Genomic DNA, 144,179 nt, shown 5'->3' on the forward strand with positions numbered 1-144,179 from the left:
ATTACCTCCACTTGTAAAACCACCAATGACCTTTAAATATGTGCAGAGCTGAAGATACGGGCTGTGCCTCTGGAAGATTATTATAGATTCCTCAGCCTTTTTCTTCTATGAGCTGCTTTATCTGCAGCAGTGGAAAAGTTCTGCATTTCAGAGGGCATTTTCAAGTATCTGTCATTTTTAATGCTGCACCCCACCCTCTGAACAGAGAGAAGGTTATGGGCAACCATGTTAGAATTTGGGACTTTAAAATATTCAAACAGTCACATATTATTCACATTTATTTCTGAAATCTGAAATCCCTTCAAGTCAGTTTTATTAAAATAACACCAAATCATAACAGAAGTTATCTCAGGGCACTTTTCAAATAGAACAGGTCTAGACCGTATTCTCTACAATATTATTTAGTCCCAACATTCCCCCATGAATAAGCACTTGGCAACCACATTTAACCTTATCAGAAGATGTTTTATTTATTTAGAGTTGACACTGTATTTAATACTGGGTCAAGTGAGAAAGGGGTTATGATTGAAAAAGAGATATTTATTTAAAGAGGCTACTTCACCCTAAATTAATTAAGGCTGTCAGGCACAGCGCTGTGTGCAATATCAGACTGCCTCAGCTCTACTTCTATAACTTCAACATCTGGTCATCATGTGTCCAACATCTGTTTGATGGCTGCTTGGCTAATGCTGCATTCATGTCATATTTATTTTATTGAAATTACGAGTTTCCAATTTGTAAATAGCGTTGACATAAACATCCAAGTTGGACTGGAAAACTCTGATTTTTTTGAAAGCTCCAATATATCCAACTTGGCATTTAATAATACAGATTTGGCTGAAAACCAAGCTAATATAGATGCCTCATGTCAGCCAAAGTATGTCATTCACTGTAATTAAACCCAGTTTTCATGGGTATAATTATGTAAGTATTTTAAACTCTCATAGGACAACTCTGTAATCATACAACCTTTTTGAGTTGTCAGATGATGTGAACATGAACATGGCATAATCTCACAAAATCTCACACTATTTGCATAAACTTGTAACTTCATCATTCTATCATTGGCATACAAGAGCCACAGACTTTTAACAACAACCTGCATTAGCTTTCTAGCTAACTTCTTCTCATCAAACATATAAACATGGACACTTGTCTTGTCCAGCACCTTGGCTTGTTGAGCGATACACCAGACAAACATCCGTTAGGAAAATGTGAAAAATGCCCGGCTAATGTTACTCTTGATAATTCATTACCTAGCTCATGCTAATCAGCTGTAGCACATTGAATAGCTTAAAAATGTACTTGCTAATGTCGACAATGGTTCAGTTGAGATGCTACATGGTTTGGTCCTTATTCTTCCACATCAATGCTAACAAAACACTGTTCTTAGCTTGTCCTTGAGCGCATTTATCAGCATGCTGCTTATAGATACATATCACAAATATCCTGGACTTTTGAAACCAGAGGAACTGAACTCAGTAACTAAACTAGGAACTAAAAGTAGCTCATGTACATTCTCATTACTGTTTCCATCACTGTCAAAAAGGCCCTCCCTGGCAGCGACATTCTCACCGTAATGTTCTCCCTCACTTTCTCTCCCCCCACCTGAACTCTGCCTCACATGACACTTTGGGCCAATCAGAACTGAGCTAGGTTGGCCCTTTTTTTCCCTCAAAAAAGTAGTTTGAAGTCTGCCACGCATCAGATGCTTTTCTGGATTAAGGACTTTGCCTTGTACTAACTGTCATCTGGTGTCAAGTAGCGCAAGTGGGTGAAGTGTTTGAGATTGTTTGTTATACTTCCTGTTTGCTTTATGTTTGGTTTGTGTTGGTTTACTATATTACCGATAGAATAGCGGCACCCAAGGCACGCACAATACGTGTAGCTTAGCAGATAGTTCAGCCGGTTTTCGCCAATAGAGGGCGGTGTTTCACTGCTGATAGACATTAATCCACTGTTAGAGGAAATATGCTGTTTCAGCCTCAGATATAGCCACATTATTTTTTTGCTGTTTGACAGTTGTATTACCTTGTACAGTGGAAATTTACACATTTGAGAAAGCAATGTAGTTTACAATTTCAACATGTGCTTGTTATATTGTCATACAGATACCTGACATGTTTACTCTGATTTATTATGTTCATTTACACAGAACCACTGAGTCATCAGACTGTTGTAAAAGGATTATGGATGTGGTGGTGACAACAAAGACCTAAAAATTGAAGACATCTGCGTGATTCTGATCGATCACCTGCAGCGGGTTCTCCTTGAACAAATCTAGCACGTAATCATAGCAGGGAAACTACACCTTCCTTATAACCACATATTAATAACTGTGAATATTTAGCAAATTAGTCTGATGAAAGATTTTAAAGGATTTTAACTGTGCCCCTGTACTTCACAAACCATCAGAAACCACCTTTAGTGCTTTATCTGGATTAATAAAAGTTACCAAGGGTTTATTATTGAGTCACATAACTTCATCATGTATGTATTATCTTCATACTTTTTTTATACGGGCTTTTTTAGAATATCAGAGGCTGGCACTCAGGAAACAGTGTGTGACTCATTAAAGAAACGCACATTCCCAGTTATGGAATCACTGTCAATCAGTGTTCAGGGGGAGAAGAGTGGCCGTGGGGGTGTAGGCTTGGGTCTGCCCAGACAAAACAGAACAAATTTAACATCCACAGTGTGTGTTGCATTCACCAGTTGTCAATAGATGGTCGTAACCGGAGACTACTGCAGTGAGGGGGAGGCATCCTTCTTAGCAGAGGGGTTCCCTGCTGTCTCTGTACGATTGAGACCTCCAGAACTTCTCCTGATCACGGCCTCCTTCAGCAACCTGTGTCAAGAGGAGGAGGAGGAGGACTTGACTGCTGGAGGGGGTTGTTTGCTCTGTTTTCCTGTGTTGGGCTGGTGAATCTTCCGAGCAACATCTGCAGGTGCTGGAGGGGAGACAGCAGTATCAAGAGGTGTTGCATCCAGGTCTGGTAGAAGCAGGACCACAGCTGTATCTGTTGGGAAGGCCAGGGAATCATCAGGCAGAACAGTTTGACAGTTCCAGGCTAGGTTGTAAAGTCGCTGTGCCTGAGCATTTCCTGTCACCACAAACTACGTTGGACCAGGATAGTTACACCCGGAGGTTGGTCCGATTAGGTGTAGAGGTAAAAACTGGGGCCTTGGGCCTGGCTCCTGTTTAGCCCACTCAGCACCTGGCTGAGCCAGGACTGGCGCAGATGGAATGACAGCACCCGGCTTGATGGTCTCTCCACTCTGGCACCAGGTTCAGCACTGGCTCCAGCGCTAGTTGCTGCCAGCCATGGAAGAGTGGTGGCAGAGTCTGGGACCATGGCCCACAACAGCCGGGAGGAGGGGGACAGAGCAAGGGACGCCTGCATATATGAGATATGCCTGGACTGGGCCAAAGAGACTGACAGAAAGCTATCGATCAACTAGATTTTATTCTCCAGCCAGTGGATGTTGCCCTCCAGTCATGAGTTAGCCAGATTACAGCTCTCACACACGGCCATGTTGAAATGTTTGGAAACGGGATGATGCTAGTAAGCGAACTAGCCGCTAGCAACCAGGTTGCACTACTCACAGTGATCCCAACAGTCTCTATAAAAGCTGTGTAACTTAATCAACTACAGCAGCCACTCTATCCAAAGTCTATAGGCTGCAGGAATCAGGAATAATATCCACAAGTACTCACAGCTGAATTTCTTCCCACACTGCTCACCGACAGTTTCTCCTGTCACGTGCTTTACCACCACCCTCAGGTTGACGGTCATATTTTTAGCCACACCACTAGCAAAGCTCTACAGAAAACAACAGCATGTTGTTAAGTTTTTAAAAAAACATCTTAAAACCTACTTGTTTTCCTGAAATAACATATTTTCAAGTGGTAAGCCATATAGGACTGTGTGTGCCCACGTTTTTTTTAGATTGCCTTAATGGCAAACAAACAAAGCCTTTAATGTAAATGATGAAATGATAAATACCCTAAATATCTTTTAACTTTAAATATGCATCAAATATCATCAAACAGCATTGTGTCAGCCTTCAAAAGCCGTGTCGGTCCAATGTAAACTGAATGCAAACACACCAGTTCCATTAGACATTAAGCAGATCAGTGAGCTGCCTGGTGTAAAATGTTGCACTAGAGGAAATGAAAACAGCAATAAGTCAAAAACAGATTTGTGAACAAGCGTTGAGGGGTTTCAGGCTGATGTGGACCCCCCGTCTCCTCAGGAGCCAATCAGGAGGCCTATTTTTAGAGGTTGTGAGTGCAGTGCAGTTCGGGCAGCAGATGGTATTTGAGAGGGAGTGGGGTGCAATTTACAGTAAACAGATTTTTTATCCTTGGCAGGTCATGGAGAGAGCTACAACAGTATGGCAATTTAATAAGAGTGCTCAAACAAACTCTGGCAGGACAAGACTTAAGTGAGATAGAGTAACCTCAGCATGACTCTCAAACAAGCCCTGAAGCCACCGACTTCTTTACTTTGGTAAATAGTGTATCTTTGGATGCAAAAGGAGGACTGAAACACTGTTCAGCCAGCAAGAGCAAAGATATAAGCACACTATCTTCTAAGAAACTATAGGAGGACAAGTGATGTCCTGGAACAACAGACAATATACATTTATTCTTTTGGAATGAAAAATTATATGTTCATGTGCTTATATGAGTTTGAAATTTTAAAAGCCTTTACCTGGAAATCATCCACATACGGTTTATCAACCTATGAGGGCATATTTGCAGTGCTGGCATAGAAACAGTAATCAGGCTCAGGTAAATCATATTCATAAATTCACATTTATGATAAAAGAAATCAAAACAAAAAGGTAGAAGAGGGCTTTTAGATGATGTAATGTACCATCTGAAGGCTACAATAAATTACCATGGTGCTAGGACGACACTGAATGCACTGTAGTTAATGTCTAATGTATAAACAATTATTTTCAAGTGGTGGCTGTCACACGAGGCTGTAGAGCGTGAGTCGCTGTACTTGAATAAAACCAGGAAAAAAACACAGTAGTGAAATTTTATACAGGCAGTGCCATAGTAGTCCTGTTATATCATGATAGCATCAGAACAATGCTGTGGCAAGTCTCAAGTCAATTCTCAAGTCTCTCAGGACACGAGTGTCCAAGTCAAGTCACAATTAATCCAAGACCAGTCTAAAGCTAAATCTCAAGTAAATCAAGACAAATCTTGTTTCACATGATTCAATTCAAGTCTCAAGTAAGTCCATTTATTTTTATTTATTTATTTATTTTTATTTGTTGGTTTATTAAACAGGGACAGTGCGCATTAATAGACACTGCTGTAAATGCGCCAGAGTTAGCCAAGAGGCTATTTTTCATCTGTAGTCCCAGATATTACACAGTCACCCTAAAAACAGAATATAAGACTGAAATTCAAGATACTTATAAAGTCTCAGGTATTTCAAGACAAGTCTTAGATCATTCTGGTCAAGTCTAAAGTCAGGTCTGAAGTAATTTATAGGTATTCAAAACAAGTCTCATGTAATTCAAGACAAGTCTAGATTCTCAAGTCTCGAAGGACAAGTCCAAGTCATGTCACAAGTAATCCAAGGCATGTCTCAGATAATTCTGATCAAGTCTCAAGTAATTTATAGGTAATTCAAAACAAGTGTCAACTTAAATCATTTAACAGTCTCAAATCAAATCTCAAGTCAATTCAAAAGCCTGAAAGGAAGTCCAATTCAGGTCTGTGGTCATGGCAGTGGTCTTTATTAACCCTTACCCTCGCCACACAGCCAGTCCTCCACACAGATACATCAGCGTACTGTATATGTTTTTTTGCTAATGAACAGCAAAGTGTCTGGACAACATACGGGAGGGAAAGGCGACATAAGTGATGTGTGTGTGTCCTTGCAGGATGGAGAGGAATGGCAGGGGGTGGTCTGCCGTGCTCAGCAGCTGTGTCCTCTGAGGTGGATGTTTTATGAGACGGAGGGAAGCAGTGTGGCTGACCCCCAACCAAGAGCCTTTTTCCTACCACACACACACTCAACTACACATTCATCAGTCAGCTACAGCTTGTGTGTGTGTAGTTTACTGCTGATACATGATTTTCAGATGGTAAATTTACAGCTATGATTAAACATGTTTCATTGAAAATAAGAATAAGGCTGAACATCAGGCTAAACTCAGTGTTTTTCCCCCTTGATACAGAATTAGAAATATAAGAAACCTCCACTTGCAGCAACAGATAACGTAAGCAGCATATAATTTTCCATCATCTTATCCACTCCTCTGTGAGGTCTTTTACTGGTTGAGGTATTTTGGAGGTACTGTATATGGGCTGATAATTTTCAGAAGGGAGACAATTCTCGATTAAGGCTCACTGGTGGGTGATGTCTGTATGAATTACACCTTCCATAAAGCTGTAATAGGAAAGACAATCAGCAGCTTGTATCTGTGCAGCCTTGCAGGGTATTTACCTTTTTATGTGGGTGTAAATTTGACATGTGCCAAGGACAAGCCTCTTTCCAGATGTCGTTCCTTTTAGTATTAGCTCACAGGGGCACATGGTGCAAACACAAAGATATGTGCAGTCAGGGTCATTCATGTTGGTCTAAATGCTATTTCAGATGTTAAAGTTTTAAGCTTTTAACATAAAAAAATGATGCATAATCAGCCTTTATAACCCAAATGGTCACACCCAAACATGAACATAAAAAGATATTTTATTGCACCTCCAAATCCACACAGGTAAAAGGGAATCACAGTTATTAACTATGCAACTGAAAGAGTATTTTTACATATGTGATGGTATAATTAAACTAATGTATGTCTTTTTCAGCTGTTAATATGAGATGCCAATGGTACGCTATGTAATGGAAAATCAACAGAATAAATTTATCATAAGTATAAAGCTGTCTGCATAAGAGCTCTGATTGCCGCTTGTTGGATCTGTCATAACAGCAGCAGGTACGGGAACAGAGGGAATTATGGGTTGTTGGTCTGATGAGGATAAGAACAGAGGGGAGGGGGGGGGGCATTTATGGGTCTTGTACAACACATGTTGGACATGCATGTGGACATCAAGCTTTAGTTTGAAACATGGATTAAATGTTCTAAATTTCGCCCGAAGAATGGTCACTATGCATTTATATGTGTTGTTTGTAATTGCACTCCTCCAGAACGACACATAGAAGCTTTTTCTGATCTGCTGTTGAATCTGTTTCATGTCCAGACAATGCTGTAGTTATAGGGCAGTTGCATTATTTCATTTTAGTTTTATTTATTTATTTATTTATTTTTGAGGTTTTTATGTCACACTGTAGCTTAACATTAGTGTTCCATATGTATTCAAATCCGAAAACTCAAAGTGCGTATGTTATAACTCAAAATGCCATTTTCCCAAGCCCTTCTAAAAACGTTTTCCCATGTGACCTGACATAGGTTTCTGCATGGTGATGTTGCTACATATAAACCAAAGGAAACATTCTTGCTCTAGTTAGCGAGAATGTTAGGAAGACACTGTCAGCAAACTGCATGTGTGTTGTTGGGCGGGTTGGGCCTCAGCACTCTAACCCACATCACTGCTTTTTGCTAACAGCTGAGTGGGCATTTCCATTTGAGCAGAAAAAAAAAAAACGCAGATGGAATCGTTCTTTAAGCTTTGTTTAAGTTTAGGCGCAAACATGACATGGTTAGGGTTAGGGAAAGTTTGGTTAGGGGACATAAATAGTCCTCAAAATAAGACTAAGCTACTAGCTACTAGGCTGTTAGGATGCTTGTCTTCAAATGTGCACTGTAGGGATGTACAAACAGTCCAGTATTGATATTTGTATCTGTATTTGTTGAGGTAGACAAATTATTTGTATTTGTATTTGTATAACACAGAAACAGCACACCGTGTAACGTGTAGGGAAGAACTTCAAAGGTGATTTTTACTTTGCACTTTTCATTTATTGCCTATTTTTTACAACCTAACTTGGTGGAAAGGAGAAGGGGAACAACAGATTATGGCAAGTCCCTTGAGAGCACTTCACATGTGTCAGTAGCTCAGCTTTATCTCTGGGGAACACCCCCAACTCCGGGAGTGATGTCCAAATTAGAAAATGTGTGTCATATAGCAGGAGGATATGACTCCCCTTGTTGAGACCTGCTGATAGATGTAACAGCGGAGCAGAGAACAGAGACTGAGATAGTGATGTAACTCACCTGTGTACTGGTATTTGACATGTTCTTTTTTTTTTCTTCCCAAAAACAAATAATTTTTTGAATTTTTTTTAAACAAATATTCATAAAAAACCCACTATTTGTGCTTTGCTGAATAACGTATTCGGGCACACCCCTAGTGCACTGGTCATGAGTTTAGGAGGGACTAAGGGTGGGTTATGCTTAAAGGTTATACTAATTTCCAGCTCTATATTTTTATTTTTGGACTCCACTAGAGTAGCTTTGCATGATTCACAGTTCAAAAAACTCCTTATTTATCTTATACTGGTCCTTTATTGCAGCCCTTCACTTCAGCTTTTCAAGCCTGTCAAGGGGCAGCCGTATCAGAGTCGTGTTAAGTTGCTGCCGATGCAAACCCAACATTTCCTGTTTTGCTGCTTCATATGAAAAGCTTTTAAATGACAGTGGAGTGAAAAGTTTGTCATCATAGAGATGGGTGAGACATGATATAGTTTAAATACTGGATAACGGCTCACGTTTTCAGAGAGTCTCTCCTGGAAGGTTTTATGGTAATAGTGTTGCACTTGATTGAAAAGTGACTGAAATTGTTATCTCCGCACAGCTGGTCCATCATGGTTTGAAAATCGGTGTAAATTTCGGTTTCGGAATGACAGAGGCAGAAATGGTCGGATACAGCCTCCCATAATCTGATATCAGAAAGGTGAAAAGGAAGGAGGTTTCTGAAGCTATCTGACCATCCAACAAGCAGTTCGGATGGAGGATACTGACTCCTTCAGGCTATTTACTCAATAGCACACACTTGAGTTTGATGCCTCTGTACCTGATGAAGGGCCAATGTGGGCTCAAAGCATTGTACTTTCTATAAATGTAATAAAGCAAAACATTTTTAAGCCCCTAATAAGCAGAAGTTTTGGAGTTTTGGACCTGGGTATGAAAGATGTGTGTGATTGCTAGAGTTAGGCTATGATCATAGTGTGCATTAAAATAACTATTTTGTTAAGGTTAGGAGACCTTCATTGTGATGATTAAAACAATAACTATATGTTTCAGGTTAAAAGTAATCAACGTTGACTGTTGGAAATTGGAAACAAACTGCTGTCTCCTGTGTTAAAGTCTGACATTTTAACAAAAAGAGCAACATCATCTGACTTCCTCCTTTGCTTCTGTTAGAGTTTGTCACTTGAACATAAACGTGTAATTTCTGGTTATTTGCTGAGACGACTGATGCTGTGGGTTTTTCTTGAGAGAACAGTATGTGCTCTCCCAGAGATGACCTGCCAATCAGTGACTCAGGCAGTAAGTGGCACGTCTTTTATAAAGCATTTATCACCACCCTTCCCCTTTTAGCATTTCAAATTAAAGTGCTTCACTGATTTGTCCTCCTGTAACTATGAATGACTTTCCAAGAATGTGCTGTTGGACATTGATTATAATAATAATAATAATGATGATGATGATGATGATGATGATGATGATGATGATGATGATGATGATAATAATAATAATAATAATAAAATAAATATTATTATGATTATTGTTATACTAAATTAGTGTGTATTTCCTGCTGAGAATACTGTATATTTAGATCCAGGGTCTTTCCAAGATAGATATAAATAAAACCTGGAACCTCAGTAAAACTGGAATATGGACTCATGTAAGGGTTTGTTCTTGAGATGACTCACCCATTATATCCAGATAACTCAGTAAACCTGAATCATGTATTGATCAATACTTGATCAAATGTTTTACTTATCAGCAGTGTGTGATTGGATATTGTTGTTTACACGATACATGATGCTTATTGTTATGTGTATTATTTCACTCCAAACACAGCGAATAGGAGTGGGAAGACATAAGACCATGGGGGGCCTAGGGAAAAGAATTGCATCATGGGTAGTGCAGTAGGTCTTCAGAGAAAGAAACCTATAGGCACTAAAACTGTCTATCATGAGTCCCCTGACTTTAGAAATGAAAAAACTGGAGGAGGACTCTCTTAAGTGCTTTAGTAAAAGACCTAGTTTAAAACAATATGATAAATGTATTTAAAACTACTGAAGATAAATGATTCATCAACTGTTTATAAGAGTTATAGTTGTTAACAAACATTAACAAACACTTAAAATCCTTATATCTTGTGGGTTTGGGGGTCAGGGTTGAAATGAAGTCATATACCTACTATAAGAAGTCCTGCTCTTTCACTCACAAAGCCCTCCATAACCAGGTTCCCAGCAGCCTCTGCTCCTGTGACACCAACCTCCTGACCTCGCCATCCAGGACCAAACACTGAAGCTGCGGTGGAACTCTGGAAGTCTCTCAAACACATATGTGACTGCACCAATCTGTCTGTTTTCAAGAAGTGACTCAAAACCTTTTTAGAACCTGTGTATCTTGAAAATGTCTCCATGAATAAAAGGTATTATATACTTGCAACATTGTTTTGCTCTTAGTCCATTTCCTAGCAGTTGTGTATAGACTAGTGCAGACTGGCAAAACATGTGTTTCAGTTCATTTTCCCGCTGTCCAGGCAGCTATTTGTTGTAATTCATTTTATTCTCTTCGAAAGTCGACTTGACTCGAAACTTGTTTGAGTTAGAACTCCATCCATCAGCAGTGTTCATGTCTGAGCCAGTCTGAGCAGCAAATCCTGGTTACCTGTAGGCTAATACAAAATAATAATCAGTGCAGTTCATGGTGAATACGAAAAATACCACATTCATGCAGATGATAAATAAAAATTGGAAAATGTTTCTATAAGCTTATAATACCTCCAGCATCCTGCTTCCCACATGTGCTTTGGTTTAGTCTACAAAAGTACTTTAATGGTTGGGTAAAGATTTTGGTTTTGGTTAAATAAATTAAACACATCCTAGAAACTTTTTTTCTGTTGAAAATAAGCAGAATAAAAACATAATATCAGGCAGAGGCAAAGTGAAGCACCAACATGTGCCTGCAGGAAGACAGTAGACAGCATATATATACAGCACAGATCCACTGCTGTCTGCAGAACACAATGATGTACACACACACATACACACACACACATACACACACACACAGACAGCAGCTGCAGCAATAAAGCAGCAGAGTTTGTCATAAAAGTGAAGCTGGAAAAGGTCACCCAAATATCTTCACTGCATGGAAGAGATGTTATCTCAAGAATTATCCTTAGCAATTAAAAACGGAGAAACACAGAATAAGAACATACTCAAATCTCCTGGCAAATGTCACCATGAAAGCAAACAGGGCAGAGAGGCAGCAGGGCTGAACTGTGGAGGTCAGAACACACAGCTAATGAGACGCAGCAGAGTGATCAAACCGCAGCATCCTCAGGGTTCATTTCCTGGTTACAAACATTTGACATGACATGCCGATATGAAACTTTGCTCTCATCTTTGTTGCTAAGCACTCGTTGCTGTGCTGTTTCATTATTATTGTAGTTCACTTGCCATGGTTTGTTCTGGACTAAACTGGATTAGTAAGGTACACTACTGTGTCTGCAGTTTTTGATGGAGATGTCAGTCACTTTGATCTGGAGGAAGATATTTCAACATCTGCTGGCCTGATTGCTATCAGATTTGTTCTGGATGTTCATGGTCACTGAAGAATGATTCCTAATATTTTTGGATTGTTATTCTAGAGATAAAATCAGGCCAAAATATCCACTTGTACACTATGAATAATTCAAAACTAATTAAAAACTAATGATTTCCCAAGAGGATGATCCCCTGATTTTAATCACCTCGTGACCTTTTCTCTGTTTAACCTCAGGAAAAACCTTACACAGTCCCTGATACTCCAATAAACCTGAATCATGCTCTAATTAATACTTACTAATGTTTGTTTACATAGCTGTTAACTATCTATTCCTCTGAAAGGCGGACATAAAGTAAAGTATGCACTGTATATGCTTTATTAATGAGGATGGATGTAACGATAGATTACTTGTCATGAATGTGTTTCCTATGTGGGAGAATTATGGAGGAAACATTTCCTCATACAAGAGTATTCATCATGTTAGTACATTCACCAATTTGTATGAACACAGTGAGGTAAAATGAAAAATCTATGATTTATTGATGTGAATGATGCTCACACAGTGTGAATATCTACGTAGACATTTCTTAGTAACAGCAGGGATGAACATTGTAAAATAAACACTTTTATTTTTAACACATCTTTCCTAACAGTGGTTTGTTGCAGACATTATATCTGCAGTGTAAAAATGACAAGAAAACTTAAAAATTCAAACAGAAAAAACCCAAAACCTCTTATGACTTAGAAAAAAAAGGTTTAAAATTATTCTTCTATGAATGTAATTAAAGCTACTGATACTATATGATTACAACTATGTTTTATTGTGTTATCAAACTTTCATTAACTGTTAATGTTAATGAATGTTTCACAAAGAGAGGTTATATTTGTTAAGACATTAATTAACACTTAAAAATATTCTTAAGTCTGTCTACAACTGCACTATAGTGTGTTACAAAACATTTATAATGGTTTATATAATGCTTACAAATGCTAAATAGGGGAGTTAAAATAAAGTAATAGCCAAATATGATATATGAGGAAATAAGAATAGAACAAATGAATTGAAGATATAAAAACTGCTGTGACTGTAACAGACAGGAGTGTTTGCACTCTTTCCACACACTGGCAGCATCAGCACCGTGAGCGGAGTGTGTTCTGTGATGCTGAGGATGTAACGTGGATGTGAGGACACAACAAAGCTTCCTTTGTTGCCGTGAGAACGGGCTGTTAAGCACCGCTCCTGCTCTGCTCTGCTACTATCATCATCAGGAGCTGTTTAGTATGCTGCGGGTGTAAATGGGAGATTGGCGGGGCACTGGGTGGCAGAGCGGGCCACTCTGTCATTAATGTACCCATCGCTGTTATCCTACGCCTAATGACATCGCTCCCAGATGGCATGCTGGGAGCTCGACCGCAGGGAGCCTGGCTCAAACGTCTGCAGGCGCCGACGCCTCCCGTCATCAATTCAACATGTCTCCTCACCCAAATCTGAGGCCTCCAGATAATGTCTTTCACGGTTCAGCAGTCTTACAGGGCTTCCCTCCTGCCTGGCCTTGAAATGGGCAAATTAATAGTTCCTTTGAAACAAATTGGAATTACACCCCTCGATGCCTTAATGTCACAATGTGAAAGCGTTGACGTCCCGGGTCTGATTGTTGATGGAATATGAAGATCTGAGAAACACAGTGGAGGGGAGGACAGTGTGAGGGGGCTATAAAGATATGCAGGACCCCCCTCTCTCACACACACACCCACACACACACACCCACACACACACACACACACACCCCCCTCCCTGCTCAGCATGGACCGGTACATTGTGTGGCCTGCGTGAAGGGACGGCTGGAAGTGTTTAATCCTCAACATTAAGAGGGAAACCCCTCAGCCTGAATAATACTGAATAATCTCATGAGACATAATGTGCTCTGACTCAGATCATTTTTCACAGAGCGCTTTGCACCACAACAAACTATTTAAAATGACATAGCATAGCTAAATGTCTTCTTCTGCATCCCGTTCCATCTTTTTATACATTTTGCAGACATCTTTGAGAGTCCTGTCAATTTTTCATTTTGGCTATCATGCCACTTTCCGGCTTTAATCCTACCTCACTTTTCTTGGTGAAATGTTGTTGTAACATTGTAACATTTCACATGTGTGTAAGGGGTTAAGTGGATATAAACCAATGCTCAATTGTCTGTATCTTTTAATTCAAAAGTCTTAATTTATCCAGAATACATTGCAAATAACTCGTTCTTAAAGAGTACTCAAGTGATTTGAATAAGTGTTAGTGTGAGGATTTGTAAGAAGATAAAGAATGGTCCACTTTGACACAACAGAGACCAAGATTTCCCAACTTTAATCCCTTGTGTGGCTCCTTCATTTCCCATAATGCAACTCAAGCACGTCTGAGCACATCAACGAAAAAAAAAGAATTTCTGATAATACTCTATTGAATTGTTGTTTTGACATGTTTATCAGCCTGGGTGAGCTGAATGGTTAACCACACCTGTCATTGTAGAGCTTGTCAGCCTGTTGGTGTGTATGGATGTATAAATATGAGTGTGTTTTTCCATTTTTTACAAACATTCTGACCTGACAAAGATCTGAGTAGGATTGAAACGTTTTCCTGATAAAAATTTTTGGCTTGGAATACATGTGCAGGTTCGTTCATTGATGCTGCTTTAACAGCCTTGCACCTACGTAATGTGCGTATAATTACTCTCCTTTAACACTCAAGCTCAGGCCAAGATAGCCCTCGTGACACTATGACATCAAGAACCTGACAAAGCTCCTCCAGAGAGACAGAAGATGTTACACAACTGTTTACACAGGCTGAGTAGAACTCTTCAGGACCAGTTCTACATGTGTAAAACTGACGGCGTGCATCTGGTTGAAAGTTTGAAGTCTGTTTCATCTCCTACCACAGCCTGCATCATTGACCAGGGACCTCATTTACAAGCATTGAGTACACAGAAAACGGGGTTTCAAAGACATGCACACATTTCCCATGAGAAAGTTTATGGGAGAATGTGCACATCTGTATGGAAACTCTGATCCAGACGTACAGTCATACGTCTTCTCATACATTTCATTTCAATATCAAATATATATGTCAATATAAAATGACTCATTACACAACACATTCATGCTGTTGTGTTATATCGTTTGTAGAAAGCCACAAAGATACTTAACCAATGAGATCTGTGATTTATTATGAAACAGGTACTTACAGTGTGTCCTGCAGCTCACAGTGGTCACTCCATCAGGTGGTGACTCATAACCACATTCCCAACCCTCAGAGGAGAGGTGCCATATGATGCGTATGGTTGCAGTCAATTGTGGGGGGGCATCACAGCGCTGCTGAAACGCCAGTAATGATGCTGGGATGCATCAGGTGATCATCAGGCTTCTAGAAAAGCTGGCTCACCTTTCCTAAACATTTATCCTTAATATTCTCATTCATTCCTTCACATTATCCCTCAAACACATCAACTAACTGCTAAAATGATCACAAAATAGAAGAAGTTATCACACTGGCACAATTTTATGTTACCCCATTCTCAGATTATCAGACATGGTTTGCATGTTGATCGAACATATACAGTTTTTGAATAAACTGCATCAACTTTTCGTCTGGTTGGCAATCGAGCTAGCTAGCTCGCTAACTGCCAGATTGCATGCTTTCTCGTATGCATTAGTCTCAAATAGTTTCTAATGTTTACATTTGTACTGTCTTATTATCATCTTGTCAGCCATCTGCAAAACACTTTGCATTGAAATAACCTGTATGAAAGGTTCTGTACAAATAAAGTTTGATTGAGCTGCTCGTTTGCTATTGTAGCTGGCTGTTGCTAGCATGTTACCGGTTAGTTCACCAGCAATAATAGTTTCTCATTTAGCCCCACAATAGTGATTAAGTCACCAAGATTCCAGCACTGCCTATTTTGTGAGCAGGTGAAAATGATTTTCACTGTGACACTTGTCTGACAAGAGAATCAAGAAGGCTCTTACAAAAGGTTTACATCTGAAGTCTATCTGTTGAATATAGCCAGAGTCTATAGAGTGAAAGCTGCATGTAATGTATCTTTATATTCTGCACAAAATGTCTTAAATATGTAAAAACAAGAGCTCTCTTCAAGTTGTCAATTAAACATCTGAATCAAATGGTTGCCATCTTCAAATAACAATTATTAACTGCTGTTGTTGTGTCACCAAGAACCACACTGACTGAAGAATTCAAACATTTAATGTGCATTGAGTATCAGTGATAGAGAAGCAAACATTTTTTGCAGTTCAGATTTATTGGCACTTTAAGGGATAATTCCAGATTTACTGTGACAGTCTGATGGTCTTTTGACCTGACAGCAGTCTGTAGTCAAATCTAATGATCCAGGAGCTCTCTGATAACAGTCATATAACCTAAATGTAACCAACTCTTTTAATTACTTTTAATTGCTGGTAATATCTGCCTTATTTTAGCATCAAATTATGTGCAGCAGCTGGTGAACAATTTGTTGCTTCAATTCAAATTTTCAGTCGCTAAACTTTACAGCGAGTGATGATTTCCAGAGAGCTTAGAGAGCCAGCGTGAACAGCAGACTACTAGCAGGTCAAAGAACCATCTGGCTAAGAAAAACAAGAAGAGCCCAAAACTAATTCTACTTTACAAAGTATGTAAATACAATCTCTGAGTAGACACATTTCCTAAACATGGAAGATTTCATTACAAATCTAATGACAAAATATATCGGTATGTAGCATGTCAGGATACAGTAAATCAAAGATAAAAAACGTATTACATACGTGTACATGAGAAAATAAGTAGATATTTTAAATGGGGGAAGTAAGAAGATATGCATAAGATACTCTGTGTGGACATGCTGTCTGATGATCATTAGTGTATGAAAATAGATTGCATGGAAAGTGTCATAAATATATCAGCTGGCTGGCCATTAACAGTCAGACACATCCGATCCCATGCTTCTCTCTGCTGTAGATGTGCTGCTTCATGAAGGTATCTGTCCAGCGCTGTCCATAAAAAGTACAAACTCTACCCTTGAATCTAAAGATTTCACCATTTACATAGTGTTTTCTAAAATACCTCTGCTTGCTAAACTATCTGGAGTGAAAGCTAACTGCTGGCTGTCTAGAAACTTTGGGAGGCTAGTAGTAGAAAGTTGCGTGTGCTATATTGTCTGAACAGAAACGCTAAGACCGGAGGTGATGCCACAGAGCAGTGGTTGTGTTTGTGTCCTCTCGCTCAGATTCAGTTTGGAATCTCCTGCTCTGTCGTTTCCTCTTTCACAGAGTCATTTTCCTCCAGATGCTCCTCCTCTTCCTCCTGCAAACACATGATACATTGTACTGTCATATATGACACAAGGCGGTCTGAAACACATCTGAGCTGGCACTGTATCACTCTGAAACCAAGGAGTAGCAACTTTAAAGCTCAACATACGGCTAGGTACCATCTGTGTCAGTTATTGGGGAAGGAAAAACCCAAGTTCATGGCAGTCAAGCCTACGAAGCCTGAAAACATTATTTTCTTTAAACCTTAGTGAAACAATGAACTGGAAAATCTCCATAAAAAAATGAGAGATCTGAAGTTCTGCCCCTCTGCTAGCTAGCTTCTGTTGCACTTGCATATGGGTTTTATCAAAGAGACTTTCTTTTTATCAAAGTTTGAGTAAAGCTTTAACTTGTGCATCCTGGTTTACAGCTGGAATTAAAAACCAAAGGGGTAGCTACTTCTGTACTGAATGCTAAAATTTGAACACCGCCTCATTTTAGCCACCAAAAATGAGTTTGTTATCATTTAACAACATATCCAATGAGTTTGTCCAAGCTAGGCAGCAGCTGGAAATACCCATCGGCTTAGAATTCAGAAAGAAAACTCATTTTCCTCATGATGGTGGTGGCTGGCAAAGAGAGGAGGCAAGACTTTAGCACTCTATCTGACTCTATTATAAAAAGTCTGTACTACTTGTTTTTTATTCATGTTATATTTAGACTTTTATGTATTTAATTAATTTATTCAGTTCTACTTTAAAAAAAAAAAATCTGAATGTTTCATCAAAATCAGACTGATGGTGTTGGAACTACTTCAAGTAATTAAAGGATGAATTATGGAGATTCATTCTTGACTTTGGCATCAGTACGTCACAAAATAGTCCTCAGCTCAAGATTCACTTACTTGCAATGTCGGAGCTTTCAACTGTATCAAGTCTTTCACCAGCCAATGAAAAAGCCACATTTAAACTACAACCTTCTCCCCATATCTGAGTATGATTGACTTAGACAGCATGATGACACCTGAGCCAGCTCCATTTACTGATGAAGACTGTCAGATGTGGTTGAAAGCTCTGAAGAATCTAGTGAGTGGACCTGACCTGAGATTATTTTGTCATGAAAAATTAAAAACAGTTGTATTGTCCACCTTGATCATCTGATGACCAAACTTGCTGTGTTGTACATCCTGGATGAACCTACGCCAACAACAATAATCTACAAAACAGCTTCTAAATGTAAATGTGAGTTATAAAATCAACAAAAAGCGAGTCACACACAGAGAGCAGGCGTCATAGTGGGTGGCCTAAGAAGCCAGCTAATTTAGTAAAGCAGATAAAATGAAAGTGACAGTGGTGAGAGCTGCAGCGGTGATTAAACGACTCTGACAGATACAATTATCCCCCCTCCAGAGGTTAATAAACACATCTACACACTAGAATGTGTGATCACAGGTTAGGATCTGCAGCCTGAAACACCTCGTGAATCCTCCAGCTACCTGAGAGCACACATTAGTCAGGTTCTAATTCTCTGTCAATCAAGCACGGTTTCACTCCCGTATGGATTCTTTGTGCACTCACCCAAATATACAGATATTTAAACATTGTAAACTTTTCTCATATTCTGGTGCAATCTGGTCCCTGCCTACAAACTGCTTAAAAACTACCTTCAAAAGAGCAAATCACACTGTATGTGACTGTGGCCCCTCGAGGCCAGTCACTGGGGAAACAGTTTTTAATGCTACAACACCCGACTGTGTGCTCGCTAATTAGAAAAAAGTCTTTGAAAAGCCAAGCTTCAGAATACATCTTTAAACAATAGAATGTTGAAATGGGGAATTTCACCAGCAGACTCATTTATTAATAGACTCTTGGGCAAAAGAAGCACATAACTGTACATGTTTTTGTTATACCAAAACAAAGACTTTCACATCTTTAAAAACCACAATTCCCCAAACATTTGGTCTGAAGATTCTTTAAGTTGTAATTATATCTGGGAAATTATATTTATTTCAAGCTGTTAAGCAAGTTTAACTAGACTAAGAGTCTACAGCAATGCTAGCAGCTTTGTGAGGCCATACTTCGGACAGTGGTACCTTGGGTTAAATGCTAATGTCAGGATGCTGCAACATGCTGATGTTCAGTAGGTAATGTTTATCCACTAAGTTTAGCATGCTAACATGTTGACATTTGCTAATTAGCACTAAACACAATGTACAGCTGAGGCTGATGTGAATGTCATTAATTTTGCAGGTATTTGGTCATAAAAAAACATTTTGGCCTCATGGTGGCACTAGATGAAAAGTCAGAGGATCACCAAAGTTATAAGAATTCATCCTGAGGGGGACGTGGATGTCTGTACCAAATTTCATGGCAATCCAACCAACAGCTGTCAAGACATTTCAGTCTGGACCAAAGTGGTGGACCAACCAACATCCCTCCAAACACGCTGCTAGTGTGGCTGAAAACAAGGAACATGAACTACCAAAAACCCTAATTAATAATGTATTATAGATATTATATCATAATGTCAAAGTTAATGATGTGGGTAATAGGGTGCCACAACGATGATCATAATACTAATTAATATATAACAACAATATAATAGCCAATAGCTTGTAACAGGTCTACATTCTGCACAAAAGGTTATGAAGTCTTAAAGCCATTACACACCTGCTTTGAACCTAAATTTTGAGGTGAAAACGAAAACGGAGTCTGAGATAAAATTGCATGTCTTCACGTTCTACTTCTTTGTATCACGTTCAACATATTTTATTTATTAACAAGACTCTTTCCTGTTCCTGTCATTCATTTTTATCTGATGCCAGATGCCTTATTCATACATTTTACACTAAGATGTGGACTAGGTTGGTTGAGAACTCAGTACCTGCATCCTCTACTCCTCACGTTTCATTGGTGGAACACTCACTCTGACAACAAAATTTCCTAAGACACAACCCAACTCTTAAAGTTTTTTCTATCATACAAAGTTACACCTAGAGTACAAGAAGCAACACTGTAACTGTAACCATAATAAGTAGACAGTGCGGTCATGGTTGCTATAGGGCTGTCATGACAACTTATTGTCTGCTCTGATATCTGCAATAGAGCTACATTGTCATATTACTGGATGATTTCAGCTTATCACAGACATATTGGTATCAATTTATGTAAAGAGATGTCCTTGAGCTTGCCTTTCCTCTGTGCTGCTGCTCCTGCACTCTGAATGTGGTCGTATCACAGCGATATACACTTTCCTCTACTTGAAGCAGACTATGAGCTGCCATAAGACTCAATATGTCAAACCATGACTCCGTCTAATATGCTTACAGAAAGCACCATGAGGTTCATAACACTGCAAACTGCATTATGAAGCCTTACGATGCATTATACATATCTTATAATGTATAATGAAGGTATATACAATGCATTATAGACACACAAAGCTTAGTAGAAGGTGTCACCATGGTACACTTTTATACTTTTACACTCAAACACAAGTGAAAGTTGAGTTAGTCAGACAGAAATTCACTTAAAAAAGTGTAGAGTAGTGTTTCAACAGGGATATGACAGATTGGTTAAACAGTGAATCATCTGTAAAGCTGCAGTTGAGCAAACAGTAGATAACACTCTTTAGAAATGAACCAGACAGTCTTTACTGGCAGTGAAACAAATATCTGTAAACATCTCATTGTAAAGCCTCCAGTAAAAACACATGTATTATAATGCAGATTGAAATTGAACATGTCAAGCAGCCTGGGATGAAGATGAGCTGAACTTGTGTTTTTCCTGCATTCTACTGTCAGTAAATCAAAGTTGAGGATGTGCGGAGCCATTTGCAGCAGTTGTTAAGGCATGTGTCGAAACTGTAAATTAAGGTTAGGGTTAATGCAAAGGAAGGCCCATATATCATCTCTTTACTAACAGGAACCTTGTCGGAGCCTCTGGAGCCGTCTTGATATGCAGTCTCCCCTGGAGAAAAATATGCCACTTTTTCCTGAACTCTGGATACTTTCTAGTGCTGGTCCATAGGGCTGATATAAATCTAGCTGTGGGGTGACACCTCATGAACTCCGCCATCGTATACACTAGTGCCATCCACCAAATCTCCCTGACAAGCCTGCCAATTTTCCAATTACCTGTGGCGCCATCCGTTATCGGAGGGCCAGTCAGCTCTTAAATGGGAAACAAGAGGGGAGGAGGGGCCAGCGCATGCTAACTATCTCATAAAGCCAGAAATGTGCCTCCCATGCCTCCTCCTCCACTGATTTAGTGTCTGTCCCTGGGGAGAGGGGTGACACCAGTCCCCCTGGCCTCTCGGGGCCTTCACAGGATTTCTTCTGTGCTCTTTATCCTCCCCACTCCAACCCCTCAGCCACCTATCACTCCTCTCTGTGCCTCAGGGAAGGCAGACGGGTGGCTGGTATTATCCTGCTGTCTGTCTGCCTGCAGAGCCTCCTCCTCCAGTCTGGGTAGGAGGGCAGCAGCAGGGAGAGACACGGGCCAATCTTCATCTGTTTTCATGTTTCTGTGAATTTCAGTGAAATGCCATGCTGGAAGTGATACTAGATCTGAAGATTGCCTTCTGGTAGGGCGTACTCCTCATTTATCCGCCCTTATAGTCAGGCTTATGGAGTGAGTCTACAGAAATTGCCTGTGCAGTGTGCAATTTAAAGTGTCAGAGAGATGGAGAAAATGAGCTGTTAGTCATATTTGAAATGCACATATCACCTGGGGAATGCCTGACGAGTGGGGGGTAATTCCACACATGAGACGGTGTGGAGCAGTTAGTCACATTATAATTCAGTAACCTCGGTCCTTCATGTTTGATAGCATTACTGCATTTAGATGATCTCAACCTTTTGGTGAACAGGAGCATGAATATGATTATTCAAAGCTTTTTTTTGCCACTTGGGGGCAGCAGAACAAGCTGTAAACACAACACTGACGTATTATCACCTTATGAAGTTGATATGGCAAATGTGTTAGCAAACAGATGCTAATTTACATATTGAGCAGACACAGTATAACATTAGCATTTGGAATCATCTTTCCACCCTAAAAATCTAAGTCCAATATATCTGGCTCTTTAGCTGCTAATTGCTAACTTGGTGTGTCTGCTGTTTGGTGCTGGACAGGTGATGTACAGTGGCTTTAAGGAACTTTCTTGCTAAAAAAAACAAAGCAACTGCCTGCTGCTGCTTAAAATGTGACGTGGTGAGAGCAGTGAGACTGAATCAAAACAGTTAAGTTGTGAGGCGTAAAACCAAAAGACTGTGAGGGGAAGTACAGACTTGATTGTTCTCTGTGTCCTCATCACTACGAGGGACACTTCAAATTACACACAGCCATTTGATCTATTGTTAATATGTAAAATGTTTATTAGTGGAGCTTTAAACATTAAAGGGGACATAACATCTGTACACATCTGTACATTTCCAGGTCTATATTTATATTCCACGGCTCTACTGGAATATCTTTGCATGATTTACAGTTCAAAAACTAATCTTATACTGACCCTTTATGCAGGCCCCCCGGTTCAGCCTCTGTAACGGGCCGTTTTTAGCTTTCTTACTCGAAATGTCAACTTCTCAAATACATCTGTACATGTCGGAGCTGGAATCCAAAATATGAGAGCGGACAACGCAAACAACACAGGGAAAAACCTTAGCAATAACTTTAGCGACCAAGGCTACGGAACAGACGGCTGTTTATGGACCTGTGTGACAAGCTAACGTCAGCTCCTCGGCAAGGTAGAAAAAAACCCATTACAAACAAAACATTCAGAGCAGGTGTGACTTGCAGGGAGCATATATATTATTAAAAGAAAACCAGGAAAAGCATGATATGTCCACTTTATGTCTGCATTTAAAGTTACTAATAGTGTAAGCACTGTTTGTAGTTATTAGTGTTTGGCATTCACAGCTATCTGGCTATGAAGTAATTATGACATTACTGTCTCCTTTCTCCTTTTTTCAAGACACATGTCAGTATAAACCTGCTGATGCTGCCCGAAGAAGCTTGAAACATGTTTCAACCAGAGAATCTACCCGAGCTTTTCTGCCTTCTGTAAAAAACTATTGATTCTACTTAAGGAGGGAGGAGAGGTGAACATGACACATGATTTTTCTGAATTTCTCACATTGTCACAATATTGCCAACTGATAAAGAAAGATAATGTTGAGAGAGGGTATGGTGAAGGATGATAAGCAACTAGTTGTAGAATGTTTTTTTAGTTTATAGATTACTCACATGACAGATTCTATAATATTATGTAATCTTCCTATAAGCAACCAAAGTATTTATCAGTCCTACACTGGTAAACTGCATCATGTCCATCATCATATCTTCAATTTTGCTTTTTAAATTAGGGCTGCAACTAACGATTATTTCATTATCGATGAAATGTAAGAAAACCATGATGATGAAGTGCTTGAATGTCTTGTTTTGTCTGAGCAACAGTCCAAAAAAAGGAAAACTGCAAATTCTCACATTGGAGAAGCTGCAGGAGACTGATTGATAAATGACTAATCAAATGACTGATGTATTGATGGACTCCAGCTACTGCTGTTCCAGGGAGAGAGCACAGAGAGTACGTGAAGCAGTGATGTTCTGCCTCCTCCTGCTCACTTGCTGTGGACTAAAGAGGCTGAGGTATGGAGCTGTGCTTTGCATCAGTGGCCCCTGCTAGAGATGTTTGCTTTGTGGAGAGCAGAGAGGCAGACGCTTTGCCCTCCGACGGGCCTGCAGGAGCTGATGGGCTCTGGCATTGTGGGATATCTCCATCAATTCCCTCTGGGGGAGATGAGGGAGAGGAGAGGAGAGGACAGAGGAGTGCAAGTTTGTTTTTCACACTCACTTTCTATAGGCTGGCAGGCCCTCTGGCGCTAACATATACATATATGATAATGAAATGTCACATTTTTCATTCCAGTTGAGGTTTTAAAGGGCAGAAGCAGAGCGTTGTTTATGTCATGTGACGCAGAGAGAAGAGCTCAGACTGAGCCCTAGGTGGCAACAAAGACCAGTCCAGCTGTAATGATGCTCCCCCCCCCCCCCCCAACACACACACACACACACACACACACAAAGAAAGAGATCTGCTAACCACACACTCTATGCAATCAACCTCATAAACTTGGGATTAAATTTACACTGTAAAATAATCTTAATGTACAACACGGCACACTTTAAGAAGCTTTGGCTTCCTTAATCAAGCCTATACAGTCCTCAAAAGAATTAGCAGTTAATTAGTGTGACTGATTTCCTTATCATGTTTTCTGCTTTCACTGTATTTATTTATGAGTGTGTCTGACACTGCACCATGTGTGTATGCAGAAGAGGCTCGGCTTTATTGTGTCCTCTCACCTTTGATGGATTCACTCTCCTCACAGCTGGATATATGTTCAGCACGCTTAAGTCCATTTTTGTGCAAAGCTACAAACATTACGGGTAAGTAGAACCATCAGATGTGAAGGTATATTAACAGAAGGGTTAATAGTTTAAAATAATCAAATCAGATGGGAATTTAAACTCAGTCATGTTGAACTATTTGAATGAAATCCTTTTTTTTTTTTTTTTTAGAAAAAAATCAGTTTAATGACTTCTAGATCAATTTAAATGCTCATGAAAAATTAAGATTGGTTTAAATGAAAAAATATAACCTCACAACTAACACCGGTAAAACCCACTTACTCGCTTCCTCAAGGCTTTCATTCACATCTTATGGTCTTCTTCGGTGTGCTCAGTTGTCATGGAGACAGACACGGGCTGATACAGAAATATGAAATTTCAAAATAGCACAAGGCACAAATTGAGCAATTAAAAAAAAACATGGAATAATAACAGATAAATTCTAAAAACATAAATTAAGCAAAATTTTATTTTTTATTTCATTATAGCTATTTTGTAATTAAAAATGTCATCTTTTATGTGTGTCTGTATTTATCCATAGTTGAATTTTTACCAACTACATTTTAAATGAATAACATGCATATTTAATGAGATATTCCTGAAAAACAGGATTTTAAAAAGATACTTTTGGAACTCTTTGCTACTTAGATTGAAGAGTAAATAATTCTTTAGATTGATGCTATGACTTATGACTAATTGATAACTGTTGTACTTTTGACCTATTGTTTAAAACATAATCCTGCAGACATTCTCCGTATTTCTTAGTGCTGCAACTCTTATTTTCATTATTTTCTTAATTAATCGATTAGTCATTTAGCCCATAAAATGTCAGAAAATAGTGAAACATGTTGATCATTGTTTCCCAGAACCCAAGTTAACGTCCTCAAATATCTTGTTTTGTCCCAACTAACAGTCCACAACCCAAAGATACTCAGTTTAATGATACATTTGACACATTTGACAAGCTGGAATCAGAAAAAAATTAATTGATTATCAAAATAGTTGGCGATTCATTTAATAACTAATTGAATAATCAGTACAAACTGGATTTATATTTCAAAATGCTTAGTATTACACACTGATCAACTGTGAATAAGCTTGTTATGATGACGTACAGTTTGTAGTATTAATGTGATGCATTAAAGCCTAAAGCTGAAAGCTCCCATTCACTTCCATTACATCCATACTCAGCCAGAACATTAAGATCAATTAGTTTTCAAAATATTATGAAGGCAAATTTATGCCAATCAGCATCAGAGCTCATAGCAAGCAGGAAATACTCTAGTTTATTTCATAATGTCTTATTTCTTTATTTATCTAACGTTGGTCATGTTTGTGTTCCATACTTTCACCTATAATGCAACAGCAGCAAACAGTGAAGCCTGCAGATAGACTATATACTGTACATTATTATTAACAACTGTTTTTATGTGTCAATATATTTACATTGTCAATTTACAGTATGTGTTAATGAGGCCATAAGTATCCCTGTTGGATTTTCATTATGTCATTAACCTTGGCCATGGTGTGTTTTGGTCTCTATGTATATTTTTGGTATTTTTCCTATTTCATTTCATTGTCATTATGAAGTCATTGTAAGTGACTCTAATGTTGTATACTGTTGAACTGTAAATTGTTGTACTGTTTGTGGCCCAGCACTTGAAAAGAATTGTGGCTGTGCAAATCCTCTCCTTTTCCCTCTAAACCCCCCCAAAGACATTAATAAAATTTACGAAAAACAACAGCACATTTAGTAGATGGAGTGTGTGTGTGTGTGTGTGTGTGTGTGTGTGTGTGTGCGCACTGGCATCTTGTTGCCATTCAAGAGATGACACAATTGCAGTGGGTCATAAACAGTGGCTTCATTAGCCTGTTCAGGCAGTGCGTTACGCGCTACATTTAACCACCTCTGCCCCCCAGCGCTTCTCCTGCTCTTCTGCTCCTCAGCACCCACAAACCAGTCATCACGGAGCACAATTAAATTTCATGACTGCGCATATTTGCAATTCCCATTTCATTTATTACAAAGGGCATTCTTTAATGTCCAATTTTTTTTCTCTCCAAGAAACGTATTTCCATTTTAGTGAGGCATGACTGATACCGAGGTGAACTTACCAGGCGACGCCTAATTTAATCAGAGGTAAAATGAACAAGCAGGTTTTTCTTTTTATTGCCTCGTCAGATAACCACAGATGCTTCCAAGAAGAGGATATACAGTGGGGAAGAGGAAAGCTACTTTCTCTTTGTTTCCAATTTGAAGCGTTTAGAATAAAGCAGTGAATGATAAATAGGTCTGAGTGCTCAGGCACTGTGGGAAAACTGGTTGTGTGTCTCTGCTTTTTCCTGAGCTGAGGACACAAAACATGTCAAAGAGCTTGTATGATAAAACAAAGAGGAGAGGAGAGTTCTGGCTAAGTGGTGAATGTGTCTTACATGATATAATGAGTTCTACACAGAGCATTTGATGCAGGTTCCCTGAAAACAAACTCTACACAAAAACACAAGGTCTGGCTTCTGCACGGTAAACTCCTGGTATAATTATATATACTCAACATCCCTGTAGGGGCAAAACACTCTTGTGTTTCCTCTTCATAGAGCCCAAGGCACATCACCACGCTTTTACTACACCTGTTACAGTCATTAATGATTCAAATACATCATGAAATGTTAAATTCGTTCATGAATTTGAGAAACATCAGTTCAGTCAGTTATACAAAGACCGTCTACAGAAAGCTCACTCCTGCTTTTGTTTACCCTCTCACCCCCTCTTCTTAAAGTCATAACTCATAACTCACATACACATACTGACTCAGCATGACTTACACTCTACAGGGACATCGATATCTCCAATGTCCACCATGGATAAACCTTCATAAATAGGCTAAGGAATCATAGAAAAAGGTTGCTCCTTATAACTTCAGATCTTGCCTGATAATCATCACATTTGATAGTTTTCTTCAGTATTGAAGTAATCCAATGATAATTGTTTTAAACAGTGTAAACAGGAACTGCTAATAGTAAATTGGGCATGCCTTTTTATCTTGCAACCCACCAAAATGCAAACAAATATAGGCTAAAAAGAGGGCAGAGTGAGTGTCAGGCCTCAGTGCTGGAGGTTCCTGTAATGAGCCAGTACATGAAGAGAAGGTCTGCAGCAGACAGCAGTGAGATAAATGTACAGTAGCAATAAGTAGCAGAGGAATGGAGACTTCAGCATGCTGTAGTCTATGAAGCCTTTCTGTTATGAACAAGAGGCTCTCTGCTGATCCCCATTAGTGTGATTTATAGCATCGATGAGATACAGTCCTGCACACCAGCATTTTGTTAAATGTATGTGTCTGTACAGTAAGTGTGTGGCACAACACATGCTTGTATGAGCAATCCAGCACCTAGCCCAGATTTATCATGATGCAATTTGCTCATGCAACACAATGAGAGGCTTAATCTCAGAAAAATCTAATGACTTGTAATTTGACACATAAAGCCAATTATGTTGAACATTTGCAAATACGTTTTGTAACATGCACTTGATAGCACAATGCTAGCAGGTACATGCTGCAAGGTTTTCTACTTGGAAATTTCTGCTTGTGCATATGTGATTAGTCAGTGCAATAAAGCGTTGAATGATGTTCAACTGATGAATGATGATGGACTGAACATTTTGCTGACAACCTCTGAAGCATCAACCCTGCTGTTAGCGTTGGGTTCCAACAGCCAGTTCCAATACCCAGATATGCTAATCTTCAATCCTCCCAGATCTCTTATTGAACGCTTTATCTTTACTTACTCTTTTTTATTAGCAAAGAGTGATGTACAAAACACTCGGGTAAATTAGCTGGTGTTCACGGTCGCTTTTGCAGATTTAATTGCCAAACATCATATCAACTGCTGATAATTAGGGCCCAAGCATGAAAGCGCCAGGGCTCAACGGTTGTTGTTGTTGTTATTATTATTATTATTATTATTATTATAGTACACCATTGCATTTTGAGGGGCTTGGGATGCTTGAAAACTAATGAAAATTGGTACATACGTCAGAACTGGCGAAAATTGCAAATTTCTGTAGTGATTGGGCTTGGGCGTGGCCCGCGGGTTCCATAGTGCCCCCAAACGCAGGGGCCATGTTGGGAAAGTTGCTTGGATGTTCATGAAACTGTATTATGTTCATTATTATTAACTAAATTCTTTTATATCTCTCTATGTAAAGCAAGGCATCTCTGTCTGTCTGTATGTATGTATGTCCTTTGCATATCTCGAGAACCTGCACAATTCATGGGATTTGGGATGTCTGGGTGCCAGTCTCTCTGCAACCAACATTTACCCATGATTATTTCTGCAGAGGATCACAGAGATGTTCACCTGCATCTTTGGAGCGCTATTATTCCAGCCTTAGTTGTTGGTTTTGGTAAGCTCTCATCAAAACAACTTTTCTGAACCAATGGAATAATCATGCAATACTTCAGTTGGAGTTCAAACATGAAAATCTAAGTGAGATCATTGTGTTTAATTGTGCTTTAAAGGACCAGTGTGTAAGATTTGATGACATCTGGCAGTAAGGTTGCAGTTTGCAACCAACTGAATACTGCCCCCATCCCCCCTCCCCCCCAAAGCGTGTAGGAGAATCTACAGTGGCCATGAGACTTGCAAAAAATGGGAAAGGCCCTCTCTAGAGCCAGTGTTTGGTTTGTCTGGTCGGGGCTACTGTAGAAACATGGCGGTGCAACTTGGTGCCCCCCGTGGAAGGGGACCCACTCTCTTTGTAGATATAAAGTGCTCATTCTAAGTTAACGAAAACACAAGGATTCTAATTTTCATGGGATTATACACCGATTAAAACATACTTATGAATATTATATTCCATTTCTGCCAAGTCTGTTCCGCTAAATGTCACTAAATCTTACACACTAGTCCTTCTAGTTCTACTTCTAATTAATCTGCTGAGTATTCAATAAGTCAATAAAATGTCAAGAAAATGGTGGAAAATGCCAGTAATTTTTCTTATAATGATTGGCATTATAGTCATTTTGTCCAACCAGCAGTCCAAGGACCAAACACATTTTGTTTACTCTCTAGAACTTGGAACCAGCGAATGTGTTGTATTTTTGCTTGAAGACTGGTAATGGTAATAGTAAACAATTAACCAATTATTACAGATTATTTTTCTGTTAATTAACTAATTGATCAATTGACCAACAATTCAAGCTCTACTCTATTTTATATGCACAAGTTATGGCCAATAATATATCTATAGTGCCCCTGTATTCAACTGTGAAGTGTTTACCAAAAGAAATGTAAAACTAAAGTTTATTATGTATATTTATTGAGTTGAAGTGTTGTGTCTCTATATAGAACGCCATTAAATTATAGCCTGCTTTCTGCCCATGCAGCAGGAGCCAGGGATTTGTAGGAATGTTATCTTAACAAAGGCTGGTAGCGCTGCTGCTCAGTGTCTGCTACACTGTTTATAGCCATAAAATACTGAGGGGGTCCGAAAAGTGGCCTCATGTATGCTCTCCGCTAAGAGGGTTATTAGAATGGAGCCAGGTCCAGAGAAATGGACTGCCAGGGCCAATGGGGACCCCGACAGCAATCACAGTAGCCTGTTTACTCCACAAATTGGCCCCTGAGAGGAGCATGGGCGTCTGTAGCGCCTAGTTAAAGTGATTGAGGTGACTCCTAGCCATTGATTTTCCCTTCGTCTTCGGCGTCCCGCCTGGCCACCCTTGACCATGTCCTGTGCTCCCTGCAGGCTAGTTTAGCTGCCCCTGCCTGCCTTTAAATCACATTAAACTACGGTTAAACTTTGGCCATGCTAAAAGACAACCATCATTGATGTGGTTATCATGCTTTAAGCACCTCATGCACTTGAGTAAAAGCCTTGACTGTTCGGCCTATTGATCACACAGTCCTTACGGCATTAAGATTAAACTTGAATACAGATAAGAGAATGTAGAGAGCAACAAATTCCACTCACACACAGGGATTTATCTTCATTCCATAAATGCACCAATGATACTGATTAAACCAATCAGATTGCTAATGAAAAATGCCTCATTGAGAAAATAAAAACAGGCTAAAGGTTAGATTTTTCCACTAAGATAGACACCCACTGGCTGAGGAGTTGGTAAAAAATGTGTTCCCTCTGCCTCACTCTAAATACCAGAACATCTGATGAGTAATGATGCCTATTTTTCTTTCAATTTGCTCTATATAGTAAAGTCAGCCAAGTGTGACACTTCATTAAGTTAATTAGGCTAACTTAATTACAGTCTTTCACAGGTCAACCGATGAAGCTTCTGATTGATGGCACAGCTTGTAAAGGTAATCTTCCTCTGAATTGGGAATGACATCAAAACGTACATTAGCTGCTACAAACCATAAAAAATTACAAACACATTTGACTCATAAACACTCCACAGTCAGAAAAGGCAAACACATAACTGTCATATATACATAAACAGAGCTGAATACTCTGAGATCATAGCAGAACTTCAAATACAAAGTGTTTGCTGAGTAGGAGTAGGCCTATGGCTGTGGAAGAAGTGAAGAAAATGAAACTTTTACGGACAGTAATTTCAACAGTTGCAATCCTTTTGATGACAACAAGTCTAAGTGCAGCTAAAGTAGTGCATCCCACACAAGTTCACAGTTGAGTACTTTAAACACTGCCTGAGCAACTTTAAGAGCTTTTGGCATTTCAAACCTTTTATCCAAATCTTCTGGTGTGATTCACCATGGAGCCCAGCATGCCAGGCAGCGCTGCAAGGGTGTAAATAAAGCCTTAAACAGGCACCCTTTGGCACAGTAACAGGCTTGAATTAAAGGCCATCCATATATTACGGAAAGACAGTCACTTTATTACTGAAATCAATTCGGTGAGGGCCTGGGGCGACAGCGGGAGGGATGTGGCCTTGGTCAGAGTGAGGTTTATCTAAGCCAAGCAGGCCGAGAGAAACACAGCGTCTATAATGAACTCAAGCCTGTCTAATAAAGCCTTTTATTGCCCCTTTGCACAACAGGAACATGTGTGCAATGGCACAAATGCTCAGCTCCTGCATTTTTCTGCAACACTGTAAACCAGCAGCTTCTCTGTAATTACTACTGCTCTAGAAATACCTCAACAATACAAGCAAATCACAGAAACAAATCATCATCAAAATGATATTTTGTTATTAATCAAGGCCTCACAGACAGAATCCAATTTACTGTGACCTTTAGCAGGGGACAATAAAAGAAACACCAGCAGAAACAAAAAAGACCTCTGTCTCAGGGTTTTCTTTGGCAGGAATTACAGTAGGTACAATTACTTTGTTGTATATTTGTATTGGATTTGGTCACACAACCAAAATATACCAAAGGAACACAAATGAGATTCATAAAGTTTTGTTGACCTCTCATAACTCCACGTTTGACCAACAACTCTGATTCTGATTTTGATTTGTTTAACCACTTAACCAACTCTCGTGTTGAACTCAGTAGTGGCTGTTTCCCCAGTTGGAGGAACAATTGAAAAATCAGAGCTTTGTATGAGGGATTACAGAGTGTGGACATCATCTTCTGACATAGCTAGCTACGTCCATGAAAAATAGTGGCCTCAAAAATGGCAATAAGTGTGAATGAGATGGTGCAGCTGGACACTGTGGGCATGTTGTTGTGAGTCGACTTACAGAAATAACAACTGGTAAATCAGCATGTATCTTCAGTCGTTTCACAAAATCTTGAGGTAAGTGTTCCTGGCAACCACTACTGCAGCTTCCATGTTCAAACACGAACACAATGAATGGCTGCATGAATGAAGCGGAATGATTCCATCTGGTTATCAGGCCTTAATGGCAGAGTGATTTCTTAGAATTGTCATAAAAAAAAATGGGATGGAACGCCTAACTTCTTTTGGAAAAAAAGTTTTAATTTTGCATGAGAAGTTGGGGCTTATTAACTTATAAAGCCTGTTTTGTTGGGGCCAGCATCTAGTGTAGGGCTGCACCTAATGCTTATTTTCATTATCCATTAATCTGCTGAGTTTTTTTCTCACTTTATCAATGAACTGTTCTGGTCTATAAAATGTCAAATAGTAGTGAAATATGCCCTTCACAATATCCTACAGCCTAAGGTGATGTCATCAAGCTTATTTTGTCTGCCCACCTGTCCAAAACTTATTATGTTATAAGAGAAGCAACAACCTTTACAACTGAGAAGTCGATTATATTACTTTAAGTCGATTATCAAAATAGCTGTTGATCAACTAATCGTTCCAACTCTAATCTAGTGATCATTAGATCATTGGACAAAGTGGTATGTAAAGTGTTATGTAAATGGCCACATGATGCTAAAAACTGATCAGTTCATACTTGGCATTATTTGTCATTATTTGACAAATAACCACTACTTCCGTCTCTTTTCATGTGTGCAACTATTATGAGGACATAACTGCCTGAAAGTGCCTGAAAGTGTGTGCCGTTATCCCCATTTGCACACAATATCATGCCTCATCCCTCTAAATGGCAGCAAATCCAAATAGCAAAGTATAACATCCATGTTATACTTATTTCAAGCAATCCTGTGGATTCTTAAGTGCGATGCACAAACAGGATTTTTGAACAAGAGATTAAACCAAATTGTGGTCAGCATCACATACTGTAAGATTTTCCACACCAATTCCTGTGTACCTCTTCCTTCAGATGTCATACATCTTCCTCTTAGATAAGAGCAGTGGCTGCAGGGAGCTCTGACAAATCACTTCCTGTACCATTCTTTGTAGCAGACTGTCAGGCGGAGGGGTTGACCCCCTGCTATCTCTGCCAGCAGCTGGATCTCAGTTGCAACGATCAGGTAATATTCTGCACTTAATGCTGGCATTTAAGAAACATTCTCCCCCCACAGGCAAAAGTGGTGCATGGCTTGGCATTTAAAAGCAGATAATAAAACTTTCCTTAAATACAGCTCTCATCTCAGAGTGCTTTTTAGATGCCCTTAGTGGAGTCAATTATCTCCCCACACTTGCTATTACTGAGACACTCTGAGCACCTTGCGCCTTAAAAGGTCTGTACACCATGCTTTCTCAAAAATGTCACATTCTTAACTGCCTCTCAAAATGTAGACCCTGCAATATTAGAAATGGCGTACACGTGTTGGCTTCTTTCATCCATTTGTTGCTTAAACATGCCTCTTCAATGTGCCAGATGAACTCCAATCGAATAGTATAAGTCTTTCAGAATCGGAAACCATTCTCCCAAAGCTAGGCTTTCTAAAGTAGAAAATAAACACAGCGCTATAACCAACTCTTTGAACAGGCTTACAGTTATTGACACAAGTGATCTTTGCTTGCTAAAGAAAAAGAGAAAAAAAAAATCCTTTACACTAATTTGTCACGTCAACACAGCAAACGTTATTCTCCTGTCACCAGTGAAATGTCACCCCACTCTGGGGGCACAGAGAGCCGAAGCCTGAAGGTGCTGCGATTTGATGTAAACAAGTGGGAGGGAGGAGGAGGAGGATGGGAGCAACTTCATAGGGACAAGATACTCCAGAGGGAATGAGATACCAATGTCTAAGAGGTTGCAGAACGAGGGAGATGACACAGAGTTGAGGGGGAGAAAGCCACAGAGACTTGATACTTACTATTCGTCTTTACTGTTAAAGGTCTACAGAATAAAAGTATAATATGTGAACTAAGTCTATACTTGGGAATCAATGATTAAAGGAGGAAATACAGCGTAGAACAGGTTTCATCTGGCATGGGGATTTGAAGTGTGCAGTTAATATTCACAGATATTACTCAAATTCATATTCTTCATATTTTTTATATCGGAGATAGACCAAACTGTGAGAGCTAGGTAGGTTGTCCTTGCCAGAAAAATAACAGTATTGGTTGGTTCTTAAAACACTTAAACAGCGTATGTTTATATACTCCTTGTTATGCAATGTCTTGTATTTGCAAGAATAATGAAGAAGGGAGACGTTATAGAGACACAAAACCTCTTACAAAGGAGGTTAGGATGGGTAGTCAGGTCAACTTATTATTTCATTATAATAATTATTATGAATTGATTAACTAATTAATTATTTTATTATTTTATTTGTGAAACGACAGAAGCAACTGTACCCAAAAACTACAGTTAAATCATTCCACAACCAGAAACCGTGGATTACCAGAACCATCTGGGATGCCATAAACACACACGTCTGGAAACATGGACATAAAAGCAGCGGCCTACAATGTAAGAGCAGTAAAGGAGGCAAAAAGGAGGGCAATCCCAGAAGCATGTGGCAAGGTCTAAGAACTATGACAGATTACAAGTCATACAGCTCAAAGACCTGGGATTTAACACCTCGCTGTGCATCCTTGACTTCCTGATGGGCAGACCCCAGGTGGTGAGAGTAGGTAGACACACCTCTTCTTCCCTCATCCTTAATGCCAGATCACCTCAGGGCTGTGTTTTGAGCCCCCTGCTGTACTCCCTGTACACACATGACTGTGTAGCCACTTTTGACTCCAACATCATCATCCAGTTTGCTGACGACACAGCTGTGGTGGGCCTGATCACAGATAACAATGAAAAGGCCTACCTGAAGGAGGTAGAGGAGCGGACCCACTGGTGGCAGAACAAAAACCTACTCCCGAACATCAGGAAGACTAAGGACCTGATAGTGGACTTTGGGAAGGAACTACGCCCCCCTTAATACCAACAGGTTTTTGGTAGAGAGGGTGTACAACTTCAAGTACCTTGGTGTCCACATCACCGAGGGCCTGACCTTGATGCTGCATACTGACTCAGTGGTGAGAAAGGCAAGAATGTTTCACCTCAGATGCATGAGGAAATTCCAGGTATCTCCTCAAATACTGAGGAATTTCTACTCCTGCACCATCAAGAGTATCCCGACAGGGACCATCACTGCCTGATATGGACACACCACTGAACAGGACTGCAAGGCCTTGCAAAGAGGTCTTATTAGAGGGTGTGAATTTAGTGATTGAGACCATAATGACTTGCTCAAAAAAAATGATTGACTTAGTATTTCAAGATAGAAAGACTTTTGAGGCTTTTTGAATGGGAGTCAGATGGAGCTAGCATCTAGTGGCTGCCTGTGGCATTGCAGTTTGAGGTACTTCTGCAGTGGCTTCAGCCACAAGCCGTGGTAGTTGCTGCTTGGGATAAATTCTTTGATTTTTCTGTCTTTCCTTAGAGCAAAAATTATAGTTTTAGCCTCAATACTGGTAAGACTCTAAACATAGAGAAGTTGCCAGTTTGTTGCTTTTCCAACAATTGTCTATTGTTTCTTTGAGCCATGAGTGTAGATGTGACATTAATAGTACTATTGTATATATGACAAAATTCTCAAATGTCCGACAGGTTTTATGTTATCAGGTATTAATATTCTGTTTAAAATGCAAAGTATTAGGATGTTCTGGCTAGGTCTGATTAAACAAGACTGGACCTGCAGGTCCTTTAGGAGCCTTACTGTCTCTTCATTTACAAACCTCCTCCTTCAACTACTGCTGTTAGAAGCTATTTTTCTGCTGCTATTCTAGTAGCCTTCTCTCTACAACTTCTGTCAACAACAGTACAGCCCTCCATATTAACACCAGGTAACCAATTTAAGCCTTTATTCTTTCATTTTGAGATTTTAACCTTATAAGACAACATTGTATTTAAATGGAAATTAGTTTTTTTTCTGCTGTCTTTTGTGAGTATTGATTTATTAAAGCCACAGTGTGAAGAATTTGTACATGAATTTGTATGCATTATTCTGATTTTTTTTGTAGAAATATGAGATACTCACATTGAAAACTGGTGCAGTCTATGTTTTGCTTTAGAGGTTGGATATACTTGAGAGAGGTAGGGGTGTGTGGTAGAGCCCTGCGCAGGACTGTTTCCTTAATCCCGCTCCCCCTGGATTTTCTGACCATTACCGCCCGCTCCCGCAATCTGTGCACAATAGAGTTGCATTGATTTTGTGTCTTCTCCCGTCCCGCAGGGAAAACACATTATTTTACGGTGTAGTATTAATGAAGAGACGCATACCTATATTTTGCTATGGTAATAACATAGCAAAATTACATCCTAGTGCATAATTATATTCATACCAGTGCAGTAATTACACTTATTCTAGTGAAATAAGTAGGCTATGCCTGTTCTAAGGCAAAACTGTATTTATTTATGTTAGCCTACATATTATTTTAGAACATGTGTTGCTGGCTGTGGTTGTTTGTTTTGCTGAGGTTGTTTTATTTGGTTTAGTTTCCCTGTGTCTTTTAACACACTGATTAGGAGTGGCGCACCTAATGATGATGGCATGCTACTCCTCTGTTACCTAAAAGAGCGCAAAAACAGTAATAACCTGTAGTATCGCATAATGTAATACGCACGCATTGTTTGGTGTTTCTTTTCCTTGCTCGTACAGGTGAAGTCAGCAGGTTGCAGCAGCCAGTGGTGTACACTCATGAGTGTGTGTGTATGTGTGTGAGGAGGAGCAGCAGGTAGCGGTATCAGGGAGTACCAGGAGGAGCGCTGACTGAGCACTCAGCCCGGCTCTGTGAGAGTTGCGCCTGCAGTGCTTTCTAAATCCCAGAACCCACAGTATATTTTTTGACCGCCTGCTCCCGCCCGCAGCAAAGTTAAAACCACCTGCTCCTGCAAGATTTGTGCAGGGTCCCAATCCCAATGTAGTCCTCTAGTGTGCAGTCGCCACAGTGTGTTTTTTGAGGCTACCACTGGGGTGCCAAAGTTGAAAAATTTTAAATCCTACACATAGAAGCTTTAAAGCAGCCTGATAATCAGAGTCACTTTGTTTCAATTGATTCATTCTGTGTTCATGTAAGCTATCTAATCAGTTACATATCTGTCCTGCTGTAATTTTCAGTCACCATGGTCGCTGCGGTAGCAGTTGCTTGGAGCAGGTAATGTGTTTCATGTTAATCAGAGAAATATGTCAATTTAAGAGTCGTTAGTTTTGACTTACAACTTGTACAGCTGTGTTGATGCTCTGGATGCCATTTTTGTGGCCATTTTTTGTAACTATTTTTCATAGATGTAGCTAGTAGGGATGTGCAGAGATCTCACTATTTGTATTTGTATCTGTATTTGTTGAGGCAGCAAAATTATTTGTATCTGTATTTGTATTTGAATAAAAGTGGAAAGAGGCTTAAAATACTTTTTTTGTTTTTATGACACTTTTAATTTTAGAAAATTAAAGTGTTACAATAAGTGTTCATGAATAAACTACCTTACGACGGAGGTCCCCACACCGGGTCTTGAACTGGAGTCTCCCAGATCATAGACGACTACGCTGACTACTGAGCTAAAACTTTACTCATCGCTTCATTGCAGACAGACCTCTTCCTATTTATACACCCCTAAACACAGAGACAGCACACCGTGTAACGTGTAGGGAGGAACTTCAAAGGTGATTATTGCTTTGCACTTTTCATCATTGCCTATTTTTTACAACCTCACTTTGTGGAAAGGAGAAGGGGAACAACAGGTTATGGAGAGTCCCTTGGGAGCACTTTGCTTGTGTCAGTAGCTCAGCTTTATCTCTAGGGAATACTCCCAACAAATAATTTTTTAAATATTTGTATGAAACAAATATTCGTATAAAACCCACTATTTGTGCTTTGCCGAATAATGTATTTGTATTTGGGCACACCCCTAGTAGTTAGGTATAGCTTTCACAGGCAGTACAGCTGCATTTTATTCATGGATTTCTGCAACCCTAACTTCTGTTGATGGCAGGTCTTGATCTCGACAATTTACAAATTATGATTAAAAACAAGAGTTATCTCTGTAATTAAGCTTCTGTGAATTCTGGATGTCCACCACTGAGAGTTGATTTCAGTTTTTATATGTCTAGACTCAGATCTGAGAGAATGTGATGTTGCGTTGTACGCTGGGGAGTAGAGTACAAGACAGTGTCAAGGATTCATCACTGTTATTTTTTTTGTTCTAGGGGATGTGATTATTTGATGTGCAATGAAGAATCAGAATCAGATGATGGTATAAGTTACTGTACATTTAATTTAGTATCTAAAAAAAAAGTGGCTTCAGTGATGAATAAAAATCAATATAATTCAGAAAATAAGACTAAGGATACAAGCACATCAAGATGGCTGAAATGTGGGGGTTGTTTCTTCTCAACAGAACTGTGGTGAGGTTCATTAGAAGTTAGAGTGTAATCCCAGTCGACAGGAAATAACCCTAAATCCCTTTATGGATAAAACACAGATGTTCACATTTGATACTGAGACATGCTGCCTGGTCTGTTATTCATATTCAGCTCATATTCAGGTTTTGTTCTTCATTAGCATGAAAGCTTAACTATGGCAAAGAGCACAGATAGGTCCATCACTTTAGCTAAGTAAGAGTAAATGAATAAGTTTAATATGCTACTTATTATATCACACAGTATCTACATTTTGTGTAGGAGATGCACAATACGTAAAATAAACATGTGACACTAAAATTGTACATTCACGCAAAAGCATAAATTTGATTATTATAGATTTTCATAAGGGGACCACTTTATTTAAAGAGAGCTTTAACCTTTTGGGTTTCTTCATAACTGAATATTTCAGCCATGTGATTCTGCATTTCCACTATGGCTTTTATAATTCACCTCCTGTGCACCCATCAATCAGCCCCCATTTTCTACCTAGATGGAGCCTAGTAGGACAGAGTACTAGTTTCTAGAGAAATGGAAATGAGGATACATTTATCAATTAGGTTGAGAAGCAGCCAAATGTAACCATTTATTGCAATATAATTCAATGAAAACAAGCAAACAACTAAACAAAAAGAAAACAAACAGTTGTGTAAGGATGACGTGATGTTTGGTGTGTATTTCCATGAAAATTAAATCCTGCTTTTTAGGCCCTTTTTCAGATAGACAATCAGTGTTCTATTTGAAATTTTGATTATTAATTTTCATACAATTACAGTAATTGAAAGGAGACTTGCAGTGACCAGACATAGGATTCACAGAAATATTAGAACCACAAGTCAGTCCCTCCAGGAATTTTGCAATCGCAATTATTAATGCAAATTCAAGAAATCTCAGTATTTACAAGAGCTTGCAATTTTGCTAAATTACTGAATGAAATGGCCAAATCAGCCGCTAGTGATTTGGACCAATTGTTGCATTTCATGTTGTGGTAATTTCTGTAATTGCAGCGCATTCAGCAAGGATTCAGGTGGAAGTTGGACAAAGCTCACCTGGCAACAAAAACGACATAAACCAAGCAAGGAGGGAAACTATTTTGTACTCCTTGTAACACTGTGGTGGACCACAAGCGGAAATCTTCATTGGACAATCACTTTAAGAAACTGCCTGTAATGAATAAACAACATAAGCAAATCACTGTGACTGAAGCTGCTGCATATATATGCTTTTTATTGAAGGATGTGATTATATTTGACTCTTCAGTAGTGGTAGTTCTTTAAAAATCACATTATTTTTCTTTACTTACAATTTTTCCTGCAATTTTAGTGCAAAAAGAGCACATAAAACATTGTAAATCGTGTCGCAATTTTTGAGAATAGCTGCTGCAAAATCAAGCATTTTTAGCTGCAATAATCACACAAAAAACAAGTAGGGAAGCATGAGTCATATGAAAGTTGTCTGTAGTGATTTAAAACACACATCTATTTATTTCTATCAAATTATCAGCACTTAAAGGTACCCTAAGGAGTTTTTCTCATCAACGTTTTAGGAGAATAAAGAATGAAAAAAGGCTCTCACATTGTGGAGGCTTTTTCATTCATTCAGCAAGTTCACATATTGATAGCTGACAACTATTAACAATTCAAGCTATCCATCTCTTTACAACATTCAACATTTGGGAGCACTGTAATGCTGTTTGTGTTCCACTCAGAATACAAATTAGTTAACTAACATTGCATTACTACTACTATAGATCCTCCATCTTATTTGAATACCTGCTGAGGCATCAGCAGCTCCAGCACACTCAGTGCTGTGTTCATCCTTCATTATAGAAAGGAGACAGCCTAGCTAGTGTTAGCTGCATAGGTCCAGTTATAGTAATGACATGAGCACAGTCTGCCCTCTGTGACCTCAGCATTCCATATATGTTTCTCCACTATTCTAATGCCTTATATAATTAGCTAAGGTATCTCCCGTTTGGTAAAAAGAACTTCAGACGTACAGTATCTACAAAACAAATAGCTGCAAAGCCACCATCGCTGGCAGTTAGATGGAAATAAAATCCAATAATGACTCAAATTCAGTTGGTTTCTGTTCTGTAGCTGAAATGTATTGTCCCGAATATGAGACGATATTTTATTCTGTGGGGGTCATCTTATATTCTTATATTCAATATATTAATATATATTTTCACAACATCAGATATTCTTTTTGAATGGAGAAAGAACTGGTATAAAACCAATTCCTACATTGAGTGTTGCTTTATGGGTTGTTTGTGGCCTTAATGTTGCTAGGCTACCAAGTGTCTTAAAGTCTGTTTATAGTGAGTGTGTTAGAGTCAGTCACGACTAAAAGTGTTTTGTTAGCTCAGTTTAACCTGCAAGAGTTTCTAAAGTCTTGTGTAGCATGTTTTTGTGCCGTAGAGGAAATAAATCCAAGACAAGTGAAAACGAATCCAAAGCCTCTTCCTCTTTACTGCAGAAATGGAATGCAGACTGAATCTGTCAAGCTGCCAATTACCACTGTTTTGTTGTTTGAAAAGGGCTTACTGCCGAAGAAGATAGCTTTGACCACTCCCAAACTGTGTGTGTGAGTGTGAGTATGTGACTATACTGTGATGTATCTTTCCAAAAACAGGTGTTGGAAAAGAGGGGCCATCATATAATCATGGTCGCCTTATATTCAAGCCAATACGGTAGCTAATTAAGGCTATTTAACTGTAATTCCTATCTAGCTGATTAAAACTTATACAAAAGTGATCAAATCAGCTTGTTAGTCTGCTGGAATTGAAGGGCTTTCCCAGTGTTTCACATATATGATCACCACTGCTAAAATTTCACACGATCATTAAAGGGGATGTATTATGCTTTTCCTTATTTTCAGACATATATATGATATCACAATGTCAGATGTTCATGTTAAAAGTGGCCAACATGTCAAATAACAAAGTAAACATATGTAGCAGTAATCCCTGTGAACAAAAAGCTGCAGCTTCAGACTGCTCTAAATGCTCGGTTTCCAACTGTTTTTTCTACTTTCGGCCCGAGCTGACGTCAGTTTGTGACAGATTTCTTTATATGGACATCTGCTGCGTGCACAGCGCATGAGTTCGCTGCTCCACTCAGGGAGTAGTTGCGCCAAGCCACAATGCCATTACACAGCACAGCAAAGTGAAATAAGTAGTTTACCTGTTGGAGGTGTGCTGGTTGTCTGCAGCTCTTCATAAAACATCTCACTGTGGTTGTTTCTGTTTGTACTCTTCATCCCTGCGTTATTTCTAACTGATCCACTGAACAAATAGCTCCAAATAGCTCCATATGTTGTTGTTTCGACCAGTTTTTAGTGCCGCTAACGAAGCTCCGCTAATTCAGTGAGGAACACGTTTTTACTTCCTGTAAATTCTTCACAATAAAAGTCTCCCATTAGTTAGTTTTTGAAAAGCTTTTAATTTGAAGCAGTAAAGCAGGAAATGTTTGGTTTGCATTAACGGTGAAGTTACACAACTCTGAATTTGTAAAGCTGACCAATCAGAACAGAGTGGGCTCATCGGGAGGGGGGCCTTAAAGAGACAGGAGCTAAAACAGAGTGTAAGAGAAACTGTGTATATTGAGGGGCTGCATAAAGGGCCAGTGTAAGATAAATAAGGAGTTTTTTGAACTTTGAATCATGCAGAGCTACTCTAGTGGAGTCCAAAAATAAAAATTTACAGCTGAAATGAGCATAATAGGTCCTCTTTAATATCAGTGGGCTATTTATGATTTTCAATCGCACACTGTGCAGGCACAATAACACCCTACGTTATTGTGGAACTGTCATGGACTAGTGCATCAAATCCTAGAATCCTCCCTCTTCTCATTCTTCAAAGGACATCTACATGAAAGGTACTGTTATAAGAGTAGTGTAGCTATTTTAAGGAACAGGGCAGTGCATAATTTGTGTATAGCGAGTGTGTGGTTGAGCGAATATGAGAGAGTGAGTGGCAGAAAAGTGATGGTAAATGTGAGCAGAGCAAAGGAAAAGGTTAGCTGTAATGCTGTCAGTAAACATACAGTACAGACTACAGTGTGTCAGTTAATAAATGCTGCAGCTTCTCAAGACAAAGAAAAGTCTCATCTGTTGTTCCGCCAACTGCTGCAAAAGTGAAGGAGGTTAGCCCCCAAGTTAGCAACAATGGGTTAGCCTAATCTGACCAGGCTCACTGAAAGTGGACTGACCTTTAAAGTGGACCAGCTATTCTCATTTTAGTGTTAATTTAGTGTCTGGCTGCTGAGTTTCTCCCGAGTCCCAAGTTTCCCATAAAGATATTGTGCCAATTGAGTTAAATTATCAATTATCACTGCAGAAAAATATTTGACTAAATGAGTACACAAGTCAAAACAAACACAAAGCAAAATACTCTCATGATAAGAAATCAAAGAAGGCCAGCCAAACCCCAACTGAATTCTTCCTCTGTTGATTTCTGAGACATGCACACACATACTGTTCACACACTCACCTTGGAGGAGGATGTGTCACACTCCTGGCAGATCCAGCCATATCCCGTCTGCTTGGGGGATTTCTTCAGCGGGGGGTCCAGACACCCGAAGTGATAGCAGAGCCGGCACTCGTCACACCTGAGGCACACACAGGAAGGGCACGTGTTACGTCTCACATAAATAAAGCCGCCGCCTTCAATGATGAGGCCGGCTCAGGAGCAATGATGGATGATGACAAGGCAGGTAGTTGTCAGTTATGAGACTTTGTTAATGCATTCTAAAGTTCCTCTAATCACCCCACTCCGTTGACCTTACACAGCCATTGACTGTCCAATGGCTCGTATCAACGGCCAGATAAATACAGGCCTTGTTAGTGTCAGATAAATGCCTGCTGGGCTTCCTGAAGCTGCACTGACTGTGTCCTCAGGTGAAATAACAAGGGTCAGACAACAGAGGACACACAAGAGAAAATATGCTTTCAAAAGTTGTTTTTCATTGATGATATTCCCTCATTTACTAAATTTAAAATGTACCGACAGATAATTCCAAATGCCATTCCTTTTAATGGATGAAAATAATTGCTGGAACACTGTCACTCACATAATAAACATCCAAAGTGTCCGACAAATTGACATCAACAGTGCAAGTTTAGGAAAAGCAACTGCTGAAATAAATAAGCCAGACAGTCCTTCTTCTCTGTCCTACACTGTCTGAAAACCTTTTTCTGTTACAGATTTTGATACAAAAAATGTATCAAAGGAATAGTCAAAGAATTTGGGAAATATGCGTATCCACATTCTTTCCAAGAGACGATGGATATCAATCTCATTATTGTGTATGTGCAAAGGGGACATATCATGCTTTTTGTGGTTTTCTGTTATTTATATACTGTTATGATGATGTTAAACATGGTCAAAGTTCCAAAACTTGAGGTTATCTTATGTGGAAATGCTCCCTGCAAGTCAAAAACCAGGGCTTCAACCTGCTCTGAACACTTTGTTTGCCACATGTGTCTAATTTGCCAACGAGTTGACTTTGGCTCGCATGCCCGTAAACGGCCATCCATGCTGTAGCCTTGGTTACTAAGGTTTTTCCATATGTTGTAGGCATTGTCCACGCTCATATTTCTGATCAGATTCTGGCTCCAACATGTATGGATGTATCTGAGAAGTTGAAATTTTGAGTAAAGAACAAGAGACAGGAACTAAAACAGTTTCAGACAGAGGCTGAACTGAGAGGCTGCGTAAAGGGTCAGTATGAAAAAAGTAAGGAGTTTTGAACTGTAAATAATGCAAAGATATTCCAGTAGAATCCCAGATTAAAAACATAAACCTGGAAACGTGCATAACATGTCCCCTTTAAGAACAGAGAGGAAGTCAGATGTGGTTAGCCTAGCTTAGCATAAAAAAATGGAAGCACAGGGAAATAGCTAACCTGGCTCTATTGTACCTTGTTGTTCTAATCTGTACAAAAAAGAAATACAAAAATTACAATTTGTGTTTTTTTATGGGGGGTTCATCCATCCAGTGATTCTTTGCAGTTTCTGCAGCAATAGCACAGGTTTTAGTCTGGGTCATTGTACATGCAGGATTAGGGATGGGTTCTGATAGTCGCTTCCACTTTGTATTTGAAAAATATCCACATATGTTTCGCTCTTCTCTTATCAAACCTTTAACTCTCCTCACTTATTTATTAGCAAAAAGCAATAGAAAACATAAAGATGGCAGCTTCTTATTTTAACCTGATTCCTGTCTCTGGTTAAAATGACAGAAATCTTCAGCAGCTTAGATCAGCTGTAGCTAATTAATGTTAATTCTGAAACGGCTAAAATGAAAAGATTGTTCTCTAATTAATGTGCTCTCTGTGTCTGTATTCAGACAAAGATTTTTTGTGAAGAGACAGCACTCTGTAACATCACTGTACCACTTCCAGTGGACTGTGTGTTTCTGTAGTTTCACAGAGTGGAGACTCTTCTCTAGATAAATGATCATGGAATCAGCTGGTGACCTCATGTCAGTATTTAGAGTAAGTATCTGGTGAAGTACAGTAGGCTACAGCTGTTCACTGAATGTGTCAAGTACATTCAATGAACAGTTCATATATAATGCTGCTCAGTTCATTTTCAGGATGTGAATATTAATCAGGCTGTAACAAAAACCGTCTCAGCCACAAAAAGCTCATTAGACATTATAAGTTGTAGTTATTTTAGCCTTTAGTTACCTGCAAAAGTTGAAAAATAAACCTTGTAAGATTCAATAAGTGTATTCAATACTGCATTCCATTCAATAACATGCTAATGATCTGAATCCAAAGGCATGATGGTAAAAACTTCACTGTATTGTCATCAAGAAGCAGTTTTCAGATGGTGAGCAGTTACTGACATCTGAATAAACAAAATACAGCTGAGCTGATGGTAATATCTTTAGTGTTGTAGGTATTTGGTCATAAACCAAAGTAACAGGCAAACTAGACTTACTAGAACTACAAAAGACTGTGAGGTTGTTAGAATTTATCCGTTGGGAACCATGAATATCTAAAACAGATTACATGGAAATCCATTCATCCAAAAGTGGTTGATTTCAACATTTGGGAGGATCAAGTCATTTGGGTACCCTAAAAAACTGGAGCAAGTCTTCAAATAAATTAGATAGATTCCCGTACAAAGTGATAAAGTAAATCTATTTGTGAGAATTGTTATTTTTCCACTGTGTCATGGCAGATTTCTTTGCAATGCATATCCACTCTTAGATTAATATTTCCTTCCAACTGGTGCTGTAGTGTCCTTTTTCATATACTGCTCATTTATAGTTGATCTTAAACTCTATCGTGGCTAGATCACCAAGGTCTTAAAAAGTCTTGTTGAGCCCTGCAGACACACTTGTCATTATTGTTGTCTTGCTGTGTTTCTCACCCCCCATGCTGTCCTCCTTTAGCCAGTAATGGAGACGAATAGAAAGCGGGTTCAGGTTGACCTCCCTGGCTGTTGCTGCTGTTATCAGATTTTCATTGGAGAATGTGAATCTCCTTCATTGATCAGGATATAATTGGCTCTAATTGTAGAGTGTGTGTGTGTGTTTACCAGGCAGGGGCAGCTTGTTGAAGGGCAGTCCACCTCATAAATGATTAAAAGAAAAGTCTGTTCTCTTTGTGTTACGGTCACAGGTTAATCTCTACTCACTCAGATAGACTGCTGCTTTTAATGTGTTATATTGTGTATCAATGCAGTATTGATTCCCTAAACTATCTCCAGTTGTTAAGTGTTTTACTGGCCCTACTGACTGGAAATGAGACTTACAGATAAACTGAAAAAAGGAAAAAGGGCAATTGCATGTTCTGAAAATAAATAAAAAATCAATTAATGTGAAGCGGTTCTGGTGGCCTAGCAGCCTAAAAAGTGCGAACCATGTCCTGGGTTGAAGTGTAGGCAAGGAACCTTTTTAGCTAGTAGCATGCCTCTCAGTCTGTCGGCCCACTATTTTGGTCTAGACTGAAAAAAGACATTCATGGTCCCAAGTGGATGTATAATAATGACTTTGTTGATCCCCTGACTTTTCCTCTAGCACCACCATGAGGTTCACATTTATGGTTTTTTGGTCAAATGTCTCAACAACTATTGGATGGATCACCATGGCATTTGATACAGACATTCATGCTCCCCTCAGGATAGACTGTAATAACTTAGTTATGCCTAAACTTAAGACATTCCCATCAGCCTCAGCTGTACTTTGTGTTTAGCGCTAATAGACATGCTAACACTAAACTAATATTGGCAAAAATGGCAAACATTATATCAACATTAGCATGCTAAAATGGTAATTGTGAGCATATTAGCATTCTCATGTCCCCATTTACCTCAAAGCACTGCTGTGCCAAAGTACAACCTCACAGAGCCGTTAGCGTGGCTGTAGACTCAATTCTTGTGCATAATTTGTACCCCCAAATGTTACATATGCACCCTATGCAGACTGCTGTTTTACAGTACTGGCACTTTTTTCATTTTCGTTCAAGCACTGTATACAGGATTGCATAAAGCATTGAACTAACAATTAATAAAATCTCACTGTAGCAGGTTGCAGAAACTCTACTCTCATGTTTAGAAATATTATATGGACCTATTTTTTAAGGAGTTTTTCTTTGTTAAAAGGCATTTCCAATGGAAACTGGTTACATTGGGGCCTGTAGATTATACACACTGACAGGGACAGCATTTATGAAAATAAAGTCCATTGTATTGGAGTGGAGACAGATCTCAGAGAGACAGATCTCTCAAACCTGGACAAATAAAACCACAAGTCCACACGGCTAGATACTACTAGAGGTAATAAAAATATATTTTTTGTTGTATTTTGGATGAATGAAACCTTTATGTAAGCGACAATGGATGATGTGTCCTCATGTCGGAGACAATTAATCAAAAGCAAAGAACAACACAATGTGGCACAGACCAGTATAAACCATTATTTTCTACATAAAAACACCTGGGAAGATATTACTGCACTGATACCATGGACATGACCAAAGAAAACAGGCAGGCTGAGTTTAATCTTCCATCATCCATTTCTTTAAGTTTGTTTGTGGTCAACAGATTACAGATGCAAAGATGAACTGGTGTGTGAACGTTGGAAATACAGTAAGTTTAACTGATTACTGAAATGTACCAATATACTGTATGTTTTAAAACAAAACCTGTCAGGCCATGAGAAACAAGTATAAATGAATATATTGCAGATTTTCAGATCAGGACTTATTGAGAAATCAGCAAGTGATCACTGCTCCTCCACACTGATTCTGTTTCATTTTGTTGGGATTGTTCGGCCTTTTCATGCTGAGGTTTCAGGATGAATATCATGAAATCACATTATACGCTCTGTCCAAGAAGCTGTCCGTGCATGATTTATGGCAGCAAGTGTTTGGGTATCAATTACTAGTCCTCAACAATGAAGCCAGCTTTGTGTTGGATGTCTGTGCTGAAAGGAATTAGGCAGTTTGATGGTATCAGATCTAATGGCTTTACAGACAAATGCAATATGGTGGATGGCAACGGTGTCTCAGTCTTTGACTCTGAAAATGTGAAAAGAGGCTAAAGTGACGGAAAGGACTGAGAACACCTTCAGTTGAAACATGGGGAAGTCAATAGCTTGTTGAGGGTCAGTCTGAATTCTATTGTTCACTTTCTAATGAACTTTCCAAACATCAACAACAGCCAGAACACAGACAAACACATACTGCATATGTTAGCTCAGAGTTTAGCTGCTTTAGCTAAATGAAAGAGAAATAAATCTGCTACTACTACTACTTCTTTGATAATCGATTGAGCTTGAGGAAGACACACCACCACCCCCCAAGGGAGGGGGGTGAGAGAGGGAATTTATATATATATATGTGTGTGTGTGTGTGTGTGTGTGTGTATATACATACATATATATATATATATATATATATATATATATATATATATATATATATGTAGCTCTAGTCGGACAAACCTGAATATAAGAGTGAAACCTAAAGACAGCAGTGTTCCATTAGACAAAAGCAGGCTAATGTCACCTCATACATAACATTTCCTTCTGTTTTATGACAACTCATATATGTCATATTATAACCCTCAAATAGAAGCATCTGAGTTTACTTCTGTATATTTCTCAGATTGGACCACTGGGAAATTGAACAACTATATTGTTTAATAAATGAATACACTAAGGGTATATAAAAGAGCTTCAGCTAGATGCCCTATATATATATTGCATTGCTTCTAATGATGGAACAATGTGTATCTGTGTTGTTCTTGTTGAATAAACTAACAAAACAGAACAAAAAAACCCTGAAAAACAAAAAGTAATGGGAGGTAACAAATTGCCTGTATGAGCAAGGATCTTTACACTATTGTCACTACCAAAGAGCGACTCAATTCACCTTGTTCACTTTATATCAATAGCTCAAAAATATCCCTTTAAGGAGGGAAGAAGGGAACACAATAAAGTTACTTAGAATTCATCGTAAATGAATGCAATGAACATTAAAGGTGGATGATATCTAAGTGAGTTTCATAGTTTTAACATCATTTTTTTCAGTTATGATAACTGTATTCACTATTCATTTGGAGGTAAAATTGAAAATGAGCACAACTGAAATATTGCTAATAATCCCTCAATGCATAGGAAAACTGAATGCACACAACTACAGTAAATACAGTAGGTCAAAGCTAAACTAGGGAGTCATTCAGTAACCTGAACAGTTTGGGTAATCATTTTACCATTCACCTTTGTTTTCTTTTAAGTAACTAACAGCACACAGTGGAGATACAACCTCCATCTGGACTGAGACTAGCCAAACTCTAATAAGCAGGAAGTTATGGAATGCAGCCCACTGGCACTAGACTAAGAAAAGGCGGTGAAATCGGTGTAATATTACACCTGTAGTGTTTACACATTAAGTATGGTAGATTTACTAAAATCAGAGTTAAAATTTAATTGGCATAGATAATTGGCATCTTATGAGTTGTAGGGGCATAAGCTAACAGCTGCTGCACATTAGCACAAATATGCCGAGGCAGGTGGATTTCTCTCACACACTCACACTTAAACACACACACACATACAAACGGTAAAGGATTTTGGATAGGCTGAGCAGGCATATCTGCCTAGGAAACGATGGGAATTTAAAGTGCCCTCCGGCCACCTAGTGAATAGAAGACAAATGACCAAAGTGTGGGTGCTCCACTAATGAGCATGCTCCTATTGTTCCACACAAACCGCCAATTGATTTCACATGAATCTCCAACTAAGGGGAAAAAGGAAGGAGCAAACTCTTCAGTTTCGCTGCTGGAGACTCTTGAAGACCTTCCAAACTCACAGGAGGGCTCTTTTTATTTAGCATGACTGTGACGACTGCACACATGCTTCTCTAATTACTTTACCTTAATGAACCCTTTGTAATGTTTGTTGTGTATCGTGGGGAAGATCTTTGAATTTAAGCACTGCTCAGTGATGCAGACGCAGGGTTTTGTGTGTATGTGTGTGTGCTAGCTGGGTTTTTAATCTTAATTTATTCAGGGACAGTGGGCTAAACTCCATTTTTTCAGCAAAATTGAGCTTTAAATTTGTACAGTTCCAAACATTCACACCGGGAGCTGACCAATACAAGCATAGTCTACTACTGTAAGGACCAGCTAACACCAGCATTTCTAACTGTTTCAAACAGAAATCAACTTAGAGTTCAACTTTGGTAAACTTTAGCACGATAATTCCCACCATTGACCAATACATAGAAAAACATCTTGACAGTGCTGACCTTTGAGGGAACAAAGAGGGAGAGTCCAAAAATGGAGGAAGTTAATACAATATAATCTTCACCCAACACTGTGTTGCCGGAGTATAAAGAGGTTTGGTTTGCTGTCAGTCAGGATGGTTTCAATATGTTTCTTGGATAAACTCGTTAACTAGCAAGGTAACATGCTAGGTAGCCAGTCACAATAGCCTGCTAAGCTAGCTGGCTACTGGCTAGCTAGCATGTTACCTGTTAGCCTGCCCCCATATTAGCTCACAATTGGCCTGCAAGTAGTCACTATGTCACCAGCACTACCTATTATACAAGGAACTATCTGGCTTTAAAGGACATTAAACCACAGGTGCAGTTGAAGAAACACTGAAGGAACATTCCAACATTTTGGGTAATATTCTCTTTTGTCATTTGGTTGACATGGACATACCTGCCTTTTAACCACATCTCACAGTTTAACAGCTGATAAGTTGGCCCAATTTTCGCAAAGTATTTGTTTGTATATATATCAGATCATTTCACTTCTTCAAACTCCATCCATGAAGACCACGGACTGTGAGATGTATATTAAAGTTTCAGAAAAATCTAGCAAGTGGACCTTGAATTAAGATTATGTCAATCTTTACTTTATAGTTTTTTACCTATATAAATTTATTCAAAAAGTCTTTATTTGTCAATATACACAGTCAACTATATTCCACAAGAACTTAGGTCTCGATACTACATATCATTTCTTCTACTGTACTGTATGTAGTTATTGTTGAATTAAGGAGAAATGACTGGAGCCAAGGAGCGTGATCCATTCCAAACTTACAAAAGATTTGTCAGTCAGATTTCCACTCAGAAACTTATGAGTGACACCACACCACAAACACATCTATGTTTTTGTCCAGCACTAGGTTGGTTGGTGACACAGGAAGTGTGGAGGCAGATGCTCCTTGCTGGTGATCTAACCATCACAGACAAATTTTAGTGGAATTCGGCCCTTAGTGGATGGTGGTTTTGAACTCTTGCTGGCTGATCTACGTAATGTAACCAGTGTTGTTCTCAGTCTCTTCACTGTGTGAGTCACCTGCTACCACAAGCCTCTATCTGCTCCCAACACTGCCCTTACACACCCCGCCACAGCAAGGTCCTTGATGTTATCAAAGCAATTTGGCCCTGCTTTAATCATTGGGAAAATTGAGCAGCCCCCCTCCCTCTCCCTTGTACTTTGGAAGCAGACAAAATCCAATCACTCATAAGAGCGGTTATTGATTGATGTAATCTTATTGGAGGTGAGGTGGTGGAGGGGACATGATTGATTGCTTTTGTCTGCTACACGTGTTGCTCTCGGTTGGCGATTCGTGTCCACTTTCATCTGGTGTTTAATCTCGGTGTGAAGTTCTCAGATTCCGCCCTCCCCTCTGGCATCACCCTGGGACCTGTCCTCGCTGAGCGGCAGTGACGGCACACAAATCTAAGCTGGCCTTCGTTGGAACTCATCCACCTCTCCACAATTGCTGTCACATTTCTGTCCAAGTTTCATGAAGAGGAGGTGTCATCGCTCGAAGAACTGCAAAGTGCCTCCATTCATCCATGTAGCTTCCAGGAAACATTCACTGATGTATCACTACAACTATATTAAATCACACTGATGAGGACATAGATGACACAATATCAGATTGACTCAGTTGGATAGAATTGAAAATTATGTATCTAAATGCAAACTCTTCCAACTTTGAAATGTAACAAGATAACTCAAACTAAGTGTACCATATTGAAGCAGAGAGAAGCAACAAATCTTACTGATTTCCTGGTCTACTTCATTAATATTATGAGTGGATTTAAAGAGGAGTAGTCATAATTCCAACCAAAAGGCTTTCTGCATTGAATGTTTGGGTTGTTTGTATTGAAAAGCCAAGTAGAATGAACCTAAAAGCATTAAGATTACATCTAGAGAAAGATATGATGTCACATAACAGAATTTTACGCATACATTCTGTTCGTAAACTGATTTCCCAATGTTATCTATCTTATTCATACAAAGCCTTTATATCTATTGAGTGGAATTGTGGAATTGCACAAAGCATGCTGTGTTTTGTAAATAACACTGAAGAAAATAGAGAAACAACAATTAAAGTCTATGCAACTTTTGCAATGGTTTTGTTACCCTAACCCTAGCCATAAAACATAACTAAAGCACAAGATGAGAGGAGTCTGAGTCTGTTATACAGCAGTATCTACATGAAGTTTGCTAACATTAGCCACCATAAGCTACTGGTCATACCAGATCAAGTAAAGTTGTTGTCGGGTCATTGAACAGCATTTGAAACCTATACCTTTCCAATGTTGGAAACAGGGGGACTGCGTCTGACAATTTTTGTAACTTTGTAACTTCTAAAATGACAATCCAACAAGCACGCCCACTTCAAGCAGTAAATGGCCAGGTGTGCGGAAAGTAGTCAGGGTTGAACTACTCCCTTTTATGTGTGTCCAAGTATGTATATCTATGTATGTATGTCCAAGACTTTATCTCCATTTGAAAGATTATAGCATCTCACACTGTTCTATGATGGCAGGCTTTTTCACAACATGTAAGTGTGGCCTTTCTGAAGACATACACACTTCCAACGGCACTTCATACATACCATTCAAACATATCCCAGCCTTAACCCTGACCCACCTTTGTCATTGTGGCCAAACATAACAATTATGACATAATGGCAGATCCTAAGACTCATAAAAAGTACGCAACCTGATTCGGTTTGTTGTGGTTGTCATGCGGCAATATCTGCATACATTTTGCTAAGTGTATTGAAATGGGCGAGGGTGAGTTTTCTTTTGAGGTTAACTTTTCATTTGTGGGTATTATCTATTCTTTCAAAAGTTACAGTCTTTAAGTGTTAATTTATAATTTAAATGTGAGTAATTGTTGTTTAATTGTTTAGGGCATAATCATTTTGCTTGCCAATTCTGATAAGCTTCTCTGCGGCTGAACCCCTGGAGGAGCGCATATTCAGTAAGCTTTGGTTCCCATGTTCTCCTTTCCCTATCAAAACCAAACCAGATTACAAAAACAATGACAAAACTCTAATTGACAGAAATGAAACAGTGAGCTAAATAACCTTAATGATGAGACACAGAACCTGGTGAAGTATTGATGCTTGTTGCTTCCCAACTGCTTTGTGTCCACAGTCATGAGTCCGTGTATTGACAGTGGGGTTTGTGGCCTCAAAAACGTCTTTTCTCTCCAGCAGCCCTGGTGTCTGAGCCCAAGTGGCTGAAACAAGGCAGTGGATTTATCACAAGTGGGCAATGCAATTACCTTGGGAGTGGCCACGTGACAGAAATCAATATGACACAAAGCACTCAGCCATTGACTCTCATCCATGACAAAGTGCGCCCCTGTCTTTCCATAGAAAGGAGTGGATTATTGGACTTTGCAAGCCTCCTACTTTTTGATTTACTGTTAGGTCACTGCAACATTATAAAAGAGCCATTGTTTTACAAGATGGGGAAGTAATGAATGGACTGCTGAAGTCGCACCTATGGAAAAGCCAAGTCAGAATGGCCTTTATTAGCTCATCTGGACACAACTCATTCACAGCTGGGATGGAAGGGAGGGAAAGAGGACTGCTCTGCCTCTCTCACCTGCTGTTTTGCATGTGACTGAAGTTTCTCATATTTTCCAGCAGGGGGCCCCAGTGAACTGGGTACAATGCTGGAGAAGAGTTGATTTCAGCAGCAGGTCTGTGCCCTCACCTTTGCGGGACAAACTCAAGCCCTGTAGCTTCTGATCCGGTGAGAAACTCAGTCTACTCTACCGATACCTCGCTGTAAAGATACAAACAGCTTGTAGCACACTGCAACTCCTTTAAAACAAGTCTATGACAAGGTAATCAATTAAGATATAAAGCACCCATAGGGCTTTGTGGTTCATCTTTAGTGTGTCATGATTAAAAAAATGGGGAAGAAGGCAACACAGTGCAGTTAAAATAGGATAAGACAGAAACTTGTTAAGGAGGAGGAGAAGGAAGAGCCTGTACCTCAGGATGCATTCAAGCGGACCCACACCAGCATTTGAGCGGACCCACACTGTGGCAGAATCAGTGGGATAAAGAGATGGGGGAAGAAGCTGGGGAGTAATAGATTTTAGCTGCTTGGCCACACTTCCCACACAGCCCCAGCCCCAGCTCTTGTGTTTTCTGTTTTAATAGGGGGGAAAAAGGGTGAAGTCAGCAAAAACAAAATGCCGCCATTAAATCATCTCCCCGGATCCGGTGTCAGAGCAGTAATGGGAAACGCACTCATCATCGGAAAGGTTACTGCTTTCCAGAACTTCCTTGCTAGCTTTTCTCTCTCTTTATGCCTCTGCCCCTCCCCTTCCTGCGCCTCCTGGACTCAGTCTCATCCCCTAACTAGAACGCAGCTGTAGCCAAACTGATCTCTGGTTTGCCGGCCACTGTTTGGTCCCCAAAGACCCTGGGGTCGAGGATGAGGGATTGGGGCATCTACAGTTCGCCACGGTGAGTTGATTCCATCTCACGGAGATGCCACCAATGATGCTGCCACCATGTTGAAAACTAGAATGTTTTTCTTTCTCTCCTGCAATTTTTTAAAGAACAAATGCTGACTATCAAACTGCAGACTAAGTACCTGGTGTTACAGTATGTTTCCGTAATGATATTTGCTTTTTTCACTGCTGGGAACAGCAGTATTGGTCCAGCCAACACTTTGGTCCACAGCAAGATATCTCAACATCCACTGGCCAAATTGCTGTGAAATTTGCTGTGGATGTTCAGGGTCCTCAGAGTATGATTCCCATTCTGTTTTAGGTGACAATATTAGCTTTGCTCTGGTGCCAAGCTCTACCAAAATTAGAGCCCAATCAATAATTGGTCTGCCAATATTAGCTTATCACATATTGATACATTGGTATGGGCACACATGCTGTTTGCTAAGAAAAAATAAATGTCAGTACAAAAATGCCAAAGATATGTTATGTCATTTAGGAACCTGTGCCACTATAACAGTAATATAGTTTGTTTACCAAAGAGCACTAACAAGTTTATTTTTCAACTGTCCATCTCAATATGTCTTTGTCACAATTCTTTACTAACAAATTCAAGGGATCCTTATCAGAAAAAGTTTGTTAATGTTCAGTTTATTTAATAAAATAATAGTAGATATGTCATTATCTGATTTTTAACTCTCAAATGTAATATTGTTTTGGCCTCAAGGCTCAGGCTTCATAACATTTTCTTTTAGAGCCACCCTGAGGCCAAGATGTTAACTTAACACTCACATATCTTACAACCTAACAGGCAAAGTTGAGGAGATGAACCCTTTTGTATTCTTGCCAGCGGCCCATTTCTAACTTCTACTCTTGTTTTAAAGATCCTAAGTGTCCAACTCAGTTTAAATGATTATATAATTATTGTAAAACTGATCAATTGGTTGTATTGGTTGTGTTAGGAGCTGTCTATGCTCTAAATGATTTTTAAGAGGTCTTGGGTCTTTTTCAGACATGGGAACTTGTTCTGTAAGCTTTGGCATGAAAATGACCAAAAGTAAAGGTCAAGATATTAGACATTGCCTGCTATAATCCAAGTTGGAAAACTTAACTTTTTTTCCCCAAAAATCTGTTAGTCACACCTTGATGGTGACTGCAGTAAGAGAATCCAGCAGATCAGCTGAGGACTGTACTCTATGTGGGCTGAGAGGCAACATTTCGTCTGAGCCAGCCCCCCGCCAACAAGAAGGCCACTTCCCAGGTGATAAATCACAGATGACAGAGGGCATTACACTCACAAACGGACCGCCGCTGCTGCACCTTTAGAGCAATTAATTAGCTGGCTGACACTCATTTATCACTGCGGCAATAAGGTGAAAAAGTCAAGAGTTTATTAAAGCTCTGCTTAATTTTCAAGAGCTATAGGCCAGAGGCTGAGACACTTCACATACACAACAGCAGCGACATTCACATTCTTACTTCATACAATATCACAGTAATACAGTACACAATAAATCAGAAATATTCCCTAAAAGGTATTTCTGTAAACAAATGTAAACAAGTATGTGGCAAATTTAAAAAAAAATATATGGTAGTCGCCTCAAGACTACATCACAAATCAGAGTTCAACTCTGTTGACAACACAAGCTTATGATATTTAATCAAGTACGTACGTAGGCACAAAAAGAAAAGACAAGAATGTTTAGCCTCTTCAATAAATACTGTACACATCGTCACATTATTTAGCTACCTAGCATTCAAATTCTACAAGATCACGTCATTTTTTTTCAGTTTAAAATTATTGTACAGATCTGGGTAAATAGATATAGCCATGCATTGTAGAACTGACAAGCAGTTTTTAGACTGACTGGGTATGAGTGATGAGAAAGGACTGGTCAGGAGTCAGCAAGTCATTCTGCACCGAGATCTCATCTCCAAAGACAAACCCAGCTTGGTGTTGTTTCTGGACACACTCCAGAGAGGCACAAGCAGTAAACTGCATGGGTTTGACTGCTCCCAAAAGCATGCATATAGGGCCCTGGATAGGCAACAGAGTGACATATGAGGGCAGAATGTGACACTTGTCATGAGCCCTGACAGAGCAGCAAGCAGCTGTTGTTTTGACAGCACTGACTATGGGCCACCAGAGACATGTAGACAAAGCTGGGCTTCTTTCTGAGGAGGCATCAGTTTAACTGTCACTTCAAGATATGGAGACAGAGGAAGACTTCCAAATGCCTAAAGACACTAACGACATTTGTATTAATATTTAAGTACTATTATCGCTAACTACACTATTTTGTTTCTACTACAGATGCTTTAATGTAGCATTACTTTACTGCTACACTTTGATACACCAGAAACAGTTCGCTTTTCTATACATTGACTTTTCTTGATACTTCTGGTCCTCTACTTACTTAAAGAAAACAAAACACAACACTCAAGTCTGGGAAAGTCTTGATTCAAGTGTGTCTACAATTAACCAAATTCACACTGAAATGTTCAGGGTGATTGGGTGGCAGATGACTTCAATCAATAATACTGATTGGCACTGATGAGTTGCTGGGAGGTCAAAAGTGCAAAGCACTGTCCTCGTACAGATGGAAAAAAAAAAAGATTGTTTTAATAGAATTCCATATATGTTGGATGCAGGTGATCACCTAGAGGCATAGAGAGGATTAATTGGGAATATAGTCCTTAGTCAGAAGATGCAAAGATCAACTGTTGTAAACAGTGCAGCAGTTTTACAGCACTTCAAGCTTTTTGTTGTGCTTCCACACTGCAAACAACATGATCAACAATCTTCTATTTATTTCCTACAGAGTGAAGCAGACAAACTAATTTGGCTGCCATTTAAGCAGTCAAGAAGCTTGCCAGCTTTGTACAATCTTATTATGCTCAACAGCCATCAGATTTGAATGGAAAGTTGTTCATCTTAAACATCCCATGAAATGGGCTCTTGAGTTTCCTGGAAAACTGCTACAGTGCATCTTCAGTTGGATATTCCGTAACTAAAAAGTCAAATCAATTAATCAAAAATCTTTCAAGAATTTTGCCTTTTCTTTTGTTCTACCAAATCACACTTCGTTTCACTCAGTAGCATTTATCCTGGTCCCTTACTGTCTGATGTCTTGTCTCAACATCCTATTTCAAAAGGAAATACATTACGTTAAGGAAGTGATGGTACCATTCCATGGGACTTTTAAAGATAACAGGACTCAGTGTCTCATGAATTATATTTGAAACAGTTGTGTCCATTAGTTGGTTTGATGGTAAGCTCTTGAGTCATTCTCTACTTATTTTTTCAAATGCTATCCTGAGTAGCCCAAGAAACGTATTGTGGTTATTTATATGAATAGTATAAATACATAACTTTGTTTTTATTTTATAAGTGAAGACAATTGCATACATGCAACTGGAGCCAGAGTTTTTCAAAAAAGAATGACCCATCAACCAAGTTACTCGTAGCGTGTGAAAGCAGTCCAATATTAACCAAACAGAATTGGCTCAAAGTAACCTTTCAGGATTTGGATTCCTTATTTTAGACTCAGACAGTTCCACTCAATTTTCGTTGGACAGTTGTTGGTCCAGTTTGGATCAGAGGTCGCTGCAGGCCGGCGTGACGGTCTTGTTCTTCAGCCTGACCCGACCGCCATTCTTCAAACACCTCAATTTGCCTCTCTCTGTCTCTAAGCCAACGGTCATCTGTCCCGAGTTTTTATGGGAGGTGAGGTGGCTGCCCCGGCTCTCACAACCTGTGCAATGCAAAGATAGAAAGAGTCAGGGCAGCACACCTCACACCCCGACCAGCAACCCTTATAACTTTAACGCTGTCTCAAGACCACGACAAATAAAACACACATTTTAGTATTCAAGTGTTGAGCTTTTTTCTCCCATCACCTCCATGACACTGTTCTTGCCATGGACATAGTATCATTTCCAAGCTGTCACTACATAGATGTTAATGAAAATGATCTGAAGTATTGAATTTCTTGTGTAGTTCTGATTCAACCTTTGTTCTTTCTTGATGATGATAGCACATACCACTATGTAAAGTACTGCAAAAGAAACTAAATTGAAAAGGTACATTCTCATTTTTTTTTCCTCTCAAAGAAAGGTTGAGTCTCAAATAAGAGGTCAGCATGAACAAATAAAGGTTAGTTGCTAATAAAGGCCAGGTGGTCAAATTACCTGCCTTACATGGTAAATTAGGTGTAATGCACATTTCATTACAATGTACTGTACAATGTACTTCATCAGCACAACAGACTCATGTAATTCTCTTTTAAAACAGAAATACATTCACAAAATAATAAGTGCTTCTACTTTGCCGTCTTTTCTGTCGCTGCAGTGGGATCAAAAAACGGCACAGTCAATGGAACTTAACACTTCCTGTAGATATTTGACATTAAAAGCCTACATAGGGCTGTAATTATAACTTTCTTATTGAATAATCTGCTGATTATTTTTCGGTTATATAAACATTTCTTTATGCTGAGTCTATTTTTGCCTGACGAGCTTCCGTCTCTGAAGGATGAAATATGCTTGTGAATGTATGAAAATGCCTGTATCTATAGTCAATCGACTTAAAATATATGTTTAATGATGCATTTCATTTGTTTCTGACTCTGTCATTTACTATTATTTTCTGATGTTTTGTATCAGAAATTTTCCAGAAGCCCAAAGTAATGATTTCAAACTGCTTTTGCTGTCAGAACAACAATCCAAAGCTCCAAAAACATTCAGTGTTTTCATAAAATACATAAAAAAATGACTAGATTATCAAAACAGTTTGTGATTAATTTTCTGTGGGTCAATGAATTGTTTCAGAGAATTATTTCATGGACACTAGTTTAACAGCGGTCAAAAAAATGTCAAAGTAGAAGTGGTTGGAATTAAATAGTGACAACGGTATTTCTGTTAAAAACAAAAACTAACGGCAGATTGGTGAGTATGGCATGACTCTATTGTTGTAGTAACAGCATTTTTTGTGTGCTAATGCACGTTATGGTATCCTGAATATATTAATACAGCAGTTAAACATGAAGGAAGAGTTGAATTGAGTGGGAAAACACAAAAATGAAAAATCGGGATAAAAAAATCTTTAAATGTAAGATCTCTTTAATATAAGCCTGTTTCAAATAAAGGTCTGGTTCTTTGTATCACAATTTAAAAATTTACAGTATATTTGATTGGCAGACTGGAAAAAAATGGGGAAGAGTTTCACAGCTAAAAGGCCTAGAATTATGCACAACTATTCATATAGCCAGAAACTGATTCAAGCTGCAATAAGAAATTTACAGTTTTGGGGAAACCATACAAAATTCATGAAGGGAATTCTTTTCAGTCAGAAGTCTGATTAGAATGTAGAAAAAATTTCATCTAAAAGATTCATCACATGACAATGTGCTGACATGGTGCCTGCTGTAATCTAATTTTTTTTTCTTTTCCCAGAATTCCAATGTCAAAGAAGATTCCTGTTTATTAGATGCCTGACACCTGAAATCCCAAGAAAGGAGCAGAATAAATTGTGCTATTCATTACGCCTTAATGAACTGTGCAAATGTATGTGGCAGGTCAATATAGGGGGCCTATGGAGAAGATACCCTCAGCCCCCTCATTCTGCAGAGGCAAGGCGGCGAGAGCCTAATGAAGACTGAACTTTAATCATCAGGAGGATATGGCTGCCTCACCACACACACGGAGACACACACACACACACACACACACACACACACACACACACACACACACGTTCCCTCACCTCACAAGGTTTTCGTTGTCACCTGGTCCTTTGCAGGTTGTACACTCAGTCCTTGTGTCGTCGGCTTTGGGTTTTTTCTGCATTGCAGACTGGCGTTGTCGGCGTTCCCGTGGCAGTGGTTCCTATGGAAACATAGCTGATTAGAATCAAGTGCTATATGGGCATTTGTTGATGGTCGCTATGTAAAAAGGAATGAAATGTTAAACTGGGGAGAGATGTGGAGTACACTGGAGCAATATTAACCCAATACAATTAATGAAAATAACTATTAGTGTCAGACCCATATGGATTCTTCACTCTCCAGTTTCTGGACTAAATGCATTTATGTGTAAAATTTTATGTAATTAAAGCATCTTTCAGATTATTCTGATGCTGTTAGTTGTAAAATACAAGTCAATCTCAATGAAAACTGGCACAGTCTATGTGTTGCTTTCAGCAAATTCATCTGATAGTCTGATCCATGGAGGGGGTGTGCACTGCTGTCTGCCATACCATCTTTCTGATACAACCACTGTTGGGACACTTGAAAGCAACAGTTATTATATTCCTTTCAAGTATTTAAAAGATCTTTTTGGGAAATACATTTGCTGTCTCTCAGAGAGTGACATGAGAAGATCAATATCAGTCTCACGTCTGTGTATTAGGTACAGAGGTGGAGCCAGGACACAGTTAGCCTAGCTTAGCATAAAGACTGGAAGCAGGGGGAAACAAGCTAGCCTGGCTCTGCCCAAATTTCAATTACACACCTACCAACATCTCTAGAGCTCTCTAATGACCATGTATCTTGCTTGTTTAATCATAAACTCTTTGGGAGGTGTTATGTGCTGGAACTATTTCTTGACCAACTATAGTTTATCCGTTCGCACAGTTCTTCTGTGCAGCAGTTGCCAGATATGGTTGATAAGCACAGGTTTTGGTTTTGGATCTCTGCACAGGTGGTACTAAACCTGGCAACGTCACTGTGACAACATACTGTACACAGTCACTGTGTCACTGATCATTTTTACATTTCTGTTTGTGTGCCGGTTACATAAACAAGATACAGCGCGTTATTTAGTGAGACTTAGAGTTGATAGTCAGCTTTTTCTAAAACTTTGGACAGAGTCAGGCTAGTGGTTTCCCCCATAGACTGTATAAAAATATGTACGTAGTTACTGTGATGTCACCCGTTGGTTTCTGAAGAGCAGTTTTGAAGCTCAAAGTGAGCTGCTCTGGCCGTCACCATCTTGGCAGTACGTGATGCTGTCTAACTGCCAGGCAATCAAAAATGGTCAAAGAGGCGGGCCGAATGGCTGAAACAAGCCACCTAGCGGCTGGCGGACCTGTCACTCAAAGCAGCCATGTCCTTCATTATCCGTAACTTTACGGCTTAATAAAATTTAAACGGGTGAGTTATAAAAAATTTTACCCCCCCCGTACAGTTGTCATGAAAGAGGAAATTAGCTACAGAGACCAAAACCGTTTTTTGTACCAGACTGTAAACATGTTTATTTCTGCTGTAAAGTTGGGCATTTTAACATGGGGGTCTATGGGGATTGACTCGCTTTTAGAGCCTCAAGTGGCCATTCAAGGAACTGCAGTTTTTGGCACTTCCGCATTGGCTTCATTTTTCAGCCTCGGAGGTTGCCGCTTGGTTTCCCCGCTTATAGTCTTTATGCTAAGCTAGGCTAATAACATCCACATTCTAGCTTTGAACCTCACACACAGACATGAGATTGATATCGATCTTCTCATATTATCTCTCTCTCAAAAAGAAAGAGAATAAACACGTGTGACACAAGTGAATGATTCGGGGTTTTAATTATTCATCAGGTACCAAAACTACCATTTGCCAGTTAAAGCTTCGTAATCAGCGCAAACGGTTTTGTTGCTTTTTCTATACATGCAATAATTGATACCAGATTTTTTAAAACTGATTATTTGTACAAGTTGTGAAATTCATTAATTAATCATTTTACCAGCTTTTTCTGAGATTTGTACTACAACCAATATAAATCCTACACTAAATGTGAGGAAGGTTAACTGGAACAAGGGTAGGCAGGTTTCTGTTTGAATTTTAGAATTCAATGAATAAATTTCTCCCATAACACTGTAATGATTTCTCTGACTTTATATGAAAAAAAATCTAGTAGCAATAAAAAGAAGTTTACAAAGAAACCTCCATCATGTCAGGGGTTGATGAAATTCATTAACTGATATCTTATTTTTAATAAAAGAGACAATATCAGCCTCATATACTGTATGAGCAAGATAATAGGACAAATGAAGCTGGACTACTAAAGTAAATAATGAGGGTTAAATGTCATCTAGAACAACTTTCTGTAGCTGAATGAAATGACAAACCTCAATTTTATCTTCTCTGTCTTCACAGATGGGAATTCTCTTCCTCTTCTGCCCTCTGGTTCTCTGTGAAACACAAACATTTTCACTTTTAAGCACTGCTCAAAATCATGATGCACTTCAATTCCTACTCTTACATCTCCCACTCTAAGTGTGTCAAAAGAGTGTAATTTTCACTAGGGGATGGGGGGGGGAGGGGGGCGTTTTCCTATTTCTGACCTCAACCCTTTTTACAGATTCAGTTTGATTTCCTCAATAAAAAAAAATCTGTGTCTCATCTCACTGTCTAGTCCCCAAAATCCAGATGAGAGAAGAGGAGTTAATTAAAAATTGGATACTTTCATCTAAATATTACCATACGCTCACAGCAGTAAGTATTCTACGGGCTTTTTTGCCCCAGATTATGCCTCTCAGGCTACATACAGTCTACCCTTCCCTTAGACTGGTAGAGCTTGTTTAAGCCATAAGTAACCTGAGAGGCAGATCTTTAAAGAGTACTTCTACATCATCTGCATAGGTTTTCAAATAAAATAAATGAATAAATACTTAAATTAAACAAGATTTTAATTGACACCTAATATTCTACTCTACTATAATATACTACTACTACTACTACTACTACTTCATTCACCAGACTGCAAGTATGCGTGCATGGATGTGAACAGTGCACAGTATGGTCAAAATATGACTTAATCAGCTATGTAAATGTCTTATGCAGAAGGGAACATGTTTGTTAGACCTCAAGGATACACTCTATGTGTTTTGGTGTTTTTTTTAACAAGGAAACTCCACAGAGTACCTTTAAAATTCTGCTAAGCTGTAGTAAATAGCAAAAACGATCTACCAACAAAAATAAATGTGATTTTTAAGTAGAATACGTGCAGTAATAATACATTTAATTTACCAAAAACATTTTTTTTTGGTTTGACTATTATTATTATAGAGAGCACGACAACCATTTTCCTCATAATGTGTCATTTTGCCAATTAATAATGTAAATAAATACAGGATTTTGGATTTTCTTTTCAGGTATACTTTGGAGAATTTGTCAGTTGGTGTTTGTAACGATACCAGAGCGAGAGAAAGAGAGAGGGCAGCGGTGGTCTAGCGAGCTAGAGAGTGAATCAATAGAGGGAGCGGCGCTAGCCAGAACAAAGCAGTCAATCAGATAAAATAAAACGTTATTTTCTGATTATTTCACAGCAGTTACGTTCTACAGCACAAATAAACACTCCCACACCTCCACACAGTTCTGCGGGAAGGTGTCTGTGTTGCCGGATTTTGTGTGAACGCAGCCGAAGTGCACACCTCATCCTGTCTGCTGTCCCCTCTCTGCTCTGTATGTGTGTGTGTGTGTGTGTGTGTGTGTGTGTGTGTGTGTGTGTGTGTGTGTGTGGCTCAGCCCAGACCTCGGTCAAGCAGACACAGACAGAAAGCAGAGGAGAGAGACGGAGACAGAAATATAACCTTGTCGCTATATTTTTATAGAGTCCCAACCTCACACCTTGCAGGCTGTTATTGGCTGTGGGCTACACACCCACCACCCAAAGGTTGATGTCCAGAAACAATAATCATAATAAGAAGAAGAAACTACAGGCAGAGAACAGAGTCTCTGTAGTCAAATACACCACCACACACTTCTAGTGGGTCATAAGTGATTATTGAGAGGGATTATTTTGGTATGAGTCTATACATTGTTTTGTTTTTTTTACCTTTAAAGAAGAAAAACCCTTGACTTTATTGTCAACTCCCCATTTCTGAACCAAACCCGTGTCTTTGGATAAGTGGACTCATTTCACTCAGTTACGGAAGGTGCAAACTGAACAGAATTTTAAAAGGCTGTAGAGTTGTTATAGTTTAGATTCTGAACAGACAGCTGTGCTGTGTTATAATCTCTTTTTTTTTCAACACTATGACATGAAGGCAGCCTGACTCACAGCCCTCCTGGCTAACCCTCTACACAACTAGTTATGCTGAGGAATTAAGTATGACCATTGAACACGCCATGACAATCATGTTCTTATATGCACGCTAAACCGCCCTGTGTGGACGTCTAGCGACGCGGCTCTGAAGGGGTTTTCAAGCGTGCTTTCTCCTCGCAGGAGACTGAATAGAGCATAAAAAGGAAATAAAAATCAAACATCTCCTTCTTGTTGCTAGCGAGTGAGTATCGGAGCTGCTGGGGAGGGTTTAAAAGGGGAAAGAAAAATCGACAACATATTTAAACAGACTGTGAAAACAATTCCATCTGTCGCCTTTGGCTCAGTCGCCAGATGGAGCATTTATCATTAAGAATGCTAACTGCAAGAATGCTGCCAATTGGCTCCTACACACCCCTCACTATTTCTCCAGCGACTGCAGCACCAAACAAAAGGCCTGATGTAATTTAATAATTTCTGCATTATAGTAGTGCCTGTTAAAGTAATCTATAAGGGCGGGGGGGGGGGGGGGGGGAGCGGAGTGCAGTTGAGCTCAGCCACACAGCTAATCTCAGGCTCTGCTCAGGTGAGGAAATTAAAACTGCAGGCACTTTATAAGTCCCAGGCAAAATCAATCTTTTAATTAAGTACATCAGTGCATCTTTAACAAGCATGAATCATTTCACACAGGATTAGAGAAATTAACAGAGCATAGGAAGTGGTAGTAACTAGATATATTAACTTAATTCTCATAATTTCCAACTGATTAATGGCATATGTTCATATGGGAGGTTTTAATGTTAGCACTGTGGTAGGTTGTAGGCAGCAGTAAATCATGTCCAATTAGGAGGACCTTTTTATCACCGCCTTCAGTTAGTCTCTAGAATACTGAATTCCACCTTAAATGTACCCTCAATTTCCCCGTGAGGGAAGAAAACGGCTACCACTGCATCAAACGGATTCAGATTCTCTAAAAGTATTCAGTCCTCCGTAGTTTTAGTTGACCACAAACGACAAATAAAAAACTACAGTGGAAGTAATCAGGATCTTTGACAGAATAAAATCATTCTAAACAAGTCTCAGCCCGCTGATTTATATTACAAATAAAACCACAATATTAATATATCTCTGGGTAGCAAGCTAGCTAAACAGCTAAACTGACGCATGTCCAACGACTAGATTTCACTTTCCATTGGATTTGCAGTCATATATGATTTATTCTTAGATTTTTTCCATCTTGAATCTTTAATGGAGACTGAAGGTATGGTCACACCACCATTCTTCTTTTGTTCAGTTTTCACTCCCCTCATGTACAGGCTTATAGTCATTACATATCTTAGCTAGGCTGGACATATATTGCGTTAGACAACTCAGAAATGACAATGTTTTTTTGTCCACAGGTTTTCAACACAACAGAAATATCTGGATATGAATAAATAGATGAGAGTGTCAGTGTTGTCATTTCTACTGTTTTTCTTATTTCAATTTGGAAAGAAAAGAGTTTCATGTTTTACCACAGCGGTTCCCACGATACTTTGGGTGATGTTAACAGGAAGTATAATGTTGTCAGGGGGTCAGTGAGTTCTTGGTGAATAAAAGTCATACTGTGTGAGCTACTAAGCTTTCTATTTGCACTGTCACCACTGATGTACAGACAACACATCAGCTAGGTACACTGATACTGAAGAAACAGTCAGATGATACAAACTAACTCAGAATTTGAGTTTTGTGATGTCTAAAAAGATGGATGTGTGTATCCTTATGTTATCACCTGACAGTGTAAGTGCTGATTCCACTAGTTTGTGTAGAATGTGTGTGTTCAAGTTAAGAGGGAGTGTCATTTTAGATGTAAACTGCATAAATTGGGTACAAAGAGTTAAATGAAATAAGAGAACAATAAGCACAAGTGAGGGCAATGTGGTAAAAGAAGCTGCTCATTTGTAAATGGATTCAATAAATGATGATGTGAAACATATATTAGTCTCTTCAATCAATTGAAAATGCTGATAGATAATTATCTGTTGCGGTTATCCCAAGTGACAACAACTGTTTGGCACTTTCCTGTTTCAGGAACTGGGGGGCCGTAGCCTCTCCCAGCATGCACTGGATGACAATGACCCCCTTAAAACATAAAACATCCTGTTGTTCCTGCACCCAGTCGTCCCCCTACAATCACATGCAGAATCAGTGCTGTTTGAAGCTGTCTAATTTTTAGATTTTGTCAGCTGTAGCCAGTCATTCCTGGAGTTAGCCTGACTACAAAATTCAACAGTTGGCTGTTATCTGGTAAACATGCATCACAAGTTGGTGTCCCTACACTCGGCCAAAGACGGCGTGCTAGGGAGGGAAACATCACGCTGTATTGTCCTAATATTTAAAACGTCAGTGAGTAGCTTGTGTCTTGTTCTCTCACAGGGACGTAGTAAGTACGGACCAGATAAGTCACTGGTGAAACAGAGGGGGTATCTTGCTGTACATTTTTTCATCTAAATGCTTTAATATTCATGTAAATCTCCTAAAAATTCTTATTTCTTAATGGCAACACACATTATTTATACAGCAACAGTCAAAAGTTTGGATCCAACTTCCCATTCAACTTCCCAGTCCAAACTTCTGACTGGTGCTGTATATCTACCATATAGTCCATTTCAATTCTCCCATCATTTCAATATTTTGTCTCTGTCTCAATGAGTGAACAGTTTTCAGAGTATTGTTTATTGTCCCACTTGGATGGAGCAGTTGACCCCCTTGGAAAGAATAGGTATAGAACCATTTACTGCTAATTATTTTAACCTGAAAGCTTATTTAATTTTCAAAATGATCTACTTGTGCTTTAACTTACAAGTTCACAGAACACCTTCAGTTAATTAGTGCATTGATTAATGAATGCACAAGGGTCAGGGAGGGAGGAATGAAACCTGCTGATGGTGTGAAATGGTCAGTATTAAACTGATTCATCATAGAGTTAGAGAGGATTCTGCTTGGTTTGAAGAATAAATGTGTATTAATGAATTGTCCTTGCATGAAGCTCAGGCTGCTCAGATAGAAGGGAGTGTTTGAGATGGTCTAAATCTTTAGCGGGGCTGTGTAAAATCAGACAGAGTGTGCTATGGAGCATTAATTTTACAGCTGCGATGTAACGTACATGCTAAATAAAATTCAGCTCAAAGGTTGACTTTAAAGGTTCTCCTCCGGTAGGCACAGGTAGGTCATGAATAACAGCCAGGAGACTCTCAGCTTCATCATGGAGGCACTGGGCTGTGTTAGCCCTTTTGGCCAAATGTAAATGTGTGCATGTGCGCACACACACACTCCTTTCTGACACACACACACACACACACAGAACGCAGCCTTGGAGGCCAGCAGGAGGTCGATTAGCCAGTCCTGATAAATTGAAACATGACTTTAGAGAAGTGCCAGTGCTTGGGCGCCCTGGTAAAAGCATTAAAAATGCAAAGCAGGGCCCTTTTAGCGCCTGCCATTGCACGCCTTGCATTTGAAGATAAATGCTGCACTGAAGTGCCTCGCCCGAGTGGCTGTGGCTGCGAGAAAAATCAGAAAGCTGCTTAATCCCTGAGAGCTCCAGCAGGGTCCTCGGCACATGTCTAGGCTCAGGGTTTCCAAACCTGAACAGAAAAACACATTAACCCAGACTGGCACTGTGCTCCTGCACTCCGCTGTTTCTCCTCTAAGACAGATAGAGTGCAGAGCGCACACACAAGTGTCTGAGACACTCCTCCTTTTCTTTGTTCATTTCTCTATTTGTAACAGAGAAGCAGCTTCAGTGGTATTGGCTCTGCTGCGAGCGTCCACAGCCACAAGAGGAAAGTTCCCTCAAGTCCCAGGTGAGTGGCAGGGGGTCAGACATTGACAGTGGAAAAACAAAAGGGAAGTGAAAGACAACCCCGCCACCCCCTCCCCACCACCCAGCTGTCAGATATCAATCTTGAGTGTTTCTTGAGGGAGCGGGAAGGCAGCTCTGTATTGCAGGATCAGAGCGTGGTCGGTACAGATAAGTAAGATCCAGTGAGGGGTGGAGAGAGGTTTCTGTTCCCTCTCACAGCCGACACAAAATGTTACACCACAGTCCACACACTGGGGCTCCTTTATGGTCCAAAAAAAAAAAAAAAGTTGTAGGCAAAGACCCAGAGGATTTATGACAACACTGACACAAAACTGACAGTGGTAGCCTGGAGGCATGAATCTGTCACTGGTGCTGAACATTTCAACAGTACTCATGGGTGTTACTGAAATAATATACATATCTATTATTTATTAGTTGGCTCAACAAATGTTTAAAAGAATGCAGTGGAAATATATTCATGTTTTTTGGTTTTGTCCAATCTTGAGGAAATTTTGGATAAAATAAAAAAAAAATATCTGAAAAGCCTCTTGGATTTGATAGTATGCCAAGACTGATATATATTTAATGAAAATTTTAATCTCTGCTGCTAAACTTATAACTGAATTACGATTACATAGAAGAAAAGATGAGGGAAATTTAAATCATAGAAAATTAACCATAACCTACATTTAAGTAAATATATCCTCATCAAGTTGCTTAATAATAGAAACGTCTTAAGAAGTGAATGTGTGTTGTACTTTTGGCATCACTTCCCTTTTTTGTGTTTGTTTTTATAGATTAGCATCTTTGAGATTGATATAAAAAGATCCACTGGCTCTGGACAAACGCTCCATGCTATTAACTATGAAGCTAATTAGTCTGATGGTGAGGTACATTTAAACAGTTTAATGTTCGATATTAAAAATAAATGTATTAGCAAAAGCTAAAATGAGCTGTTTTTATTTTGAGAACTTAGTTTGACATAACCATGTTGTCATTTGATTGATGATGTCAGTCGGCTATCTTAACAGGTGATAGAAGGTGTTGCCTGGAGGTGGAGCAGGTGTACTAACAGCAGTAACTAGTACTGTCTTTGCCTGTAGGACATGTCTCCATCTGCAGGTCTACTCTGCTGTTAGCTGCTTGTCTTCTATGTGTGAGTCAGTTATAAAACTGTGTTGTATCCTAAAATCAACAACAGCTGTTAAGTTCTGTTGTTAGTCATTCAGAATCTAAGAACACTCTTCTGTGATTTTTTGATCTTCTTAATAAGTGTAAACTTTTAACAGCATTTGTATGAAATCCTCTTTCTCAATCTTCAACACATTTTATCTTAATGACCGTTAAGTGCACAAATCTTTTGATTATTGTTTTCATTAAACCACTAACTTAGAAACTCCTTATCAGTTAGTCTACTGCAGTCAGTGCTAGAACTCTGTGAAGGCCTGAGGCTTTGTTACCTGACTGAGCAGCAGGCTGACGTCTGTTGAGTGTTAAAGGGGAACTCAGCAGTGTGTGTGTGTGTGTAAACAGTAGTATAAAGCCTTTTGTGTCTCCAGAGGGACCTGCGTGAAATTTGATAAATCGCCTCAAGTGATGTCACTTGAGTCTGCATTGGTTGGGGCTAAAGACTACGTAAGTTTGAAAAATCTGTGATTTTACTTGACCTCTGTAGTCCCCTCATCTCTGCATTAGCCGCTACTATTATAACACACCCTGACAAATCTATTGGCAGTCCAGTTGCATTGTGGGTAATGTAGATGCCAGGATTTGACAAGGAAGAAGGATGTGAGGAATAAAAAACATCTATTTAGATCCTTTTTTTTAATTTTAATTTTTAATTTCTATGAGCCTATTTTTTAAATACTTGTAAAACTACTAGACTACTATGCAGAAACAATGTGAACAAGAATGTTACTGCTGGAGTGTTTTGGTAGTGTTACAGCACAGAGAGACTGGAGTTAAAACTTCCCTTTAGGAAAGGTGTTTGTTTCAGTTATTTCCCACTAGGCTCTTTCTTTATGCTCTTGTCTCTTGTCTCTCATCAAATGAAGTGATACAACTAAGAATAACAACATTTTTTTTTGTTCAAGTGGATTTGGAGCACATGTGGTGCAAATCCACATCTGACTTTTTGTATGTGGCTTTCTGTAACAGAAGTCCTTCTAGTCACAAATGTTGATTTCATGCTGGAGTGAACACACTATCACCTTGTGCAACTTTCTGATAACCTTAAGGAGAGCATGAGACTAATGAGAACTAAAGTTAATTATTTGTAATCAATACAGATCAATCATTTAGCCAACGCTAACATCAGTTACACTCTAATTATAGAGGAGGACGAGGCAAGCATGCAAACTTCATTATTTTTAGCTGCAACAGAAGCAGTTTTTGTTCAATTTTCCAATGATCAGGTTTGAATTTTCCAGTGTGTCAATACACACCGTGCCTCTCACTTGATGTTTCTTGGGCTCCGGCGACATCTCCTGTGGGATGAATTTGATTGGTCCTTTGATCTGCCTCCTGGACCTCTTGGTGCCGTCGGGTAGCGTCTCCATGGCGATATCGGCCTCATCGCTGCTGGCCTGGTCACACTCGGAGCATTGCCTGAGGAGAAGGAAGAGAGCTCCTCTCACTGAACGGTATTGATTTTATTATCACAGGCCCAAATCTTTGGTCTTTGCTGTAAAAGAAACAAGCTTTTCCAGGCTTGTTCTGATCAAATGCTGAAAAACACCAGATACACAATGCAGCTGAGTAGAAAAAAAGAACATCAATACATCAATATGTGGCAGTTTGTCTTCTTTCAGATAAAGAATTGTTGTTTTTGTTGCTTTTTTTGCCAGCCAATATTTAACACTGTCCTTTAATACTGTTTAATACTGTTTGTCCTACATGTAATCTAAGTTGGTGATGAGCAGGACTTGACAAACATGGACAAAACTTTTCTCCTTTATAGGATTGGATTTGGATAAACTTTAAAGAATTAATTCAAATTTGTCAGCCATCAATGTCTTTTAATGTTGATAATTAACCACACGAGAGTCATCACTGGCAGATATCTAACAGTCTTGCCTTTAACTTGGAGTTTTGTATTTCAGTTCTGTGTACATTGGTCTGCCTAATGTGACTCAATTCATCCTTCAGTCCTCATCAGTCATTATGTATCATTATGGCTGCAGTAATTACTTTCATAATCTGTTAATCTGCTGATTATTTTCTCGATGAATGGTTTGGCCTGTATGACATCAGAAAACAGGAGGAAATGCCCGTCGCAGTGTCCGAGAGCCAATAGTGATCTTATCAAATGTCTTATTTTGTCTTACCAACAGTCTAAAACCCCAAAATACTGAATTTACTACAATGTTACAACGAGGAAAATGTTCACATTTGACTGTTTGGATTTTTTTAAATTAAAAATGACAAACAATTAATTATCCAATCAGGCTCAAGTTCTTTTAGTGCATTTATAGTGGTGTTTCCACTCAATCTCCAGAATAGCAAAGATGACTGCAATCATCTACAATGTGAGGGTCACATGACAGACAGAGCAAGCCAAAGGCATCTGATTGGTCTGGCTAATATGGTCACAGTGTGTTCTGCATTATTTTTCCTTATCTAGATAAGATAACCAGACACAGATTGCATGTTGCCAGATACTGTAGCATTCAAAGCTCAAACTCTGAAAACCTTGAGGAGTCTAGTGGTGTACTCTGAGCAGAGATGGGGTCATCACTGTGTTTTGCTGTTATTGGGGGGGTCACATTCTTGCCCAGACAAGAACCATACTTAGTATTTTCACCACAAGGTAAGAAAAATGCAGGTAAAATCCTGAGTTTCTCGAATTGATTTACTGTTTGAAAGGTTTATTGAGTCTAGACACAAACTCTGTCAGAGGTCCTCGCCAATACACAACCCTATCAAACACTGATGTTTAGAAAAAAGTCAAAGTTGTGAATTTATAGCACCTTAATCACTTTTGTCTCTTCTGTTTGTTGAACAAGAGAGCAAAGTACAGTCTGTAGTCTCTGTGGCTTTTTGTACGTGCAGGACTCTGTAATTAGCTATGACTCTGCATCCATGCACTTTTATCATTCAAATGCTTTCTAATTTTCTCTCAGTAAAGCAAAAGAGCTCCATGCTCATTTTATTCAGAATTTAAATGAATTACTCCAGTCACGGACAGATTGTGCTACACAAACACAAACACGTCCAGCTGCATCTCTTCATTTCTTTCATTTACAAAGAGAAAAGAAGAGAAAAGCTTCTCATTTTCCAGAAAAAAAAAAGTAGTTCAAGTGACTCACAAGAGAATATCTTGAGAACTATCATATGTGGAAAAACAGATGCAATAAATCTCCTCTCAAGATAAGGAACTGCAGTAGTTGAGCGAAGAGACTGTGACATTTCCACCATCTCTGAATCCGTCATCTGATAATCCTGCTGCCACCGGCTGGCCTCAAGTATCAAACCTAATATGAATAAACAAACTCTAGATCCTAATGTGTTACTGCTCCGAGCAGATAAACTGCTATTCACATTCACACAATGTTTTATGGCTCTAGTGTCAACTAGGACTGTATTGATTTCTCATAAACTACCAATTCTTTATTGATGGAACAATGGATAACCAGTATGTACATTCCACACCATCATACAGTATCCAAACCATCTCTTAACCCTTCAACAGGCACAAGTGGAAAATGAGTTGTAAAAAATAATGTAATGTTATTACTAATCTTATTTGCACCTAAGTAAAACATTTCAACACATTTTTTAAATATTTTGTATATTTTGGATTTTATGAGTTGTATCTCCCTGGATACGTTGCCCTATTAAGGTATAAAAATGGTCATAATGGTAAACATTTTAATATTTTATTTGATGAAGAGAAGTGACACATTTTTGTTTCCCTGGTCATTACCATCACACATACTAGTTTTTAAACTGATTTTATCATTTCCATCAAAGTATAGGCTACCACACAGTTCTAGCAGTGTTTCCCCTATAATAGTGCAACCAACCAACCAGAGCCCCCGCCAGGCCAAAATTTATTTTTTAAATGTCAGAAATAACACCATATATCCATTCATTTGGAAATCAACAGCGTTTGGGAGCCTCTGAGCAGTGCTGTTTCGAAACATGAGTCAACGTCTGTGTCCCTGCCTGGGAAACTCCAGGTAGCGTAACTCCTTTTAAGGAATAGGGCACTACCAGCAAGTGAGTGGTTAAGCGAGAGAGCGAGCATCAGAAAAGGTTAGCAGTAAGGCTGTATTCAGACCAAATCAGGCGGTGCGGCGTTCAGCCGCAGGGTCAAACGGAGGTTTGGGGGGGTGTGGGTGTGTTTATTTGTCCTCCAGGACATAACCGCTGTGAAACAATCAGAAAATAACATTTTATTGGTCTGATTCACCGGCTTTCTCGCTACCAGTGCTCCCTCTCTTCATACACCCTCTAGCTCGCTCGACCACTGCTGCTCTCTCTCTCTCTCACGTCTTTTTTAAAATGAGTTGGGAAGCGGACAGAAAAGCCTAACTTTACTGTTAACTGTAAAGTTAACTAACTGTAATGTTAGTTGTCATTAGTTAGTAAGTTGTCAATCTGACAGTAAATGTTCACTACAGACTACAGTGTGTCAGTTAATAAATGTTGCAGCTTGTCAAGACCATGAAAAGTCAAGTCTGTTGTTCCCACAACTGCTGGAAAATTGAAGGGGGTTAGCTCTGAAGTTAGTAACAATGAGTTAGCCTAACCTGAAGACGCTAAACAGAGAAATAGAGAACGGAAAAATGTGTGGCTGCTAATCGCCCTTCCCCCCCGCGGTGACCATGTGCACCATGATATACTCCTAAAACCAGCAAATACACTTTAAAATGACCAACAGTGTTTCAGAGAGAGTCAGAGTAGATAGGACATCACCTCTTATCTAGCATCTGTTCCACATGCTTCTGTAACTCAATACAATCTCTCATTCAGCGTTTCTTTCATCTGTCCTGAAAAAATGAAGTGTCTTCCTGGACTTTACTTTCCATATCCAAGGAAAAATTGGCTCCACTACAACACTTTCTTTTAGAAATTGAAACACTCATGACTTTAACAAAGTTGAACAACAGAAAAACTACAGCTCCCAAGAACATTTACCAGCGTAGCAGGTACTTATGTCATCGTAACATGGTTTCAGACACATCCTTAAAATTCATCAACACTCTCTTCTGATGTAATTTTTTCATCTTTTTAGCAATAATCTCTAAAATGTTGTAGCATCACAAGCTAACATGTAGTAGAGTGGTGCTACATTCCCATACTGGATTAATCTCTATGACAGATATCTACATATGAATTCAGAATCTGTAGGCAACAGGACCAGATTTTGGTACTGGAAGTATTCCGGTTTCTCTTTGTAGTCTGAGTAGTATTGACCAATCACGTTTGAGCAGGCTTTGGTTGCATGCAGGTAAATAGTCCATGTGGAGAGCAGAACACATTGGCTGAAATGCAATCTTGGAATTCATCGGCTATCATCTGACAACAATTTAGCTTTCTATTAAGTTTTTTTTTAAATGTATCTGCATTCATATGCATGTATCTGTTTAAAGCCAGAAATCTTGGTGTTGTCATGCACTCAGAGCCACCTTGAGACTCAGCCTACTATCACCTTAAGGATATATCAAGAATTAAAGGACTTGTGTCTCAGCAGGATTTGAGAAAAACTTGTCCACACATTTATCTTCAGTAGACTTGACTACTGTAGGGGTTGTGTCTACAGATCTCCCTGCAGCTGATTCAGAACGCTGCTGCTCAGGCCCTCACTAAAACCAATAAAATGGATCACATCACTCCAGGTCTCACATCTTTACACTGGCTTCTTGTCTGTCAAAGAACTGATTTCAAAATACTGCTGTTGGTTTATAAAGCACTGAATGGTTTAGGGCCAAAATACATTTCTGATCTGCTGCTACATTATGAACCAAAAAACTAAAAACTAAACATGGAGAAGCAGCATCCAGTTTTCATGCTCCACATATCTGGAACAAACTCCCAGAAAACTTTTCTGTTTGTCGCTGCCTTTTATTAAATCAAATAATTATTCATTTCTTACACTGCACTGTAACATTTATTCTTGTATTTTATACCTGTCTTATTCTATTTTAGCTTGTTTTTCTTTTCTCTTAGCTCTTTAATGACTTTGATTATATTTAAATGTCCTTTTAATTTGTGTTTCTTTTGCACTATATCTCGCTGCTTTTAATGTTTTAAGTAAAGCACTTTGAATTGCCTTGTTGCTGAAATGTGCTTTGTAAATAAACTTGTCTTGCCTTGCCTATAGAGATTATGTGAAATGTCGTCTGGACTGACTAAAGTTGCTAATTGGACTGTAAACAACGACACACACACACAGGAGAGGAAGTCTTGGCCCAGATATCCGTTATCCAGATAACTGCTGGCTACACCGGAAACCCCGAAATATTGGCCGTTGCCCGTCGTCAGACAGATAGGTGATGAGTTCCGCCATTGGGCTGACACATCACAAAATGGTTGTGTAGGTGTAGGTGCTGAAGCCACCTCAGTAAAGCAGGACTTGGGAACTTGAAAGAAGCGGAATAAGGGGAGCAGAGGGACGAAAGCAGCTGTCTGGACAGAGCTGGGCAAATAGACTTTGAAAGGACCACCTATTCAGGAAATTATGTGGAAGAAGGCACCTTAAAAGGGGAAAACTGACACTTCATGTTGAGCATTTCTTTGGAGTTCTGTTGAGTTTACAAAGAACCTCTATAGCTAATTTCCCCTTTCATGATGTGAATATTATTATAACTCACCCGTTTACATTTTATTAAGCCATAAAGTTCTGCATAACTAAGGACGTGGCTGCTTTAAGTGTCAGGTTGCTAACCGCTAGGTGGCTTGTTTTATTCAGCCTGCCTCAGCTCCACCTCTTTGCCCATTAATGATTAGCCAGGAGTTAGGTGGAGTCAGGCACTGCCAAGGTGCTCTTCAGAAACCAATGGGTGATGTCACAGTGGCTACATCCATATTTTTCACAGTCTATGTGCTGACTGGCAGGTGGTCCGCCTGCCATCAATTGATTTACCAATATTTAATAATACTGGAGATCACAGAACAAATGCTGTTTTGATGATCACAAGGTTTCAGATCATTCTAATAGGTTATAGGCCGACACTATCATACACATCACCATTAAAACAGTGACTGAGTGGATACAAGCTCGAGTACATTGATCTGATAACATTTTATTAAACCAGGATCAGGTCTAACAGGATGTAACTATTTCTGTGACTTCCTGTATATTCTTTGAAGGCTGTTGGAAGCTGCTGCCGCCTGATTTGGTCCACTTTCCAGGAAAGGCGCAGTTCATCTCAAACAAGCCACTAACTACTCACCAACTAGTCAGGTAGTCAACTACTGCCCAGTAGATTTAAAGCTTTTAGCAGACATCTTCCAGATTTACAGTAGCGGTTAAACTCTAAACACTACATATTTAGTTTCAGCTACATTCATTCAATCTCAATGCCACTGTCAATGGCTTTTTTTTCCCCCTACTCTATTCATTTGCTGTGGCAAGCAAAGGATGAAGTTACTGTTGATACCAACACAATATTCAAATTCTTTCATGTGTGTCATAATAAAAGTGTTTTAAAATGAAGGTGATGCTAGGACTTCACTGTCTACAACCACTGGGAATGATGACAACATTAGTGAGGTTAGCTAGCAAACACTCTCTCTGATGAAGCATGATGACTGACAAAAATGAACTTTTTATTGCTGGCACAATGTAGTAAAGCAGTTTGGTTTTTTTTACTTGTCAGCAAATAAAAGACAAAAAGATGCATGTGGAGGATGCAGAGGTCAGATGTAGAGCAAAAGCATTTTACAGTTTGGGCAGTACGTATATCTGTGATTAAAAACTGATATTTAATGTTCAGTAGAGTTGGTCCATTAGTAATACACACATTTAACATCTAACTTTTATGTCAGGCTGCCATTACTATGGTAGAATTTCATCCATAGTAATGATATGACTCATTTCATCATACTGCATGTTTCGTTGTGATGACTGTACATAGGAAACAGCATTCAGACGTGGTTGAACCTTCTAGCTCCTCACTAATCTGTGTGGCTGGAGCAAAAGCATGAATTTGGTTCACAGGTAGGAATTTATATGTATAGTTATCCCTTTTACCTTTATTTTTCTTTTATTTTCCAGTTGTAGGTGTTGTTTTTCTCGCTACTACTACTCTGTTCTTTTCTTTAAAATCACGTCCTGCATACACAACCCTGCCTCTCATCTTCCTCTTGTATTCTCTGTAGTGTCCTTTCTGTCATGTTGAATCATGTTCGCAGGCATGGCAACGTGCTTCACAGCGGAGCCTCTGCAGCTCGGCAGACGGTCAGGACTGACAGAGCACCACATTGATATGCGAGTGTTCCTTCTTAAGGAATCTTGAACTATGTAACCTTCACTAATGGCTCCCTTGAATAGTCTGGTTCTGTGTCTGTGATAGCTCAGGCGTACGGGGATTTTCCAGCCTGTACGATTCCAAACAATACTCCTTGTTGAGCTTTAAGGTGCCACAATCTTTAGTATATTTCTCCACATGTCCATACTCACCAGTAGCTGTTCTTGGTCTTCTTGGGCATGCGTGTGAGTGGTGGCTCCAGGCAGCCCAGGTGATAGTAGAGCTTGCAGGTGTCACACAGCACCAGCAGATGTTGGTCCTGGTTCTTCTTACAGATGCCACAGCTGCAGAAACACATTATGTAAAACAGTTTGTGAGGCAAGGCTGGTTATTGACATTTTTTAAATCATGGGAGTACAGAATGGTCAATGGAAACAGTGGGATGCATCATTTAGCGGTGACTGATAAAGTCTGTGTGACAGATGAACAATAACAAACTCAAATGCTCTAAGAAAACAAGTCGTAGGCAGTAAGGTACAAGCAAGACTACCTACTGTTTTTGCCTCTGGCGTTTGATGATATTTCAAACAAGCGCACCCCTGCTTCAACTACTTTTACTTTGTCTTTAATCCTTCTCAACATCTCTCCAGATGTGTATTCACCTGTAGAGGATTGCTGGCAGGCTGGATGATTTTCCAGGGTTTCCTCCCTCTTTCTTGCTGGGTTTCCTCTCTTTTGGAGCTTTCAGAACAGCTGGAGTGTTTAGTTTCTAACAAAACAAAAACAAGAAAGAAAAAACACAGTGTCACAAATGTGGTTAAAACTTTATGATTATAATTGAAACTGAAAGAAAGTGAAATGAACAAATCTTGTGGTACACTCATTCCATCACAGCAGGGTGCCACGGCAACCACTTTGGGTACCGCTGCAAGAGAGGTGAGGATGTTTGCCTGAGGAAATGTTTTTTTATTATCTGGGTGAACCGATCTTTGAAAATGTGGTGTCATTGATAATAAAGCAGGTTTCTGTTACCTGTGTGGCCTCAAATTTACAATGGTCATTTTATCTGTTTTCAAAATAAAAAGCACAGACCAATGACAGCCCAGCCAGTGGTTTGTGGCATTTGATTGTCACCTTTTTGGTACCTAAGAGTTTAGACTGTCTAAATAAAGCAGAGCTGTAAAAGTTGTGCGAGAGGAGAAGGGAACATGTTGTATGTGGCAGGTGAAAAGCAGCAGCAGATAGCCAGTTTATTCTCCCCCCCTGCATCTCAGGTGCATTGCTGCCATGCGGGTTAATTAGAAAACTTATCTCGTAGGGACTGAGTTTGTCACTAAACAGACAAGGTTTTCCCTGAGGAAGTTCTAATCTGAGCACGCTCGCTCTGCCTGCAGCGCAGAGGGAGCGTCCCCGCAGGGAGGCCTGATAGACGGGGGGCGGGGGGGGGGGGCAGGGTGACCAAAGCACAAGGGGCTGCTGGGGCTATCTCCACTACATGGACTGCAGTCTGCCTGCATCTGGCCACTAGCAAAGTGTTGCCCACTGCTGATACGGAGCAGTTTTAACATTGTTAACATGCTTTATCAGACAGAAGAAGAAGTTTAAAAGGCACAGATTATAAATAGACAGTGGAAGATGATCTTTAAGCTGTCTGGCTTCCTGCCAGGCTGCTATGTCTTGAGGGAAAAACTCATCAAAACATTGCAGCGCTGGAGCAGACTGTCCACTTTCTGTGGCAGCTAAGAGCCTTTTTCACCATATTCAGGATGGTAAAATAATGAAAATCAAGCTGCAGCACAAAAAACATGGCTTGAAAAGAACTCTGCACTAAGTGCCTCTGCGAGTGCAAGTTGTGTGCCTCAGCTGTGAATATAATCTACTAATACTGCCATTCTGGACCCTAAAGCTCTCTGATCCAGTATCAGATTCTATCATGCTAAAATCTCTCCAGAGTGTCTTGAGGGTACATGTGATGGCAGCTGCTCTCCACAGACAACCAATCAGGGCTGTAGTACTTGAGTTTGGTCTGTACATTTTTTCTATTATCTCAGACTTCTGACAGTCTTGAGGGTGTTTTGACTCAGACTTGTCTTAGTCTTGACTACCGGACCAGCTTATTACAGTCTTCCATCTTTTTGTCTTTCCTGTCCAGCGTGGTGAGCTGCTCTCAGCTGACTGCTGAGACTCATCTGACAGTCGGTTTTCAATTCAGTTTCTCATAATGTGAATCTAGGAATCTTCTTGTAATCATGTAATATTATTTCTAAAGGTTTTTTTCTAAAATGAAAGACAAACCTATCGAGGCACATTGGTTCAACCTGCTCCTTTGTTTAAGAAACAAACAAGCACTGAAGGGAGCTCTTCTGTGATGCTGCTGTTTTGTTATTAGCATATTATCAACCTGTCCACTCTCCAACAAACTGCAGCAACAACTAGCGAACAGAAGAGAAACAAACAACAACCTTAGTTGAGTCTGAAATGATTAGTCCATTCATTAATTAGTTGATTCTCAGAAAGTCGTCAACTATTTTGATCAAGGATTAATGGTTTAAGTCATTTATCAAGAAGAAATACAAAACATTTGCTATTTTCAGCTTCTCAAAATGTGACCATTAGCTGCTTTTCACCATCTTCTATCATTGTAAATGTAACATCTCTGTGTTTTTGACTGGTCGTCCCCCCACAGTGCACCTTCAGTTTTCAGCTGCATCTGATACTTGGACCCCTGTGTAGTTGAGGTTTTCTGCTGATCGACACTTAAATACAACGCAGTGTAACACTTAACCCCTGTAATAATATCTGTCGCCTGGTAGCTGTGTGAGCCTCATGAACTTTTATAGAGGCTGGTGGAAAACGTCTCTTGAATGTTTTCTTGTGGAGTTGCCAGGAGTAGCTAAACTTCCAGAGCATGGGGGGAACAAAAAGCACTGACTGTGTGTACTGGAAGAGGGATGAGAGTCCCAGTTGGGGACATCAATAATTTCTGCAAATGCACAGGCGAGATGACAAATAGGAGATGAAAATGTGGCAGATAGATGACACAAAGGATGTGCTGCTGTGACTGATGTTGCTACTTAAACCATGCGTGTTCATAATTAGGTGATTTATGGTGGTCATTGCAGATTCACTGCCAGTCTCCCTCTAGTTCCTGTCCATTCTGCTGCCTCGCCACAGTATTAACATCATCTGACCATTTATCTACGCGGCCCATACTCTCAACGACCACGCTTTTAATAAGGCTTTTTATGGATTTAGCTGATACTCATATACATAAATCCTGACAGGAGGGACTATACTGTCCCCAGCACCACAGTGGATATCATTTTTTTATTTTATTTTTTTCCAACAACTTTATGTAAAGGGTCCTCTAATCTTTAAGGTCATGACACAGGTGATGAGAAAATACTAACTAAGAATATCGAGGACAACAAAACACAAACACATGTACATGCACGACATAACAATGTAAGAAAACATCCCTGCACTGTTCCACGACCGTGAAAAAGACTCTTAATCTGAAACAAACAAATAAAAAGCAGATGTAACAACAAATTCTAAACATGTAACAGCCCTCAGGACAGCTATAATTTAAATGATTACTATTAAGATAATTATTCATGATACATAATAACCGGCATATTATTCATGTGGCTCACTGTGGTGTATTATAGAGCTGGGATCTAAGTTGTATGTAAAAATCAAAAAAAAATCTCATGTAAATTCAAGTTTTAGTTTGTTATCTCAGCTACAAAACAGAGATCTCAGACTCTTTCTGTAGATTGCATTTCACATTCATTAAATAACCCATCAGCCATAGTGGCACATCTTGGCAATTGGTTGCCATAGGAACGAGAAGTGGGAGACAGCTTTTACCTTCACAGTCAGGTCTGACTTCATGGCAAATGACAGGTCAATCAGTTAGTGCAAAATGAAAGAATTTTTTATAAACAGCAGAGTTATTAACAGAGTGCGGTACGGCTCCACTGCTGGCCGTGCGAGCTGCTGTTTGCGATCTGGATAACTCTCCGTCACAAATCACTGGCACGCTAAAAAAAAGGAAATCTATAAACGGGAGTGTTCCCCAAAGTTTCTCAACAACTAATGTTTGCATGGAGAGCGGGATGGTTGGAGCTGACAGGAGAAGAAGAGAAGAGATGGTGTGTGTGTGTGTAGAGGTGGTGGTGATGGTGGTGGTGGTGGTGGTGGTACCTGGCCCAGGATGCCACCCAGCAGAGTCCACATGGCCTGGCCTTCACCCCTCAGCTCTCCATTGACATTCAGCAGTTCCTCCAGAGACTCACAGAGCTGCAGCGTAACAGAAGAGAGAACATTACATGGTGGTTGTTTATTTACTCATCATCATTTTACACTGCAAACAGTCTCTTATGAAGTCCTACAAATCTATATTTAATTTTTGCCTTATTCTGTCTTGTTTTAAGATGCTGAAATTCTCTTCTAGATCATTTCTAAAATAAATGATCTTACCTCATTGTCAGACTTTATTGCTGATTGTGTGATTGTTTTACTTCATAACACTACTTTTTATCACAAATGTTGTCTGTCAGTCAAGACAAACAGGGAAGAACTGGTTATGTGATTGGCTGTTGCTTTGATTTGAATGAGCAGACAACTAATCACATTCCTGGAAAGAGTTTTAAAAAGAGCTGAGTTTTGATTTCTTTTACAATTTCATGTCTGTATTTATTCATATGATCATTTCATCATGTCTGACATATTTGTTAAATATAGACTATTTGGGCTCTCAGTGGGCTTCAGTTGAGGTGGGATGTTCAACCTTGGTTGAATTGGTTCTAACTTCTGAGGTTTGTGGGAAACACTAACAACAGAAATATTAAACAAACAATAATATTTGACTGATTTACTATTCAAACTGCACGAACTGCACAACATATTGTTGAGCAAGGTTACTTAAGAGGGCTAGTTTTTTGTGTGCATTATGTTTTTTTTTATTTATCTATGTGAATTATTACAAATGTCAGTGTCATGTTGAAGTAGGTTTTCTTCTGGAACACACATTTATATATATATATATATATATATATATATATATATATATATATATATATCATATAATTTGCAAAGTTGATCTGCTAATATAAAGACTGTTTGGTGTTAACACTTTATGATCTGCAAGGTTGAGCCTTTTGTTACGAGTAAACCTTGACTTTGGCTACTGTATCAGTCAAAGCTGGACTTGTAATGACATTCCTCCACAGGCTTTTCCTCCAAGGCCAAAGCCGTGTAAAAGCAACTCAAGCAGCGCAATTAGCAACACACACCCCATTAATAACGCTTAACACGCACGGCAGAAGACTGAACGCAACATTAACTCTTGTGACTTTTACTCTGTCGTTGTGTTCCCCTCCTCATGGTGACAGATGGAGCGGCAGCCTCTTCTCAGAGGTCACATGACTGAGGAGAGACGGGAGAAAGGAAGGCACAGCATTCCTGAAGCCCACTTGATTTTTTATCATGTTGCTTAGTAAAGCGGTGCTCACTGTGGTGAAATACTTTCACAACAACATCCGATACAAGTTGCTAATAATTACAGAAATGAACAGGGAGGCCAAAAATCTAAAATACCACTTAAAATTCCAAATTTTACTTCGACTGAAAAAAAAATATTTCCCCAAATCTTAATCTTGCACTTTCAACTACAGACATGCAGTAGAGCAGTACTGCTGAACTGCAGACAGGTAACAGTTAGCTAGCATAACAACACAACAGGAGACTGAGTCATTTCGCTAACTGCTGTTTTTGTATCTGCTACTTCTGTCCCTGCAGTCCTCACTCTCAACATACTAACAAGCCAACACGTATGAATCACTGATTTATAATTAAAGTTCATGTGGTTTTAGTATTTATAGAGATTTTCATCAAAGACGAAGAGTCAACAGCCACGCTAGCTGCTCTGTGAAGGCTGTACTTAGTCACAGGGGTGCTAGCTTAGCGTGCTAGCATACTAACATTTGATAATTAGCTGAGGCTGATGGGAATCTCATTAGTTTTACAGGAGTTTGGTCAGAAACCAAAGTATCTGCACCAACTTTCATGGCAAGCCATCCAACGGTTGTTGAGACATTTCACATTTCTGAGCTAAAGATGTCGACCTCATGGTGCCACATGAAAGTCAGGAAGGTGCATTAGCTGCAAACCACAAGTGAAAAACTTGTACCAATCCATGCTAGTTAGTCTCGTATGTAGTTTGGTTTTGGGACACAGCTTTAGTGTTGTTTAGATTTCGGTTACACCTTTTGCATGATTTATTTCTAAAAATGTTTTTACGTATTTGAAATAAATGACATCAAACCCCCATTAAAAAACACAGCTACTTCAGGTTTTTACCAGGTGTTCATGTAGTCTATTGTTGGTGTAATTGCTTGTCTAATAATCTTATTTATTTTAGTGTTAGCACTGAATTAATTTCAGACAAACTGTCACTGATCATTTAAATGTCAGAGTAAGCAAGTACTTGTTTCTGATAGACCATCTGAGCATAAAAATGAGCCATGTGTCTGTGTGTGTGGATTGTGCTGCTGACCTTGTTGTACTCCACATGCAGTTTTTCTTGCTCGCTCTCCAGCTTGTCTTTTAAGTTCTTCTGCTCAGAGATGTTGTCCTGGATCTGGATCATTCGCATGTTCCGCTCTGAATACCAATGGGACAAAAATCAATAGCACGATCACAATCTATATACAGGAAAAAGCACATGAGATAGTGTACTGATGGCAGATAGGCCCTTTGCTGCAGGCTAATGGAGTATGCTCTCAAGGTTACTGACATGGCGTCCACATCTGGCATCATAATCATTCATCTGAGGAGAAAATGTCTTTCCTTTGTGACTTCATGCTTGAGTCTGGTATTCAAACAATAACTCAACAAGCTGTACAACAGTTAAAGCTGTACTGTATGGAGACAAGTGCTAGCTTCTTTAAAATTATAATACCAGACATCCTTCCTCTACTTTGGATACTGTAAAATATATTAAAAAAATATGTTTTATTGATGCATATCAATAAATCTGAGTGCATGGAGCAGAAGAACATGAGAGTGGCTGTTAACTAACATACAGATAAGCACCATGTTTTCAGCTCAGACAGCTCTGGATAGAAAAGAAAAAGCAAAACAGTGGTACTAGTGTCTTTGGAATGGAGGCAGACTAGAAAAGCAATATTGCAGGTTTCATGTGTGAAAGGGCTAAATCCCCCTTCCCATAGTACCTGGCACAGAGTACTTTCTTATTTAAGTCAGCCTGAAGGCACCAGAACAATGTACTGTACCTTCAGTGGGAAGATATGCTTTAAATCTCCTCAGAGTTCTTGTATTACATGGTGATACCAATTCATAAAAACTGTACTTCCAATATACAGTATTGTGTATATTGTCTTGTATTGTATTATATATAGTATACCAAAACTGAGAGGCTTTAGTTTGTGGTGCTGTTGTCATTTATTGGTTTATACTAAGAGGTAATATTATATCTAGATCTGCCCCCTAAAAGTGGTTGAATGGATGCATCAGTTGATAAACTCCTGAGTCAACTTGCATTTTGTCAGTCGAGTACCAGCGTCTGTAGCGTCTCCTCCTCTACCGTCCATTGTGATCCTACTTTTGTCAATCTCATTTATTTGAATTAAGGTAGACAAAATATTAGCAACACCTCTTCGAAAGCTTGTGTGACTGGAGCAGAATATGTGTTTCCTCACCCAGGTAGTAGTTGACGAAGTCCGCCGTGAGGGCGGGCTGCTTGTGTTTCCTGCGTCCGTCCATGCTGGCGTTGGCGTCAGACGTGTCCACGGGGAAAATGTCGGTGCTGATGCCCATCAGCTCCGCCTTTCTCATCAGCTTCCTGATGGCTGAGGCACTGGAGGTCAGAGGTCGCGGCAGCTTCTCCCGGGGCACCCACGCCTGAGGCCGGGTGTTCCTGGACAGCTCTGCTTTTGCTCGGTACTGCTGCAGGCGGGTTGTGATTCGGGCCTGCGGGCGGGACACACATATGTACAAAAATACACACATATGCTCGTTAATGCTAATAAACTGCGATTCATGTAAACCCGAACCATCAGTGGCTTTCAACTGGATTTCATATGAGCGTGAACATATAATTGCAGAGGATTCGAGTGGTAGCTGCATGTGTGACTGACGTTTCATCAAGATCCCACTGTCAGTTGGCTGTGATGTGATGTTAGTGTACTGTCAGTGTGTCAGACTGTGTCAACACAAGCACAAAAAGACAAATATCTTTTGTGGGGGTTTGGTTAGAAACATCAGGAGTGCCTGCAGTGAGTGGAGAGTTATTATGAATAGAATACACTGTATATAATGATGATGATGAATGATATGATACTGGTTGCAGATATGAAAACCACACAGAACCGTCTTTGTGTATGTATGTGTGTGTGTGCATCTTCAGTTTCTGTGTCTGAGGCGTAATGTCTAATCACTGTATAATTACTAATTCATGAGCTGGGGTCCCTGGAACACACATTTACATTTTGGATCCCAAGAAACAAAAAACTCTAAGAATGTCTGGTCTTAAATATGGCTGTATGCTATACATCAATTAAGCTAAACCATGAAAAACAAAACAAAAAAGTATTTGTAAAGATGAAAGTGTTCACGTGAAATACACGGATATGAACGGATGATTTGCTGTTGCACTTTACCTGAGCTTCAGGTGTAAGCTGTTTCTCTCTCTCCTGCAGAGAGACCTTACAGTACGACTGTAAAGCCAGATAATTTTTCCTCTTCCACTTCCTGTCGAAGCGGTCTGCATGCTGTTTGCAGTACGCAAAAAATGGATCAGCGATATCCTGAGGGGACAAAAACATGCATGTATTACCAAAACAGGGCCATTATCTTTTACAGCTTTTACTACACTGACCTTTAACAAGCTAGTCCATCTATTTCTCACTCTGTCACAGGAAGAAAAATACAAAAAGAGAAGAAGACTTTTTTTTTGAGCTGCTGGCTTCCTGGAATCATTAATGTCTGGGTTTCTTTTAGTGGATGCAATCAGTAGTTTCACCTGTTGATAGCAGCTTTTTTGTGCGATTGACAAGATTCATTAGTTTGCAGTGTGTAGGCACTTTTCTAGACACTTCTATTGTGCAGCAGTAGGTGATGTACGGTGCATACATGAGCTGCTCAGCAGTGATTATTAATACCTCAATTTATGTTCAAATACACCATCAAAAATGTTCACGTCATTCTGGGAAAGATAAAGCTGAGGTACATTATTGTTGACTTAAACATTTGTCATCTATACATGTTATCTTCATAAATATTACTATATATCAGAGTTTAAACTAGACTTTTTTTTTCTGATGACCATTATGTCCGTTAATATTCCAGAATTCCGTCCATATAGAACATCTACCAGATATATGTGTTAAATAGCCATATAATAGCCTACATTTAAACAGCAATAAAACGCAAAACACAAACACTATGATCCAACAAATGTATTTTATATAAAGTGCTCAGCAGAATCAACTCTTCACAAACTTTGCTAACTGAGCATACAGGCTACAACAATAAAATAAAACAAAATAGCCTTGCTGTTGTTAATTTAATGCAGCCATGCGTGCAGCCTGCAGCTGCAGCTCTGCCATCACCTCCACCTGCCGCGGTCTCCCCGGGCCGGCCCGCCTCCCACCGGGACCGGGGAAAAGTTAAACCTCCTACTGATCAACTACATGTTATTTAACCGTAAGGCTCCGGGCTGATCTGTTTATTTCACTGTGCCAATGCTGGATGGAACGTTACCTGAGAGAAAACAGTAAGACTTTTCAGAGTTTGGGGGGGGGGGCAAAGTAAATCCAAAATCACGTCAGTTTCAACTTTGGTGAGAGTTGACACATGAATTAGCACAGTTGATCTACTGCAAACCATCTTAACACAGAGAAGAAGAAGCTATCTTAGCCTGTTAGCTATGTTGCACCATCCACTTCATGCAACCATGTTCTGCTGGAGTATATAGCGCCACAACAGAGGCATAAATTGCACACATTTATTAGCAGACGGTAATAATATGCCTATAGAATAACCTTATTGTTCAGCTATTGACTCTGACTAGTGCTAGCATGTTCCCAACTGTCTAGTGTGTTATCAATTAGCTCACCAGCTACTCACTACGCCATCAAGAATCCAGCACCATCTATTTCACAAGAACAAGTGCTAGATATTTCTGGTGTAAACGGGCTTTAATAGGACGAGGATGAGCAAATCTCAGCTCATCAAAACACTCAAAGCTTCAGCGCTTCAGTGCCCAGTAGCTGGATGTATATTAGGCAAACCAAATGAGCCCGGAACGTAAAGATTGCAGAGCATATAACACTATTAGCGAGGTGCAGTTATGAGCTGCTAATTTAAATATTTGTAAAAAAATTAAACATAAAAAATTAAATCTAATGTTTTTGCAGTGTTTGATTCTGCTCTCAGAAACCACTTGCGGGGACACAGCGGAGCCCGTTTGTATCATGCTGCCTTCATGCTCACAGGCTAGAAGCTAATATTAAGGGCTCAATATTAAGCTCATTTTTTTGTAAGGCAAGTAAAAGAGAAATTTACTTGCCCCATCAGACAAGTTAAAAGTCAGAACAACAATAAAAAAAGTGTGCCCTAACGTTATGTGCAAGGTTTCCCCTACCATTGCCTGAACCCCCGCCCCTACTGAAAGAAACAAATAAAAACTAATGTAACTTATACTAGGAGGATAGCGGGAGCGCAACAGGCTCGCATGTGTTCATATGTGTGTTGCTTAAACTGTATATGGTGTGTTGTAAATCAGGGCTGTAGAGGAGGCTAAACGCCATTTAGCCACCTCTCAAACTCAGAAATAGTGTTTACGCAAACTTTCCATCACTTTACAGCTGTTAGCTCAGACTAGCTCCTTACTGCAGTTTCTGTTGTAGCTTCTAGGAGCGCTTGTTTTGTTTTCTGTTTGAACACTATATCCTTGTATGAGAAACAGAGAAGACTGTTACTGTTAACACGGACCAACAAACTACCACCAGCTCCTGCTATGCTAACCCTCCTCACTGAAGCTAGCAGGCAGACTGGAGCCGCTTTCATGAGACAGACGAATAAATCAGAGTTCATGTACACCATTAAATAATAATGTCAGACAGAAGACAACAAAGTAAGCGGCTAGAAAAGCTCTTGAGTGAAGCTTTAGTTTGTTAAATTGACATTAGTGTTGTTTTAACCGTCCAGTTTATCAGGTGCTGCTGCTGTATGTTACGGTAATGTTAATGTAGCTTCATAGCTTGATAGCTTGACTGCTGATGTATTCCCACTGTATGTCGTTTGTCCACAATTACTGTAATTAACACCATGCAAGTTCAAGTTCTGCTTCATGCTCTGTCAGACTTTTAAAAGGAAGGATTCAAGATTGAAAGAAAAAGTTGAAGGAGGAAAGAGAAACACACAGAGGCAGCCCAGGCATCAGATGACGGAGAGACAGGAACAAACTCAAAGCAGGAGGCAGAAAAAACTGGTAAGGTCTGACTTACACCTGTATGTAGATGAATTACTGTTGTTAAAAAATGTTAAAAGCACAATTTGTTATCCAAATGTAAACTAAATGACATCCTAACAAACAATAACCAAAGTATAAACCTGCTGTAAAAGGACTTCCAGATCTTTTAATAGATACTAAAACTACACAACAACTCTATTAACACGAGCTGTTGACCTCAGTATATGTTGTAAACACAGCACTAAAACTGACAGAAACACAAAATGCTGATTCATCATTCATCTGACTGATTCATCTATAAGTCAAACTGTTGTCTTGATTTGGCTTTAAAGGGCAGGTACATTTTTTTGAGTTTTTGAGGTTTTTAAATCATTCTGTAGCTTCACATTAGTGTCCCATGTATTAAAATCCAAAAATCCAAATTTTGGTTCAAGTATGTATGTTTTAGCGTCAAAATGTCCAAATGCACCAGTGTTTGTGACAGTGTGATCAAGCATAATCGCTGCTAACAGTTACAGTATGAATGTTCATAACTAAGCTCAGGTTTCAACACAGTACAGTTATTACTGCGTGGTAATGCAGCGTACCAACAAACTGGTCTGGGCTACCAGGCTCTTGGTTTTGGTAGCCAAGTGGAAAATCACATAACGTTGATATTTTTTTTCACAACTTAACAAGAAAGGTTAGTGATAATAAGCCATCATGGTTTGAACAGTGTTTACCTCCTCTGCTGCAGCTTCAGACAGGAGTCCCTCTCTCTGTGCGCAGGTGACGTGGAAGTAGGAGCGACACATTCCTGCATCACAGCTGATGCACACACCGGTCCTGGCAAAGCGGGCGTCCTCACAGAAACTGCACTCCTACAGGCAACAGAATACAACAGGGAGACAACACTGAACAATGGTTCCTATTGGACTATGACCATATAGGACATCTTGTTAAACACAACAGTTTTTTTCAGTTGTTTAGTCACAAAAGACACACACCTTCACCGAAACAATGTCATTTCCTCTTATGAGTCAGTGAAGGTGTCACTTTTAGCTGCATCATACAATGTGTAAATGTGAAAACATGATGGATGAAATGTTTTAACTCGGCGCTCTGTTCGCCCTCTGAGAATTCTCTTCTCCCTAGGAGACACATACTTTGACTAAAATAGGTCTTTTGACAGATATTCAAAGTGTCTAATCAAGCCTGCTGTAGTATGGTGGTGAGTGGCACTCAGTGTGATCAGGGCCTCGTGACCCGGCTAAATTAAAATACCAAGAAACCTTTATATACTCTATTTGAATATGCAGGATAAGGTCATCAAAAATAGTATAAAATATGACACGTACAGGACTTTATACACACCACTACTTAATGTCAACTGCTGTCAATGTTCTCACTTCAACTGCTTTCAGAGCAGCACTTCAACTGATGTTTCCTCTTCAACAGACAGATACCACTAATACTACTTTCATCTCTTGCACTTCTACTGAAATACTAACACACAACTGTCTCCAGTGCTTTCACTTCAACTGACTATGCTCTAATCTCTTATTATTCAAACGATAGTTCAATTGCATTTATCACATACACGTGAACTGTCAGTTCAACTACTTTCAGTGTTTACACATCAACTGACACTTCGACTGCTTTCATGTCTTAGTTTAAATGACAGCCCAACTGTTTTCAGTGATTACAAAACAGTTTAACTCTATATCTGGATATCATTTTCAGCAAAAGTTAAGCCTTTTCTAGCTCGAAGTCATTCCCTGGATAATCAAAAGGAATGCCTAAAATATGACTCAGGCGGCATTTTAAGCATGTTACTAAAACCTAAACGAACGAACAACAAACTTACAACCTGTTCTGCATCAATATGTTAGAGAGTACTTGCCTTGGCCCCGTATTTTGAATAATTCATCTCCGTGAGCGTCACTGGTCGTAGTTTATCAATGTCTCCGAACGCTACTCCGGGAACATAAAGTGCACAAACCACATGCACCCATCTGAAAACATCGAAGAATAAAAATCAAATTGGATGATAAACTGGTTAGTTGAAGGAAAACAGAACAAAGTACTATATATTAGTATGAAAACTGTGACCTGAAAATGTTTCATGATGAAAAGTAGTTTTTAAAAAGGTGACATTTAAAATGTATTGATTTCTGCATACCTGATTAGAATCTATGGCTGTGCTTATTTTTGCATTTAGTGTGGGGAATTACTCCAGACAATGAGAAACTTAATATCATGAAATTGGCTGCAGTGAGTTGCTCAGACACTTCAAAAAGAAATGGATTCATAGATTTATGTAGCCCCAGACGCTGGCTACAGTTTGGTGTGACACAATTTCAAATGTGGACTTTAGGGAAGAGAATCCGAAGTCCAATATAAAGATATCCATCTCTAGCAAGCAACCGCTTCACAGTTTAATTTGCTGTGTTTTTCATGCTCTAGTGAAGTAGTAAATTCGGGTGCAGCCTGGCTGAGGAGCACTATCAGCGATAACGTGGCTGAAGTCTCCACGCTTCACATAACACTCTTTTCTCTCACTCCTTTTCTTCCTCTATCTCTTCTCTTCCCTCCATCCCCCTCTCTCATTCCTCCACCAGCTCTCTCTCTCCTCCTTAATCCAACTTCCTTTTCTCCCACTACTGAATATATGTACAATTTAGATAGCCTTTGGCTGCCTGCAGCATTTTGACCAGTTAAGGTCATTAGGCGTTATTTGTTTCTGAACACGTTCCACTCGCTGCCTCTCGTAAATGGCGAGTGACCACCGGGTCAATGTGTTTCTGTATCTCACCTCCCGGCGTCAGTCTCTTTGAAGATGCCATCCTGGTTGGGGCAGAGCTCACAGCTGGGAGCCACTCCGTTCTTACAGGCGTCACAGAACCAAGGCTCTGTCGAATTCTCCGAGGCTGAGCTCATGATGGAGTCGCTCTCACCGTCAACGCCGTAACACCCTGGAAACATAGCAAAGGGTTGCCAGTATGGCAAAATCAGTTAAATTGTTCATTAAAGATAACATCAGTCATCCTGTTATTCATGTGACTGCCTCTCATAAAGGGCATTGACGAGAACATCTCAGTTTGTCACTACCTTGCAAGAAGCAAAGTAAATATAGGCCATTGAGCTAACTGTTAAAACTTTTCAGTGGGCAGAGAGGCTGCACACAGAGGGAAAATGAAATGAAATCTCAAAAAATATGGTGTTTCTCAGGTGTTCTCTGACCCCTTAATTAACAGCTAAGTCCTGCTGAAAACCTCAACATTTATTTTTTCCTTTTGGAGGGTTGAGTGGTTCAAAATGAACTAATTATTTTATATTTATCAGTACTGTAAAGTTTATTTGCTTGTAACTGCGTGTACTTTGCAGTCTAGGCCGAGCCATAGAGCTGCACCACAGTGACCTGCTAGAAGTTTTCAGTCAAAAACAAATAAATGAATGATATGATGTCAAGGGCAGAAAGGCTGGATGGTTAGGGTGTAGTGAAGAAAAAGCTCAGCTGCATTCAAGACAAGGTGGACTGATGTGGATGTGTTGTTTAAAGTACCGGTGAGACAATGAAATATGATCCAGTCTTGTTGGAGTAACAGATTATTAGTGTTTAAAGGCTTATATACGTCTAGAAAAACACTGCACAACAGTTTATAATATTCAGAGACTGGATTTTACAACTCTGGAAAGTTATCATGGCCCCAACCTTGTTTTCTAGTGCACACATGTGGAACGCATCTGTGTCCGTGGTCTGTGTGTACAAGTCCACAGCTGTCCGCGGAAACCATGAACTCTAAACCGGGGATTTGTATACAACCTGTCTGATCATCTGACTGCTCATGTTTCTTGACCAGTCTTTTTTAGAAAAACTGCTGCATTCATAGATCTAAGCAATTAACTTGTTGAGTACAATGTTATTAGATCGATAGAAATGATGGACAGTACAGTATTGGCAACAGCCAGAAAACTTTAACTACGCAACTGTAGGTTTGAAACATTCTGTTGTCTTGAGTGTGTAATTCTTCTTGACATAATCCATCAAGCATCAAAACTGAATGGGAAGAAATGATTATATGGACTTGCCTACTACTCTGCCATTGATTCAGCTGTTTTGCTCTTCACTGCTGCCAGAAGTAACACCACAATAGTCTCCATTGGACAATCTGCATTGCTATATGTCCTCTATTCAATTGAATGTATGTATAACCATGAGGTTTGCTGTTCTAACTCTCTGGAGTCCAAGAAGAAGACAAAGAAAGTTAAAAAATAGACCTACTGCTGTCAATTTAGTGTCACACTGCAGCCCCACAAATTGAACATTTGATAAAAAATTTACCCTCAGAGAAGCAAAACGAAGCCAAGTGAAAGCATTTTAATGTTGTCCTCTTAATTTTCTGAGGTTTCCTAAACAATTACTTGCCTGATGTGGTTTCTATGGCAGCTATTACACCAGGCAAACGTGCTCCTCACTACCAATGAGGGCAGCAATCAGTACTCTGCCTCTGTTGGGGAGATAACACTCTAACTCCTAATTCAGTCAACCAGCCTTCGGGCTTTTTGAGCAATGGGAAAGACTCACAAATCAAAAGCTCAATGTTCTGCATGCCTGTCACTGTGCGCTACATTGGGGAGTCGGGCAGCCCATCGAAAGCAAACACTGGTGCAGACGGAGTTGTTTATTCAGCGCTATGCTTTGTATGGTGGGTGCATGTCCTTTTCTGATTGAGAGACCATTTGCTGTGTGTCGTGGTAGATCACTTATTTTGAACTCTGCTCTTCAGAAGCTGGGGGGTGGGGGGGTATATCTGCAGTTTTTATAGGCTGGTTTTTCATAAGACCAACTCAAAGGCAGGATACATCAGTCAAGCTACTGATTACTCCAATGTAGCAATTAAGTCACAGTTGGGGTCCATCCTGACCTTTAAAATGAAATAACTACTTAAGTTCTAACTACCCAACATGTGAACATACCTATTTCCACCTCCATTTTCCTCCACAGTGTGTGGCAAGGGCAGGAGGCTAAGTCCTGCTTGCTCCAATATAGCTCCACTCAACGTTTATTTTCTTAAAGAAAGGTATTACTGGGATACCTCTGGCAACAGTTGGGCGCTTCATTTTCCCAGATTGGGCTTTGAACCGTGGAACTGGGGTTGTGAACGACCACCATGCTGGTTTAACCGACTTATGGCTGAACCGTGGCACAAATCTTCGGTGTTCCTTTTGAACTGAGATACAAAGCTCAGACTATTAAGCCATGGGTTGCTGGCTAATATGAGCTAAGCTGACAAAAAGTGATGACTACAGGATAGCTCGATAATCCCTGAAGGAAAGATTATCCTTGTCAGAAATGACGAGCTTGGCAGGAAAAAAAAGAAGGGGCAAGGTAGGGTTGACTGAATCAAGAGAAGTACTTTTAACTGAGAAAGAGCTGTCTGCTTGCTTTCACCACAGGCTAACAAACTAGGTTGTAAATTCATCCCAAAGTGAGAATATGAAATCATGCTTATATAAAGACATACAATGAAGGCAATGGGTTATTTGTCCATGAGATGAAAAAAAACATGATGAGCAACTCACAAGAGTGAACCAACCATCTGTTATTCTGACAGTACTTTGATTGCTCACATTTTCAACTTGGCAGCCATCTCATACTTATCTATAGCTGTCTAAATACCAATAATACAAACTAGTGACAAATTAAAAGACAAACATTAATAAATGAGTGGAGAAACATAACTACTGCAGATGCTTCCATATAGTACATGAGAGCTAACTGAATGGTTTGACGAGTATGAAAATGATCCACCATCATCATTAAAACACCAAATGTGGGAATATCTTCAGTTTATCCCTCCACACACTTGGAGACAATGGCCTCATTTACACCAGGTATTAACATGTGATTTGTATCTGGATACAATGTCTTCATAATGACATCCGATCCATGGGTCTTTGCATTTTCACTTTGTTAAAATGCATTCTCGTTTTCTCAGTTGTGGCTATATTGTCATTGGATCTCAATATGTACATTAGCTGAGCGGAGTTGGAGGACTTGTTAACAAATGCTGCGCATCACAGGTCAAGGAAACTGTTGCCACAAACGGACTTCATTCATTTCTAAATCACGTTTTGTGAGGGAGGACTTTTAGATACTGCTACTACTTGTATCTTTTGCAGGGCTTGCTTTAGCTGGCAGGAAGAGGTAGAGCTAGGTGACCTTTCAACTTACTGGGCCAATTTTTTTTCTTATGAATGCGGTCACACTGTACAGATTGTATTTATACCTGGCTGAAATCCAAACACATGTTAATGCATTTACACCTGCATTAACATGTTTTTCCTTGTCCAGATAAGCAACAAATCACATTTTAATACCAGGTGTAAATGGCGTACCTATCACCCCATTTACACCTGGTATTAACATGTGATGGGACACTTCAATTTACGTGTCACCCATCTGCATCCAGGTCTGAAACCAATTAGTCAATTCATCATTTGCCATACAGTGTACTGGCAAATATTACATTTATTGAATCACTGTACAGTAATTCTTCAAAGCAAAAATACCATACACCCTTTTCTTACATTTTATGGGCTACGTAGTCAATCTAGTAATCAGCAAACTAATCAGTCACCAACTGTAAAATCTACAGTGACCAGCTGTTTTTTTTAAAATGAAACAGTACTGTATATTTGTCACCACCTCTTAAAATATATATATTCAGTAGGAACCAATGGGCTTGGAGCTGAGAGCCAAAAACATTGCCTACTTACTGAAAAAATGAACAAATAGGGTGACAATATAAATGAATACAGCATGACAGCTGAAGATGAGATGACAACTTGATGGTGATATAACATTAACAGTTACCTTTCCTACAACAGCCTATCATTGATAAAAACCGATGCCCTTTCATGACAAAATAACAGAACTGAATCCTCAGACTACTGAATATAAGACAAAACTAGCAGACCTTAATACAAGAAGAAATGACAAAAAGGGCCTTCTTTGACATTTACAGTCAAAGGCAAATAAAAGCAAAGGGAGAATTCGTGGTATGGTAATGATGTCTGCCTTGTATGACTGGAGAGAGTCAGATAATCAAAAGGCAGACAGGTAAGAACAGCACTCCTCTATGTGCTCTGTGTAGATGCTTGCTTTGTGGACTCCTGCTCATTCCAGCTTTTGATCTCTCACCCATATCTTGTGTGCCCACCTTTCATGTCAGCCCCTCTTCTCGTCTGAGAGGGAGTGATGGTGTCCGGACAGCGGTGCGAACGCAAGAACAAAGAAAAGCAGTGGAGTCAAGCGGCAAGACTCGTGTGAGCTCCAGATACTGACAGCTCATCTCTCATCTCTGCCTCAGAAGTTCTTTGTTTGACCTTGTTTTAACGTTAAGCATTGTACTTTGTGATCTCTAAAACGAAATGTTATGAAACATGTTATGAGTACACCTTTTCAACAAAAGGTGTATAATATTTCCTCCAGCATCAGGATTACTTATCCAGCTTCCAAGTGCTCAAATAGACAAATTGAGCTGTCAACATGCTGATTCTTTTAGGACTGCAACTAACAATTCTTGATTAACAGTTACTCTACTATTATGTTTTCTATTAATTGATTCGTCATTTTAAGATCAAGATTAATTTTAAGATTTATGTATTGTCATTTCTCAGCACTCATATACATTGAAAAGAAAATTTGTCCTCTGCATTTGACCCATCCTATACACTACGAGCAGTGGGCAGCTGTGGTGCAGCACCCGGGGAACAAGTCTAATTCTTTTTGCCAGTGTCAGTGGTCAGCGGCACTGACAGGAGTATTAACTCTCACATACATGTTTTTGATGGTGGGAAGATACCGGAGCACCTGGTGGAAACCCACGCAAACACAGGGAGAACATGCAAACTCCACACAGAGAGGACCTAGGACAGCCAGGGTCCGAACCCAAGACCGTCTTGCTGTGAAGTAACAGTGCTAACCAGTCAGCCACCGTAGTCTATAGAATGTCAGAAAATAATGAAGGACCCAAAATTGACCCTTGAGGCACTCCAAACTTAATTCTGGCCAATTAAGAGACACAATAAATGAGCAATAGTCAGTCTTATCAAATACTGCACTTAACATCAAGTGGGATTTAAGTTTCTTTGATATCTAGGAACACATTGTCTTTGACTGACTACATCTCTTTATTTGAAGTTACCGTTATGGAACAGACAAGAGCACGAGAGTGATTTTCTGCTGCATTCACTTGAGGTGGGAATTGCTGCTGCCAGCACTTAGTTACTTGTGACAGAAACTTTTTAACTGTTAAGGTGCTGACTTTGATAGAATCTTTTACACTAAAATGGATGTGTGCAGAGACTTTTGTTGTGTCTATTATTACTTATGACCACACCTGTGTGGTATCACCATCTTCACCGTAGTAAAAAACAAAAACAAAAAAGACATCAGTGAATGAGGTGATGACAAACACATATCGTGTGTTAGCTAGCTTACACTTGACACATTATTTTCTCTTTTTAATATAAAATTCTGTTGTTCTTAATTTCCCTCACAAGTATGTAGTGGCTTTTTCTCCCATATCACCTGAATGTTGCACTGCATTAAACCTCACTCTCTACAACAACACTTTGATTACAGTCCACTTAGTTAAGTTGGAGTGTAAGTCCAGCTGGTGCAACTGTTAAAACGTAGCCGTAAGTGTTGACTTGGCACTCAAGCTTACGATCAAACTTGCATTCAGCTTGTGCAACAGGCTACAGAGACTCAAGAAGTATTGTTTAGAAAGTTTGTAACAATGACTCGCTGTTTTTCTCAGTTCTCCTATTACATTACCCCTCGATTCTGCCTGTCAGGATACTTATGTTATCTGTTCAACTCTTATCTCTCTTATAAATGGACATTAGTGCTGACATAACTAAAATTAATACTAAACTCAGATAGTTTACTATTACTGAAGATGATACTTTCTCTCAGAGTAAAATGCTACACCCCCTCAGCACACACTATTTATTTTTCTGTGTACACAAGCATTTTAGAATCGTCCCAGAATCTAAGATGCATGCTCCAAAAATTATACAATTTATTTCTGATAAAACACATCCTCATCAACCATTGTGCTTACTGGAGGAAAAGACAAACTTTCAGTGCCAGGTCAAACTAGTCTGTCTCAGCATAGCAGTTTTTCATAATCAAATAGTTAAGATCTCAAGGTGGCAAGATTCCAGCTCAGCTCTGCTCAAAATGTTTGCATAGACAGGACCTAAATTCATTAATGCTAGCAACACCTTAGAGCACAGTGCAGGACTCAAAAAGGACTGGATTAGAACTTCACAATTCAGGGGGAGTGGGGGGGCACAGATGATGGACTAGTAACCAGACTCTGCTGACCCATATGCAGTATCCTGAGCAGCAGCATCAGATACATGAGAAACCTTCTCCGGACAAGCAGGTGCTGGCACACCATGTTTTGTGAAACTTTGATGCATATCAGATCAATATTTGAACCTCCATAGCTTTCTTATGTACCCATTTTGGCTTCCTCTGAGGTGCAATTAAGAGAACAGAGTGGATTTTTCTCTAGCAGGATAGCCTCAACTTCAGATAACCTTCAGGGACTGAGGCATCTACCTCAGGCAAAGCAGGCTATTACAGAAATAGTTCATCTTTTTGGGAAATACACTTATTTACTTACTTTTTGAGAGAGAGATAAGAAGATTGATATATGTCTCATGTCTGAGTGTCAATGGAGTCAGGACGTGGTTAGCCTAGCTCAGCATAAAGACTGGAAGCAGGGGGAAACAGCTAGCCTGGCTCCATCCAAAGCACAAAAATACACTATTCCTCTTCATGATAGTGAAACCTATGAGGCCTAGTTTGAAAATGAACAGAATTCTACTTTGAGCTATGTCATCTTGTTCTGTCTCTCCTCCTCTTAATAACTATTTCTCCTTAATTGCTCTTAGTCTGCCCTAGAGATGAATTCAGATAGTTGGTTCCATTTAGGATTTGGTTCCTACTGTGCAAAATACCAAGATTTGTTAAGACAATTCCCTTATCAATGTTTTTTCTCTCCTCATTCTTTTTTATTAGCAAAGCGCAATAGAAAACCATTGCTGTCTCTGGTTAAAGTGACAAACATCAGCAGCAGCAGATTAGATCAGCTGTAGCTAATTAATGTCCATGTAGTAACAGCTAAAGTTAGTCTCTTCTCTTGTTAATGTGCTCTCTGCGTCTGTATTCAGACAAAGATATTTCACTCTGTAACATCACTGTACCACTGTGTGTTTTTGTAGTTTCACAGAGTGGAGGCTCTTCTCCAGAGAAAAGAGCAGCTGATCATGATCACCTCACACTTTAAGAGTCTCCCAGTTAAACTCTGCTTCTGATATCAACATTTGAACCTTCATTATTTGGAGTAGGTAGCTGGTGACTGAATGTGTCAGATCCATTTAATAAACAGTTCATATATTATGCTGCTCAGCTCATTTCCAGGTTGTGAACATTAATCAGGCTGACACTAAAAATATGTTTGTCATGTTTCTGTTCTTAGTCAACAAAGGGTGATTAGACAAACTGTACTGTGCAAAGCTTTTAGGCACATCAGATGTTTACATTCCTATCCATTATGCAGTACCATCAGAGAGGCACCTGATTGGTCCCAAATGTGTTCTGCAGCATGACAATGACCCTGAACATACAGCCAGTCATAGAGAACTATCTTTATCAACAAGAAGAACAATGAGTCCTGCAACAGATGGTCTCTGATCTCAACATCATGGAGTCAGTCTGGTATGAACATGAAGAGAGAGGAGCAGCTGAGACGTGGAAATCTTTCTCCAAGATGCAGGAACAACCGACCTGCCGAGTACCTGAAACACTGAGGAGAACTGCTGCTGTTTTAAAGGCAAAGCTGCCCACACTAGATATTGATTTCATTTAGGTTTCTTCAGTTTACTACACATGGAATCATGGAGTTAATTAATAAATACTATTCATGGCATTATTTTTGAAAGCATCTTCACTTTACTTTCAGGGCCTAAAACTTTTGCACAGTACTGTATGAGTTGTTGTAGTTATTTTAGCTTTCAGTTACTTCTAATCAAATTTGATAAGAAGATTCAATACTAGATTCAGAATCAATAAAACACAATCAAACCTCATCCCTAGTCTGACCCCTCGCCTGGGACCAGTTTGCCTCGGGTGGCTCCACAAGGTGCTTACAACACAGCTCCCAGAGTCAACAGAGAGTGGAACCGACATGTAATGATCCATTTTTATTATCCTGGGACATTATTTGCAGTGCTGTATATCTCAAGGATGAGATAATATATCATGACAAAAAATAGCTGAGGTTTGAATTAAAACTCCAATAGCACAATAGATCTATCCAGTTTGAGCACAAGTACCCAGGAACGGCAAACTTATTGATAGAATTAAGTTCCATATTTTACTGCCCCAGAAAAAAGGAACACCATCTATGTCCTTGGAGAGGAAGATAAGAACTGGCCGCAAGTGCTGCCACTGCCTCCTCTCTCTCTCTCAAGCCTCTACTGCAAGCCACTTAGTCTCCCTTTGTGTCTTTTCATGGAGATTAAACCTGTCTCAGAGGAAGAAAATATCAACCAACCAAACGAACATGATAAATTAAAGACCTGCTCCTAATATCTTGTGTCTGCCTTTGGAGAATTTGGTGATTAGGACTGTTCTCACCCTTCACGTGTGTGTGTGGGCATATGTGTGCGTGTATGTCATAAGAGTGAGTGTGAGTTAGACTGTCAGAGATTATCGAACAAGTCCTGCCAGAACCTCAAAGGTGTTTGTTGCTCCAAGGCTAAGCCCTGAAACACTTCAAGCAATCACAGTGAGAGGTACTGTCTCTCTAGTAAAGGCAAATTGTGAGTGTGTGTGTGTGTCTCAATATGTGTGATTACAGTTGTGAAAGACAGCGCAAGAATCTATAACTATGTTCACCTAATCTGACACTGACCATCTGAAAAAACAAGAATATTGTTGAGCCAATTATGTGTTTGTTGAGCAGACTGTCTTCATGGCAACAACCATGAAAGTACATGCTATGTTCACATCAAGCTTCGTTGTCACGGCTGCTACTAATAATTTGTTTCATTATCCGTGTACTGATTATTTTTTCCAGGGATTTTGCCAATATATTTATAAGACTGCCTGTTTGTCGTTTTGAGCTCCTTGTCATCTGTGAAAGTGGTATTTTGCAGCTTGACATATTCCGTTTCTGCAGTAGAGACGTCGGAAGACGCTTTGGACTCGTTTTCACTTGTCATGAATTTATTTCCTCCATTGCAGAAGAACATGTTACACAAGCCTTCAGAAACTCCTGCAGGTTAAACTGGACTAACCAAACACTTTTAGTGCTGACTGACTCAAACACACTCACTATAAACAGATAGTTTAGCTAGCCTAGCAACGTTAATGCTACAAACAACCCATAATGCAACACTCCGAGTAGAAGTCGGTACTTTATCCATTCAAAAAGAATATGTGATGATGTGAACATGTAGTTGTCTAGCTGTTAGCGGAGTGTGTATGCAAATTAACCTGTAGACCAACATGCATAACCGGTCAAAAATATTCTCTGCGGTTAACCGATTAACGGTTAACGGTTGACATGCCCAGTGAGGATTATGCTTCCCTAAACATGACAGAAATAGGCTCGGAGCGTAAAAAAACACGATCTGAAAGCTGACAGAACTGGATTACTTAGCTTACTGAGAGAGGAACTGACTTGTGTACATCCACCAGTGCCCGGTGAAAAATCCTTTAATTTTGATTGTGTTGATGGAGAAAACAGGCAATGGCACAGCGACGATAGACGTCACGGCAACGTAACAGAGGTGCGCCCAATATACGCAGTGGCGTGGCAGCGATAACATACGTATAGATTAGAACAAGGCTAACGCTCATGTCTGGATAAGCACATGGACAATGTCCATTTCATCTCCGTTATCATAGAATAACATTAGCACAGCATTATATTAGTCTATATTAGCCTATTAGCCAACTGCTAACATCGTATGCAGACTCCCATTCTGCCCCAAGTAAGGGTTTAAGATGGTAATGAGCATAACGAAGCCTGGAGGAAGCAATACAAATCTGTCTCCCTCCCTCGGCAAACACAGCTGATTAGATCTTTATTGCAAAGTTATCATTTCCAGTATCTTTCTTGATGAACTAGATATGTGCAGTAGAAAGTGAGCAGAGACATTTGGGGAGTGGGGGATTCACTTCTGAGTGCAGCAGGGGCTGAATAGAGGAGAATCTCCTAAAATCACCCATGTCAACATTTCCCAGCTTTATCAAAAACACAAGTGTGCGTTACTGTTTAACACACACCCACTTGTTGATTATCCCTTACATATTGGTTCAAATTGTGTTGTATTACTGCACTTAATGAAATGCAAAAGTCAATTGAATATGGATAGCCTGCTGTAGCCTGCTGTATAACAGGCTTAGAGCATTGATTACTGACTCCATGAAGACGTGTAGTGACTGGTTGGCTGTGTTATGATACAGTATATTATGATCAGTGTTTCCCTATAATAGTACAGGCCTGGCGGGCCGCCAGGCCAACCAGAACCCCCCGCCAAAAATAACACCAAGTATTCATTCATTCGGAAATACACTCCAAATGTCCCAAGTTAGTTCCTGGGTGTAAAGTCTTGTGAGGCCATTGTGCTGTGACTACTGACATCTAACTATAAAGCAAGGCATCTCAGTCTGTCCGTCTGTCTGTCCTTTGCATATCTCAAGAACCGTTCATCTGATCGACTTCACAGTCGGCGGGCGTATTGCTGGGGACCCAAGGACGAGCAGTGTTGAATTTGGTGCAATTTGAACATGCAACATGTTTAATATTAATAAACTTTGAATAAACAAGCAAACAGTGAGCTGCTCAGCTTCGTGAGCAGCTCACTTCCAAGACTCTGCTTTGTCAGATTATTTGTAAGACATTGCTATAGTTACTGATTCTTTTAAACATGTGTTGAATAGATGACTTATTTATAACAACACATTTCATATTTTCAAATCTCCAGTCAGCTTTTAGCACTGACTTCATCTAGGGCACTATGGAATGTGTTATAGCTTTTTATTAGTGGTGTCACATTGATCCAGCTTGCATGGTCAGCCTTAACTATAGATGTCTGAGAGAGGTCTACTTTAAAAGAGATGACTTACACAATGATTGATTTGGTATCCAGCAGGTCAAGACACACTCAGCTGATAGAGCTGAAACAGGAAGTTTATTCCTTCCTCAACCCCTGTTGCACAATTCCTGATGCAATAAGAAAACAACACAAGATTCTACAGGATGCTACGGTATGAGCCTGAGAGGGAAATCACTCCCTGTTGTCATTCAAATAACACAGTGTCTACACAACATGCATAAGAAGCATGTAGGATGTTCTGTGACCTTTCTGACAGTGCACACAGGCTGTGGTTTTCACATGTGTACACAGCTTCCAAGAAGAGAGTCCTAAATAGCTATTTGTCTAAACAACAACACTATCATCAGTGTTAGTAAGGAATTTAGAAAGTACCTGAGGGTAACGTCTGAGAGGTTTGACTTTGAGAAGAGGAAATGCATGTCAGCAGCCCATTGGTTGGTCAAAAGAGTAACTGTATTGCAGCCAGATTCATGAGACAGTCTGAATCAGTTTCCTGCCCTTCAATAACAATAATACCAAATCCATTTTAAAAAGTGCTGTAAATGTTCTCAAATACACTTTACACGATAAATAATGTTAAATATACTGAAGATGTCAGCAAGTCAAAACTGATGAGGTTTGATGAGTCTTTTGAATGTTAACACCTTGTATTAGCTTAAACAAGCCTCCTTCACAAATTTAAAAAACACATTCTGAACCCTTTATTACTGGATTTTATCTGGAAAATGGAAAATCAATGTCCAACTATAAAGTAAGAAGATGGGACCAGGATCAATAGATAGTGTTTGAATGTTTGAATGTTGGAGCTTCACTGTGTAGAATGATGCATGTACAGAGTTTGTTTTCATATTCATGTGCTGAAAGTGGAACGTTTCTGTGCTCACTCAAAATCCAATATTAAGGGGCGGGCCTATGGGCATGATTTGTGACATCACAAATAGTATGAAGCCAATCCTGGTCCAGTATTCAACTTACAAAAGTGTGATGTGGAAACTTGAAGCCTCCAGTGCAAAAAACACTGAGAATGGACTTACAGTGAAGTAGGAGTTAAACTACTGCATATTTATAGATTCTGGAATTTTTAATGGGGTAGAAGGAGGAAATGTAATTTTAAGGATTTTAACGAGATAATTTAACTCTTTTTGTGGAAAAATCACAATAGACACAAATTATTATACAAAGTAGAGTAATATACATCTTACAACATATCTGGAGAGGATTTTTAAGTTACTCTTTAAGATGGTGTTGGGTTCTTTAATGTTGTCTCAGGATGCGACACAGATGACAAGCACTTCAGGCTGAAGCTGCAACAATTGTTGTTCCACAGAGAACTAATCAGCAACTATTCTGATGATCAATTAATCGTTCAGATCATTTTTCAAGCAAAATTGTTCAACATTTTGTGGTTTCAGCTTCTCAAATGTGGCAGTTTGTTGTTTTTCTTTGTCAGTGAATTGAATATCTCAAAGATCCCCTCCAGACATGTATTAAGACATATAAAAATACTCTGTTTGAAACAATAATGTGTGTCTAATATGGTTTTTCCACAAAAAAAGGGCATAATTACTGCTTTAAAATCATTCAAATGGCATCTACTCCTTCTCCCTCATTAAACATGTGAGAATCTACGAATATGCAAATATATTTCATTTTAATAGTTGAACTGCTGGACACAAGATGTCTCCTACTTCACTCTTAGAAAAAGGAAAGGAGTGCACATACACTCGTTCTCAGTGTTTGTGCACTGGAGGCTTCAAGTTTCCACATCACACTTGTTTAAGTTAACCAGACTGGACCACAATCGGCTCCAAACCGGTTGTGATGTCACAAATCACACTCATAGGCCCGCCCCTAAAAAATCAATAAGTTCAGAGAAACGTTTCACTTTCAGCAGATGAATGTGAAAACATACTCTGTACATACATCATTCTACACAGTGAAGCTCAAAACATCCAACTGTAGGAAGAAGAAGAAAAACACATTTTTGAGTGGAAGAACACTTTAAGGTTTTGGATTGTTGATCAGACAAAACCAGTCTTACTACTATCACTATTGTAGGCTTGATGCTTTTTTGGCCCTGCATATATCACCAGTGCTGTAGTGGACTAACTGTGCAGCTTACCTTCGTGCACGGTCACCCCACAGTTGTCACACTGGATGATCTCATCTGCATCCTCACTGTTGTCTCCCAGACAAACACAGCAGATGAGGATGTGCTGAGTGCTCCAGGTCTGGGACCGGTCCAGCAAGGCATCCTGGGGAATGAGGAAACAGAGCAACTGTAAAGCCACTTATCAATGCCTCCTCCCTCTGTTCTGAGCACAGATCCACTAACTGGCAGTTGGCAAATCCCATATACAATGTTGATGGACACTATGCTAAGTCGATTACAACAGAGGGAGAAGCATTCTCCTGGAATCACTCTGATACCATCTAAACCTCTCACTGGATTATATGATGACTTTGTGTCTCACATTGTTGTTTGGTATTATGGAGTGCTACACTAAGTAGCCAACGTGCAGGCCAAATATCCAAAAGCAACCACTGACATGATCAAACTAAATTGTGGAAAACATTTCAAGCAAAAGTTCCTGTGAACTTCAAAAACTTTCTAAAAACATCATTATACAACTTCAAGAAGTTGTTTGTTTGCTGCGTTGGTTTTGTTTGTTTCCCAGTCTCTGAACAACTTAACATCTAGTGTGGGCTGCGGTTCAAAGTCTGTGTTGTGTCTCAGCCTGCTGTCTGGCTGGGAGTCAATGGACCTCATACACAAACAATGCGCACACATAAATCTGCGCTTAAACCTTGTGTATGAATGTTTTAAGCACACATCTGGGATTCAACAACATGTTCTTACCTGAATTTGTTTTTACTATGCGAACAAATTCAGATCCCACCGTGCCCAGTATCCTTACACCACTCTTTCAGCTTTGACTTGGCTGCTGTAATTACTGTAGTAGCAGTAGCGCTTTGCTTCTGAAACACTCCCGGTGGGGTATGACATCATGTGAAGGACGAAACAAAACTGCGTCAGAAAAGGAACGTGACACAGACGGACACGGTGGGATCCATGGAAACGCACGTAAATAATATAATATCATAAACCTCTTAAAAAATGATATAGTCAATATTTATTTAATGTAAACAGTATATTGGAACCACAGTTTTTATTTTGTTATGGATGTACTGTGTGGTGGTGGTGCAACAGGTATGTAGGCTGTATACAGGATTCACAATCAGGCTCCAAACAGTTGTGCTAATGACATGTTCACCAGCCAAATCTGCCTTTTCTAGCTTCTACTTCTGAAACTAGTGTTTGCATTTCATTAGCAGTAAAGTTTTTTTTACATTTTTACCATCACGGCCCTCTTTGCAATGAGTGACAGCTCTCTCCACTGCTGCACCGCTCCAACAGAGCTCTCCTTATATAGAGAAATGAGTGTGTAGTAGTACACTAATTATCGATAGCGGGCACACGCCTGTCAATTTAGAATGATTCTGATTCACTAACATACGCACGGTGGTGAGAACAAAATTGGCCGGTGCGCACATGTCATGAATCTCACTTATTTTGTGCACAAAGTAAGAACATTTCTGCACACATATGAAGGCCCAATGCTTCCATGATAGAGCAGCCAGTGATAGAGCTGTGAAGTTACCGCTTCATGCAAATAAGTTTAAAATAAATGATTTGATTTGCTATTTGCATACAATTTATGGAGACAATCAATGGTGTTCTGGCTGGTTAATGCACAGATGGGGAACCAAAATATATGGAATGCTCATTTCTCCCTTATTGACACTTGTTTTATATCTGTTAGCTGCAGCAATGAAGAAACATGCAGTTCAATTTCCACAGGACTTTGAATCTGACCTTGTGAGACGAGAGACAACTCACCTCGTTGCCCTTTCCCTGGGACATGCTGTCATTAGTCAGCTCTTCATCAAAAGCATTGGTGCTTTTAGCTTTCTTCTTGGGCTTCTTCATCTCCTTGTCAGTATCACTGCTGCTGTTGTTGTTGTTGTTGTTGTTGTCATCACCATCTTCCTTGTCATCGTCGTCGTCGTCATCGTCGTCGTCGTCGTCATCATCGTCGTCGTCATTATCGTCGTCGTCGTCATCGTCACTTGCGCTGCCTCCGTCCCCTTCCTCCGTGCTTCCTTTTTGCGTGGCTGCCTTGCCTTTCTTCTTCCCTGCTGTGGGTCTCCAGTCGTTATCGTCCTCGCTGTCGTAGTCGTCCATCTCGTTCAGCTCCTCCATGGTGGTGAAGTCCAGCAGGGGACGGTTCCTGCGGAAATTCCATTTCTTGGGCTCAGCCTGTGACTCCTCGGTGTTCACGCTGCCGGATACGGATGCCGAGGCGGAGCCGCTGCCGGCAGCAGCCGCGGCGGCGGCGGGCTCGGGCTCCGGAGTCTTCTTGCTCTTGCGTCGGCCTTTGGGTGGGGTGACGGCTGGGGTGTCTTTGGTGGAGCTGTCTGAGGAAGGCTGCTGTTTGTTCTTCTCTTCATCTTCCGTTAAGTTGTCCTCAGCAGCCAGGTCTTTGGCCTCTTCCTCGTCTATGCCGTCGTCTGCGGAACCGGCGTTGTCCGAGTCGCTTTCTGAACCTGCGGCGCTTGCTTTAGATCCTTCCTCATCACTGCCGTTGCCTGTGCCGTCTGATCCTGTCAGAACACAAAACCATGAGTCAAGAGTCTGAATGAAAGTAAACACAGAAACTAGCCACCTGTAGCAGCACGGCCACATTTATGGGAAACACATTTTCCTTTAACAGCATGATGAGTCCTCCAAAATGTTCAATACTGTGAGGGGACACTCAATCGCTAATGCTTGATAGTTAGATAAAACTATGTGGACCTGATGTAACAGGGAAAAAACATCTTTAATCAAGGTCAGTAGCCAATATACTGTACACTCACTGGGCACTTTATTAGGAACACCTGTGCAATTAAGATATAAAACTATATATTATATATATATAGTTTAGATCTATGCTTACCTGAGGCATCTCCCACTTCAAAGTCACTGTCATCTGAACTGTCATAATCCAAGGCATCTAAGAGAGAGGCAGCAAGTGGCTTCACCTGCCGGCGTTTCAAACCACGGTCCACTAACAATGGAGAGTTGCAGAAAACAAGTTGTAAACAACAAGGAAACAACACTTGAGAAAGTTGTGATCTCCATGTAGCAGGATTAACAAATTTGGCTCCTGCAGTGCAGCGATGAGCAAAAGTATCAACACACAGTTAATTAGAGACAACTTGTTACTCTGTAACATGCAAAACCTGTGATTAAATTGTTGCATAAAGATAAGCAGCGGTATTTATGGAGATCTCCATAAATAAATGACCTTGGTATGACCAATTCATAATGAGATACAAAACACAAGATTGTCAAAATGATCAAAACAACATCAGTTCAGTCATCATCTCCTCCCGGTTCCTTCAGATCTCAGTCATTCTCAAATACATCACTGAAGAAAAAACACAATTATTCAATTTACGTTAATGTACGACCAAGAAAACCAGCTAATTCTGAAATTTAAGAACCTGGAACCACCTGATGTTGGGTATTTTTTGCTTGAAAAACACCCACCACTCTTGTTTTAGTGTCATATGCCAATTCTAAGTGCCATACACTTTGATTAGTGGTTTGCTGATGCTGTTCAGCTGGCATATGGCACGTAAAAACTGTCTCACACAACACATTTTTACTGACATACAGGCTGATGTTGTAACAGTTTGTTACTTCTTTATTGTTGTTTTTTTTTAACTAGCATATTGACATAATGACCATAAACACATACTCAAACCATGTCCAAGGCTATGCTCTCTGGAAGGCATACAGAGCTCACACACAGCTAGAGCTAGCCCTGCTAACTTAGTGATGACAAATGTATAGTGACAGCTTGCTACAAGGACTGATTATCTTCCACTATAACCTTATGGCATAATCTACAGTACCAGTTTTACGTGGCATCTGCTGGTGAAAACTGGCACCCGTCAGTGGTTTTAATGCAGTGTGCCAAGTCAAAGAAGCCGCAGATCACTAGTTACAGTGAAACACCACAAACAATTGCATATAACAAGACAACAAGAGTGGCACACCATCAGACAGTGAACACTGGTATCTGTTGGAGGAACATGTGTGACATGATTGTAAGTGGCACACAGCAGCAGCATATCATAATCACTAGTGGTGTATTTGTTAGTAAGAATCAGTGTATGCTGGCAGGAAGTGGTATCTACCAGTGGAGCATGGGTGACATACTGTTCATAATTGGCATATGCCAGTAAAATAACAGGGGCTCACGACGCCAACAGTTCCAGAAGTGACATATGTGATTAAAAAGAGTGGCATAGTATTAGTCACTTTTTGATGTTGCGCCGTTCCAGTAAACTCACTTTGTCTGCAGGCAGAACCGCGCTGTAATCTTAATAGTAAACAACATCGTGAGCAGCACTAATTTGATGTTAGTTCTGTGCTGGCATTATAGAATAATATGATATATATAAACTGTATAGCAAACATAGCAAAACATATAAAGAAGCAGGTTAACTGAGGTATCTTTCCATCAGTCCTTGTTCCATATTAAGGGGAGTTTTGAGTTTTACTCTGTAAAATTATGTTGCTTCTTGTAGAAAATGCCCCACGGATGATGTTTACATTTTATATACCCATCAGCAGACCCGACAGGTAAGTTTTATTAGGCAGATTTAGCCCAATAATGTTGAAACTGAAATTTGATAACAGCTACATCGGTACAGCTTTCACACGGTAAAAAAAATCTTGCTCTGTCCGCCAAAAGTCAAGTTGCATTTTAACTTAGTAAGCTTAAGTGTGCACAATCATTCCGTCAAAAAAAAAAAACCTTACTGACATATTTACTGCGACTCTGTCACACATTCAGGTCTACCCACACAGTTAACGTAAGCTAACTTGATTCTGGCTAGCATTAGCAGCAGTCATTCACGTCACATTCTCGTTTAACGATGCGGCGTCTTTAGCATGCTCAACACAGTAACAAAAAGGGGATAAACGCTGGGGAACAAGATTCTGCCTCGACTGACAACAACAGACCGAGCAAAACCCCCAAACACCGAGGAAAACAAAGCTGCATTAGCATTAATAGCCAGTGCTAGTCACAAAGCATAGCTGAGCTAGCTTAGCCGGCTAGCAGCTAATTAGCAGCAGTTCGAGTCTGCAACGTAAATAAAAGGTTTGAATCGGTGCTCTGGCAAATTCAGCTAAACAACATCGTACGTATTCGCAGAGAAACATGGCATCGTGGAAAGTGGCACTCACTTTGTAGTTCGTATTTACTACAAAAAAGAAGGCAGGTCTCCTTTTAGCAGCATGTTATGTGGACAATGGAAACCACAGCAGTGACGTACTGACGACTGGATGTTGTTGCCATGGGGACAGTTGAGGAAGAAGATACAGGATGGTTAAATTTGAGGGAAATGGAAAAAAAGCATTACAGATCAGTAAAGACAAAATCATGGTGTTTATTATTTAATCACTTTAAATAATACTAATTTTCGAGCTGAACCTAGAACGGTATGAGTCAAATTAGGCAAATTATAAAACACTGCAAAGAAACCCAGTAAGAACACTGAAAATAGACACAAAAACTGAGTTGATTTAAACCGCCTCACCTTGCTCTCCGAAGAGATTGTAAAATTGTAAGAGCATGTCTCACCTGTCAGAGATCCCAAAAGTACAAGTGTGAGGACCATCTATTGTCATTTATAAAAACGTGGAGATTAGCAACATGCTGGCAACCCAAAGACAACAAAATATTTAGTCAGTGTTGAGCAGGTGAATGTGAAACAAACATTCACTTCTTCCCAAAATGTGAAAACGCTGAAAAATATATAGATATTGAGCCAGACAGGCAGAGACTCTTATAAGAGAGTTATAATTTAGACTAAAAAGCATGGACACAATTATGGGAATAGTACATGATGTCATAGGACTCAAAAAGATGAATTACAGCCATACATGCAAGTCATATTAAATTAAATGCTAATTAACAGAGTGTGTGTATGTGTTACTTTTAGGAAACCAAGAAGAGAGCGGATTTCAATCTCCTTCATCCATCACAGAGCCGAGACAGCAACACAAAGAGGACTGGAGCTCATGTTGAGGCAAAGGATGGTGTGCTACTACTTACTGAATAGTCAATTGTTAATTTGATTCCTATGAGATAATGGACACATTGTTAGCTTCTGTTTGGTTTGCTGCGTCTTACATGTAGAAGAAGAAAATATTATTAATAACATTAATTTAATTTGCTATTACTGTTCTACACAGAAAAGTACAATCATATAGACATGACATCATCGTCATATAAGTCAATGTAATGCTCTTCCTCCTTCTTTCCTGCACCACTTACTGTATGTGGCTGGTTCAGCATCATGGTCACAGATTAAATTCAAATCATCTTACAATCATCTTAAATATAAAAGGTTTGAGTTGGGATTAATACCAAATCATCCTATATCATAAATAATTCAGTCCTACATATTCTCTCTCTCACTTGTTTGGCAAAGCAGAGTCTGTTTTTGCAGTAGTAGTGAATGCAGCAATATTCCCACACCTTAATATCAAATTCATAATATACCCACACTCTTGGAGTGCTCACTCTTGGGATCAGAAATCTTAGTTCAAGTTCATACAGCATCATTTTATACAGTTTAAGATGCTTAAATGAATAGTTTTTAAATGAACACGTATTGCTTTCTTTATGAGAGTGAGAGGTTCAGATGGATATCAGTCTCATTCTGTGTGTTAAGTATGCAACTAGAGTCAGGACACTGTTAGCCTAACTTAATAAAAAATAAAAACTGATAGTAGAGGGAAACAGCTAGCCATGTTGAACTGGTCCTTTAACGACAGTAAACAGCAACAGAGAGATAAAAATGACTGAATAAAAAGGTCTTGAGGTTGTTTTTTTTATCAAAACAATATTGAACATATACAGTATAGGTCTGTGTTTTTGACTATGATTAATCATTAATATCAATACCATAATAGAATGGTATTTTTCATTCAGATGCAATTTTTAGAACAACTTGGTACCAGAATTAGTTTGGATTGGATTCTCTGGAGTGTTGAAAATGAGTCTAATCAATTTCCCCATTGAATTCTAATTTGATTATAATCAATTATCTTGTTCAAAAAATGTTTTTTTCTTTTTAATAAATACACGTTTCAGGCGTTCTGTTGAATGAAACGGCTAAGTTCCTTTATAAAGATGAAGTTGAATAAATACGTACTTTGGCTCATTTTCTATTGTCCTCCTTTGACTTTGCCAGTTTAGCAAATAAGAGACGATTAAAATAAATGAGCCTAGATTGATCCTGATACATGGTAAGGAGAAGACTGATGGGGCAGGCAAGCAAAAGGGATGATTACAACTGTCCTTGCTTGATGACAAATGGCCCTCTATTGTGCTGGAAAGAGGTAGTTTTTTATCAGCTTGCATCAAAACACTTTAGGGATATCACTGTAGCCATCATTGTCATCATCACTATCAGCATTTTCATCGTTTTCTCTCCTGCCCTGCTTTGATCAACATAGAGCCTGTGATGCAGCCAGATATTGTTGGAGGATATGACAAGTAGTGCTTCTGAAATTGCCCTGGTCAGTGTGATAATGTTACTGAGGCCACGTGTAAATATAACAGAATTACACTCATTGATTAGCAACCTTGTTTTCCCAGATAGATCACAGTTCATACAATTGCTGCAGTACAAATGGATAATAGAGTAGTAAAAGGCTACACTTCTAAGCATTAGAGTGGTTGAATATTTTAATTCCACAGAATATGTTGCTAGCCACATTTTTTTCATTCAGCCATTTTAACAGGCTCAATGTCACAGTAAAATATCTCTATTAGAAATCTAGTGTCCAGTGTTTTTTCCCTTTCACAGAAAACTTTAATGAAGGTAGACTTAAAGGAAACATACAACTTTCAGTTCAATCACTTGTGATCATATTTTACTTGTCAAATTGCTGACATCTGAGAACACAGTGACATCACTTAAATTGAGTGCAATGGGGAAAGAAACCTGAACGGTTAGAGGATCAGACTGGTTTTTAAACTGCACAAATCAACATTTTTATATTAACGACGGATTAAATGACTATGTGTAATGTAAAAGTTCCCTCTCCTAGTGACGAACCCACAGACATTAATCACCAACTCTGAAGTTACTTTCAGATATACAGAGAATTTGAACCTTTTTCAGCTCAATGTTTTGTTTTTACAGCCTTTACAGTTCACCCTCACCACTCTCATCAACTTCAACCAACTATAGATTAGTTTGGTAGCCAAAAACACAGCTCCAAATGAATGATAATATCTGCTGGATGAGTAACTAGGCTAATGTTTGCTAACATTTTTGCCATATCAACTTAAGAAGATGATAATACATCATTTTTGTATATGTGCTCCCAAATGGCCAAAGCAAACCCTCTTGTTAGCCATATGTATTTAGAGGAAAAAACAAAGGCCAATGGTAAAAAAAATTGTAAACCTTCATCACAGTGTACAGACTGACTTACTAGCTCAACTCTGACCTACTGTACTTGATAGTTTTCCTGTGCAATCAGTGACTATGTGCTCACTTTCAGTTTTACTCCAAATAAAGTGGTTTAAATAATCTGAATAAATTTTTGGCTTGTTTATAACCTGATGTTCTGATGGTCTGAAGACACGTTTTTTGCCCTATTTTTTTTTTTTTTTTTTTTTTAGCAATAGTGCTGCATTCCCAGATCTCAGTTACCTTTGTGACAACAGTGTTATCATATCCAATAGAACCAATAATCACCGTATACATACTGAGTGATGTTGTAGTTTGATGGAAACTCAAACCAAATGATGATCAGCACTGTCATACTGTCAAAGCAGAGCATTAGGTTAGTGCATCTCTTCTTTCATCACTGGAAATAAAACATGGAAGTTAAATACACAACATGAAACAGTCCAGAAAGCCATACACTCATTGGTTTAGAACTAACAGACTTGTTGAGTTGTGGAGAAGTTGTGCACACAGCAGCTAATGATCACACAGTGATAATGTTATATAATCAAGTATACAAGGCTATGAATGACTTAATGTTCCATCTAGAAACTGTATCCTGAATGATCACACATGGACTCGTGTTTATTTGGCAAATTGTGATTAGAATCTGCAAAAAGGCGCTTGAGTAAATTAAAAGGGACAAATGAGGTGCACAAACCGTACTGTATACATTGGAAATTAACCTATTAGGCAGAATGAAATGCAGCACATGATAAAACTAGATGGTGGTGAGTGACTTTAGTGAAGTTTGATTTAAGAGGAGCAGTAGGAAAGGCTGTGCAGGCTCAGTGCAGAGAGCTGAGATCTTGAGAAACTGTCCTACCACAGATATCAGTCAGCTTGATGAGCCAGAGGACAGAAGCAATTACGTCAAGAGCAAGAATAACACAAGGTTTAGGAAATAAAAACATTACTATAAGGACGCACCATGACAAGTAAGGTTTAAAACCTCATTTGAAGAGGAGTAATTGCATTGGATGTTGTTTATGAATCCTAAGGTAAAATGTACCAAAATGTCTCTGTTGATCTACAGCCTCCAACCACCTCAAGATTTTGCATTTAAATTGGAATATTTATCCATTCATATGGTGTAAATCATGTAGCACCATGTTCTGCATTTATCTTTATGGGACTGCCTTTACATTTCATTCTAGATCTGGAGAAACTGAATTGTATTAAAACCCCACCGGCAGTGCCAGAAGACGTCTTAATGCAACACGTTCGCTGGTAACCAATTACTTCAGACACGTGCAGAACAAATTATATTTAAGCAAGTGTCATTTTCAGCTCTCACTAAAATGAATATGATAATGCAATTTGATGAACATAGAAAGTAAATGTTTTATTATTTAACACAGTGGTTGTCAAACTGGACTCAAGCGGCCTTGTTAAAGACGGACCCAGTGGGTAGCAGATATATTTGAAATAGTAGCAGTTAGATTTATTCTAATATTTACTCCCTCAGTCTATAAGATTATCCAGTATCACAAGAAAAGACTAACAACTTAAATTAATAAATTAGGTTAAGCCTTCCAACAACTCTAAAACATAATTGGCTATGTTGACTGAAAACAGAGCAATTAATAATCTAATAAATATCTATCTAATTAACTAATAACAGAAATTAGGCTACTGTTGCTAAGATAGAAAAAGGCATTGAAATGAGCTCATTTGCTGACCAGCAGCTAATGTGGTTACAAGTAGCGATTATGGTAATTATCGCTACAAATAATTATGCTAAAACATTGTGTAACAGTAGTGCAAGTAAAGATGAGTCATGAAGGCAGCAAAGTGGCTCAGTAATGCCAGTTGCACAGCTAATGTTAGCTTTAACTTAAGATAGACATTGCCAACATTAGCTAACTTACGCTACTGGTCACACTAGACCAAGTAAGCCTTTTATTGTTTATGAGTTCAACCTTTCATTTATAAGAGAATGGATGTGTTATTTCTTTCAAAATTATATTTGTGTGGGACATAAAAATGCATATGCACACACTCCCATACATACATGCTATAAAAATATAGCACCAAACACTAAAGCTGTAAAAATGGTGAAAAAATAATACAATAGTAAAGTGCAACCAATGAATCAGTTTACTCATGTGTTAGATGCGTCAAAGGGCGTAGAATACATAATTGTAGCAGCTTGAAGAGAGAAGCTCTTGGAGTAGGGATGTGCAGAGGGCCCAGTATTTGTATTTGTATCTGTATTTGTTGAGGCAGCAAAATTATTTGTATTTCTATTTGTATTCGAATAAAAGTGGAAAGAGGCTTAAAAATCCTGTTTTTGTTTTTATTATGCTTATAATTTTAGAAAATTAAAACAAAAAATAAAACTAATAATTTTAAAAATATTTGTATGAAACAAAAATTCGTTAAAAAAAACCAACCCAAAAAACACTATTTGTGCTTGTGCCGAATAACGTATTTGTATTTGAGCACACCCCTATCTTGGAGACTACTCCGATGCACCAGCAAGATGAAAAGATTGTGACTGTAGTGTGCAACAATTTTAATCCCACGTCACCAACAGGGTCAAAACCTCCAAGAAATATGAACAAAGACAAATATATATATAAAAACTAATGAGAAAATATGCACATAAATAAGAGATTAATTTTACTGTGTTACACAGAATTACATGGACTTACAATAAATGGTACCATACTGTATCTGTACAGCCAGCTACAAGCTTTTGGACTCAATAGGGCACAAATCTGAGAGTTTTTGCTCACACACTTCAAGTGAATCTAAAACATACAGTCAGTTTACCAGCTGGCCAATCTACTGAACACTTGCATTTTTTACCCTTAACTCTACATCCTATGGTCCCACCCTAAACTGCCCCCTTTACAGACCAAGTATCCGCCCCTTTAGAAGATGTTCCTTAGCTGTCCTCCTAAACATATACATTCACAACACACAATAACAAACATACACACACTCAGTTAGTCTCTTGCTTATACACACAGCATAAGTATAAGCAAGGTTAATAGATGTCATGGATACTCTATTCATTAGCCCTGGCATCTTGACACTGTGCTACTGGGCTGTGAATAGACTTGTCTTAGTGCAGCTGGAGATCCAATTGTTTCCAGATAGGCTTTCAGCTCTGCCACTTTAAGTGTTTCAGTCATGTTCAAAGAGTGCCTCTATTGGAGATATTCTCAAAAAATGCAGATGGCATGTGTCTGACAACTTCCAATTTCCTTTAAAAGGCGCAACTATTTATAAAACTTCCAGGCACTCTCTCCTTGGTGCTTTAGACACAGCTTCCATTTCTCTGATGGATTGGCTGTCATATTCCGACAGTGCAGTGCTTCTTTCACTTTATAGACGTGTCTGTGCTCCTGACTGTGCACTGCAAGCTGTAGTTTTTCTCCCTTATCGTTGCGCTGCTGTTTCCAGCCTCCTCATACAAACAAACACTCAGCACAACTGAATAATCACGACTTTGGGAGGATTTAACTCATGTAATGTTAACTCACACTATGTAAGGTAGTCATCATCACTCTCCAAGGACAAAGGTTTGGTTTTAACTTTGGTGGGGACATTTTTTGTCAGATGGTCAAAATAATTGTGTGTGTGTGTACTTGCTCTCTATCACTCTTTTCTCTTTGATAGGTACATGTGCTCACACACATACACACATTAAGAGCCTGACTCTGCAAAATGTTTACTTCAATGAATATGCATTGAATGACTTGCCTGAAACTGGACTTGTGATTTTTACTCTGATTTTTACATTTTATTTTATTGATAGACTACTTAATTATAAATCTGCAACCAAAATTAATATTTAAAAATAACATATCATGGACTGACACAATAAATGAAATAAAGCTGTAGGTGATGTGCTGCTCTGTAACTTGCTTCTGTCCTTCTGTCAGTATGTGGATTTGGGCGACACGACTCAAGAGTTTCATGACAGAGTCACAGTGATGCTCAAACCTTTCTTTAAATCATCTCAAAAACTATTTGTATTATTTTAGAGATGGTATTAAATAGTAAATATTTCTCCCACTAATTTCAAAGATGGATGTTTGGATTGATTACAGAACATTTTTATCAACTAAACTCAGCTGTTACTGACACTTTGGTTCTTCTTTAAAAAGGACCTGATGTCTTAATTTGCTTTAGAGAGGATTTTTCACCATCAGTAATAAAGTTGTTTAATTAAACAACATGTCTGAGCAACAATCACAAATTAGTGAACAACACCTAACACCTGAAATTAATCGAATTATTATATCTATATTAATTGTTAAATAAATATCAATTGATCATAGTTTTGTCCAGTGAAGTCATTGGTGCTGCTGCTAGTCAACCATGCATACAGCTTGAAACTGAGGGTTGCCAGATCATCAGGTTGAGCATTCCCCACGTCTTTCACTCTTTATCATAACAGTGCACTTTTTTTTACAGAAAACACAAACCTGGCAACTCTGCAGAGATCTTACTGTTAACATTAGGTGGAGCTTAAGCAGCTAGATTGTTTGTGATTGGTAAAAATATTGGTGGGAACAATCTAGCAACACCCTGGTAGAGACATGTCCCTACCATCCATACCCACATCTAAGCCTATGTCACGTTTATCACAAATGTTTATTAGTTCCATGTTCATGAATTCACATTGGTCGTATGCATATCTGTTTGTGTGCTAGCATGAGTGTAAAGTATACAGTATGTGTTATGTATGAGGAGAGAATGTGCTCACAGTAACAGTAAGAAAATGACATTTTCCACAGTTTGGGAACAGCATCTAGGTTTAGGGTTAAGATTAGAATTAGGGTTATGGTTGGATTAGGGAGAGGGTTAAAGTGATTTAGGTGCCTCTATTTTGGCAGCTGTTTAGAAAACAAATGAAGCAGCCTGCATCTCATTCTAGAAAGTTGTGTCTGAGCAGGTGTCCTATCAGGAGATATTTTTCAACGTCACACCCATTAAAGTCACAAACACATAAATCCACTCACCTAGTCTTCCTGAAATCTGACAATGTCAGAAATTTAAAACTAAATTCTCACAATGTGACTGCTGCTGTTTAGTATCGTCACTCCCCATTCCCTGCTGTCCTGAGCTTGATGCTTCCTTGTGGAGAGCGACGAGATCAGAGCCTAAACACCAGATATTAATGCTGTACATATTCTATAGTTACATAATAATCTGTTCCACTGAAATGACACAATTACCAACGTTTAAAAAATATCAATATCTGAGAGGTGAATGTTTTAGATGATGATGATGATAATTCATTAACTAGATTCTGTGAGTAGGCCAGACCACAAAATATGATACTCTCTGTATAGTTGGCTGGTTTCTGTTCTGTTTACACTCAGCTTAAGATGGTTTCTTTAAGGATGAAACAACACTATACTTTATATAATTTAGATATATGAAAACAGAGAGCAATTTTTAAGAAAAACACAAATGTTTTATGACATTATAACACCGTTTCTGAATGTCACTGATATATGTTTAGTATACCACTAATGTAATATCTAAATAATTATCTATATAGGAACAAAATTAATTTGTGATTATGCTTGGTACAAATTCATCTTGTTAAAAACTATGTAGACCTCGAACTCAGGCCTGGAGTTAAGTTTAAAGAAATGAATCACATTTTGAGTTTTAATGGGAATATTTGTCAGAAAAACTGCAAGTAGATATTTATGTCGTTGCTATTTTCCTTACTTGTTGTCCTGAGCTGCTATTTCAAAGTCAGACATAAATAAAGAAAAGTAAAAAATCAGATTAACTTTTGTTTTTGTTTTGTTATATTTTTATATAAACCTCTGTCACATCATGTTGGAGTGATTGTTGTGATAGGGTCACTTCATTTGTAATAGGACACAGATTTTAAGGATAGACAGTAAAGCTAAACTTCTGAGTCATACCTTGTAAGAGACAAGTCCCAATCTACAAAATCTCTGCACTGCAAACAAGACCTAGGTTGAAAAAAAAACAGCCCTAGCAAGTATATTTATAAAAAATGACTGTGTATATGTCTGAGAGTGTGTGTTTTTGCGCATGTGTGCGTCTGACCTAGTGGACATTGTCTTCCTGGTAAATCTGGTCCCTCCAGCAGACCTGCGTGTGAGCAGCAGCTTATCAGCTCCGACCAGAGTTGCCCTCACTCCCAACCACCTCCATCGCCTGAGAGGAAAATAAATTGCACCCATGCAGTTAATAAGAATAAAAAATATATTGCGACAGAGTCTCACACAACCATTACAAATACTGCATAGAGACGTAGCTGGTGGGGGGAATGTGTGTGTGTGTGTGTGTGTCTGTGCACCGACAGAAACTCGCTGGCACGGTGAGATGTCTCCCAGTATCAGACGGGGGTTCGACCTGCTTCTTATGATGAACAGCCGCGGTGGTTCTCGCCCTCCTCCACAAAGCCAAACAAACATTTATTTCCTTTGCGTTACACCGCAAGTGTCATGGGTGCATATTGAATTCCTGACAACACTGTGACGATGTCTATGGAAGGTAATTACATATTGAATGTTCTTTTTCTTCATTCAGCTCCTGGAGGGGAAAATCCATCTGTTGCGCCCACAGATTGTATGGAGAAATCATGTTACCTCAAGCCCTCAAACATAGCCATTTACATCGATATCAAAACAGGTAGAGCAGCGCGGGATATCTGCGCCATGGTAAATTAACTTCTGGCAATGCAGCACGTGATACATTTCCTGTGAAATAAGGAAGATGTTCTATTATGCAGTGCTGAAAAAAAAAGGAAACACTGAGTTCTTCCTACAAATGTGATTTAATAGAAAGATGTTGTGTCGGTTTACAGTAAATGTATTCTGAAAACTGCCTAGCAACGCTGTGTTCTGTTTTGGCCTTCTCAGACCTTTGTGAAGATAGGCAGTAAATGAGCAGAGGAAGAGAATGAAAGCAAGACATGAGTTGGATTTCGGCACGTTGAAATTGTCAGTGAATGGACACCCAGGTAAATACAGTATCAGTGTGAACCACTCCACAACACAGAAAAAAGCCCTCAGATTGGCTCTTTTACCCTGTGGCTCCTTAAAAGGAATAGTTCAAATATTTGGAAAATACACTCATTTGCTCTCTTTCAATGAGTGAGATCTGAAGATGTATATCAATGTCATGTCTATGATTTAAGTACAGAGCTGGAGTCAGGACGTGGTTAGTCTAGCTTAGCATAAAGACTCGGAGCAGGTGGATGCTAGCAGCTAGCCCAGCTTTGTGTAAAGCTAAAAAAAAAATCACCTCCGAAGCTTACTAATTAACATTTGTTGACCTGTAAAAAGATGATAATTTGCTTTGTTAGGGGGAGTTATGTGGCAAACAACAGTTTATACATCTGTCCAGTACTTCTGTCTAGCATCTCAAACTACAGTGAGGGTTGCCAGATAGGGTCAGGAAACACAGTTTTTTGAATGGGTCTCTGTACACGCACATTGACACCGAACTTAATAATCTTTTTAAACTGCACACACTCACTTCTAGCTCAGCTGCAGTTTAAGGTTTGAATCTGTGTTATCTGGAATCTAAATCCAGATGCCTAGTCGTAGAAATGAACTCAACGCCACTAGAGGTTAAACCTGTTGCAGACATGCTCTAACTGAGGTTTAAAGTCATTGATTAAAGGGTAGGTTCAAGTTTTTTCAAGTGTGTCTTAATACAATACTGATGTGCCCATATTTGGAAATGGGTCTTTATCATTGTAACAGTTCCTACTCTGTATACTGACCCTTTAGCTATTCTCTTGAAACATGCCTGCACTGTAAGAGATGAGGAACAAAATCCACAGCCCTCGTTCTGAGCTAAAATGAATTCCAAAGTTCAGCTGAGGCTGAGGCTTCAGCAGTATGAGTTAGCTGAATCGAGTCAGTATCTTCCAAAGTTAGAGTCTCTTTAGTACAAAATTACTTTCTAAGAGAATAGTTTCAAGGCTAGTGTCGACCAAAACCCATTTCCATGTGTATAATCACAGGTCAGTATTGTATTAAGACAGACTTGAAAAAACCTGAATCTATCTTTTAAGTAAAACAGAAATTTCTACAGATCAAATTATTCTATTAATAGTTACTTTTTCACATGTATGAACTTAAGAAGACAACATTAATTGTAATTGTCAAACCAATGTAATATTGCATAATTTGAAAAGATGTCACAGGAGCAACAGCTCCTGTGGTTTTACATCAGCGTTAGAGATATTTCTTTACCAACAATCACTGTAATGTTTCTGTTGTGGTGACTAGTTTGGTAGCTAACAAGATGCAATGTGTAGATAGCTTTTGGAGTTGTTGGGAGTGTATTTTTTCACTGTATGATGGCAGTTTCCCCCTGCTTTTGGTCTTTGTGCTAAGCTAACAAATATGCTCTATATTAGACTGATCCTTTAGGCTTCTTAAGTGTTTTGTCCTATAACACATAAACCTGACTTGCCTCGATACTTCACCACCTATTTCTTTTGCTTTTCTTGTCCACAGTGTTTTCTTATCATCTCCCCCAAAGACATTGTGTGTGTCTGTACCTTGAACGAGTCCTAAACCCTCCTGGGCAGCACCCTGAGGACCCTGCTAAACCTCTGCTGTGTCTGCGCCTCCGTCAGACTGTGGAAATAGAGGTTTTGTTCTCCGATGTAAGATCCTCAGCCTCAGCCTGTGGGATTAGCACTGGTAATTCACTGCCTTGGCAGGGGCTGGCTTTAGTTTTGCACATGTCACACAGTGGCTGCAGTGCCACACTGCTCCTGTTGCAGGAGGGGGCCCACAGTGGAGGGCTCCTCACAAATAACCAGCATCAAGCATGGAGCTACTACCAGGACTATAGCTATGCACTGAGGACACAGAGGACATGTCTTCAGTGTTGTTACAGGGAATTTGGGTTTTAACAACCTTAGAAGAAGTGTACATTCTACAGTTACACATACTTTACAAATGGTGAGTTTTCTAATCCTGATTCTAATGCTGTTTTTTAAGTCAAAATTCTTCCGTTTGATACAGGCCACCAGAGTGTAGGAAAGGCTTTAAAATAGAGTCAAAGTTGTGTAGGGACATAACATTTACAGAAACTGTGAAATGTTTCCATAAAAAATATGGAAAAGGTACATTTGACATTATTTTTTGGTGGTTGGTCAAAAAATAATTGACCTTAATATTTCTAAAATCCTGGCTAGGAACCTGACTCCTAACTCTAAATCTGACCAAGACCGCCAACAACTTACTAATTAGTTATTTTTGCTGACTCCCCATTTGAAACAGTTCCCAGCTTTACATCTTGAATTCTGGATGATAATTCTGTCATTTTAGGGTCATGTTGAAAGACAGAATTGTTAAAGGCTTAAACTGTGTTTTGTTTTTTTTTTATATTAGGGAAATGTTAGTAATTCCCATATGGTTAATGGCCATATACAGTATCTTTGGCTACATTTACATTACAAGCTGAAGTGGCCCAAATCTGATTTTCTTTGCCTCCAAGTGACTCAAATCTGATTTTTTCACAGAAGTGTGAACAAACAGATCTAGGCCACTTGCATATGTGGTCCTTGATCTGATTCATATCCGATCTCTGACTGCTGTCAGAACAGTTAGATCGGAATTCATGTGGATTTTTAACATCTCACTTTTCTGCGCATACTGCCTGTCGTCATCATTCAGTGTCAGCACCTCATAGCCTGGTAAAAATAAACCTGTGGCCTTCTCATTCTCATCCTGACCATCTGTATTGCCTGCCGACCTTCACAACAAATAATCCTGGACATGAATGTTAGCACAGCCTTGACTGTTGCACAAATTACATTATTGTTGTTATTCTTATACACATGTGGCTTACATTTCAGTTAAATCTGCGCATGCGTGGCAGTTTAGGACCTCAGAGCCAGATACATGTCACTAACAAACATGAATGTGAACCCTCTACACAGAAAGATCAGCTTATTCACTGAAAACAGCTGCTGCTGGAAATAAGATTGATAAAACATTCAGACTGAACCAAGACATAAAGGTGAGGACCATAAAATCAACAATGAGCTAAAATTGTCTGAAGTTGGTTGATGGTGAGTTGGTGATAATTCTCATTGGGTTCGTCACTACAAGAGACAACTTTTCACATTACATATAGGCATTTGACCTATTTTTTCATGAAAAATATTGATTAGTGCAGCTTTAACCAGCTCTTTTGTCTGCCTTTGATATATAGTGATATCCAATAGGAGGCAGGTTGATGAAATATTTACTGTGGAATTCATCAATGCAACACTGGCTTAACCTGAGTTGAAGTTAGGATCTTATTGTTTGGTATTATTATTATATTATCATTACGTTAATTATTGTATAATAAACACATTATTATGTGTTTGTGTCAGGTCATACATTGTGATTGGAAAAGAGGCCTTCCATGACTGCATGCAACTGCAATGCACCAACTTGTACATCATAACACAGGTCTGTGTGTTGGCTAATTGAAATTCATTGTAATGATGCCCTTGGAGTTCATTTATTGAATCACTGTACAATAGCAGCTGGTTCAGAAAATTCAATAGTGCTCCCCTCTCTTACAAATAACACTTCATTCAGTATTGTGATTGTGCTTTTATGAAACGGAGGAACACTTTTCATATCTGTGTCAGTCATTCAATGTTCAAGCAACATTTTTCACACCGAGCACAAATGGCAGGGACCACATGTTTTTCCTGCCAGATACGACACATTTGTGCCACACACCTTCAGACCACACCAACACACCCCGCCGAGTGTCAAAGTGCGCTCTGGCTATGCTCATATTCATTTCCTCCTGATTATGTCTTTCTCGTGTCTATGATTACTCCCAGACAGCGCGCTGGGCCCGCTCATTTCAGAATACATCATAAACAATTTACACGTCATTAGTTTTGTTTTGATCATATTTGTTTGACGAAATGTCTCCCTGCATGGTGAGTGCTGGGGTTATTTACCCCATTTAGAGGCCCAAGGAACACCATGCAGGGTGTGTTATGTTGCAGTGTGTGATTAATTGTCATAACTCTGTGCAGAACTTTGAATGAGACTAACTAGGAGAGAAGAGAGTCTCTCTCTCTGTGTGTGTTTCTGTGTATGTGCCGCTTATGTTGATTGGTTTGTTAATCTATGCCAGTAAGAGGATAGACAGTGTTTCATCAAACGCTAATGCAGGTAATTTCATGTATTTAATCTGTCATCCGACTACAAATACCCAGCAGAGGATGTGCATCTACTGTACCACTGCCAAAAGGCTAAAAGGGAATCACGTGTGTGTCATGTCTATGTTTGTGTGGATGGGTGCGTGGGTGTCCGTTTATGTGTGGTGTGCCCTCTACAGATGTCCTGCAGAGGGCAGTAAATCTAACTGCAAACACAGAGGCTGATGTAAGCCAGAGCAAATAAAAAGCAAGCTCCTATCATATCAACACGCAAACAGAGCATGGAATATAATGTCATACACACACTGCGTCATTCTCCCAGTTCTCTGTGGCCCAAATTGCTTCCTCACACACACAAGGGTTCATAACCTTCTTCTGTTAACAAGCCTTTTTAGTTCCCTAAGCAGAAGTGATTTGCCCCCCACACACCTTTAACATTTTACAGGAACTCCACATAGCAGCTTAGTGTTGTTTAATATCATTCAAAGTGATATTAAAAGATAGAACTGCTTGCATGTTGAATGTGATGTTCAACAAGCCACTTAAAAACAATGCAGTGTCCAGATATGTATTACATTTTATCACATTAGAAATCACTGCAGAGAATAAATGAATTCAACCTGGTAGAAGTTACATTCAGGGCTGTAGACACTGAAGTCATGAATCCCCCAGCACAACCCCACCACGTAAGAAATGTTTGACCATCAACCAAACTATGTGGAATTTTGTTAGTATTTGAAAAAAAAATCACAAAATTTCACATTTTATTTATGCATTTAACTATATTTCTGTAAATTGAATCTGTTGTTTCAAAGCCATCTCTACAATCCCAGGTATTCTGGTGCAGAAGTACAAAATCCCATTTATTTTAATCAATTTTTTTTTTGTGTCTAAAATGGTAAGACTTAATGATATCTAGTCTAAAAAAGTAGAATCAGTCATGAAAAAACATTATGTAATTATTGTGTAATAGTGCAGTGTACACTACTTCCCAGTTCAATAAATCCCCATAATTCCAAGAAATCCCATCAAGTACCTGACCCCTGTGTCCTAATTGGTAGCTACAGCTGTAGATGTTGTATCCCATCATGGGAGTTTCCTGTTTTAAACCTGCAGTGTGGAACATATAAATGAATGTCCGTTACATTCAAGCCCTTGCCAAATGAGTTCACACAATGCTGATAAAGCCTATCATCGCCAAATAAATCTCTCTGTATTTCACTGTATACATAGCTTTTAAATCTCATGTCGGGGGCGACATTCCCGCGCTGGCCATTTAGCTGTTAATCGTGCGGCTCCTCTAGACTTTCCAAATGTTATCAGACTGGATGGATCAAATTCTGGTAATGAAACGAGTAATTTTGCGGGGTGATGCTCAAAACAATTAGTCCACCTTTTTGCAGCTGCAACAGTAGCTTACGGCCAGTGGTGCACTGGCCATTGGGCATACTTGTCGTTCACACAAACCCAATTATCACCAACTCTGCAGTTCCCCTCAGCTATAAGATTTTAACCATCTTTTAGCTCATTGTTTTGGTTTTCCAACCCAGAAACATTGCTCTCATCAAGCATGTGTCCACCAGCAGCAATCAGCTATCAGCTTCAAAGCTCTGATAAATCCACTGTACACTACCTGCACAACATCAAATAGCAGACAAAGTGAAACTAGCTGAATGTAGTGGAGCATTTAGCCGCTGAGTTGGTGGAGACCAAAACGGAGCTAAAAGAAGAGTGAATATTTGACTTACATTTATCAAGTGGACACAAACATGACTCCAAATGAATAATAATATTGCTCTATGCCTGCTGGGCAAGGCAACTTTTTGCTAAAACATTAGCCAGAACAATTTTATAAACCAACCATATGTTAATGCTGTGTTTTCAGCTCCTTCCACTGCCCCCAAGTGGAGCAAAACTATTTTGAAACTTGCATTCCTCGCATCAATGTTTGCTTGCTAGTAATCTTCTTCTTCTCTGCCTTTTGCTGTCACATTGCTGTGTTTCGTGGCAATACCAACACCAATGTTCCATCAGTGAAATAATGAGAAACTGTCAGCAGAAATGCGAATTGTGCCACCCTCACATTAATGTGTGTACATATAAATCCCAGTGTGTGTGCTCCAGATACAAAGAAAACTGCAACCTGCCCATCAAAACATCGCTCCATTGTGCCAAAGACTCCACAGGGTTCCTTTAAAGTCCCACCCTTTTTTGGTTTTACAGTTCTCCACATTTCTGGCATGTACACTGTTGCTCTGGTTACGAGCTGCAGCTTTCGGGAATGCCCTAAAAGAAAGAAATGGTGAATGACTGTAAAATGGAGCTGTGTTTGTCTAGTTTCATTTATTTTCAGAGAGGACAACAGATTGAAGCAGATTCTGACATGGAAGAGGTGGAAGTGGTCGTGTTGCCAGCCGCTGCTGATCGCTTGCCCACAATCAGTTAATTGGCAGGTTGAGTAAAGCTGGGTGCTGGCAGCAGGTTCAGCCTCAGCTTTGTTTTTGTTTTCTCTCTTTATCTGTGGACTGCTAGACAGCTCTTCCAAAGGAAGTTGATTCCCTGGTCTCTCAGCGCTGGCATCACATCAGGATAAATGCCTGGGAAGCCACCATACTCCTTGATTCAGGTTGACATGTTTAATACTGATGATAAAGACACAATACACTAAAGTAAAAAATCATGCATCATGCAGACAGCACTGGAAAGGGCACAGAAGGAAGAGAAAATATGAAGCAATCATGTCAGTTCTGAAAACATTACATGATGGCCTCATGAACTGAATTTCATCTCGACAGAATGAATAATCCACTCAACTGAAAGAGTCACTTCTCTACAATTTAATTCCATTAGATTATTCATGTTTTCTTGACGGTGGATTATCTGGATGAATGAGATCACATCATGACAACATTTGTGTTGTTACATTTCAAAATAGTTTCCATAGTTCTTCATTGGATGATGACCATGAGATGCAGTTAAAACTCAGAAAAAGCTATGCATTGTGTATGAAATTTCTTTGTAACTTTCCAAAATTTGACAAGCGTGTGGAGGTGAGAAAGTAGAAACTGCTCTCTCAAGCTTTCTGTTTTTCATTCTTCACACAAATGTAGCATTCAAGCTAGTTCAGGCAGACGCAACACACACACGGAATACTCCTCTCACTGCAACATCCAACACTCCTTCAAGGCGTCAGTGCTCTGCTGCCATACCTACTGCCACACTGCTCACCTGTAAGCTGTCCTGACACTTACTGCTGATCGGGGAGGTGGTGGGATGCAGCATTGGTGCAGGCTATGACAGCCAAACAATGCTAATGCTCCAAAACCTTGTGAAAATGTCTTAACTCTGTTCAGATCTTCACCATCAGGTCAAAAGGCTGAATTACTTTGTTTCATCCGAATTGTAAAGTCAGACGACTCCGATTGGTGGAAAGAAATGTGAGGTTAACATCATGCCACGTTGACGTCATGTGGGATGAAAAGTATAGTAACTGTGATCATTCTCTTAGTTACCGCTTGCAAGACAGCTGAAGATAGTGCCTGCCAGTGTTATTAATAACCAGTGTAATTAGCACACTGAGCGAACAGTTATCTGGGGTTGAGATATGGTTGTGTGATAGTCAGAGCTGTGGTGTTGGGGTAAAAAAAAATCCACAATCAAAGCTGCAGCTAATAAAGTCAATGATGGAAAGATTTTATGAAGCTGTGCCAGTTTAGCAAACACTGTCAAACAATACTGACTATTGTTCATGCCTGCTCATTAGCCTCCCCAAATCAAACCTATCCATTATCACTTTTATCAGCTGCAGCTGGGTTTTCTACACTTCAACACAGGCTCCCTTGTGAATCAGTATTCATGTAGTTCAATTATTATGTACAGCATGCATTATTAAAGCTAATATATATTATTTTATATCTTATATATTTATATATATATATATATATATATATATAAAGGGAAAAATATTGTTTTTTTACAACTTTTTAATTTTCTAATTTTTTTTTTGCTCTGATCAATAGTTCTATTGGTTATGATAAGTAATTGCTGAAATATCAGAATGCGGCAACATCTGAACACAAGTGGTCAGATGATCAGACAGGTTTGGGGGTTAGCAAAATAACCCCCAAAATATGTTTGCCTAACCCAGGTTAGTTTGGATTAGCCAAACGTATTTGAAGAGAAGAGAAAACAAAGGCTAACAGTGACCCCAAGAGGGTCTGTTGTAAATATCCATCACAGTTTACACACTGATTTTCTGGTTCAGTGTCAACGTGACCTTCTGTACTTGCCTGTGCAGGATTATTAGCAAGATTTCAGTTTTTTAACTCCAAAAGAGTGGCAGCTGGCTAAACTGGTGTCTTGTTCACAACCTGTTTTTCACAATTTTGCTATGTTTTGAGATTCCAGCAACTGCTTTTGGTGAGAACCATGTTATCATAACCAATAGAACCAAGGGCAAGAGCTGTGAAAAAAGTTTTAAAACTGTGTATGCACATTTTTAGATCGATTTTGGATAGATTTGATGTCGATGTGACATCTTTATCGTGCTGTGCCTTTGAAAAGTGTTCCAGGTTGTGTTGTGTCGGGTTGTAGTGTTCACTCAGTCAGTGTATTAAATAGAATTCACTGTATAGTGATTCCCCACCAATGGAACTAAGTGGGAGTAGATTAAATAAATACTTTATGGAAAATACTGATAAAACAGTTAGTCAGTGTACAACAACAGATCAGCTGTCTACAGGAAAACATACAAAATAGAGAATAAAGCTTTCAATAATAAATTTAAAAAATATTAAAGAATTTTAACAATAACAGTAACAAAACAATAGAGTCGGAGCACTTCCTTGTTCCTGAAATGCATGTGGTCAATAGACGTGAACCACTGAAATAATGAACAAACAGAGCTGGATGTAAGGGGTGTAACCAGTATAACCAGTTCTAGCCCAGAAGAGGGCCCTTGTTGGAAGTCACCCTCCTCTCAGTCATTGATAGAAACAGCACAGGTTACATGTGGATTGTAAGAGATAAATTCATTCATTAAAAGCAGAGTACATCGCTGTCTGCCACAATGCCTGTTTAGATTCTTCATCTAGGGGGCGCCAAAGTCAGAAATAAAAAGTTCTACGTACAGTGGCTTTAAGGTACAGTACATTATGTCCATCTCATTCATCTCTTATAGTAATATTACTTTAAAAGTTCACCAGTCTCCCAACGAAGTATTTCCAGAACAGTTTGAGAAAATAAATGTTGATTGTAAACAAGCTGCACATACCTGTCAGATACTTTCTTATTACTTTCTGGATATACAACATAAAACAATCAAAACACAATCATAAGATCACCGCATATACATGCCATTGGCTAAATTACATTAATCCTGGCCATGTTTGGATGTGTTGTCACTTGCTTTATAAACAGCTTTGGAGGGACAGTTTTTGATTTGCAGAGGGAGGCTGTATCACAAACTGATACCACCGAAGCAAAATGAGCTGCCAGTGGCAGGGCTTTTCACACTGAGGGATTATGCAGGACTCTCCAGCTGTACCATCACTGTACCTGACTGCCAGCATCATCACCATGCACGCAGCAGCATTCCACTAGCTTCACACACTGGGAGACTCACTGCTGTTTTAAACAATCAGGTAGCTTTTGTACAGAGAAACGGTTAAGCACATTATTTGCATGTTTAGCACTGTGGGCCTTTTTGTCAGTCTATGCTGTATGATCAAGTTAAAGAACACGGTGTATTTTCATTGTGTCTGCAGAAATTAAACTGTGATGAAATGAATGAAATAAATGATTTATAAATTAACAAATGAACGAATGATGATTGTACAGATGATTGAATGAATACATAAAATATAATAAATTGTTTTATAAATTAATGAATGTGAGGATGAAGAAAAAAATAAATATACTTATTCATTCACGTATTCATAAAGATGAATGAATAAATAATTGAATCAATGGATGGATAAATAAACAGATAAATAATGAATGTATGAATCACTAAATGTTTGACTCAATGGCTTACTAAATGCATAAATATACAATTTACCAAATGAATGAACAAATTAAAAAAACAACTGAATGAATGCTGGATAAAAAATACATAAGTGGAAGGATGAAAGACAAAATGTGTGTAACTGAATTAATAAATATACAGTATATTATCAGGTGGATAAATAAACAAAAAATGTATGAAGAACCAAATATGTGAATCACTGAGTGATGCAATTAACAAATATATAAATTGAATAAACTGATGCATTGAAAGAATTAAGTGAATTAACACAAATATTTTTTTAAAAGTTCATACACACAAAAAATAAATACATGTGTGCACACGTTTGTAAAACATATTTTACCTGGATTCTCAGAAGTTCTGTATTAAATTGTGGATTACCAGTGGGGCAAAACAGACAACTGCCCGGAGTCCCTAAAGGTTCCAAGGCAACTGTTTGTGGTAATTTGATTTATTGCATATTTGTTCCGTAATTCTGCACTGTACAACTAAAGCATAATATATACAATATATACTGAATGAGTAGAGGTATTACATACCTACCAGGAGGGTCTTTCTTGTAGAATGGCACTGAGTTAAAATCAAATTTTAAGGCCTTTATCATTTCAGCTTTTATTGCGCTTGTTACCTCAGTTGTTACTCAGTTCAACTCCTTCAAAAGTGCTTCATCCATGTTCCATCTTCTGTGTTTAACACATGTAGAAAAAGAGACAGAGATGTTGTGATTTAACCGTGCGGTAACTACTACGGCTTGAGGCTGAAGTCAATGCAGATGTACCTTAAAGTGCCACCAATGGCCCATTCAAAAAGCCTTAACTTCTCTCAAGAAATACTAAGTCAATCATTTTTCTCAACAAGTCATTATGGTCTCAATCTCTAAATTCAGGTCCTCTCATAAATGTGCTGGTGGTCATTTTGGAAATTATTGCTCTGTTAATAAGATTTGAAGATTTACAGTAGCATTGATGACTGCCGTGTGGGCGTTGATTGACAGCTGTGATTGACAGTTGGCTTACCTGCTGCTCTCCCCGGCCCGTTAGCTTAGGTATGAGGTAGTGACTGCATGTAGTCCCATCCTCTCAGTGAAGCTGTTGTGTTCTCACAGCCTCCAACTCTGAACTAAACCAGCTGATTCCTGAATGGAGGCTTACCAGTGACTAACGTTAGCCAGCTAAGAAGCTACAACATGTAAATAAGACAACATTAGTCACCAGAAGTCACATTTCTCCTCTTTTGTTGGTGACTAACTGTGCCCCCACACCTCCAGGCCTTGTACCAAGCGAGCACGTAGCACACAACTGTCCATCAAACTATCACATTACTGTAACATGTAGTAATTCCTTACTGCCCAACACTGGTATTAACTTATACATACACAATGGGGACCAACATCTTATTTTGGCGCCTTGGCCTCTCAGAAGGTGAAACCCTGCTGTCAGCAAGGGTTAATCAATAGTTTTATCTATATATGCTAGTATACATAAAGATTAGGTTACGTTAGCTACATATTTCTTATATGGTGTAAACACAATAAAATAATCTCCTCCAGAACATGTATAATGCACATACCTGCATGTTTAGTAGCACTCCCTTATCTCTGTTGACAAGCCTGAGTCCTGAGACATGTTGATGTTGTTCTGATGCTCCTATAAATGAATGCTAACCGTGCTGACCGAATATCAGCAGCCTATCAGTTATTACTTCAAAGCCGGGGTGTGAGCTCAGCGGGCTGAAGGTCTCTGCTCCAGTGTCTGATTTAGGAGATCAGCCCAAACAGCCCAGAGTCAATTACCAGGCTTAGCTAGGATATGAGCTAAAGTAGCTAAGATGTCCACTGACATACGAGAAACAGAAAGGCTGAGAGAGAGTGTGAGAGAGAGAGAGGGAAGGCAGAAGAGAAAGTCAGAGAAGAAGGAAAATATCACGGACAGAAACCTTGGAGGCCATTTCAATACTTTCCTCCAATTTATCTCCCTCGTCTCTCCTCCCCTGCCTCCCTCCAAACGCCTGCAGGTACAGAACAGAATTCCACTGAGCAGTTTTATTTGAATAATTCCTTCCTGTTATATATATATTAAACCAAAATCGGGGGAGATCAGAGAAAAGGGATTATGCCTGAGTGGTAATCAGTCTCTAGCTGCTCTTTTTTTCCCTTCTTTTTCACTGGTGCGTGAACAGAATCAAGCTGAATACAGGGATAGAAGACTGGAATGTCTTTGAACACAGAGGTCACCAGTACACAAATAAAGACACCTTTACCAAGCAACTTCAGGTTTAATATGCTATTAGCTATTAACATTATCATGTTATTTGGAGTTCTCCAAAAACACAATGTTAATAAAATACAGTTTGTTGTGTCGTTACATCTTTAAAGCTGCACTACACAATCTTTTTCATATAAACAATGGATCAAATCCCTAAATGTAATGTGAGAGGTGCCACTTGTATTGACCATCTCACAGAGAATTATCACCAATTCTATTTTGGTTTTTCCAGTTTGCAGCAGTAGCAGGAAGCTGTTTTAGTAAAAGAAAAAAAAAGGCTCTGATAAGCCCACTGTACACGACTTCAACAGTTAGCGACTAGCTGGTGAACATAGTTGAGAATTTAGAAACTAAAGAGACAGATATTTTCTCAGGTACAGACCAAAACAAAGCTAAAAGGAGTATCTCATAATATTACATAGGTGGACACAAACACAACTCTAAATAAATACTAATGTTCTTATGTGTATGCTTGATGTGTAAACTGTTTCTCAACCTTGTATGCTAATAATAGGTCAGATATGATGTTTCCAGCTTGTTTTTCTGCCCCGAAGTGCCCAAAAAAATCAGCTAATGCAGCTTAAATGTGCTACATCTAGCATTTCTCAAGTGAGTGTCGGAGAACAATAAAGATTCTAAATGATTAGTAAATCCTTTTGATTTTACTGACCTCTCCTATGGTAATAGTCAAAATAAACTATGTTTTCAGACCCACTTCTGATAATTGAAGGATCATATTTTTAGTATGATATTTCAATCTAACTCTTTTGTATGATGAAGAGAGAACTGAAACTATTTTGTTTCTTCTATTTTGTTTTCCCTGTTAAAAACAAGAAACCAGTGGAAAAGGTAAAGACAACCACTGCATCTAAAATATGTTTTCATTTGCTATCACAGCTGTGATGTGTCAGTGTGATGGATATTACAGATAATACAGACACTTACTAGAGGAATTACTTGAATCAGTCTAATAATTTAATGAACACTGAATTGGAGAAGGAGGTTGCGCTTCAACAATGGGATTCTCAGCGGAATGCTAAACCCAAAATCCAGTAAGCATGCTCCAAAAATATAAAAAGGTAGCACATCTTAAATTTCCTAGTCAAGGAGGACAAAATACTAACATTTCATTTGTTTATTTGGCTCACATCACATTAGAAAAATGCTTACGCATTTCAGCACAGAGCCCTCTTCAGAGCGCTCTGGAACATGCTAATTTGATGAATATGTTGGGAGTAAATAATAGTTTATATTGGAACATGCTAACGTTTAACAGTCACTTCTCATTTAATTCCTCAAGCAATTTCCCTCGCAATCTCAGACTTGCTGAGTGGGAGCAGGACCAGTGCACTGTTCAAGATCATAAAACCCCAGATTTATCTGGGAGGGTCAGATTGATCTATTAGAGGCCCTCTGTTGACATCACATCCACCATGTCCTGTGCTTATGCTTGCTAAACGCCCGCTCTCCACTGAAGCTTTCTGCTGAAATAAGCAGCGCCTGGGCTCCTTGGGGTGGGACAACCTTCGCTGCATCATCCATAACCATGGAACTGCGGCACTGATAAACATTCCCCCTACAGTGGAGGGAGAAGGAGGAGGAGGAGGGGGGGGGGGGGGGGGGGGGGGTTACTTTGGCAAACAATGTGCATTTCTTTGGGCACTGGGTAATAAATTCATTCAATCAGCCTTGTCAGAAGCGGCGCAGCCCCAAGATGGTATTGTATTTGATTTTCAAACTGGCCTTTGATTGCGAAAGGGAACGGCACCCCTGTGACACTCAAAACAAGTAATGCAATTACTCTACTACTCTATGTTCTTCAGGCAATTAATTCATTTTGATTTGCTGTGTATTTCCTGGGCCTCCTTCCTCATTAGTAATGATTAATCACGGAGTAGGCTACTCATGTCTTGGGGTTGTCTTTTTTTTTTTCTGCTCTTACTTTTACCCAGTAGTAACGCAATGTGAAACAGCACAGAATGATTGCTACTCTCTCAGGTGAAGTTTCACATTTTTTGTGCTGTATAAAATCAATAAACTACATTACAGGCATTGACAAATATCTCAGGTGTGAAAGCGAGACACGTTCTAATTTCACTTCGAATAATTTCAGTGGACAGTTTGTCTGAGGCGAGTTTTAATTAAAATTCTACAAGATCAGCCGAGTTAGAAAGCAAAGTCAGAAACAGTCAGACTAAAATAAACATGCATTCCAATCCCTCTGATAAGTGGCAGGGCGGACCAGATCTGGAGAAAGATTGTCCAGGCTTTCCAGCAGCAGCAGCAGCAGCAGCGGCGGCGGCAGCGGCAGCTTCCCCTCCTCCCCCACCCTCCCTCTAGTGGTCTATTCCAAATGGAAGGCAGGGGGTAGGAGGGTGGAGGGAGGGAGGGTGCAGAGAAGAGGAAGATCTCACCAAATTGCCATATCTACAAAGCTCTCCCTGCACGCCACAGATTTCCCCTCTTTAATCTGACACATACAGCCTCATGCCTGCTAAAACCCTGCAAGGCGCTGTGAAGCTCAGCATCCTGGGCTGAAAGAACACCGCAGCCAAGAGAGAGGGGAGTCAGAGGTATAGACGGAGAAACAGAAAAAGGAAAAGATAGCGCGCACGAGAGAGAGAGAGGGAGAGAGAAAGAGACCATTTTATTTGTTCTTTGGAGCAAACATGCGCCCGGCTTTATGAAGGGAGTTAAATCGTGGAGGTTAATTGAAAAATGAGATAAACAAAGGCTGTGAAAAGCAGAGGGAAAGATTGTGGCTGGCAGCGCAGGCGGCCCACCACTGAACCTCCTTCAGACTGTGCAACCCTGATAAAAAAGCACAGTTAATTGTCTCGCAATTTCTTCCACTTAATTTCAGTCCAATTAGAGAAAAAAAAAAAAAAAGCGAGGAACTGTCTTCTTCTTTTCATTACTATGCACGTACTGTACTGCCATAGAAATAACTTGGGTGGATCTTTCTGTAGACAAGCTTTCATTTTGTCATGAAGTCATGCTCAGCAAAGATGTCCCAGTGTCTTAGAATATGAACATTATGTCCTAAACAATCTTCTTTTGAGTTCTTACATTTTCTCAGCACGGTTAGCAGTGAATTTCCAAGTCTGACTGAATAAAGTTCAGCTCATTTGGTGACTAATAACTCCCTCGTGAATAAATGAGGCAGCAGTGTGGGAGCCACAATGCTCGTATATCATACTTTACTATAGGAAACATCTGAGAGGATCAAAAGCAGTCCATTTGGTTGAAGACCTCTTTTTGAGGTAAGAGGCAAATTGAAATGTCAAAGCACTCACAGGTGAGAGAGTGACCTGCGAGATCACAGCGGTGAATGTGGGTTAATAGTGAGCAAATCGCTCAATAATAATATGAGGCATGTGTGATGGTGCAGACAGACCGCCTCCGGCGAGGACGCATCTGGTCGCACCAGACTACTGAACGCTCCAGCCGGTGGGTGATGTACTGAGAGTTGGGCGGTGCTTGGGTTTTGGCTTGTCAGTTTTCAAATGGTCAAAAACGTTCTCATATTACAGCTAAACAGTTCACTAAAATATGTTTCTGAAAACATTTGAGTCGAGAAATAGACAATACAGTAACGGAATCTTGATTCATATTTGATCAGCACTGCCTAGTTTGACAGTTTGATCTGAATTTCGTGAACCAAGTGCGTTGCGCTAGACGGACTCATTTGCTGAGTTAGTTGAGATCGAGTCGTGATTATGCAAATTCAGATACGGCGGGCGGTCTGTCAACTCTCTGTGTCGTATCCATCATGCACCATGCGAGCAGATCTCCTGCTCTCCATAGAAAATGAATAGGATCCATTGACTTCACATACTTCAACAGATCCAGCGTGTCTGCACCTTGAGGAAGCAAAATCACAGTAATGTATTTCTAATATGGTTTTACTAATGTACATTATGAGGCCTAAATGAGACCGGAACTTCCTGGTTCTGTTCCAGAAGTAAGAAAACCTCATTCAAAATCACATTAGGTGCTTTTCCATCCACCTGTTTTTATGCAAATTTTCAATTTGCGCATAAAAAAACAGAGTGGAAACAGAAAATGCAAAAAAATAGTTTTAACACTTGGCTGAGGTGGAAAGATCGGTGTATCGAAAAACCTTCCTCAAATGAATACATGAAAAAAACATAGATGTCATATTTCCATCATGTTTCTATATTGTTTTTCACCGTTTGAGGTTTGACTATCTCTTTTTTAATCACGTCATCTTAATGTGCCCTCTTCTTCTGTCATGGTTTTATCGCACCTGAACAGAAAATTAGCATCACCAGCTGTTCATCTTGACAAACCAATTCCAAATATTCACATAACAGTCGGTCAGTCAGGACGCTCACGTTGAGGCTTTAACCATTTATTGGTACAACATGCATTTTAGTTTGGCAGTGTGATTCTGCTCATGGTACAGCAGCCTGGACAGTCACTCAAGAAAAAAACTGCAATGTAAAGCAAATTCCACTGACCTCCGTCGTGTGGTCATTAAACGATTGATTGATTGATTGATTGATGTGATGCTCTGGAACAAATCTGAGCAAACTCAACACAGACAGTCCCTGCACTCGCAACCCCCCCCCCCCCCCCCCCCCCCCCCCCCCCCCCCGACAGAGCCTGAGATACACAACATTTGATGAACATGAACACATTAGAAAGAAACATTCAACATCAGAAATAACTGAATGCTAATACAGGAGGAGGCTGGGGAGGTGGAGGGAGTTTCTGAAGCAGGCAGCAGTGTATCAGCAAGGGCAGAACTCAGGCAGGCTGAATGAGCGCTAAATGTTTATATAGACCGCATATTGTGAGAAGCAGGTCGTGGATGTACTGTACATGATTGGAGGGAGTATTGAATATGTGACTATAAACAGACTTCTGTGCCTGCCTGGACTACCACAAGGGTCCATTAGTTGAAAATACACATTAATTAGCATGTTCTTTGCAGATTTTCTGGAAATTCGGTTATAATTGCGCTACTGTTGGATGGAAACTTTTGACATTAAGCAATGGAAATGACTAAAATACATCTTAAGTACATAACCTTGTTCAGCAATTCAAATAGGTCTGGTGTTTTGCCCACTGGCAGCTACAGTATTTCTATCACTTAGAGAAACGATCCACTAATCAGAGCTTTGTAGGTGTATCATCATTCTTCATAGCTGGGTCTCTATTGTACTGCTATGAGAAACCTCAGGTTTCACCATTTAATTATATATTACCTGTGGAATTGATCAGTGCTGCATTTTTCCCTCTTCAATCTGTCACCGTTGCTCAATATCAAACACACAGACCTCTGAAGCAGTTTATGTCCCAAAATGTATTTGTCCAATGAAGGTTTTTGTTTCCATAATTCAAAAACAAAAAGCAAAACGTTCGCTATTCTGTTCTTATTCTAAACTACATGTGTATCTGCTTTTTATGAAATATAAATATTATTATTAGTTTTACAGTTATTTCTTTTCTATTTCCTTTCAATTTATTTTTTTTAACCTGGCCTTTATTTGTTTGTGTTGACTACTGTTTGATACTTGGACAATATTTGAATACCTGGTTTTATTGAAGAATTTATGGCTTTCATACAATGTATTTTATAATATTGTAATAATTAAGATTCTGATGTTGTTGCTGGTGGCTTTATTTATCTTGCATTTAAAAGGGGAATTTAAATGTCAAATGACTGTGGAAATAGTCTAAATTCTGTTTCAGGGAGTTGTTACCTTTCTAATCAGATACTGTATATAGTTTTTAGGAAACAAGAATGTTCTAAATGCAATAAAATGCAAGTATACATTTGTGTGTGAAGTGTGTAAAATACACAGGTTTTGTAGCGCATGTAGAATGTTATATTCAAGTGTGTTTTCAAAAGGTGATTGCATAAATGACAGTTTTGACATTACAGAAAAGTGACAGTACATTTTTTCTACTTGCTCTGGGCCAAGAACAACAGAACACACCTCCTGCTCACTCCACAGACAGTAAACTTCACAGACATACTGTAAGTTTGAGTGTGCAGCAGCTTTGGCATGCTAAAGCCTCTTTTGAAAATAAAATGAAAAAAAGAAAGAAAATATCTTAATTTTAGATTTGTGGCTGACTTTGAAGACTCATGCCTCACGGACACCAAGGAGTGATTAGCATATGTTTCCAGCATACAAAATGAATCTGAGGGGGGATATACATACATTAGGAGTTGTCCCATTAGCAGCCCGGCAGAAGGGCTGATTTATGTTTTCTGTTGGCATCACCTGACAGGGACATTAGTGTTACAGATGGGGACAGGTGACGTTGTCAGGACCATCAGTCTCCAGGTGACGCATTGCTAAAACGATGTGAGAGGAGCAGGCAGCGAGGATTATGGGTTGCGTCAGAGTTGGAAAAAAACCTTTTGCGGCTTCTACACTCACTTTCAGAGCACCTAGTGGAAGATTACCTTGTCAGCATCAGAGGAGAAAACACTTGTGCAGCAAGACAAATGACAATTCAATAATTTTGAATGCCTTGAAAGTGTCTTTCTCTTGCAGAACTCAATTACAGTGATAAAGGCAACTAATTTAAGTTCACTGGGTACATGCCCAGATGCTGACAAGATTTATTGCATCATGTGAGCTTATGACTTATTCATGGCTTATTATACTTTATGATTGCTATCACTTTGGCACTAAATACAGTTGACACCACAGCACAGTACTGTATAAAAGGACTGTTTGAAAGATCAAGGCAGATATGCTACAATGGGAAACTATCTCTGTCAGGAAGAGGACATAAGTAATGATTCACAAATCACCAAAAAAAAAAAGACATAAAAAGAATTCTAGTTCTACCTGTCTTTCCATTTTAAGTTCAAACATTTAATGTAGGAACAATAAATCAGAAACAGGTTTATTGCCACGTAGGTTTGCAAATATGAGGAATGGGCCTTGCCTTGGTGTTGTGGTGCATAACGACCAAAATATAGAAGGCAAGACAAAATACAACTACCACAAAAGACAGGGGATATAAATAATATAAATACAATTTTACAATTAAAATATAAGTAAAAATATATTCTAAGTGAAAAAAGCTGTTGAGTTTAAAAAGAATTGTAATTGTAATAGAATATTGACTGGGAATGTACAAATGTTCACAATATAATCAATACATTGAATGTGCAAATGTAATAGTACAGATAATTGTATTTATGTAATGCACCATTGTTCCATATGATGGGTTCAAATATGTGCAGATGATATTTTCATGTTAATATAATGTGTAGTCTATCTATAATGTGTGTAAAAGTCTAAAAAACATAGAAATATCAATAATCATCAATAACAAGTAATATATCATAAATAATAATAATTAATACAATTCATTTGTACCACACTTTTAATTTGTAGAGAATCTCAAAGTGCTACAACATTCAAAACATACAACACACAAGATAAAGAAAAAAAAGAATAAAAAGAATATGTAGTACCTGGTACAGAAAACTACGCCACCTCCCGCTAAGGGGCAGGAGGAACCCTTAAACCCTCAATATTTTCAGAGTGTCATGTGACACACTCGTCTCTGAACAGGGCCAATTTACAAGAGGCGTATTTTGTACAAAGATAGATTGAATTTTATTACAAAATAGTACAAATATATATATATATATATAAAATCCCAATTAAAATGCCAAAGGCATGAGGTGAGCAAGACAATAAATTAATTAGATGGGGAAATCAGAGTTAATTTTCCTCAAGGTATGAAGGTCAGGTCTGTTTGTGCATACCGTCCTACCAGACAACTGTGGGAGACAGAGGGGGGTGGGGGCAGAAGAAGGGTACAACAGGCCTGACACCAAAAAGCATGCACTACACACATAATATCTAAATTATCCACAACAGAATACCATGCAGTGTCACTATTAAGTATACACACCACTACAAAGTGTCACCCGATGCACTCTCACCACAAGAAGGAGGCAGTGTGTCAGCACGGACGCGACTTTGTACAGAGTCAAGCTGTTAAGACAGGGGAGAGGAAAGCAACTGTCATTACATGAGATCACCATCCAAAAATATAACATACAACAGGAGCCTTGCACTCAAAGCCTAGCCTAGCCTACACTAAAGGTAAGCCTCAAATGCCAATATAATGGTCATAATACCCATTGAGCACACAGCCAGTTGGGATTGGGAATCAAAGAAACTAACAAACAAACAAACAAACAAAAAGGTAAAATATCAGTAGAAAACAGTGGCTGGTCTGGTCCTTTGCAAAGGCAAACAAACTCCCATAGCACATTAATGCAGCAGCAGGGAGGGAGACTTCCAGTGCTAAAGCAATATCTCCAGGTTTCTATAGCCACAGCAGCTTGTCACGTCAGGTATAAGCCTCAGTTTTTGCCCCGGTTCCCTCTGTGATGGACAGGATGCTCACATCACCCTGCATGAGAGGGAGAGTCCACCACAATGAGGTACGTGCAGCAAAGTCAGTGGACTCTCTACTGAGACCAGTGAACTTTTATCACTTTTTGATTACCTGCTGGTCATGTGACTGTATCATGTGACTATGCGTGTGCACCAATCACCTAGATTCACCTTTTTTTAAAGGAGTCTAGGGTCTGTGCTGCTTTCAGATGGTTAGGAAAGCTGTTCCACAAGCATGATGCAGCAGAGCAGAAGGCTTAATTCCCCCACGGTGCAGAGCCTAGTACTGGGAGCCTGGAGCAAGCTGCTAACAGATCTGAAAGTGCAGGTGGAGGTTTTTGGTGTGACCAGTTCCTGTAGGTAGGGAGGTGCATGTCCACTGATTGATTTATATATGAGTAGCAGGAATTTGTAGTCAACCCTGAAGGAGACAGGGAGCCAGTGCGATGAAAACAGAATTGTTGTGTGTTCATGTTTTCGCACTCTCATCAGGATCCTGGCAGAGTTGTTCTGAATGTACTGGAGTTTCTGGATGCTCCTGCCAGGGATCCCTGTGAAGGTGATTGCGGTAGTCCAGTCTTAAGGAGATAAAGGCATGGACAAGTTTCTCTGCATCTGACAGGGTTAGAGAGGGGTGGGGTTTAGAGATGTTTTTGAGATGGTAGAAAGAGGTTTTGCATAGATGTCTTATATGGTCATCAAAAGTCAGCTGAGGGTCAAACCTACCACCCAGATTAATGACTGAGGAGGAAAGGGGGATGTCCTGGCTGTCAAAGGTAAAATGAGGTATGGGAGATGACTGAACCTGATGTGGAGTGTCAATAAGGAGAGCTTCAGTTCCGCTGCTGTTTAACTGGAGGAAATTTGTGCTCATCAAGGCCTTTATCTCCTCAAGACAGGTGCTGAGGCGGGACATAGCTGCAGAAGGGCTTGAGGCAGTTTTGATGTACAGCTAGGTATCAGCATAGCAATGGAAAGATATCCCATTTCTGCTGATGACACGTTCAAGGGGGAGTATGTAGACGGTAAACAGGATGAGGCCGAGAACCGACCCTTGTGGAACACCATAGGTGACAGGGAGTGATCTAGACCGGCATCTTCCCGGTGAGACATACTCAGTTCTACCGGAAGGGAAGGACTGTAACCAATTAGCAGAGTCTGACAGCCAAATGGTGGTGTGGAGGTGCTCTATGATGATAGTGTAATCCACACTGTCAAATACAGCGCTCAGGTCAAGGAGAATCAGGAGAGAAGGGAACCCTGTATCAGCTGCCATCAGCAGGTCATTCATGATGCTGAGCAAACCTGTTTCAATGCTGTTTGCTGAATGAAAACCTGAATGGATTTTTTCAAATAGGTTGTTGTGTTTAAGGTGGTCCTGAAGCTCAGAAGCAACCACCTTCTCCAACACCTTGGACAGGAAAGGGAGGTTGGAGATAGGCCTGTAGATTGCAAGAACTTCTGGGTACAGGGTGGGCTTCTTGAAGAGGGGGCGGATGACTGCAACCATGAGGGCAGATGTAACACTACCAGTTTGTAAGGGGGCTGAGAATGAGAATGTATGATTTGAGCAAAGCTGTGGGAATTTTCCAGTTCTGGAAAAGCACTTACATTTAGTAGAGGGTGACAGGAATGTCAAATCCATTGATACCATATCATCAGTAATATAATCAAAGACATCAGGTGCTATTGTGTTGGTATGGTGACAGGCTTCAGTGTGCGCTGATATGCTGGTGTACTTTAGCAAAGTAGCTAGAAGACATAGAGGGGTCTAAGAGGAGAACCATACTGCCAAACAGTGATGGTCAATATTTTAATCTGCATTAACTGATTTTTTTGGGCACTTGGGGGCAGCACAAAAGCTGTAAACACAATATATAACATATTATCATCTTTCAAAGTTGATATGGCTAATATGTTAGCAAACAGTTGTCTAT

At 39.4% G+C, this 144,179-nt stretch overlaps 1 protein-coding gene and 3 long non-coding RNA genes across 9 annotated transcripts; 2 read left to right on the plus strand and 2 right to left on the minus strand.

Moving 5' to 3' along the window:
* The first annotated feature begins 1,137 nt into the window (after window positions 1-1,137).
* On the plus strand, window positions 1,138-6,871 carry LOC121913367. The gene is made up of 3 exons (XR_006100305.1): window positions 1,138-1,770; window positions 2,156-2,287; window positions 5,911-6,871. It is a non-coding gene; the product is annotated as an uncharacterized LOC121913367 (long non-coding RNA).
* A 9,078-nt stretch (window positions 6,872-15,949) lies between these two features.
* On the minus strand, window positions 15,950-111,259 carry phf14 (PHD finger protein 14). Of its 5 annotated transcripts, none has more exons than XM_042434789.1 (18): window positions 111,113-111,256; window positions 108,807-108,917; window positions 107,708-108,471; window positions 105,929-106,061; window positions 92,408-92,567; window positions 91,496-91,607; window positions 90,336-90,473; window positions 86,798-86,944; window positions 85,838-86,108; window positions 84,673-84,779; window positions 82,320-82,415; window positions 78,773-78,879; window positions 78,323-78,454; window positions 71,139-71,301; window positions 62,935-62,997; window positions 60,592-60,713; window positions 43,072-43,189; window positions 15,950-17,062 (listed from the first exon to the last, which is right to left on the minus strand). In XM_042434789.1, coding segments are annotated over exons 1-18 (2,820 nt in total). In that variant the 5' UTR covers window positions 111,114-111,256; the 3' UTR covers window positions 15,950-16,987. The 5 variants fall into 5 exon arrangements, with proteins under 5 accessions (XP_042290723.1, XP_042290721.1, XP_042290722.1 ...); XM_042434787.1 differs by lacking the exon at window positions 15,950-17,062 and adding an exon at window positions 23,446-23,801 and having other exon boundaries at window positions 111,113-111,259; XM_042434788.1 differs by lacking the exon at window positions 15,950-17,062 and adding an exon at window positions 23,446-23,801 and having other exon boundaries at window positions 71,151-71,301; window positions 111,113-111,257.
* LOC121912579 lies at window positions 108,927-113,097 on the plus strand. Its single transcript, XR_006100111.1, has 2 exons — window positions 108,927-110,503; window positions 111,871-113,097. It is a non-coding gene; the product is annotated as an uncharacterized LOC121912579 (long non-coding RNA).
* A 14,723-nt stretch (window positions 113,098-127,820) lies between these two features.
* On the minus strand, window positions 127,821-133,568 carry LOC121912578. 2 transcript variants are annotated; one of them, XR_006100110.1, is made up of 4 exons: window positions 133,140-133,568; window positions 132,587-132,749; window positions 132,110-132,253; window positions 127,821-128,187 (listed from the first exon to the last, which is right to left on the minus strand). It is a non-coding gene; the product is annotated as an uncharacterized LOC121912578 (long non-coding RNA). The 2 variants fall into 2 exon arrangements; XR_006100109.1 differs by lacking the exon at window positions 127,821-128,187 and having other exon boundaries at window positions 131,853-132,253.
* Window positions 133,569-144,179: the final 10,611 nt, after the last annotated feature.

Source organism: Thunnus maccoyii, chromosome 15 (genome assembly GCF_910596095.1).
Source record: "Thunnus maccoyii chromosome 15, fThuMac1.1, whole genome shotgun sequence".
In the NCBI taxonomy this organism is placed as follows: Eukaryota; Metazoa; Chordata; class Actinopteri; order Scombriformes; family Scombridae; genus Thunnus; species Thunnus maccoyii.

Excerpts from the sequence above, each read along its gene's own strand:
- phf14 (XM_042434787.1), bottom strand. Across the intron at positions 106,062-107,707 it reads CCCAGGGAAAGGGCAACGAG|GATGCCTTGCTGGACCGGTC; the intron begins GTGAGTTGTCTC and ends CTCATTCCCCAG. Across the intron at positions 90,474-91,495 it reads ATTCAAAATACGGGGCCAAG|GAGTGCAGTTTCTGTGAGGA; the intron begins GCAAGTACTCTC and ends TGTTGCCTGTAG.